Source organism: Pipistrellus hanaki, assembly GCF_964339955.1.
Source record: "Pipistrellus hanaki genome assembly, chromosome: 3".
NCBI classification, from domain to species: domain Eukaryota; kingdom Metazoa; phylum Chordata; class Mammalia; order Chiroptera; family Vespertilionidae; genus Pipistrellus; species Pipistrellus hanaki.
In genome coordinates this window covers 153,060,274-153,177,856 of record NC_140505.1, presented here as the reverse complement: position 1 = coordinate 153,177,856, position 117,583 = coordinate 153,060,274, and the positions used below count along the sequence as shown (strand labels likewise).

At 40.4% G+C, this 117,583-nt stretch overlaps 1 protein-coding gene and 1 pseudogene across 3 annotated transcripts; one reads left to right on the top strand and one right to left on the bottom strand.

The window, feature by feature from the left end:
* Positions 1–27,380: 27,380 nt before the first annotated feature.
* On the bottom strand, positions 27,381–100,645 carry PKP2 (plakophilin 2). Of its 2 annotated transcripts, none has more exons than XM_084877865.1 (13): positions 100,352–100,645; positions 85,627–85,739; positions 84,520–85,256; positions 78,024–78,159; positions 64,311–64,518; positions 56,742–56,919; positions 46,292–46,409; positions 45,046–45,210; positions 43,613–43,786; positions 40,311–40,464; positions 36,344–36,533; positions 30,464–30,551; positions 27,381–30,323 (listed from the first exon to the last, which is right to left on the bottom strand). In XM_084877865.1, the coding sequence occupies exons 1-13, from the start codon at positions 100,572–100,574 to the stop codon at positions 30,255–30,257; spliced, it is 2,553 nt and encodes an 850-aa protein (XP_084733991.1). In that variant the 5' UTR covers positions 100,575–100,645; the 3' UTR covers positions 27,381–30,254. The 2 variants fall into 2 exon arrangements, with proteins under 2 accessions (XP_084733991.1, XP_084733992.1); XM_084877866.1 differs by having other exon boundaries at positions 43,613–43,783.
* LOC311618655 (large ribosomal subunit protein uL6-like) lies at positions 88,111–91,989 on the top strand (annotated as a pseudogene). Its single transcript has 2 exons — positions 88,111–88,270; positions 91,420–91,989. The product of its transcript is annotated as a large ribosomal subunit protein uL6-like (transcript).
* Positions 100,646–117,583: the final 16,938 nt, after the last annotated feature.

Here is a 117,583-nt window from a genome sequence, read left to right as displayed (position 1 = left end):
GTCTGTGATGGAGTGATGGAAGCAGAGTTGGATAGAAGGAAACATTGAACTGTGAACTATTTGCAGCAGAGGCCTCAGCCAATACTATATGGGGCTATGAAGCTGGGAGTTCCACTCAGTCATCCTGAATTGACGCAAGGAGGCAGGCCTTTCCACCTTATTAACCGTTCATTAAATGTGTGATACCCCAGGGAAAGGAGGCAAAACCATGTCAGAGGGTGAGATGCAGAGGACTCTGCTGTGAGCCATCAACACTGATATTCTCAGCAGCTGGGAACTGAGTGCCTTGGTGCTGAAGCGGGAATCTGGACCCTGCTCCGAACCATTCTTCACAGGACCTTTCCACTGTTTGTTATTGTTGCTAATCCTCACTCAAGGATATATATTTTTTTCTATTGAAATTTAGAGAGTGGAAGGAAGAGGGAGAGACACACAGAGAGAAATATTGATGTGAGAGAGACACATCAATTGGTTGCCTCCAGCACGTGCCCCTGACCTCGGCTGCGGGTCAAACCTGCAACCAAGGTACCTGCCCTTGACTGGTATCGAACCTGAGACCCTTTTGTCTGCGGCCAACGCTCTATCCACTGATCCAAACAGGCTAGGGCCATTTCCAATTTCTAGTATTATAAAGTAATTTGGCAACATGAAATATTTTAAAAATGAGCTTCTTTGCATGTATAATTATTAGTGAAGTGAACTTTCATTGCTAAATAGTAACTTCAATAGGATGCTTAAATATTTATTCAACAGGCTATGTAAGATCCCAAATGCTGAAGAAAATAAGCAGGGTGTATTCTCTCTCTTGTATTGTTATTAAAAACATTCTTGAATTTCTGATCATAACCTGTTCATCTGCAACCTTATTTCACACCACTTTGGTCAGGGACATATTTCAGTATGTGTAGCAGGAAAGTCTCCTGAACACACAGCAGATGGTGCAGGAAGATTTGAACATTTTATTCTTTTTAAAAATATATATTTTATTGATTTTTTACAGAGAGGGATAGAGAGTTAGAAACAAAGATGAGAGAGAAACATCAATCGGCTGCCTCTTGCATACCCCCCAGTGGGGATGTGTCCGAAACCAGGGTACATGCCCTTGACCGGAATCGAACCTTTCAGTCCACAGGCCAACGCTCTATCCACTGAGCCAAACCGGTTCCCGCCATTTTACATTCTTGAGGTTTCTGATTAATATGACTGGTGACTTATCTGTGGCTGTTATAAGAAATTAACAATTTTATACCAGAAAGTATTACTTCATATGTGGTTCAATTACTTAATCACTTCAGGAAAACATACTCTCCTTATGGAAACATGTACCTGTTTCAACATTACATGGTGGACCTGTGCCTCATGGAGAACTCTGTGGAAAAAGAGAAAATGAATATCTGAGACTAGCATTTATTATAAGGTCTTTAAAATAGACTGAAATTCAACTTGGTCTCTCATGAAGTGTGGTTATTTCACAAACAAGTAGCAAAGCCTGGTACAGGGCAGGTCCTAAGAGACTGGACAGTGGCTCTGTGACAGCAACCATTATTTTCCTTGTGTAATCTGTCTTGGTGTAATAGGGAAAATGACAGAGCAATAGAAGATGGTGGACTTTTAAACCCTTGGAATTGTATACATGACTTACGTTTTATGGGTCTGGCCCCATGAATTGAGTTTTTAGGGTAAGGAAAGGTATACAATTTGATTCTTACTATTTTTTTTTAATCTGAAAAAGTGAGTAGTGTTAAAAAGTTATTCTAGAAATATGGTTTATCCCAACTGTGATAACTTGAAGTTAGCTGACTTTGCATGAGAGGCATGTCTATTTTGCCATTAACTTATGTCTAATAAAATGTCACATAAATATTTGATTTGATGAATGATCCCTGGTTTACATGGTTTGGTTTTTAAAATGTAATCAATTATACATATACAAACATACCTTGCTATTTTATGGGTTCAGTTCCCAGAAAATAAAGTGAGTATCACAATAAATCACACACATTTTTTGGTTTCCCAGTGCATATAAAAGTTATTTTCACACTATACTATAGTCTCTAAAGTCTCTAAAAAGCAATGTATATCTTTGAATTTAAGAATATTTTAATATATTTTATTGATTTTTTACAAAGAGGAAGGGAGAGAGATAGAGAGCCAGAAACGTCGATGAGAGAGAAATATCGACCAGCTGCCTCTTGCACACCCCCTACCGGGGTTGTGCCTGCAACCAAGGTACATGCCCTTGACCGGTTTCGGCTGAATTTAAGAATATTTTATTGCTAAAAAAACACAAAACTCTACCCATTATCTGAGCCTTCAGTGAGCTGTAATGCTTTTACTGGTGGTATGGAAAAAACACATCTGTGAAGCGAGATAAAACAAAGTCTGCCTGCAAGCATTTAAAAGGCACAAGAAGCCAAAACTGGTTTGGTTCAGTGGATAGAGCATCAGCCTGCGGACTGAAAGGTCCGGGGTTCGATTTTGGTCAAGGGCATGTACCTTGGTTGCAGGCACATCCCCAGTAGGGGGTGTGCAAGAGGCAGCTGATGGATGTTTCTCTCTCATCGATGTTTCTAACTCTCTATCCCTCTCTCTTCCTCTCTGTAAAAAATCAATAAAATATATTTTAAAAATAAATAAAAGGCACAAGAAGATAAAATTATAGCGTTTTAACAAGGCTCTCACAGCTTATACCACTCAGCTTAAAGGTAGGCAGTCCCACTTTGTTTTGAAGCTTTATCTGTAACATGTTACATGTTCAAATCACAGAAGAGGCCTGGCTGGTCTGAAATGTGAGTTGTCTGAAGGTCACAGCAAAGGGACAGCAAAAGGAATCTGAGGAATTCTGATCATTGTAATCACTATAAAATATTATTCCTGGGAGAAGGGGTTCCTAATATAAGGTGACAGGAGAAGATTTAACTTTGGGTGATGAGCACATGGAGCAGTATACAGATCTTGTAACATAGAAACCCATACCTGAAACCTATACATTCATGTTGACCAATGTCACCCCAATAAATCTAGTAAAAAAATGATTCCCCCTTGTGCTTTCTCTTCTCTTGGAGGCTGGAGGTGTAGGCTTCTTCTGGAAGATAAGCGAGGACATAGGATGCAAAAAGGAAATGGGTCAGAATGAAGAATGAAATTGCAACTTATTTTGGAGATTTAGAGGTGGCCTTGCTTGCAGTTCAAGTGTTTCCCTGATGGTCCTATTTCCTGCTTCTTGAGAACATTTCTAAAAGCTGCTTTCAATCCTTTGTTGTTTGTGTATAATTCATAAATTAGCCTGCCTCATAATTTCATCCTCTGTTATTGGTTGCCTGTTGCCATTATTCTGGAAACTCATGCCCTAAATCCTATAGAATCCTGCCACCCTGTCCCCCTTACCTGCAAGTCAATTGCTTCCCTTTCACTCCAATGAATTCCTTCTAGGAAGTTTCCTTTGCGTTAGGTGGGATGAGGAAAAAGCTCTTACTATCAGATTCATCCTTCTCCCACAGTGTGTTAGGATGTGAGATTAATAATGCTTATCATCCTTACAAGAAAGAAGATGCCATTATATTAGATTAAAAGTGCAATTTTATATAAGTAAAGTGCCTTAAAACCGAGTCTACGTCCTTTTATTAAAATGGCTCTAATGCTTTGCAGGCTGGTGGTCAAATTAACCCCCAAACATTTTTAGAAGAGATCACTTTCTTTTTTTTCTTCTTTAAAAAAAATTATATTTTATTGATTTTTTACAGAGAGGAAGAGAGAGTTAGAAACATCAATGAGAGAGAAACATTGATCAGCTGCCTCCTGCACACCCCCTACTGGGGATGTGCCTGCAATCAAGATACATGCCCTTGACCAGAATCGAACCTAGGACCTTTCAGTCCGCAGGCCGAGGCTCAATCTACTGAGCCAAACCGGTTTCGGCAGAGACCACTTTCTTTACTCTCTTTTAAGCTGTTTGTTATAGGAGGATATTGAACAAAGGGTGTGTGTGTGTGTGTGTGTGTGTGTGTGTGTGTGTGTGTGTGTGTTTGTGTAGAGACAGGTTACTAAATGTGTATTTCCTTTCTGTATTGCAATTTAGAGCAATAGATAACTGTTCTTACTTTCGTTTAAGCTGTTTTGTGGCCAGTGGAATAACCTGTAGGGCCCACAGTTGACTTAATTATATGCACCAGGTCACGTACTCATGTAGCTGAATATTTGAGATGTTTATGACACTGCTTTTTTATCCTTCATCTTTCCCTTTCCAGTCCATCCATGTAACTGATAGTAAGCTCTGTGTGTCAGTGCCTGGGGGAAGTCAGGGAGGAATGCAGAGAGGTCTGGGATTTGTTTGTGCCATTTATTTCCCAAGGTCAGGAACCTTTGGGACAGGATCAGGTTTGAGGAAATAAGCTTGGAAAAGCAGAAGAGAAAGGGACAGGTGACCCTTATAAAGAGAACCCCCAGCTAGGCAAGAGAGCCTGGCTGTTGGCCCCACTTGCAAGAGGAGCTGTGCATTGCTTCCTGGCCTCAGAGAAATGGTCTCCCGGGACCCTTTAAGCCTGGGGTTCCTGGTCTTACCAATGGTTCCTCTGCTCCATGTGAGGCGGGGGAATACCTGAGTGCCATCTGGAGAGGCCTTGGCCAATAAGGATGGCTAGAGCAATCAGATTAGGTTGGAGATCAGAGATATTATTTCCTGGGCATCATGTAAGATGATCAAATTTTAGTTAAATTTTGGGAGGAAGGAGCTCAGTGATGATGGAAGCAGTCTTCTACCATGCTAGTGGGTTAAGAACTCAGAAGTTTGCTCACTCATTGAACAAATGCTTAAGTATTCGATGAGTCAGAAACTAGTCTAAATGCTTAGGACACATTCATGAACCAAAGAAAGATGCCTGACCTCATGGAGATGGAATTGTTCTGTGAAGTTAAATTTTTCTCAGCAACTTCCGCTTTCTGACCCAGAGTCCTGTTCCACCCCTAAGCCGAGACAGGGAATGACTCAAAGCCAAATGTCAAGGAACCTGCAGGTTTGGATGGGGCGGTGGGAGAGAAACATTGTGGAGGATAGGAGACCTCTTACTGAATAGTTGTGGAAGAGGCACAGAATTAAAGGGATCCCAGAGTTAAAGGGATCGAGTTCAAACAGTTCTTCCCCTTTCAATCTGCAATTGTGTCTTCCCTTCACAACTGCTGCGATGGATTTTTCTCTCTCAAGAACTAAATGTTTTTCTTCAAGTAACCCTTCTTTTGCTCTGAGTTTGGTGAGAGCTGGTGTGGCCCACACCAACATTTTGTTTCAGACTCTTGGCTAGGGGCATGCTTCAGGGGTGATTGGCAAGCCACGTGAGCTGCTTATCTGTTTGCTAACGTGATGCCAAAGGCAGGTCTCCTAGAAACAGAATCTTGGAGACACCAGTTGTGACTCTATTTTGAAAAGCTAAGTTCAAAAGTTATAACATATTCAGATAATTTTGGAATTTTTCTATTTCTCAAGTTGCCTTAGTAATTTCTTCATCTCTCTGACATACTGTCCAAGCAAATAAATTAACTTACCACTGTCTTTCCATCAACAAGTGAATGTATAACTCCACTGGAGAAGAAGTAAAACAATAAGTGATTCGTCTAAGTTTTGCAGAGCATTTCCATTGTGATTCCACCTATTTTTGTCTTTTTCTCCTCAGTGTCTTTAACATAGGCTTTAGGTGCTTCTGTTGTAAACTCTGTGTTCTCAGTTATCTAATGAGAAACAAGCCTGGAAACATCTCTGTAACTGCTCTTCTATCGTCTCGGCCTAATTCTTAATATGGTCCCTTTGCTCTCAAAGTGTCCCGCTTTGACAATAAATTACAAGGTCAAGCTATTTGAAGTTTCTACACTGGAAACCATGAATAAGAACAATGAAATCTTCATATATTTGGGTCTCGATTATATGAAATATGGGAAAAGACAGGAAAAAAGATGTGCATCAGATTATTTTAAATAGCAAACTGTTGGGGGAAAATGTAATATCCCAAGACATAGGCACACTTTGAATAATTTAAAGGCAGTGTTTATGAAAGTACATTTCATTTTCAAAATTGAGCTATCAGCTGTTAGAGTGTGCATACATTTTTTTGGGGGGGGAAACCTTGTATATTATGATATAACCCTTGCCAGCATATTTTACAGCCATTAAAATTGTGGTTATAAAATGAATAGTATCAGAAACAAAATGACAAATATTTCATATTGAGTCAGGAAAATTCTCTAAAATAAAAACAAAAAGTGGAGCCATACATGAAGAGATTAAGAATATCTGCTGGAGTCCTGACTGGTTTGGCCCAGTGTATGGAGCATAGGCCTGTGAACTGAGGGGTCCCAGGTTCGATTCTGGTCAGAGGTATGCGTTTTGGTTGCAGGCATATCCCCAATAGGGGATGTGCAGGAGGCAGCTGATCAATGTTTTCCTCTCATCAATGTTTCTAACGTTTTCTCCCTCTCCCTTCCTCTCTGTAAAAAATCAATATAATATATATTTAAATATCTGTTGAAGCTTTGGCCAGTGTGTTAACTGGTTAGAGCATTGCCTAAGCACCAAAGGATTGAGGATTCAATTCCCATTCAGGGCACATACTTGGGTTGCAAGTTAGATCCCCAGCCCCTGTTGAGGCATGTTTGGGAAGCAACCAATTGAGATGTGTCTTTTTCACATTGATGCTTCTCTTTCTCTCTCTCTCCCCATCTCACTCCCTCCCTTCCACTCTCCCTAAAAATATCCTCATGTGAGGATTAACAGCAACAAAAAGAATTCTGTTGGAGATAACAAGTGCTGACCTGTATGTGGAGGAAAGGGAACACTCGTGCACTGTTGGCAGGATTGTTAATTGGCACAGCCACTATGGAAAATGATATGGAGTTTCCTCAAAAAGTTAAAAACAGAAATTTCATTATTTTTAGCTAGTTCACAGATGAGGAGACATCAGTACTTGTATCCAGATCTCTCTGACAACAAAGAACATCTTCTTAGCCACTCTACAAGATTGTGTGGTAGTTTTTCATTTAAGAGATAGCTATTGGGACTGTAGTAGGTTCCGAGAATTTAACATAGGAAAGCAGATGGCCTTTGTCCTTCAATTTTAGCAGGAGGGTACAGTTGGAAGGTGCTGCGGGCAATCTCAGGCTTGCTGTGAAATGAACACATTAGACTATGTTAGCCTGATAGCATTTGTGTTAGTTATATTGGATTGACATTTATTCCTAATTCATTCTTTATGCCTTTGTGTGCTGCAAGGGCTGGAAAGCTAAAAGCTATATTGTCCAAAATCTCTTGTAGCTGGTTCTAACCATAAGTTGGGTTTCTCCAATCAGATATACTCATGAGAGATGTGAAGGCAGGTGTGTGATGGAGGTTTCCTTCCCTCCCTCCCTTCCCCCCTCCCCCTCCCTCCCTCCCTCCCTCCCTCCCTCCCTCCCTCCCTCCCTCCCTCCCTCTCTCCTTTCCTTTCCTTCCTCCCCTTCCTTCTTTCCTGCCTTACTTCCCTCCCTCCCCTCTCTTCCCCCCTCCTTTCCTCCCCCCTCCCTCCCTCCCTCCCTCCCTCCCTCCCTCTCTCCCTTCATTTCCTTCCTCCCCTTCCTTCTTTCCTGTCTTACTTCCCTCCCCTCTCTTCCCCCCTCCCTCCCTCCTTCCCTCCTCCCTCCCTCCCTCCCTCTCTCCCTTCATTTCCTTCCTCCCCTTCCTTCTTTCCTGCCTTACTTCCCTCCCTCCCCTCTCTTCCCCCCTCCCTCCCTCCCTCCCTCCCTCCCTCCCTCCCTCCCTCCCTCCCTCTCTCCCTCCCTACCAGAATGTTTGAGCTCTACTCTCTTATCAAATTTCAATTGTACAATACAGTGTTATCAACTATAGTCACCATATCATACTTGCAGTCATGAGTCATTTAATGATGGGGATGCTTTCTGAGAAATGCAAACATTATCGTGCAAACATTGCAGAGTGCAGTTACACAAACCTAGGTGGTATAGCCTACCACATGGGCTGTCTGGTAGAGCTCATTATTCCTACCCTACAAACCTGTACAGCATGGTACCATATTGAAGACTGTAGGCAAATTATAACACAATGATATTTGTGTGTCTATATCTAACCATAGAAAAGGTACAGCAACATATGGCATAAAAGACAAAAAATAGTACACCTGTACCAGCACTTACCATGAGTGGAGCTTGCAGGGTTGGAAGCTGCCCTTGGTGAGTCAGGGAGTGGGGAGTGAATGTGAAGGCCCAGGGCGGCACTGTACACAGGAGGGCATCATGGGAGAGGAGCTGCATCACCCATCAATTGCCTCTGTGGCACACTGGCAGTGTGTGCTTGTTGATATGCTTGAAAGTCGTGTCAGAGTAAAAGGGCTTCAATTTGTGGCTTGCAACATTGTCCCCAAGCAAGGCTAATATCCTATCCTTGAAAGTCTTGAAACCTGGCGCTGATTTGGCCTTGGTCCTAGGGATGAAAGTCCTTTCGGGCATCCATTTCCAGAACAGGGGGGTTTCATCCACAAGGACTATCTGCTCTGGCAGGTAATTTCCCTCCACAGTCAGCACATCTAGAGTTTCCAAAAATTCTTTAGCCGCCTTCACATCTGCACTCCCAGAATCAGCACCACGCACTTTCATATTGTGTAAGGAATAACAACTCCTGGCTCATTGAACCCACCCAGAGCAAGCAGTAAATTCAACACCACAGGCAGGTCCAGCCTGTTAACATCGCCAACAAACCTGCTGCTTTGGCTGTGATGGTCCTGGTGCTGAGAGGGACACACACGGTGTCTGGCCTTCAATCCTGGGCATTAGGAGTTTCTCCAGGTCTGACAGAGGCCCTTCTTGAAGTTTTGTTTTCTTTTGTGAAGCAGGTCCTTGAACAGCTTCTGTCACGTTGCTCTTGTTCTTCAAGATCTTAGCTGTGGTGGAAGGGAACGTGCCTCACTCGTGAGCAATAACCATCACTGACTTTCCACCTGCGTAGTCCTTAGTTACTTTTATTTTATTTTTTTTATTTTTTTTATATATATTTTATTTATTTTCTACAGAGAGGAAGGGAGAGAGATAGAGAGTTAGAAACATCGATGAGAGAGAGCCATCGATAGCTGCCTCCTGCACACCCCCCACTGGGGATATGCCCGTAACCAAGGCACACGCCCTTGACCGGAATCGAACCCGGGACCCTTCAGTCCCCAAGCCGATGCTCTATCCATTGAGCCAAACCGGTTTCGGTCTTAGTTACTTTTAACTTCCTTTTCAGGTCAATCACTCAATGTGGCCTCTTACTGGAAACCTAAGGAAGAGGGTTTGTACAATTAGGGGCCATAATGAACAAAACAATACAAGCGCAAGAGAAAATGATGCAATCAAGAGATGGGGTAAACAGATGAATGAGGCTGCTACAGGAGTAACATGGCATGCCATTTTACAGTAAACTTCTTTAAATAAGTAAGAAGAGTACACTGTAAAAGTATGATAAAAGTTATGGTATAGTGAATATGTAAACCATTAACACAGTCATTTATTAGCGAGTACTGTGTACTGTACATAACTGCATGTGCTGTACTTTCACATGACTGGCCACCCATCACCACAAACACGAGTCACGCATGCGCTGCCACATGACAATGACTCACTACTAGACAATATAGATTTTCGCTTCATTTTAAGAGACCACTATTGTTTATGGGGTCTGTTGTTGACTGAAAGGTTGTTATGTAGCTCATGACTGTATACTAGTTCCCCCTCTGTGGGCCATATGTTCCAAGACCCCCTGAAACCATGGATAGTGCCAAACCCTCTATATTCTACCTTGTTCCTACACACAAGTACCTTTTCACTTAAAGGAAGGACTTTATGGCTTCCCTTTGGCATTTCTGAATCACTAGCATCATGACTCTTGTGCTTTGGGGTTATTAATAAGTAAAATAAGGGCCAACCGAACACAGCGCTGTGAGACCACAACAGTGGGTCCGATAACCGGGGTGGCTACTAAGAGACTCACAGGCAGGGAGCATCTGCAACGTGGCGATAACCGACAAAGGGATGAGCCACTTTCTGGGCGAGTAGAGGGGGATGCCTAAGATTTCGTCACGCTACTCAGAAAGGCGTGCGATTTAAAACGTATGAACTGTTTATTTCTTGAATTTTCCACTTAATATTTCCAGACCTTGGCCAACCAAAGGTGACCAAAATCGTAGGAAGTGAAATCATGAATAAAGGAGGACTACTGTACTACTGAAGAATACATGATGTACGGAATAATACACATTGGAACTAAATACATATGGAACTAAAAATATAAAGATAAAAATTCTAATTTTTAATCCTGTATCCCAATGGATAAATTTGCACCCTGCATGGGATATATACACTCCATTTTAGGATGAATACAGTTCAGAAAAAAAAAAAATGCAAATAAACCACCCTCTGCAGTGGTCAACTGCCCTGCTCCCTCTTAAGGAATATATATATATAGTATAGCAAAGGTGGAAATTTATTGAAGAACAAGTACAGACTCCCACGTGGGGAGGGGGAAAGAGTCCCAGGAATATTTTTAAACTAGTTTTTTATGGCTTTTAGTTTTCTTAATGCCTTCAGGTAATCCTTCTCACTTTAGGCCTTAACTAACTTAATCCTTGATTTTTCTTCCTTATTTCTTTTTTTCTGCTCACTCTTTTTATCTGCAGTCTTGTTTTTTCTCAGGCTTCCTATTTCCCATTGCAATTTAACATTTTAAAAACATACACATTTACACTGACTTGACAAAATAATGTTCCCAGAAGTACTGACAGGACGCACACACAAGTGAGGAGGGAATGATTTATCTGAGAGTCAGTCCGCTTGGATTCTGCCCAAGGTGGAAAGAACCTGGAAGCCATTCAAAGTCTGGATAAATCGCCAACTGGGTGGAAATTGGAAAGTAAATTGGGGTTTACCACATGTGAAAATATATATGAGACACATGAATAGAAAGAAAACCTGTAGTACTTTTTACTCGAAAAATAACTCTTTATCTAAGACACAGTAAGAGCTGTGATCTCGGCCATTGGCCATCAGATCCCAAGATCAATGTCGAAAGCCTGTGGGTCGAACTTGTAACATGTACAGAGAGGTCCAGGTTTCTTCCAGAAGACAACCATTGTTACCAGTTTCTTTTGCATCTTTTCAAATATACCATATATCGATAAAACATTAATAATACCATCCTATACAGACTCTTCTGCATCTTTCTTTTTTCTTTCACTTAACATTATATCTTGGCAAAGTTTCTAGTCAGCACAGAAAGAGCACCCTTGTTTTTATAATAATCTCATAAAAACCTGTAACTTTATTTCCTTTTTAAAAATTGCAAAATAATTGACATGTAACATTATATTAGTTCAGGTATAACAACACAATGATTCAATATTTAAATAGAGGTGGGAAAAAGTTGGTTTATAGTTGCAATACAAATAAATAACACAATAATTGATAAATAGTATAATAATTGATAAATAATAATACAAGAATAAACTCTGTGTTTGTGCATTCACCATTATAAACCTATTTTTGCCCACCCTGTATTGTGACACCATCACTATAATAAATTTAGATAGTATACATCACCTTAGTTACAAAAAAAGTTCTTCCTTGTGATGAGAACTTTTAAAATCTACTCTATTAGCAACTTTCACGTATATAATATAGCATGATTCACCATAGTTGCCATGTGTATATTAAATCCCCATAACTTATTTAGGTACAAACCATTTGATCATCTTCATCCATTTCACCTGCCCCCACCCATTCCTGCAAGCAGCGATCTGTTTTATCTATGAGTTTGTGTGTGTGTGTGTGTCCTTTTCAATGCTGGGTATAGTGCTTTATAGTTCCTAAGAACTCACATATTCATCTCAGTCTACAAACTTGCATCAGACTAGCTGCAGTGGCTCTGCCTTCAAAGAACATTAGCTTTAAGAAAGAAGGGTAACGCTCTGTTTTCTAAACCCTGAATCAAGAATAAATCATTTTCACAGGGTCTGTTTGTTCAGATGAGCCTGCTTTGTTCTTCCAGGTGCGCTTCTTTGGATCAAAAGATGTTCTTGGTAATGCTTCAATTAAAGTCAGCCAACTAAACAGAGAATATTGTTCAACATTATCTCCAGTTGAAAGCATTTAGGCAGTAAATGAGATCCTACTGGCAGGAAAGATGGCATCAAGATGCCCAGAGCTCTGAATTTCTTTATTTTTATTTTATTTTTAAAATATATTTTATTGATTTTTTTTTTTTAACAGAGAGGAAGGGAGAGGGATAGAAAGCTAGAAACATTGATCAGCCACTCCCTGCACCCTCCCCACTGGGGATGTGCCCACAACCAAGAATCAAACCTGGGACCCTTCAGTTTGCAGGCCAACGCTCTCTCAACCAAGCCAAACCAGTTAGGGCCAGAGCTCTGAATTTAAAACACAAAGAATAAAGAGTGGACAGAGGATGCAACTACTGGGCAAGAGAGTTGGTGCTCTAGCACTTGGATTTGCATAGCTACATGTTAATTTGCATTACTTATACCTTTACCCCAAAGGGTGTAGATTGCTATAAATGTCATCTCTAGGTTACATAAGCTCTGTGAGATGCATGAAGGTGTGCAGAGGACCAAGCCTTCTGGTCTAAAGGACGCACACAGAACCTTGCCAGGCTCTGAGAGCCGAGCACACTGGCTTGGCCATATTCACTCACATCTAATGGCAACTTACAAAAAGAGCAGAGGACAGAAAGGCCTGCTTCTGAGATAATGAGGCAGACCTGCTCAGTGTCACAGCTCTGTGGGTACACTCTATTTTTAAACACTGTGTGATATTGATCCCAATCCAAATGGGTCTAAACTTAGTTCTATTCTTGGCCCCTCCCCCTCCCCCACCATAGTTGGTTTAAGCCTTGAATCAGCCTGGCTTTTGCATTCCACAATAGCTAATGACACTGTGTGGAGATCTCTTATTGGCAGTCTTGGACTCTTCTCTCTGACTTGCTTACCCAGAGTTTGAACTTTGCAGAGGCCTCAGGTGAGAGGTAGCTCCACACATGGCTTTCAATCTCTGCTTTGCTGCTGGAAGTCATGGTAGCCACTGCTTCCCTCATTGAGAGCTGGTAGCCTTTGTCCTACGTTCATAGCTTTACTGGCCTGCCAGGGCTCGGAGTAGAGCCCCTTCGAATCCGGGGAGCCATATACTGCAGTTAAGATCCAGGATTTGGAGCGAGACAAGCATGGTCTTGAGTCTCAGCTCCATTTCTTTCTGGCTGTGACTTTGGGCAAGTTACTTAGCCATTTTGAGTTTCAGCTTTCTCACCTGTAATATGGTGACAGTAGTGTTCGCTTTCATGAGGTTTTATTGATAAGATTGGAGGCAATAACGTGCATAACATTTTTGGCAAACACACTTTGTATCCACTTTATTACGACTCCACCCTGCAGCCACCTTTGACCGGCGTCTGCTTTTTCCCTCCAATCTGCGAGGGCTGGGGCAGTCTTGATGACCTGCAAGAGATAATGGGGAAGCATTCCTTTTTCTGCTTTTCTTCTCTCCCAATGCGATAGGTATGTGGACTCTTCCTCTTCACGATCCTGAATAAAAAAGACGGAAGTGCCGAAACTGGTTTGGCTCAATGGATAGAGCGTTGGCTTGGGGACTGAAGGGTCCCGGGTTCGATTCCGGTCAAGGGCACGTACCTTGGTTGCGGGTCCCGGGTTCGATTCCGGTCAAGGGCACGTACCTTGGTTGCGGGCATATCCCCAGTGGGGGGTGTGCAAGAGGCAGCTGATCGATGACTCTCATCGATGTTTCTGACTCTATCTCTCTCCCTTCCTCTCTGCACAAAATCAATAATATATATATATATATATATATATATATATATATATATATATATATATATATATATAGAGAGAGAGAGAGAGAGAGAGAGAGAGAGAGAGAGACGGAAGTGTTCTTAAGCCCCCTGTTGAGACAAGAGGGAGGTCTCCTATGGAAGTTCCAAGCCCAGGGCTCTTTCTAGTGCTAGGAATGGTCTTTAATGGGCGGGAAAACGCAGGCTTTCAGCACAGAGCTCGCACACCCACATTCCTGACAATTATCCTTTATTTCATAACTGTGTAAGAGGGAAGCAGATTAGAAATTAATCTTTCACCAGGAATTTCCTTACGTTGAGAAAGCCAATAAACGTTAGTTAATATACAGACCAATAAAACTCGAGATGAGAAAGTCAGACTGCTTTGTGCAATAGGTCATTAAGGAAAATAGGTGCATCTGTAAACACCAAGCACTCAAAAGGGGGTTTTTCTAGTTCTGAAGAGAGATTCACAATTATTTGTTACAGTTCTTTTGCAAAAACCTTTCAAGTCTGGAGGCCATTATTAAGTTGGCCTTTTGCCACTTCTTACCAAGCTAAGTGATTTTAATTTTTAAAAAGTTTTTAGATATTCTGTTTTTCAGTTACTTGATTCCACTTTGAAGTCTCCTTAAAAGCTCCACATTTTTTAAGTGGAATAACCTAGAAATGATCACAGCTCTGCAGCGAGATTGAAACCATTGTTGAGTAGACGTGCAATTATTTTGCCTGGTCCTTTATTACCTGGAAGATTAGAAATCAACATTCCTAATATACTGAAAACAATCTTAAATGTAATCTTTGATGTAGGAATACTCCTATCCAAAAGAAAGCAGTAGCGGTTTTGAGAGTTGCTGAAGGGCTCTGATTAGTTCTTGACTGTGTGTCTGTGGGGATTGGAGTTTAGAGAGGGGCCCTGGCCAGTGTGACAGTTGGTTGGGTGTCATGCTATTCACCAAAAGTTCGCTGGTTTGATTCCCAGTCAGGGCACATGTAGGCTCTATCACCTGTTGCAGGCTCTATCCCCAGTAGGGGGCATGCAGGAGGCAGCAGATCGATGTTTCTCTCTCCTATTGATGTTTCTCTCTACCCCTCACTCTTCTCTCTCTAGAGTCAATAAAACATATTTTTTAAAAATAGAAATAAAAACAAAGAAAGTGACAGGAATGTCAATCAATGGCAAATCTAAAAGGCTGGTCATAAACAATGACAATCAGCACTTTTTCACTTATTAATTTAAGAAAGGAACCAAAAGAAGAAATAAAGGAACATGGAGGCAACAAAATCACAGGATATTTTAAACTTGCTGATCTTCTGGTCTAAATGCTTTATTCCAAGGATGGTGACTCAAGGCCATGATGCTAGGAATTGGAAGTACAACAACACTATGACACGGGTATAATTTTAATACCAATTTTAGGGATGATGAAACTGAAGGAGGCACCAGGTGTGAACTCCCAACATGACAGTTATCACTGCTGTGACCTCAGGAGAATTACTTTGAACATATAACTAAAGTTGCTGCCTTCTTCAAGACAATTCTATAGAGTAAAGCCTTTGGCATAAGCTAGGCTCACCATGAACCATCTGTGTTGTATCTGGTGGGACTGTGTCTATGGACAGGTGAGGGACTGTAAATGGACTTGGGGTAAATACCTCTGTAGAAAATTAGATTCCAGTATTGGTTAATGCTATTGGTTGACCTAAGACCTCCACAGATATTTGTTCGTACTTCAGTTCTGTGGATGATGTTCGAGTCATCTGGAACCAGCCCTTCCAGTCCAAACACTTCTTGTAGAGTCCTTGGGACAGTAGGATTAGCAGTTTTAAATTAGGTCAAAGAGAAAAGGAGTGACTTTGCAGCTTTCTCAGGCTGTATTCTGTGCATTCTGCTTCTCAAGCTTTGGTGCCAGGTTCTTCCGGTAGAAACAAGGATCAGTGCTGGGCTCATTTTAAAGGTTTAAGAGAGTTTTACATTGAAATCATTTTAGACCCAAAGAAAATAAAATTCTACCTCTTATAATGGGTGAATACTGACCAATAAAACTCGATACTGGAGCTTCTTGTCAATCAATGTTATATAGACAATGCCAATTCGCAAGGAAGCCACAGACCCTAGGAAAGTTCCACAAGGGCAGGGTCATCTTTACCTTGTTCATTATATCCTGAGCGCTACGCACTGCATCTGACACAGGCAGCAAGGACACACCTGTTGAATGAAGGAAGGAATGGTATCGAAAGAGCTAGATATGCTCAAAGATGGCAGGGCCTTCACATAATCCAAGGGAAAGTTGGTAAATATTTGGGGGAGACACTGACTTCATTATGTTGAAATTGAGGTAACAACTGTCACACTATCCCATTAGATAGTCCTTGGTAGAATCCCTGAGCAGATGAAGTTCTTAGAAATTCCAGGTGGGTAGTTTGTTGAGTTCACATCTAAAAGGACATTGTTACACAACAAGACTGAGGAAGGAATGAAAATGATAGGGTGGTTCTACATTCCTCCTCTAATGTAAAACCCAGGGGCCTTCAGATAATTTCTCTCCTCTTTTCCATTTTCAGCCAAAATAGGTTCCTTTTGCCTCTCTCCAAAGTCCCCATTTGTTGCATAATTGAGGAGGCCCCCTCAGGGCTTGCTTTGTTGTTCAGCAGAACTGAACAAAGTGCTGTTTTCTATTTAAGGCAGAGCTTGGATGTTACCGACTGAGTATCAGACAAGACCGAAAGGCACATGCTGGTATCATGTTTTAGTCTCTGACTTTTAAATTCCTTGCCACAGTAGCCCGGTGATAACTGGGGTGCGAACATTTGCATAGGAAATGCTAGTATTTATTTAGATGGCAACATTTAGGCTTTTATATTTTGTTGTTATTACATTTAAGAAAGAATGCCCCACATCCACAAAAACAAAGAAAATGGGAAAGTCCATTTATAGCACTTTTGTTACTGAATGGGGTCTCTGATGAAAAATACCTCCACAAGAGGAAGAGATTTTGGATAGGATGCAATTTTGATTAACATGTCATTTTAAGAGCAACATCTGTTTTCAGTGATATTTAACTGGCACTTTTTCTCAATAACCTCAAAATTTTCTAATGTTTTGCATAATTATTTGGAGCATGTTTATGTCATCACATTTAAATCCCATGAGAGGCAAAGGGACTAACCTTTATAATCTTGATTTAGTCTGTGGATATGGGCTTTTCCTGGGAAGGGGCCATGACCTTCGGTTTATCCAAAGTGTCAGAGAGGAACTCAGCTGAGAGAATGGTTGCCAACACTGCCAGGAGCTGGGGGTGCTTCAGACCCGAGTAGGGGATCTGGGTGTGCACCATGGCCTCTACTAGATATGGGATGGGACAAGTGTCTGGGACTCTGCCCAGAATTTGGGCTTCTTCCTTTTTTAAGAATAGCAGTACACCTTTAATTTTGAAATTAGTTTCATACTTTTAAATCATGACATATATCATACTAGAGAACTCATAATAATATAGAGTGTCCCCCAAAATGTACACACATGGTTTAAATAATCATCAAGGCAGTGTTTGTTAAAATATATTTCATTATTAAAATTGATCTATTAGCTGTTAAAGTGTGTATATGTTTTTTGGGGACAACCTGTATGTATAACAAATATACCATTTCCCAAACCTTGGAAGCCCCCACATGAATCTCCCTAATTGTATTCTTCTGTCCAGAGGTAACTGCGGACCTGTTTTGGGGTTCATCATTTACTAACTATGCTTTATAGCTTTTGTTTTTTTAAATAAGGACACCAATTGGCTTGGGTTAAGGGACACAATTCAGTCGATAAGATTTCTTTCCTCTTACAAGCACCTTTCTCATGAGTTCCTCAACACTTCTCTCCATGCATTACAGAATGTCTGTGACATCCATTCACTGACTTGGCCCTGTTCTCATGGCCAACGATACTCTCACAAACATCCCTTGTACATGTGTTCTTAAACACTTCTCTCCATGCATTTTTATAGCTTGTCAAAGCCACATAAATATCTATTCCCATTCAACAGATTTTTAGTTTAGTTCTTGAACTTCATTTAAATAGAATCACCCCACTTTATATTGTCTTTAAATAGTCTTTTTTTCCTGCTTAACAAGATCTAATTGCAGTTTACTTTCATTGGTACTTGTAACTGTAGCTCATTTGTTTTCTTTACTATTATTTCATTGTGTGATGATTTACTAGGAAATGCTACTGCTTTGTTTTATATGGTCTCTTGTAGTTGGTTGGACTTTTGGTGTTAACTTGTCTACGAGAGTTGGTATTTAAAAGAGATTTTATATTTAACCAGAGCCTCAATCTCTAATTGTGGAATACCAGGCACTATGACGAGCAGATATAAATATCTTTGTCAAGTAGAAACTTTTTTTAAACAATGTTTTTTTCTTATATCACATAAACAGACTCCACTGACCCATAAAAAGCTGTTGGTTTTTGTCAGATCATAATTAATGTTTTAAAAATTATCATTTTATAATTGGTAATCTATGACTCTACAGTTGAAAGACTAAAGGGAATACTGTCTTTTGAAAAATGAGATCAAAAGGATAAGCAAGCCTAAAAGAATAACTGGTATATGGAAACAAATTATGTGTACGGGCACCTCATGAATAACCCCGACCCTCATGTCTGAGCTTTACCGCTGTGATTACCAAACACGGTGTTTTAGCCCAGAACACACCTCTTCAAAATAATGAATCTTGGGCAGTGAATCAAGAAATGTTGAACTTCAGCCTACAACTTTAAAAATGAGGAATTTGGCTACTTGCTTGGGCTTTTATATTGTATGAATGTTGTGAGTAGTCTTGCAAAAAGATTAATTTGCCAAGCATAGCATTGTGGGAAATGGCCTTTCTCTAATGGTTTTCCTGATGCAGAAGAAATTCCTACAAGAAACCTTGGCTTTCAGAATAATTTCCAGTGGCTTAACACAGAACAAGTCAATGGTTTTAACTATCTGCTCACTGAAATTTAAACTAAAACTCTGGGAAGCAAAAGCCCCAGTAGGCACTTGTTCAAAAAATGATTTTAAAACTGCTAAGTATTCTTGATCCAGGAAAGTTTCTTTGAAGTAGGATATAAATTGAAGACCTGGAAGTGCTTTTCATTTCCTATGAACTAAATCTATTAAGCTCTCAGGAACAATGGTTGTAGCCCAAGAGATTAAAAGCAGAAAGTTTTTTTTCTTTTTCTTTTCAAAGGAATACTGCTCTCCAAATTTTAATTATTTTAGTATCAGGGCCCAAAGTCAGCAATGTCCATATAATGTTTTCGTTAAAAACGATGACTGATGGATGAGATAGGTCATAAAGCAAAGCATAAAAACATTAATTTCTATGTGTATGTGGGTTTGCAGAATTCGATTAACTGTAATCAGGCAGCAAAGAGATTAACTGCAATTTGCTTGGTGTGTGTGATGGTCTGCGTATGTGTATTAGTAGGGAATTCACCTCACCTAAGTAAGATAATGAAGTGTTGCTAGAGGTTAGGTAAGGGGACAAGGTCACAAGAAAAAGCTTGTACTTCGAAAGTCCTATTCCTCTAAGAAGGGTAATCAGTGAGAGAGGACAGAGGGAGGTTCAAGTGGCTTAGGTAGAATCAAATGGAACACGGAACCCTGGTTCAGGTCTGGAATCTGACTGTAACCAGTCTGAGTTTGGGCCTGGTTTACCTGTAAAATGGACAGCTATCCTGAGATGGTAACTCTGCTTCTCTTAGTTCCATCGGTGACTTTATAACCCCACAGAGATGGAGAAATTACTGAAGAAATGATGAGATAAATCAAAACAATAATCTTCATACTTCTGTGTACACCTAGAGGCAAATTTTAAAATTATTACAATCTGACTATATTTGTTATTTAATACATTTAAGAGAATTTGACAAATTTGGTCTTGTGATTTAATTTCAAATGTTTAATACTTGTGATTTTTATGAGAAAGGTATTTGATTTATTTGGTTCATAAATAGTATTTGAATGTTTAAAGAAAGCAGGTATTTTTAAAAACTCTCTGTTTAGGTTTCTCAGCACTATTTAATTGCTTAGGAAAGCTTAGTGTTCTAAATATCTGGGTCTACCCTGTTAGATGCATCTAAGCATTGGGATACACTGAAATTATGTGATTACAGCTTAACTGAATATAATTAATTAAGGTGTTAATTTTTGGGGTAAATTAGTCAAATTTATTAGCTGTTGAAATATTAATCACAGGTCCAGTAAAAGGTTTATAGAAAAATTACTAGATTTATAGAAAATGTCCAGATATCTCATTTGAGCTTAATGTTTGAAAAATACATACAAGTCATTATCAAATACCAAAGATTCCTTTTAACATTAAAAATCTCAGTGAACAGCCCTAGCGGGTTTGGCTCAGTGGATAGAGCGTTGGCCTGCGGACTGGAGTCCCAGGTTTGATTTCGGTCAAGGCACAGGCCTGGGTTGTGGGCTTGATCCCCAGTAGGGGATATGCAAGAGGCAGCTGATCAATGATTCTTTTTCATCATTGAGTGTTTCTTTCTCTCTCCCTCTCCCTCTCCCTTTCTCTCTGAAATCAATATATATATATATATATATATATATATATATATATATATATATATATATATATTTTAAAATCTCAGTGAACAAAATTAGGCTCTTCTGTGAAGTTAATTTCCCCAATTACTAGAAAATAAAAGTGTTTGGAATACTGTTTGCGAGTTCAGTGCAGAAAACAGAATTCACTTTAGATATCTGAGTAGGAAGGGCTTACCACAGGAATTTGGTGCTCACACACTGTGGGAGAGTTAGTGGGTCAGAAGTCAGGGGCAGCTGCTGCTGTTACTGCCTTCACATCTGCTACTATCATGGCTGCCAGCACTCACAGGCTGGTGACTGGACTCGGCACACTTACCTCTTTTGGGATTTGCTTTCCCAGCATAACAGCAGCTGGAAAATGGCCCCCATCTTCCTACCCAACTGCATGATAATGGCAGACCATAAGCTGCATCCAAATCCCTAACTGGAAGGGTCTGAAAAACGTAGTTTTTTTTTTTTTTTTTTTTTTTTTTTCCTTCTAGCCCTTAGGATACAATAGGAGGGAATTCAGAAGAGGTGTGACTGGACACTGTCTCAAAAGACAAGCTCCATGATGCAAATCCCACTCATCCTTATAGGGCTATATATTATTCTTGGTAAGGTTTCTTAAACACAGGTCAGAAATCAGATGCCTCTTGTCAAACAGAACCCTGGTGGATACATTGTGGTAGGCAACTGTGGATGGTTTTCCAGTAGGTCTTTTAAAGATGTTTGTGACCTATGTTAGCTGTTTACTCAATGACTGTTTTCATTGTCTAGAAACTTTCCTCTTGACATTTGTCAGCCAGTCCATGGTAGAAAACAGGCTTTGCTGGTCACATAGTTTTATGAGCTGTGTTTCAGGTATTACTCACCTCCTCCCCAAGCAATATGCCCAGAGCATGCTTTTTAGGGGAAACCTGATACCATTCGGTCAAGCCTGCACTTCCAGTTCCCTGTTGGAATGGCATTTATTTTTCCATTGAATAGAACCAATTTCACAACATGGCTGAACACTGCTTTGTAAAGAGCTTTATCAACAGGATAAAGGGATCTGAAGTCCTAAGTTAACTGACTGAATTACCTTCTCATTCTCTATATTCTCACTAGCAATTTTAATCTTTTTTTTTTTTAAACAAAATATGTATTTTATTGACTTTTTTACAGAGAGGAAGGGAGTGAAATAGAGAGCTAGAAACATCAATTAGCTGCCTCCTGAACACTTCTCACCAGGGATGTGCCTGCAACCAAGGTAAATGCCTTTGACCAGAACTGAACCTGGGACCCTGGAGTCCGCAGGCCAACGCTCTATCCACTGAGCCAAACCAGTTAGGGCCAATTTAAACTTATAGCTGACATTTTGATCTAGAATAGAGGTTTGGAAATTTCTTCTTCAACTTGATTTTTGCTCCTTACAATGGTGTCAAGAAGTAACAGAATTAAATTTGATTGTGAGTTATGAAAACCCTCATAATAGCTTACACCTCCCAAGATTTTATTTCTTGCTCACGTGTGCAGTATCTGCAGGTAAGTGATCCAAAGCTTGTGTGACGAGGTTTCTCTCAGGTCATTGTCCTGCCACAGTGGAGTGTGGCCTTCACTTCTGTGGTCCAGGTAGCATCAGCATTCTAGTCAGAATGGATTAAGAGTACAAAAGAGGGGAAAGGGCGCTGGCCCACTGTCTCTTACGGAAGGTTTTGAGAAGCTGCAGGATTATACTTCACTTACATCCCACTGGTCAGCATTGAATCATATGCCTTCACTCAGCTGCAAGTAAGACAGGGAAAGGTAGTCTTTATTCTGGACACCTGTCCTGTTAAAAATTCTATTGTATTAGGAAAAGGTGAGAAAGGGTGTCGTTGGGGTGATGTGTAGACCATGCCACACCAAACTTTCATACAAATATAAAACATTTACTGGTTCAGAATATTCTTCCAAAAAAAAAATCCAATCTTTTTTACTGTATAGCTGACCTGACACATTACTCTTACTTTTTAAATAGAAAAAGTATTTCCTATTAACATAACCTGAGTTAACAAAACACGTGGTCTCCTGCTGCAACCCCAGCAGCCAGAGGGGGGTCCGTCACCGTGTTGCCCTTGGGAAGTTCACCTGATTCGAGTTCTTCAGGAGGATGGAGTTTGGAGTTAAGATGGGCAGGACAAGGGCCTGTGGGTTGTGGATTACAGGTCAGCAGAAGAAAAGTGAGGGAAACCTGGAGCACGGGGAGGGGCTCAAGGGGGTGAGGAGGTTCTGTGGGTAAGTTCTCCCTCATCTCCTATCATCACTCTTTCCTGGAGTTTGATTTCTGCTCTAAGGTGATCCTCGGCACACAGCGAAAAGCAGGGGAATACAACTGGAGATGCTTGGGTGGCAGCCAGATCTACAAGAGGGAGGAAGCAATCACTACCTTTTCTTGAGTACTGAGGTGCCAGGCATTTTGAAAACATCTTATTTTATTTCCTAAAAAAATCCTATGATTTTTACCAATGAGGTAAAACCCTCAGAAATTTAAAATAATGCTCCAGAGTCACAGAGCTAGTGAGAGGTAAAGTCAGAATTCAGGAAAACTTCCAGTCAAGATGGTGCAGCAATGCCCTGGCTGGATAGCTCAGTTGGTTAGAGTGCTGTCCCAATATGTCAAGGTTGCAGTTCAATCCCTGGTCAGGGCTCATGCAATAATTAACCAATGAATGCATAAGTGAGTGGAACAACAAATTGATGTCTCTTTCTTTCCCTTGTGTTTCTCTCTCTCTCTCTCTCTCTCTCTCTCTCTCTCTCTCTCTCTCTCTAACAAAACAAAACAAAGCAAAACAAAAGATAAAATAAGTAAAGGCTGTGCTCACAGAAAATATGCAAGATCTGCTCAATACATAGAAACAAACATAGAAATCAAACAAAATGAGAAGACAAAAATCAAAACAAAAAACAAGGTCCAAATGAAAGGACAGAACAAAATTCAAAAAAAAAAAAAAAAAAAAAGAAGTAAATGAAATGGAGACAAGCTGATACAGAGTTCAAAACACTGGTTATAAAGATGCTCAATGAACTTAGGGGAAGAACAGATGAGAACTGCAACAAAGACATAGAAACCACAAAATAGAATTAGTCAAAACTGAAGAATACAATAACTAAAATGAAGAATACATTAGAGGGAACCACCAGAACATTAGATGAAGCAGAGGATCAAATCAGCGATCTGGAAGAAAAGGTAGTGAGAAACCCCCAAAGAGACAGCAAAAAGAAAAAAGAATTTAAATAACTGAGGATAGCTGAAACCGATTTGGCTCAATGTATAGAGTGTCGGCCTGCGGAATGAAAGGTCCCGGGTTCGATTCCTGTCAAGGGCAAGTACCTTGGTTGCAGGCACATCCCCAGTAGGGGGTGTGCAAGAGGCAGCTGATCGATGATTCTCTCTCATTGATGTTTCTAACTCTCTATCCCTCTCTCTTCCTCTCTGTAAAAAAATCAATAAAATATATTAACCCTTTGCACTCCGCTGTCCCCTCTCAGGGGACATCGGAATTCTAGCATATCACTCGGATGTCCCCTCTCAGGGGGGACATTGCAGTTAATTAGTGATTACGGGGAATTGAGTTAATTCAACGCACGTGTCCGCCGCAAAGTAGCGTCGAGTAGCTGGTAGCCAATGTCCAGAATGGTTCGGAGTGCAAAGGGTTAAAAAATAAATAAATAACTGAGGATAGTTTAAACATCAAGCATACCACATTTGCATCATAGGGGTACCAGAAGGAGGAGAGAACAAGAGATTTAAAGCTTATTTGAGGAAATAATGACTGAAAACTTCTCTAATCACGCAAAGAAATAGACATACAAAAGATGTCTATTTCTTTGCCTGGTTAGGGAAGACAAAGAAATAGACATACATAAGAAGTGCAGAGAATACCAAACAAGATGAACCCAAAGAGGTTCATATCAAGACACATCAGATGAAAATCCCAAAAGTTAAAGATAAAGAATCTTAAAAGTAGAAAGAAAAAAAAAAGAAAAAAAAAGCAGTTAGTTATGTACAAGCTGAGTTCCCATAGGTATCTGATTTTTCAACAGAAACTCTGCAGGCCAGAAGGGAATAGCATGAAATCTTCAAAGTGATGAAGATGAAAGACCTACAACCAAGATTACTCTAACCAGCAAGGCTACCACATAGAATCAAAGGAGAGATAAAGAGATTCCTAGATAAGAATAAGCTAAAGGAGTTTATCACCACCAAGTCAGTATAGAAAGTAATATCAGGTACTATTTTATGTGCTTTACAATTATGAAAACATTTAATCCTCAAAAAAAACCACCCATGAGGTAACTACTACTTTCATTCACATGTAGTAGATAAGGAAAGCTGAGGTTCAGAGAGAGTAAGTGGAGAAAGCAGTGGAGAACTCACAATTTGAGCTCAGGCTAGCTGGTTTTAGAGTCAGTCCCCAATCAATCAACATTCTGTCCTCTGAACTCTCCAAAGAGAGACAAGCCAGAGACCCCACATTTCCCCAGCATGGAGACCTGAGTCCGTCATTATTGGTTCCCTCAGGAGCCCTGGTCACCCCTAGCCCTGTTCATACAGCCCCTCTGCACTCTCCAGCTATGTGACTTGGGAATGTGTCGTAACCTCTCTTCAGGTTATTTTCACATATAAACATAAAATAAAAAGAAAAAAATATATACACACTTCAGAGGTTGCTGTAGGACATACATAATATATCTACTATTGTTGAGTTAGCCTCACAAGTCTCCACTGTTAGAGTAACATAGCACTGCTCTCCAGCTAACTATTGCAGATTCTTTAACAGTGTTTCCCAAACCATGGCCTTCAGAATGCTTTCCCTTCTGCTATTTTAAACAGCTCTTATGCCAATATGTGGCATTTTGATTGTTTTTCTTTTTCTTTTTTTTAATGTTCAATCAATATCACTACACCTTTATTTGACATATCCAAGCAACTGATTGAAAATTGGCCAGTGCCAGGTCCAAGTACTCGAATTGTATTCCTGGTTCATCCACATCACAGGTGTGGCCTGCATGTCATACACACAGCAGCTTTTTCTGACTGAATTTTGTTCCGCAAATAGGTAATGCAAATAGGTAATGCAAATAGGTAATGCTGAAGCAATTAAAAAACAAAGGCACGCTGTAATGCAGTAATGGAAGTTTCTGGATGCCAACTCTTTGACACAGAGTCCTTATTCCTTTAAATCTGTGTGCACACACTTGTGGGAGTGACCCACTCAATTCCTTCCCTCTGTACTCAGTCCCTGTTCATCTAGCCAAATGTGTGTGTGTGTGTGTGTGTGTGGGGTGTTTCTCTCTTTTCCGTGTCCATCTCCATCATGGAAAAGGAAAAAGTTTGGTTGCTGAGTGGAGGAGCTGGGGGTTAAGAAATTAAAGTAAGAAAGAGACCAAGAAGCAGAAATAGATTATAAAGCTGGGAGCTAGGTGGGCACCATTCTCTCTGATGGAGGCAGTGAACCGAGTGTTCTTTCTTGAATAAATCACAAAAAGAGCCTTTCCCCCCCGCTTCTAGTCCTTAAAAGGCTACATTAAATTTCGTAATAGATTAAATGGTCAATATCAGTATAAACTAAAATGTTAGACCAACTAGTAAAAACAAATTTTATTTTGAAAAGTTTGTTGCTTGTCATCTGGCAGGCTCAGTGGTTGAGTGTCGACCTATGAACCAGAAAATCAGTTTGATTCTGGTCAGGGCACATGTCAGGGTTGCAGGGTTGATCTCCAGTAGGGGGCATGCAGGAGGCAGCCAATCAATGATTCTCTCTCATTATTGATGTTTCTATCTTCCTCTCCCTCCCTCTCTCTGAAATCAATTAAAAAAAAAAAAATAAAGTGTTTGTTGTGGGAAGGAATCCTATATAATAAAAGGCTAATAGGCAAATTGACCAAACAGTGGAATGATCGGGTGGGGCTGGCGAGCAGGCAGTGCCAAGCCAGCCAAGGCAGGTGCCAGCAGGCAGAGGAAGGCAATGGCAATGGGGGTGGCAGTGGCAGCAGGGTGATGGGGGTGGGGCCGGACACTCGCTGGCTAGCGCCATCTCCCGATAGACCCATGAGTCACCTTCTAGAGCACACGTGTCAAACACAAGGCCCGCGGGCCAAATCCAGCCCGCCAGGCCTTGCAATGTGGCCCGCACCGCGCTGTCATCACTGCACTCCGCTGTCAGTTTATGACATTGTCAGTTTATGACTGTTCAGTAAACCATTCGGCCCGCGATTTAGGCTGGATTTTAGATTTTGGCCCCTTCTCTGATTGAGTTCGACACCCCTATTCTAGAGAGAGGCCAGATTGCGGCTTAAGCCTGTTCCCTCAAGCAGTTGGACATCCCCCAAGGACTCCTGGTCTGTGACAGGATGTAAGCTGGGCTAAGGCACTCCTCCCCCCCCCCCCTCCCCCACCAAGTGCACAAATTTTCCTGCTCCAGGCCTCTAGTAAGTATAGGTAAAAAAGGCAACAAAGGCAACAAAATTAAAAAGAAAAAAATTATGGTACATCTACACAATGGAATATTATGCTGCCATAAAAAAGAAGGAATTCTCATCATTTGCAGCAACCTGGATGGAACTGGAGAACATCATGCTGAGTGAAATAAGCCAGTCAATGAAAGAGAAACACCACATGACCTCACTTACTTATGGATGACAAAGAACATTATAAACTGAAGAACCAAAAGATAGATATAGAGACAGTAAAGCAACAAGCAGACTGTCAAATTATAGCGGGGAGGGTAGGGAGATCTGGGGGAGATAAGAGATCAACCGAAGGACTTATATACATGCATATAAGTACAACCAATGGACACAAAACTCTGGGGAGGGAGGGAATGTATTGGGGGGGGGGCAATGGTATATGTACAAAGATAATAATTTAATTAAGAAAAATTAAAAAAAAATTTTTTATTGATTTTAGAGAGGAAGGGAGAGAGAAACATCAACGATGAGAAAGAATCATTGATCAGCTGCCTCCTGCATGTCTTCTACTGCAGGAGGATGGAGCCTGAAACCTGAGCATGTGCCCTGACTGGAAATCAAAGTGATGCTTCTTATCCACTGAGCCACACAACAAACACTTTAATACAACAGTTAGTGAGTCTTAAGTTGGGCTAGTCACAGGATCATGTTGGGCATTAGTTGAATGAATGCTGGCATATTTTTCTTCTCTGTCACTTCAATTAGAACGGAGTTTTTTTCTGATGCAAGAAGATACTTTAAAGAGGACATGACCAGATGCCCTCTAAATTCCCTCTTAATCCTCAGATTCTGTGATTGATGCTTCTTCAATTTTGCTTAAAGTACACATATACTGAAGTCTCGTCATTCCAATGCAATGAGTTCATCACATGTTATTTAAAGGAAATTTCATTTATACACACACACACACACACACACAGGTATTCCCCATTTCCCTTTTCTTCTAGGAAATTGCTTCTTCAGAGGGTGATTATATTGGTTTCAAAGTGGTTTCTCTACCCATGCTGTTTATTTTCCCATCTGACATGTTAATCTCCTCTCTATTTTGTCAGATAATTCTTTAGTTTTCCCATCGGTATAAACAAATGTTTCCAGTTATAGAAATGGCAGCAATATCCCATATTCCCGAAGACCATGTAGAATTCCTGACAAGGCACAGCCCTATGGAACTCTTAGCATGAATATATGCAAAGGCTCGCTCAGCTGGTCAGTTCCTTTGATGACATGGGCACAGTCTGGGTACATGGGAAATAAAAGAGCTTTGTGTGTGGACCAGTGATCAAAACTGATAATCAATCAAACATTGACCTCCCCCAGAGATGTTCACCGATACAAAGTATAAAATTTTTGTAAGCAGAGTGACAAAGCAAAACACAGGAATCAAACATAGTCTATCTTTCGTGGTCACAGACTCACTCCATTTACTAAAATTTAACAATAGCTAACACACTTGTATGTGTTGCTAACACACTTGTGTCTCCATTTGAACATGTTTTAGTCACTAGCTGGACCTGTCTTTCTTGCACAAAGAGTTAGTTGGTAAAGGATTTAGGACTTTAGTTAGGGAAGAATTACAAAGTATTAAACTCTTAGTAATTAGATTAAAGTTTATAAGGTCAAATCCTCAAATGTCACATCAATCATATCACATATACTAAGATATATAAATTAGATGCCCAGATACTAATGCAGGCAACATTATTTTTGCCTAACTTTGTGCTGAACTTTACTAAAGGCTCCTCTAGTGCTTTAAAAAATACAGAAACTTCTTGAACAGAAATCAAAGATACTCCAAATGCTTATTGTCAAAACTCTGGAAAAAGATAATTTCTATCTTCCATATTTTAAAAATGGGTATCAAATAATTCAGATTAAACTAGGTTAGTAACTTCAATCTTCTCCATTGAGCTATTAAAATGGAAAAAATTTCAAGTTCTAAATATAATAAAGACGTACACATTTAAATAGAAAATGGCAATTTATTTTCTATTACACTTTTCTGGACAAAAGGAGATGAATTTTTTCCTTTTTACTTTCTTATAACAAACATTATCAGATTTCTTCTAAAAAGCAAAATAAAACAGAACTGTTGTTGAGAAGACTACTTCATTATGAATGGCATAAACCATAGTCCAGTTAAAATAACACTTAATACAGATTCGCCCTAATAGACGATGTTGTCAACTTTTACATATTAGTACTTTTCATATCACTTCTGGGTGGCCTAGACCCATTTATCCTCAACATAATGTCTTCATTTTTCTTCTCTAGAGGTTCCTTTACTTAAAATAATGGCTAGAGGAAGATTATGAGACTTAGTGGCTTTGTGCTCTTTTCTAAATGTTGGGCAAAGTTGGGCTGGTTGATAAAGTAACTCATTAGAATGCCCTGCAGTTTGAGAGACCTTGATTCCTTTTGTAGCTAAATATAGAGTCCATTCTTCCACCAGCCACTGCAGAGGCTGAGAAAGTCCAGGAAATAGATTACATTGAGTGTTACTGTTCAGAAGAGACTTGCATTTAATGCTGTTATAGGTAACGTATTTCCTTAAGCAAAAATCTCGTTTACTCAATGGTTAGAGGAAATAGTATTATAAATTTCATAGCCAAAGTTCCTTTTTCTGTAGAAAAGATTTTAAATCTGTTTGATCACTACCTTTCAATTCTTTTTCTTATAGACACGCATGCTTCATGATTTAAACTTCTTAAGTTCATTTAAAGTCAGAGAAAAAATTCAAGAGGATAAGTACAAGCACAAAATAATAAAAAACAAACAAACAAAAAAACAGTTTTGCCATTAAATTTTTTCCTGGATATCTTAGCAAATATTTGTCCTTTCCATTTGTTTCAACACTGCAGAGACCATATACTCATGGCCCTCTGGTGAAGCAATGTGCATATAAGTGACAAAACATGGAAACCAGAACATAAAAATGTAGATAAAACTTTTAAAATCTTAGTAATACTACAACAGCTTCTTTCCTTATTTATTCTGTCAACGTCCATTCCACACGAATTCACATTTTGGTTCCAGGAGGCCATGAACCGTGAGCCCTGATCCCAAAGCCCAGTAGAGCCTGAAGCCAGTGTCTTCTGGTGGCAAACTTGTGAAAATGTTCTGGAAGACTAATAAAGTCACATTCCGATTATTTGTCTTCTGGACTCAGGGGACCATAGAAATAGAAAAGAATAAAAACAAGGCATGCTTTATTTCTGAGGTTTCTTGGACTGGGAAGTAGAAAAATAGGTGTTTTCCTTTGGGTTTTCTTGTGGCCGAGAATGGTGAGGTTGGGATTTCCGAGAGCACTCTCACTTTCCTCAGTCTTTAAGGGAGTGGTAGGCTTTGGCAGTCCGGCTGTTGACAAAATCTGTCTTCTTAAACTGAGCCTTTGGAATAAGCAAACAAAAATGTGAATGGTAACAACATTTTCACACAGAAAACTGCAGTTCTTAGTGATTTCCCGGACAAGTGGGCTATTAGGACCTGGCTCAGCTAACTAGGACACTTGCCTTTTGAGCGCTCTTACCTTCTTGTAGGCATTGTGGAGCTCCGTGTGTGACCACAGGGCATATAAGAGAACAGAAGCGGCTTTGCTTGCTTTGTTGGAGGCAGAGCTGAAAGAAGAAAAGGACATTCCGAGATCAGTGAGAATGAGTCCGAGGCTCGGAGGTTGGATGGTCTGTCAATCTTCTTTAACTGCCATTGCTCAGTAGCCATCCATTAAGTCAGGTTATTCACAATGACAAGAAAATCAAATGGTAAGCTTCAGGCCAGGAACCTCTTTTATAATGATATATTTTAAAATATATTTTATTGACTTTTTACGGAGAGGAAGGGAGAGAGATAGAGAGTCAGAAACATCGATGAGAGAGAAACATCAATCAGCTGCCTCCTGCACACCCAGTACTGGGGATGCACCTGAAACCAAGGTACATGCCCTCGACCGGAATTGAACCTGGGACCTTTCAATCCACAGGCCAACGCTCTATCCACTGAGCCAAACCGGTTTCGGCGAAAGTATCATTATTTTTAAAATTTTTATTGATTTCAGAGGGGAAGAAAGAGGAGAGAGAGATAGAAACATCAATGATAAGAGAGAATCATCGATAGCCTGAATCCTGCATGTCCCTCACCAGAGATTTTGACCACAACTGGGGCATGTACCCTAACCAGGAATCAACCATGACCTTCTGGTTCAAGGGTTGATGCTTAACCACTGAAACATGCTGGCCAGGCTAGAAATTATTTTGAGAAAAGAATTTTTTTTATTTTTATTGGTTTTCAGGGAGAGGAAGAGAGAGAAAGGAAACATTGATGAGAGAGAGCAACATCACTGATTAGCTGCCTCCTGCTGGGGATTGAACCCGCAACCTGGGCATGTGCCCACACTGGGAATCAAACTGTGACCTTCTGATTCATAGATTGACACTCAATCACTGTGCCACACAAGCCAGGCGAAAAAATCTTTTAAAACCACTAACAGTGCTAACAAATAAATAGTTTATAGAGCAAACTTTTGCTATTTATAAACAATATGTTACAAATCCTTAAAATTATTTATAGAATACAATTTATATTTGTATATTTATATTGTCATTTATAGAATAAATATATTTGTATGTTTATAATGTGTGTGCATGTATTTTTTTATCATATACATGTATCCTATATAATAAAAGTATAGTATGCAAATTGTCCTCTTGACAGGGAATTCATCTGGGAATGCAAATGCAGGCAAGTGTGACTGAAAAATGAGACTGAGTGACTCTATAGGTAGGAATAATTTTTTCAAGTTAATCAAATAAATGCCTGTTGGAGCATTTGTTAAAATAGGTTCAAAATGTCTTTGTTCTTGTGTAGAGCAAATGTCAAATGTGTTCCTGTTTTAAATCCAAGTCACTTCTGCATTTGACATTATATTTAGTTTTTGATGTTTAGCTTTTAAATTTGTCCTAAATTTCCTGTTTCTGGCTCAGGAGAAAATGCTTTCTTTGATCTTTTTCTCTTCTATCACCTGAACTTTCTTTTAACAAAGAAACATATCTTTTATCTTCCCTATCATAGGGGTTTGTAAACATGCAACCGAAAATAGAGAATGCAAAGCTGTATGGAGAAGCGCATGCTGGGCTCCTTCCTCAGCGAAAAGCCTTTCTCTTCCTCACCGACCTGGCAGAGAGGGTAAGGCAGATCGGCACCCTACAGAAGTCAGTTACCGCGTGTGTTTCTCAGACTGGCTTGTTTATAACCCAGACACTAAATAATCCATGAAAGCTATGGGTCTCCAATATTTAAAACCGGAAAGAGTTCAACAGCAAGTGAAGGGTGACCGAATTTACCACCCCAAAATATGCCTCTCTGGCATGGAATTATTTTAGGCTGATTATTTTTAAGAAACAGCAGACCTAGAGAAAGTTCTGAAAACTGAGTGGAAGAGACATTTATAGGAAAATCTCCATTTGTCAGGAGTATCTGTACCAGAGAGTGAGGGATGATGAAATCTTTAGAAAGTTTGACCAATGGAGAAGGCAATGACTTCAACCTGCCTAACAACCCTTGTTTACTGTGCTTTTCCTGGGAACCCCCCAAACTGGCCTCCCCTCTTCCCCAGCATCTTTTGTTGGTGGCGTGGGCCATTTCTAGGAGTTACTCAGTTTTCCTGGGTCTCTCCCAAGGATACAGGTTTACATGTTATCAAACTTTCTTTGTTTTTCTCCTGTTAACCTGCCTTTTTTATTGCAGGGTGTCTCAGCCAAGAACCTAGTGATACCGTTGTAATTAACCTAGTTATTAACAACAGGAAAGGAGCAAAGGGAAGGCCCAATGTTATAGACGTGTCATTTAGGCAGTTTCACCAGGAAGTGAAAGCTTTACCCTCCCCGGGGAGCTGCCAGGCTATTCCCTACAGTGCCTTCTGAACCCGTGAAGTTTGGGTGACATTGGAAAGGTACTTGTTTGTCAGTCACACCCGGGAAAGGGTCATTGGCCAGAATGGGCGTGGCCACTGCGAGCACAGGAAAATTTAATCCAGCGTTAGCTCTCTTGTTTTCTTGGTTCCTCTTATGCTCTTAGCGTGCTGTGCTCTTGGGTGACTCTTGGTTTCAGGGATCTCATACTCCTGCTTCCTGCATTCACCCACATGACCACCCCTACACACAATGGACTAAAGGGCTGTGTAACTAGCTGCTGCTGACCTGGACCTCGCTGCAATGTGGGATGGGAACTGTGGACACTGACTCTGCTTTCAGCTCTACCGAAGCCCCAGCTGCACTCCTTCAAGAACAGGATTCAGAGAAATGGGACTTTGGAAACCTAGGGATGTAATTCACCGCAAATAAAAATCACTCATCCTCCTGTGTGAGATTAAAAAAGTTCTTTTTCTTTCTTGAGATATCATAAGGACTCTATCCTCAATATCTCAATTCCCCCGATAACACTAGAAGGACAGAGAAAAAAGTATTTTTCCTCCCCTTCACAAGGGTGTTATGTGTATAAAATTTGTTTATAAGTTGGCTGTTGACACCTGGGAATTCATTTATTCAAAGATAAAAGATATAATGATAATTGGTCCCCATTCTAGCCCACCTGAAAGGATTTCAACCTAGAATGAAACCAGAGGATACGAAATAGAGAATGTCATGCATGCCCCCTCAGAAGAGAACTTACGAACTGAGAGACTGACTGCCAGTAAGTGTCTGGTTAGAGAAGACTGAGACTCCCCGGTAGCTTGCTGCAGGAAGGGTTACCAGCACTGTCATTTCTCTGCTATTCCTGAATGAACTCAAATTCTGGGAATCTGAGCTTGCCTCAGTTAATGTCTTCATTTAAGTTGATGCCATAAATTACAGACCAGGTGTACAACACTTTAGCAAGCAACACATTCTTTGTTGACTTTTTCTCTTTTCTTTTTTTAGGCAGGGCATGTGAAGACTGGCTCACAAATGGACACTTGGGGCGACAAAGAAATTACAGATTAGCTCATCCATATGTTGCTAAGCTACAAGAAGTTCCCAAAAGTGAAGGTGCTAAACAGGGGTAGTTAGATAGTTATTAATAAAGAGAGGGAGACCAAAGGGATTCAGACATTACGCTTAATAAACTAGGGAGCTGAATCAAATATTAAGCTTAATAAACTGGGAAGCTAATCGCACATTGGGTCTGCTTCACTAGGAAGTTACAGCATCCCATTAAGCTGGATTTACCAGGAGGCTACAGCATTAGACTCATGAACACACTCCAGGGGACTATGGAGGAGACTTAACTCTCCAAGCAACCAGGAAAATCTTCCTGGGGGAGGGGGGGGGGGGGAAGAGGAGTGTGCTGCCTGATGAGACCAGATTATGGGATGGAAGAGGAGAGAAAATTCCTCTGCTCAGCACATGCACAGTAGAAACCAGATGATGCAACAGAATTCTTAGAAGTCAACATGGCACAGAAGTCTACTTTGAAGCATGTGAAATAAAAGCCAGAAGGTGACTTAAAGAGGCAGAGCCTAGCCTGGAAAACTCCGGGAAGAGACTCAGATTGGACAGGGGGCATGAAACCCTGGTAGGTCCAGGAAAGGGACTGGTTAAGGGCAGGGCCTAATGAGAGCCCAGGAGAAATGAGAGGGAAGTGGGTTGGATGGTTTGAGGGACACCTTGCTAGTTATGGAGAACCAAGAAAATACATGGAGGATTATCAGAAGTTTCAGGGAAGTTGCTGCTAGAGCCTGCCCGCTCTCTATATCCCCGAGGGTGTATTATTTCCCTTCACCCCAATACAAATCTTACCGCTACATTTAAATTCTCCATGCATGAGCCCTTTGAAATTTCTTTCTTGAGACACTACAAAAGAGCCCACTTTCACCAGCAACAATAGTGTGCACTCCAGTGTGTCTGTTACGTCTGAGTACTCAAATAAGTAAAATCATATGGTCTTTTGAAAATTTGCTTAGAAGTTTGGATGACTACTGCAAAACGTTGTTTCTGTTTTTGCAGCAATAATTCTTTTCCCCCACAAAGACAGACCAACTGCTATTTGCCAGGCTCTGGAAATAGGTGAATATTTCCTGCTCCATTTAATTGTGTGACTCTGAATGGGGCCTTCCCTCCCATGAGCTTTGCCGAGGGGGGCTCAGAGCACAAGGGGTTTACACTGGGTGGGGCTGTGGTAGAGGGCACAGGCGATCATCCAGGGACACACAGACCCCTCTGCTCACCCTGTGTGGCCAAGCACATGCTTGTCCATTACAGATAAAGTCCATTTGCTTTGCAACTCATTAGTACTGGGCTATAACACTTCTCTCTTTTTTAGACAGTTATAAAAGTAAGTTGTCTTTAACAAATCAAACAATTCAGAATTGTATAAAGAGAAAAAGATAATAATCTTCATGCCCTCTTTAAATCCTATCACTCTAAATGAAGTAATAGTAATAATTTGATTATACAAGGGTTTTCATTCTCTTTGTTCCTTTTTATTTTATTACTAGAGGCCCGGTACATGAAATTTGTGCACTTGGGGGGGGGGGGGTCCCTCAGCCCAGCCTGTGCCCTCTCACAGTCTGGGAGCCCTCAGGGGATATCTGACTGATAGCTGCTGTACTCGCCAGCTGTGAGCCCTGTGGGAGTGCATTGACACCAGGCCAGGGGGCAGTTCCAGCAGTGAGTGTCTGCTCTCTGGTGGCCAGTGCATTGTCATAGTGACCAGCCAGTCGACTGGTTGTCTGGTGGTCCAGTCGTAATGGTCACTTAGGCTTTTATATAAAAAAATTATTTTAAATCCTCATCCGAGGATATTTTCTTATTGATTTTTTTAGAGAGAGAGAAAGGGAGAGAGAAACATCGACTGGCTGCCTCCTATACTTGGCCCAACAGGGGATTGAATCCACAATCCAGTTATGTGCCCTGGCTGAGAATCAAACTCACAACCTTTGGTGTATGTTCCAACCAACTGAGCCACATGGCCAGGGCTCTTCCGTCCCTTTCAAATGGGGAAAATTCAAAGACAGAAACTGGGATGTGGGATGATGTATATGCATTAGACCTTCTCTTCTCAAAAGGAAACAAGAAGTGGGAAGAGATGAGACAGAGGAAACAGAGAGAGGAAGAACATATTATGCTGCCTCCCACTTGTATTATCACTACTTCTTCTTAGCCACCTGGGCCAACACAGCTCCACAGATTTCAGTGAAGGGCATTCCCTGTCCATAGTCCTCCCACTCTGCCTACATACTGCTGTTCTTAAATCACAGCTGTAGTTCTGGGAAACAAGTGAATTCATCAGGTCAGTGAAATGCTGGAAGCTCTGGAGTTTGACCCTTCTGACTGTTGCCTGTGGTCCACAGGGATAATGTTTACAACTAGATTTACACACGGGAGTGGTGGTGGGAAAGGGGAGACAGCCTCTGGGCAGATGCTAAAGGACTTACGTATCGCCGGCGCTGATAGCCATGATTTTCTGCAGGCCCCCGGTGTTGAGAAGGTCCCGGGCATTCTGGTAACTATTCTGGATTAAGTTGTTCAATGTGTAACAGGCAGAGGCTGTGGTTTCAATGAGAAGCTCAGTACTTGGAACTGTGTCAGGAATTATGGAAACCAAATCAGGTAGAGTTTCTTTGGCTACAAAATGAAAGAAAAAGAACACTTGATTAAAAAGACTGTTTTTTTAATCTCAATATCCCAGGAAGTTTTGGGAAAAGAACATTTTAAAGAGGAAATACAGCATATGGAAAGATGTAACATCTCTAATACTGGAGTTTTGAAAGGATTTTTAAAAAGATGTATTTGCTCAATACACTGGAAATCTTTTCAGAAAGGAATTTGATAGAAATACCAAGAAATTTAAAAATTTTCACATTCTTTGTTTGACTCAGTAATTCTACTTCTGGGAATTCATACTAAAGGTATCACTTTAAAAATAGGAAAAGCTTTATGTATAAATCTTTATTATAGCATTATATATAAATGCAAAATTATAATAAGCCTAACAGAATATAATTAAAATACATCTGTAAAGAATTTTATGCAAAATATAACCATGAAGCACACAAATAATAAGAAAGTATGTATATTAATATTCTATATAAATTTTTATATTTATTTACATAAAGAACACATAATATTATAATATTAGGAAACAATTTTATTATTTTTTCACCTGAGTTTATGTGACACCTTGAACGGTATTTCTCTCTATGAGTCTACATTGTGATCAGTTACATGACTATCTGAATTCCAGATGTGGCTACGGGTCCCTTGATGACAGTCATAGTATTTGTTTCCGGATGTCTATCTTCGACTGCCTTGCCTATAACAGAGACCTTGGATAACAGGAACTGAACAATATGGCATCCTTTGATGACACCTGGGCCCCACTGACAGGAGAGGCATATCTTCTCCTCAAAGGCCGGAACACTTCCTTTTTGACTGTGTTTAAGCATCGCAGCAGAGTGTGAAGGACTTAGATCTCATTCTCTGAAGCCACGCCTCTTTAGTTTCAGTCCTGTCTCTGCCACTTAATGGCTGTGTGGTCTGGGCAAGCTATTGTACTTAACCTCTCTATGCTTGGTTTTCTCTAATTTGTAAAGTGGAGTAATAATAGTATTTACTTCAAGGGCTGTTTTGAGGGATTAAATAGGTTAATATGTGTTACTGCATCAAAATACCCTGTGCCTTGTAAGCTCTCAACAGAGACGAATTACTATCAGAAGGCTTCCTCTTTTTAATAAGTTAAATCACAGAACTAAAGGCCTTGAGAACATGACATTTCCTTCCACTCAATTCAGGTTGAAAACATAAAAGTCAATCTGTGACAATCACAACAGAAAATGCTCAGTCTCTCTGAAGGTGCAGTGGCAGCTGCTGAGACCGGGCTGCCCACAGTGAGAACTATCACTGATGAGTGAGCCCCCTCCCGCCTCACCACCACCAGCAAGTCCACTTCCGTAGCTCAGTTTTAAGGTTGAAAGGTAGGGTCATGTCTAAGGAGTGAGAATTATAGAAGATAGAGTCTTTTAACATTTTGTGTCATGTTTTTTTTTTCTTTTCTTAGAAAATATAACTGTTTACATCGGCAAAGCTTAACACTCCAATATAGAAAGGGAGAGTCTCTTTTATTTCTCTTCCTCTCTTATTATAATATAAGAATAAATTCTTTTGTGTATTCACAACTGTAAACATACTTTGCCTCACCCAGTGTATATACACACACATACACACACACACACACAGTGGGCCTCCATAAATACATTCACTTACTCACTTTGGAACAATTAAAATTGGATTTTTAATAGTGAAGTCTAAAATTAAAGGCCTTATCATGATATAGGAAGGTTATAGATCAATGTTATATTGTTTTTTAAAAAAAATATATTTTATTGATTTTTTACAGAGAGAAAGGGAGAGAGATAGAAAGCTAGAAACATCGATGAGAGAGAAACATCGACCAGCTGCCTCTTGCACACCCCCTACCGGGGATATGCCCACAACAACTGTATATGCCCTTGACTGGAATTGAACCTGGGACCTTTCAGTCCGCAGACCAACGCTCTACCACTGAGCCAAACCGGTTTCGGCTTTTTATTTTTTTATTTTATTTTATTTTTTAAAAATTTTGTACAGAGAGGAAGGGAGAGAGATAGAGAGTTAGAAACATCGATGAGAGAGTCATCAATCAGCTGCCTCTTGCACATCCCCTACTGGGGATATGCCCGCAACCAAGGTACATGCCCTTGACCGGAATCGAACCCAGGACCCTTAAGTCCCCAAGCCGACGCTCTATCCATTGAGCCAAACCGGTCTTGGCCCAATGTTATATTGTTGAGGGAGATTTTATGTAATGGCTAAAAACCAAAGACATGGATGTTTGAAAATTTCTGAAACAATGAATGAATGTGAATTGAGATGCTAGAGAGGTATCCAAATACTTCCTGTTGCTTGCACACACTGTACACTGTTACCTGATCCTGGGAAAACACTGCTAGGTAGCGATTACTAATCTCTCCCTGTTTGGAGCAGTTAAATGACCAGTCTCGGTGACCTTGGTGGCACTGGCAGATGCAGGTCCATGTCCTCTGCAGGAGGCCTATTACTCCGTCACCACACCAAGCTGCCTATCTTCACATTAAAAAATATATATATATATAAGTGTTACTTTTACTTCTTTAAATTGAAATAAAATGTGATGCTTGCATTCTGGGCCAGACTTGGAAAGTTTTACCTGGCCGTGAAGTCCCTCAAGAGAAATACAATACATGCATTTCAAACATATTTTCATTTATTTCTGCTTAATACGCTGAACTAAGACAGGTCCTTTTTACTCAAATTATGTATTTGACTTAAAGCCAATTTAAAATGTAAAAACTGTATTTATCTTGCTGAAGCCTCATCTCACTATTGCCCTGACAATGGGGGGCGGTTTGTTAGTGAAATCATATTCCATAAACTGCGGGGCTACAGCTTCATCTTCCCCGAGAGAGGACCTGCGCCGAACCTGCAGCACTTCTGCATAATATTTTCATCATCATATTTTCATAAAGTTTTAAAGATGCAGTCAACATCTTATTTGGAAAAAGAAAAAAGTCAAAGGATTATGCACCCCACTGAAGCGGAGCACAAAAGCCACATAGACAATGGGAACACTCCCATAATGCTGAGAGTGCCGGTGGCAAAGCTTCTTTTAGATCCGCTGAAAACCTTCCAGGCTCGTTACATTTATAATGGGCATGAAACCACCTGTCCAGGGCTGGGCTGCCTGCTGCCTTTGGAAATGACATTATTAAAACATAACCACAGACTTCAATATCTCCCATGCCGTGTGTGTGTGTGTGTGTGTGTGTGTGTGTGTGTATGTGTGTGATTTTAGAATCCACTCCATTAAATAAACCCACAAAAATTTGTTTATAATTTCAGTGAAGTGACTACTTTTAGAGAATTAGGAAGCATACTTAATTTTGACATTATCTTCCCATTATGTCATTTTATAGTTTTTTACTTGATTCACAGTTATCAGGTATTTCTAAGTATTAAGCAAGTAAATAAAACATTGTTATGTGATAGTATAGCATAGTTATCATCCTTGTCAATACAGACTTCCATAAAAAGGAGCAAATATGTTTCATTGTATTTATTCTAAAACCATCCATGCTGAATCTTCTGCATAATTAAAATGAATAAACAAAAATGCTGGCTATGAAGAAATATCCAGTAAGAGACCCAATTAGAAAGCCTACCCTTGATGCCTGGGTGCACAAGAGTCAGGTCTAGTTATCACATTTTTTATCTTTATTCATGTTTTCAGCCCATCATTGTAAAAAAAAAATGTGATCAGGACAATGCTTCATTGCATTTGTATTTCCAACATGGTCACACTCCATGTAGCCATTCTCACTGACTCACCAATTTCATTGCACAGGGACAGGTTCCGAGACAGGTTCCTCAGCAGGGAGACTGCGGTCTTCTTCACACTCGGGTCCCCCACGTGCAGCATCTTCCGGGTGTGCTGCAGGCCATTTTCCTTCTGGACCACGGTGTGCGCTACTGACATCGGCATCTGTTTCGTGGGACACATCCTGTAAATGCTATTGCATTTGATTTCACGATAATACTGTTTCTGTGGATGCTAGAGATTGAGCAAGACGTTTTCAAAACTAGAACTGTGACTAAATCAGCCTAAAGATACTGTCTTTACATTCTTTTTAGGGTTTCAATTGAATTACTGGTAAAAACAGTTTATGCAGTGGTTTTTAATATAGCATTGGATTTAGTTAGCTACTATATTTTTTTGCATCTGTTTATAAATAAAATGGGCCTGTCTTTGTCTTTCCTTTCTGTTGATCAGTCCACCTTTTATTCACAGTTTTAGTTCATCACTGTGAAATGAACATGATAAAGACAATGTTTTGGTATCACCGTTGTAGAATCAAAGCTATATTTATTGGTTGTTGGCTTAGTCATCTTTTCTGTTTTGTCTTGTTCAAATTTTGGCATTTTACATATTTCAATGAAGTTATTTGTTTCCAAAAAAACAGTTTATTATGAAAGAGACACTGGGCTTTTTAAAAAAGAAATGCTTTGCTAGTCAGACTATCTGTAAGTCCATGCTCTGTGTCAAAGGCTCATGTGCTAGTTGTAGGTCCAGGTCCTCTAGAGGCAAACCTCTAGAATTAGGCTGGTCGCCTACTTTCACCAGGCATCTGAGTTCTGACGAGGCTCTTCCCAGCATCAGCAAGCCTTTAACAATACCCAGGCCTTAGCTTGTGTGTGGGGAACTTTATAGAGTTTTATTTGAAGCTAATTTGAGGTCACCATGCCAGAAATTTCCAGAAATTTCTGCAATTCATGACCATTCTTCAGGGTGTATCTTCTCTGTTTATCTTATTCAAACACAGCTTGTTCCTTTTTGCCCCCCCCCCCCCCCCCCCCGCCCCCAGCTCCCTACAGATTGTGTCCTTCTCACATTCCCCACTGTACCTTCTAGAACAGGGCTCTTAATACAGGGTCCAGGATGGATTTCAGGGAGGGAACAGATGGCCCTTAAAACTACTCTTGCGTTTATCTTTCTCAGGAAAAGGGTCCATAACTTTTATTACTCAGGCTTCTTGATTCAAAAAAGTTCAATAACCACTATTTTAGAATGTTTGTTTTACTGTAAACACTTTATCTTTCACTAATTCACAAAACTCCCCATTAGACTATTTGCTCTCCTCTGAGAAGAATCCTCCCCTGTTGCCGTCTAGACAGGAGGCAATTTATGTCTAGACGTAGGTGGGCTTACGATTCCTCTCTCTTCCCGATGACTAGTCTAGATATTTGCCTTCCGTCATATGCAAATCTTTGCTCTCCTGTGTTCCTGCCATCCAGCTCTGTCATCCACATAGCATTTTCTTTGTCATATCAAGCCCTACTTCTCCTTTCCCAACATCCACTGGGGCTTTAGAGGGCTCAGAGCCTTCTCCTCCTCCTATCCATCTATCCATTGTACAATAGATGACCACTTCAATTACCTCTTAGTCCCTAGGCTTCCTAAAGGTCCGTTATGAATACAGGTTTATGGAGTGGATTTTTTTCTGGAATCATGTATAATGGCTTGCTTCTCATGTTTTTCTATTTAGTGATTCTTTTTAAAAATTATAAAACCAAGTATTTTTTCAAAATCACACCATCTAAGCATAACAAAGTTTAAAAAAATCAGAAAAGGTATTCATAAAAGTAAAAACTTTAATAAAAAGCATCTCCTAACTTGCAAGAACAAGAGTCCTTGTAACATTGTTACATGATGCTAATAATCCTATATAATAAAGAAGTAATATGCAAATTGACCATCACACCCTCACACAGGATGGCCCTCATGTGGTCACAAAGATGGCCACAAGATGGCTGGCAGGGAAGGGCAGTTGGGGGCAACCAGGCCTGCAGGGAAGGGCAGTTAGGGGTGACCAGGCCTGCAGGGAAGGGCAGTTAGGGGTGACCAGGCCTGCAGGGAAGGGCAGTTAGGGGCGTCCAAGCCTGCAGGAAAGGGCAGTTGGGGGTGGCCAGGTCTGGGTAATGTGCCCACATGTGAATTTCAGAGGCATGGATTTGAGCAGGGGAGGGTCACTAATACTTCTGCCACTGAAATGGTAAAGGAGGAGTAGCATCTCAGTGGAAAATCAGAGTGTTTTACCAAAAGGAATGATAAATGCTGGGTGGGCAAACACAGCAGATGTCCCCTGCAGTGTGGAGTTGGGAAGGACATCTGTGCTTTGTGTCCAAGAACTTCAACTACACAATAAGAACTGCTTCTCACTTACTTTATATGAGCAAAGTCAAAATATATAAAACAGTAAAAGGTTATTCCCACCTTCATATATTTTGCACCTTGCTACACATAGTTAGGGATTCTATAAATATGTAACTATTTGAACTAAAATTATTTGCCTTGATCATAAAATGATTAGAATAAACTCCCTCAAAATAATTCATGGTATGGCCAGGTGCCAAGTACCCATCCTTAAAGGGAAAAGCATCTTATAGATAATAAAAATATTTATTCTTTATTTGAGAAGTCATAGTCATTCTTTAATGAGTTTACACAGAAGCTTGCTCTGTTCTGAATCAAATTGTTCAGTGCTAAAACCAACATTTATCTTAGCATTGTGGTTAAGAATATGTATGAACAACTTTCAATCTTTTTTATTTTCTATAAAATGTACTTGTGCTCAAACAGAATGGGAAACTACCAAAGAGACCTGAATGACACAGGGACATTAATTTATTATCTTACCTTCTCATTTTCCCATGCTGAGCTTCCCAAGACTACTATCACTTTCCCAAACCACAGAAGCCCTCTTATTACCACCAGCCAGCTTACAAGAAGATGTGAATGGAGAGAATTATGCTAAGCAAAATAAGCAAGTCAGAGAAAGATAAGTATCACATGACCGCACGCATTTGTGGAATCTAATGAATAAAATAAAATGATGAACAAAATAGATCCAGAGATAAAGAAGAATGGAACAAACTGTGGAACCTCAGGGGGAAGGCAGAGGAGTTGCATAGGTGGGAAGAGATCAATCAAAGAACTTGCATGCACATATGCGTAACCCATGGTCACTGAAAGCAGGGTGGTAAAGGCCTGGGGCAGAGGGTGGTGGGGTGGGCTAGAAGAATCTCTATAATGTCATTACTGTACAAAGTAGGAAAACAGACATGGTACTCACTGGGCCAGTTCCTGCCGTGAGATTCTGGAGGGCTCCCAAAGATGCTTCCTGGGTGTAGCTTCGGCCACTTTTGGCGATCAAGGACAAATACATCCGGATCACGATGGAGTGCCACAGCCACTCCACACCCTTGGGGTTGCTTTTTTCCTCAGGCATGGGCATGTCCTGGTACTGCTAACAACACACATGATGAAATCTAGAATTAATACTTTCAAGGGATTTCTACAATTCTACACCCACACCAAGAGACTAGGAACACTGAGACTATGTAGGGGTGTCGAACTCAATCAGAGAAGGGGCCAAAATCTAAAATCCAGCCTAAATCGCGGGTCGAATGGTTTACTGAACAGTCATAAAACTGACAATGTCATAAACTGACAGCGGAGTGCAGTGATGACAGCGCGGTGCGGGCCACATTGCAAGGCCTGGCGGGCTGGATTTGGCCCACGGGCCTTGTGTTTGACACATGTGAGAGACTCATAATTTGTATAGTAAGAAGCCCCTGAAATGGAAATGAAAACACAAATGTGTACGATTCCCGGTCGCTTCACTTTTAGCCCATGATGACCATTTCTGCCTAGCAACATCCCACATCCTCAAATTTCCATTTCATTGTGAGAAAGAACTCAGGGCATAAAGCATAGGCTGCCCTAGAACAGTTTCCAGGCTGCTGGTAAATGAAAAGCTAAATTAGGCACAAACGCTCTGAAGATAAGAAACACAGTCCAGTGAAGTGGCCCGGGATCACATCAGGATTCTAAATTTACCAGTTGTTCTCCAAGTTCACAAACACCACGACACCCCGAGGAGTTGGAGAGGTCACATTCTTTTAGTTTTCATAAAATGCCAGGGTGAACAGTATTCCTTCCTACAGACTTGCGTTTTGGAATGAACGAAGTTTGTTTTTAGAATGTCCAAATCTGAATATCTGGGCTGTTTTTAAATGTTGAAACAACTTATATATACCATTGGCTATGGTGTCTTAAGCTGATTTCCTAAGCAACAGGGCATGAAGCAGTATGGTTTTAATGGCTAACAATGCAAATCTAGAGCTGGATTGCCTGGAACTGAATCTTGTCCCCTCTTAATTTGCTGAATAATTTTTTTCTGGGAAAACTGATTAGCCATTTTGCAACTGTTTCCTTTTCAATATATGAGGGTATTAAGCATACACACATTGTAGGGTTGATGTAAGGATGAAAATAACTCAAAATAATGCCTGGCATAAGGGGTGAGCAAAAGTAGGTCTACAATCGTCCATGTGAAAATTAATTCAATAATTAATAAATAATAACAGAATAAACCCTGTGCTTTGTGTACTCACAACTGGAAACATACTTTTGCTAACCCTAGCATACTAAGTACATGGAAATGTACCTACATAACCACTTTTTCTTTCAAAGTTCCCCCCTCCCCATCTCCTCCCCACATACCTCTTTTATTTTCCTGCTTCGATTGCCAAAACACCCAATACTTTTGTTGTTGTCCATCTGGATATTCCGGTTTTGAATATAGTTACTTTGGGAATATTTCTCTGGGAGCTCTGCCTCCAGCTGGTAGGAGAGGTTATGAAGAATGCACACACAGTTCTCTGTGGCCTAAGAAAACACACAAATATTGATCAGATACATATAGACATCCCTTTGCAAGTGTGTTATCACAGGACTTACTAGGTTTTAGATCTTACAAGGTTTACTGGATGCCTGGACTATAGGGAGACTGGGGGAATAGAATGAGGATGGCCAGAAAGGCTAAGGCCAGACCATGAACGATCACAAGCACAGTGCTAAGGCGTTGAGGCTGAATTTCTTGAAACGTTGGAGAGCCCTTCTAGTTTACTTTTTAGAGTGGGTTCAGAATGTTCTGTATTTTATGTATATAACTTAGTAACCATGTGAAACTGGAAAACAAGAGGAGAGGTGGTTTGTAGGGGCTAATCAAGAGCCGATTGCAATAATCAATATGAAAGTTGTACAAACTAGGACAGCAGAGGTAGGCAGGAATGATAAACCAAAGGGCATTTCACAGGTAGAATGGGCATGATTTATTGCTGTGGGATGTCAGGAGAGGCAGTTCGAGATTACCCATATTTCTATTTTCATTTGGTGGATGATGGTGATTATGAAGAAAGATTACACAGAGAAGGAGCAAGTTTGGGAGGAGGGAAGAGTTGAATTTAAGTTCATTGCTGAACATGGAGCATCTGGGCTCCTTTTGAATATCTACACAGAGTTGTTAAAAAAAATAGTTAGAAATTTAAGTCTGGAAAATAGAAAAAAATGGAGCTTGATATATTTTAATATTTTTAAGTGTGTATAAGAAATCCTCATCTCAATAAATGAGTTAAGGAATAAAGCTAAATCCAAACTACTACTTCAAGAATACTCTGGCCAAAATTGGTTTGGCTCAGTGGATAGAGCATCAGCCTGCGGACTAAAAGGTCCCAGGTTTGATTCCAGTCAAGGGCATGTACCTTGGTTGCAGGTACATCCCCAGTGGGGGGTGTGCAGGAGGCAGCTGATTGGTGTTTCTCTCTCATTGATGTTTTTGACTCTCTATCCCTCTCCTTTCCTCTCTGTAAAAAAAAACCAATAAAATATATTTAAAAAAAAGAATACTCTGAAGAGTCTTAGTAAGACAAAATAATTCAGCATGTAAGATATTTAACTCTTGCGTCACCTTGTCGTCTGGCTGGTAATCTGCAATGGTTCCTCTGACATAATGGACCAGCGAATCAATCAGTCCATCACATCGTCTCATCACTTTCCTCCCATCAGGGCCAGCTGAACTCATGTTTCTACCAGGAAAAACAAACAAAGAAAAAACCCATCAAGCATAGGCCATGTATCCAATAGGCCTCTGTTTCAAAGCTTTACTTGATGCTTCTTCCAAGGGTTTGGAAAACTAGCGAATTTGTTAAAGAGAAACAGTCTTGCCTTGTGGTCTCTATCAATTGTTCAGTGATCATTAAATCTGTACATAGCTTCTAAATATATTCATATTAGAGGCCCAGTGTACGAAATTCGTGCATGGGATTGGGGGAGGGGGATGTCCAACATCCCTCTTGCAATCTGAGACTGCTGTCTCCTAACCGCTCACCTGCCTGCCTGTGTGATTGCCCCTAACCACCCTGCCTGCCTGCCTGATTGCCCCTAACTGCCTCTGCCTCAGCACCCACCATTGTGGCTTTGTCTGGAAGGACATCCAGTCTAATTAGCATATTACCCTCTTATTATATAGATAACATGTCATCATCAATAAAAGGCTCTGCTTCATTCTAAGCAATAAGGTCATAGCATTATTTACTTAATCTTCACCCATTTTTGAGAGGGTACTCATATGAGGCAAAGATTTTGCAATTAAAAGAACAAATGACACAATAGACAGTGTGTACTAGGACAGCAAAGTCCCAACTTGCTCTGTGACTTAACTCCCAAGGTACAAATAGTTACTTAAATTCATTGGGCCTCAGTTTCCTCATTTATAAAGATAGGGTGCTGGTCTCTATTATTTGAGGGTTTTTGTAGGCTTCAGTGTAAACTGTTACTGACAAATATTAAACCAAATGCAATAAAATGTGATTATTCTATAATTAAAGTGGCAGAAAGTCATGAAAAATGCAGGGTTCCACAGTGTGTTTGACCTAAGTAAAAAAAAATGACCTATAAATATCTTTGCACTTAGTCTATTTCTAATTTTGCTAAGCTGTGACACCTTTCTATAAACAGTAACTAGATCCACAAGCAGAGATTGTTTCCTTATAGAGAAATGAAGTTTATGAAATATGGTAAAATAATGCATTTGGGGATTATGTTTTAGATCCAGATCATGCCGATATTCAGGTATTACTGTTACCATGTTCCTTTGGATTAAGTTTTTCTTGTTAGCATTAACCATTAAAAAATACCCCTCCCCCAAAATTGTTAATCTCCTTGTTAACAAAAATGGCAAAAGATCAATGCCTTTTGCCAACTTCAATTGCTATGAACTATTACTAAAAAATGTACCTTTTTACTGGTAGGTAGAATATTCAAAGCACATTAAAGACTTATTTATAATGTCTCAATGTCATTTTGAACATCAAAAGAACTACAAATCTAAGAACTTTTGGGGTCTTATTTTCTTCATTTTAAAAAAACAATATACTGCCCTAAGTGATTTCAGAAAGACTTTCTGCTCCCCAATACTGCTTTCAATTCATATCGTCAACGAACAAATGTGCCTGGCATTATAGCAAGAACTAAAGGAAATAAGGGAATAACACACAGCACTGTGTGTTCTCTGCTCCCATGGAGATGACATCTATAGGGCAAAACTGATGATATGGAACTGTTTTTAACCAAGAAAAATGCAATTTCATGATTCAACCTAATAGTTGAGGAGATAAGACAAATACACCTAACATTAAGGATACTAACAACTTAATGGTTGCAGAATTGATACAACCAATTTTTCATTTTAACAAAATCCCTCTGTGACCTTACTTCTTTTTTGACATTTCTAATTAAAGATTCCCTTCCTTACTTAATTTTCGCTGTACCTGTAAACCTTTGACACTTAAAAAAAACAAACAATCCTCACCTGAAGAGAGAGGAAGGGAGGGGAGGTTTGCGGGGAGAGAAAAGAAAATGGGGATCAAACCCACAATCCAGGAATGTGGCCTAACCAGGAATCAAACTGGCTACCTTTCGGTCCACTAGACAATGGTCACTCCAGTCAGGCAAATCTTTGATATTTGGTATATTCAAAAAAATAATGACTGGGTTCATAACCTGTTAATAAAACCATTTTAGTAGTTTTTTTTTTTTTTCTCAAGAAATGATCATTTGAATCAAAATCCTCTATCTATTCTCTGAGCCTGTCTTCCTTATTTTACATATGGAAAAACTGAGGCCCATTGAGTGTGGGTTACTTTTCCAGGTAACAGCAATAGTGGTCAAGTCAGGATCGGAGAGCTGGTCTTTATTCTGTGCTCTGGGCTCCTCCAGAGTGGAGCAAAGCTCATCTGACTTTCATTCAGTCTGCCATTTGCTTAGCAAATGCCATACATCCCCAATTCCAAGACAATGTTATCACGTTTTAAAGCTCCCCCTTGACCTTTTCAACTTCTGGCTTGGAAAAATGGTAGTATTTTAAGACTGCTTTGACAAATCAAAGATCTGTCTTTCTCACTCGCTAAATCCACTACATACCTTACAGAAGGATGGCTTAGCTTTGTTCAACTTCAGGGTGTTTATTTTGGGTGGGAATGGTAATTCAGTTTGGCAGCACTGACAGTTCACACGCACTAACTGTTGTCTTGTAGTTTGGTATTATCTAGACTCTCCTTGCTTGAAACGGGACTTATCAGGGATTCCTGGCAGTTAGCTGATACTTTTGCTGACAGGAAAGCACATGGAACCCCACTGCTTCAGTATTTGGTCCTGCATATCAAAAATAGTTCCCACCTTACTCAACCACCCAGAAATATGAATGACAAAGGTGTATAACTTTATAGCACTACATCCATGAATAGAAGTCACTAGTTAGAAAGGAATTTGTTATTGTACCATCCAATAATTATTAGAAATTAATATATCCATCATAAAGTATTATTCTCAATAGCTAATATTTCAGTTTGTGGGAATCAGAGAATTAATATGGCTAATCTTAGGAAGAATTGATCCTTTTTACAATGTACCTCCTGAATCCTGAGAAATATTTACCTATAACTGTTTCCTATGTGTAGCCCAATAGAGGTTTAATATGGAAAAGTATCTCAGAACTATAAAAAAATATATCAAAAACAATTATCTTCTTGAAATGTAAAAGAGAATGAGCATACAGAGAAGTTACTAAAAATGGATTATTAGATTTACCAATGAATATACTGGAGATGTTTAATTCAGTGTCTTTTGTTTGAATTTGCTTAAATAATGAGTTTATTGTCGCCAGGTATAACCCAACAGAAGTCTGGGTAAATACTAGTATATAAGTATCTTGTAAGAAACTAAAACTGTATACTATTGTATACTGAAGTTTAAATTTAAAAACCGGGTCCTTAGACTCGGGGTGAGAGGCTGCCCACCCCCTGAGAAGGGGGAAGAGGAGAAGAAGATAAAATAACTCTTCACATAAAGGCAGGATTACTGGGTCTGAATGAGAGGATGCAGCTGGAACTGTAATTTGTGTTTGAAATTAAGAATTTTTCCTGGTAATATGACTTGTAAGGGGTGAGAAGAATAGAATCTGAACTCTGTAGGTCTCTGAATAAAACCTCACATATTTAGGATTCAGGTGTTTCATCTGAAAGCAAATCCACTGATGACTCATCCCTGGACCACTTACCTCACATGTTCCTGAGTGTCACAATGAAAAAGAGAGAGAGAGAGAGAGAAAAAAAAAAAAATCAAACACTCTGCATCTTACCGGAATTAAGAGGAAGAATTGGATTTTTCCTCTTAATTCCAGCAACAGGATTGGCTGTGTGTGTGTGGCTACGGACAGGTGTGTTGTCAGTTTGCCAGCACTGAAAGTGCAAGCTCAGGGAATGGTCAACTGGCCTGGGCAGACGATGTGCTGATATGAAACGTTTTAAAGTAGAAGGGTGTAATTATTCCATGACATGAAAATGGCAGACAATATTAGTGTTGGAGTAAATCTTTTCAAGACACTTTGCCAACAAAATAAGTAATTCTAAGAGGCAGGTAGTATATCTTTTTAATGGGTAATTTCTACTGATAATAGGTGCAGTTTCATATTCATGCACAATTTACATGCGCCTTGTATGCAAGACCTGCTTCCTATGGGACCAGTGTGAAAGTCTTAACTAGCATACTGAGACAGTGCTCCCAACAGTTTAAAAACAAACAAACCGTGGGTGCATCTTCTTGTTCACCAACAATTATAGGCTTCCTAACACCATGCGTTGTAAATTGTGCGGTTAGGGCCCCCAGTAGTACCAGTCAGTTAAGTACTTCCTCAGAGTCCAGTCTAAGACCCAATAGGCACTTGATAAGACACTGGTTGATAAGGAGGCATCCTTCTTCCTCTTGTTATTTGAGATTTGGGTCTGGGCTTTTGTGGAACTCTCAGCTGATACATATCAAACAGTTGGGCCTTGTCTGTGATTAACCCAGAGAAAGCTGCAGAGGCAGCCTGTGGTGGCACAGAACAAAAGGGGAGCCTCAGTTGAACTGGCAGAGCAGTAGAAGTCTCCGCCCAAAGAAGGGCCTGCCTGTTATTCTGAAGTCAACATCAGATCCTGACATATCCGCAACATCAGCCAAAGTCAACTGTTATATCTGCAAACAGAAGCAACACTGGGAGGTAGAACAAAGCTCTTCAACCTACATGTTTTGTTCCTTCCAGGACAAGGAGCATTAACTGAACGAGGATATGGCAGCATCTATTACACATCAAGAAACCAGAATGCGGAGGAGAAAATCTATCCTTGAAATCCTTTAGCTCTGCTTTCCTGCGTTTTTGGGTCTCCCAAAAGAATTCTGAATAGCCGACACACCCAGTAATCATCTGGTTGGTAGGCAACAGCCATTTCCTCTTGATGTAGCAGGCTGTTCAAGACAGAGTGCCAAGTTCCACTTAAAATCAATTATAAACAGCAAATGAATTTCTAAAACATGCCCAGAAGCCACTGGAACTTGAGTAGACATTCTTGATACCTAAAGGGAAGGACTAGGGTGCGAGACTAGAATTCATAAAGATGCTCAAGACCTAGAGTATAACATATTCTGCGTCAATAGCCTGCACCTCCAAGACAGGGGAGATTCTAAGCACAAGAAAGACATCAGTGGATTTATCCAAATATATCAACTCACTCATTTTTTATAATGATTAATTAAAAATTTTAATAATAGTTCTGACTATGATGATAGTTTTCAGGTTTTCTTTTTCTTTTTTAAAGACTCTCAGTGCCAAAAGATATAGTTAGTAAAACACTACTTGAAATTGTAAGGTATTTGCAGATTTTTTTTCTTAAACATGAAGAAGATTTTAAAAATCTCTGATAAAGACTTTTTTGGAAATTTATTTTCCTGTTTAAGACTCAACTCATAAACTAACGGATGAAGAAAGACAAGCAAATACAGTCTTCTTGATAAAATAAAAATTATTTTTCTGTTTGCTTTGTTGATTCTTCTTCCTCCATATTTTCTGTTTTCTTTAGTAATTATTATAATTTGGGGCTCATACTAGGCAGTCACTATTTATGGACCAATAGATAACAATAAAGAGAGGGTTTTTTTTTTTTTTTTTTTTTTTTTTTTTTTTTTTTTTTTTTGGCAAACGGAAATGTCATATATTTTCTATGAAGTACAACTTTTTAATCTGGGCCCTCCTCCTAAGGCCATGAATAGGACAGTGAACATTTAGTCTGAGGTGTGCGGACCTTTGCAAGGGAGGTGGTTGTTAGTTGTGCCGCTTGACAATTCCAATAAGACACATACTTGTAGAAACACTGGATTCAGGGAGAACCAGAAAGGGGTTACCAGGTAAACATGGCCACATTTGTTTTGTTTATGTTATTTTTTTGCTTCACTAATTTAATTAACATTAAAAAATTTCAATATAATGGCCTATTCTCTAATTATCCACATTTTGTTGTTAAAGCAATCAACTAATGGAAACTCAGCACCTGTAGTTTGTGGTAGATGTCTAACCACTAGGTTTCTGGAGGCAGGGGAGCAGGGAGAGCTCTGATTTGTAGCATTTGGCAATTTCTGTGGTGTAAATACTCCACCATGGCTGATTTCAACTTACAAACATGAGGCCACATATGTGGAGCTATGAAGATGCTGACAATTGCTCTTGCTGGCTGTAGCACAAATTGGAGTGTACCAACTTGTTTCTCCTCTCCTAACTTGGATTTTACTATGTATTATGCTACTATAATATTTAAGAAAAAAGTTTATATTTGCATGAACACATTGTTTCCCTATTCCAAAATCTGTATCCCTTTTCAGTGAGTAAGTTCAGCCATGAAAAGTATATAATTCCAAAAGGACCTAAAGAAAGCACCATGACCCATGGTACATGCTGTTGTGGGCAGATGCTAATCCTATAAATAAATAATTTGATACTTGACAAAGATGGTATATCTGACTGTTAGTCTTTTTGAAGGATAAACTGTGCATGTTCTCCTATGTGAACACAATTTCACCGTAGCAGCTCCAAGGTGGGCAGAACCAGAGCCGTTGCCTCAAGTTCACCAACAAAGAAAACATTTTAACTACAGGGCAGATTCACTCTGCACCACTGCTATATACAGACCAGGGGAACTGAAGTATGCAGAAGTTTTTCTCCAGAGTAGATTGAAAGAATTTAGTGACACTAACCTAAGGCAACCGCAATGCCAGAAATACTACGCATGTTGCTAATTCATTTGTTGGTTCTATACCCACTGGGGGAGAGGATACTTGAATGAACTTGTAGCAATTAAGATATCTGCTAATATTTATGACCTTTTTATGCAGGTAAAGTTCACTCTTCTTAGAACCATACAGCATCTGTCTCAAAATCTTTTTAGAGTAAACTGGGGTCATAAATAAACAACTCAGCAGACATCTCTTATTGTCAGAAACTGAGAGTATTTGATTACAGGTTCCCTGCAGGTCTTTCTTACATTCTGATTCCTATCTTCCTTTACATGCATTCTGACAACCTCTATTCTCATATGCTTCATCCTTTGTAGCTTTTCTTTATAGGAAATGCAGTGCAGAGGTCCACTGGCATAGAATTTCTAAAATGCACGTACGATGTTCATAATGAGATGTGAACATGTCTGTAATTGGCCTACCTGACCTTGTGAGGTTGCCAGACTATAAAGGAAGAGGTTTTATCCACATCAGCACAGTCTGTAGACATGTGACTAACATTAATGTATTCTATATACTAATTAAGAGCTTTGGCTTTGGAGACATGCTTCCTGTATTAAATTTCAGCTTTGTCTCTTACTAGCTTGTATGATGATGGGAAAATCACTCAATCTCTATGAGCCCCTGTTTCCTCATCTATAAAATGGGAAAAATATACTTTACAAGGACTGCTGTGAGGATAAACTGAGAAAATCCTCATAAAGCATTTAGAATAATTTCTAGAACATAATCAATAAATATTAGCCATTATTATAATAAAGTAGATATACAGAGGAAATAAGAACAGATATTTTAGTATGTATATGCTATGGTGCTGAATGTCCCAGATTTTATTTTTTTAATATTTTTCTTTAAAAATAGTTCAAGTGAGTAGTTTGGATTGACTATGTAATGGGAGTATATTCAGCTATTATGTCTTCCCAAACCACATAGGCATTTAATTCCTCAATCACAGGAAAGGACATAAGAAGATACTTTTTTCTTTTTTCTTGAATTTATTGGGATGACACTGGAAGATATTTTTAAGCAACATATTTCTCTTTAGATTTTTACAATCTCAATATATCTTTCCTGTTGATAAAATTATTCTTCTTTACCTAGAATTTGTCATATTCCCATCCTCCCTACACTAGATAATATTGCTTACAGAAGATACTGAACTACTTATTAAAAATTATTAATATATTTTTATTGATTTCAGAGAGGAAGGGAAGGAGGGAGTGAGTGAGGGAGGGAAGGAGGGAAGGAGAGAGAGTAAGAGAGAGAGAGAGAGAGAGAGAGAGAGAGAGAGAGAGAGAGAGAGAGAGAGAGAGGAGAGAGAGAGAGAAGCATCAATGATGAGAGAGAAACGTTGATCGGCTGTCTCTTGCATATACTCCCTACTGGGAATCAAGGCCACAACATGTGCCCTTGGACATGTGCCCTTGACCGGAATCAAACCTGGGATCCTTCAGTATGCAGGCTAATGCAGGCTAATCTACTGAGCCAAACCTGCTAGGGTCATACTGAACTCCTTAACATGGCCTTCAGGGCCTTCAGAGTCAAGCCTTAGCCTATGTTTCCAACTTCTGTTTGATTACTTTCCATCACAAATTTGGTATTTTTGTCCTGGCTGGTTTGGCTCAGTGGTTCGAGCACCAGCCTGTGGACCAAAGAGTCTCAGGTTCGATTCCAAGTGCATGTACCTGGATTGCAGGTTCGACCTTTGGGCTCTGATCAGGGTGCATACAGGAAACATTTAATCAATGCGTCTCTCTCACATCAATGTCTTTCCCCACCACCCCCCTTCCCGCGCCTCCTCCAACACTTGCACTCTCTCTAAAAATCAATGAAAAAAATCTCCTTGGGTAAGGATCAACAACAACAACAACAACAAAATTTGACATTCTTGACAGATTTGATTATTCACCTAATTCACCATGTATCTTCACGTACTCATTCATTTATTCTTTTCATTCATATACTTTACATTTGCTTATTATATACCAGAAACTTTGCTAAGTGTTAGGGATTAAAGATTTTTAAAATGTGTTTGTCTGCATTTGTCAAGAATGAGCCCAACATGCAAAAGAAGAGGAAACAGATGAAATTTTTTAAAACAAAGGTGTGTCCTAGGTATGCTGAATGTCTATCCCAGTCCTTGAGGCCATGGTTCCTGGTGTAATTCCTTCAGTTCCGTAGTGACTGTCAACATTCAGCCACCTGAGCCCAGGAATCCCAACTTGGCACCACACTAAGAACTCAGCTGCACATGATAAGGCAAAGGGAGCTACAGAGAAATCTGAAAATGCAAAATGTTTTAAAATGGATCAAAAAGTTTTAAAGGCTCAAAAATGCATTCAAAAAGCAGTTCCAGTGTACTGTATATAGGATATGGATTCAAGGGAGACCATTTAAGATCTCTTATACTGCTCAAGAATTTGTCCTTAGAGAATTTCTGACTACTGAAATAGTCCAGCAAGGCCCAGCTCACCTGGCGCCTCTGCCTCTTCTTTAGTGTCGTTCTGATCTCACTCAGCTGGCATGTACGGCCCTTTGTTCTGCATTCCTGCAGCACTGTACCTGGACCTCTGGCGACAGACACCGCAGTGCACCAGAAGCACCTGGAGGGCCTACTGAAAGTGGATTGCTGGGCCCCACCCTGAGAGCATCTGATTCCAAGAATTCCAAGTTCCAGATGCTACTGCTCTGGGGCCCCACTAGAGAACCACTGCTCTAACACATTTCACCGTGGCAGTGTTCTACACCGTTTGCTTATCAGAATCCCCTGCTAGATTAAAAGCTCCTGAAGGACTTTATAATTTTTCTTTGTAAAACTATCAGAAGCTAACATACTGTATTATACAAAAGTAGTATCTGATATGCATCACTAACTGTGGAGATAAGAGGAACATCTTACCATAATAATAAATTCCCTCAGTTAACACCCAGATTCCCTAAAAACTACAACAACAAAATGAACTCTGTAACAAAAAGATTGAAAGGCAGAATACATCTTGACTTCTTTGGGGCTGCCTAATTTTTTTTACATCCTCCATCTGATTTCTTGTAATCCTTGAACATATTTGAATATTTTCAAATATGAGAAAGCTTGATATGCATGAATCTAGAGAAGTTAAGACTAGCATTTTTCTTCCTCTTGCATGTACTTCTATTCTGCAACTATATATGGTGATGGATGCTAACTGGACTTATTATACATATAATAACAAATCATTATGTTATATACCTGAAAATAATACATATAACAACAAATCATTATGTTATATACCTGAAAATAATATAATGTAGGTCAACTATACCTCAATAAAAAATAAAAATAATAGAACACCAGGTTCAAAATTATGTCTCAGCCATGTCATAAGAGCAGATTTTTGTGAATTACAAATAGCATGAAAACTGCTTTAAAACCTGTGAGACAAGAAAGGCCAGTCTGCATGGACCTCTAGATGTTCAGATCAGATACCTGGGTTCTCTATGAGAATAACGTCCGCTCTCTTATGAGCTAATGTGGATAGCTCCTGAAATCGAATGTTAGGAAACAATACTCTATTGATATTTGAACCTTTCTCATTGTCTCTATACAGTGGTTCTAGTAGTTAGAATAATCTATAGTCTCACAGCTTTCCCTTACCAGTCATAGGGTAGAGTTGTAGACAGACATGAATATGGTATTTAAAGTACATAGAGAAAAGTGTGTGTGTGTATGGGGAGAGGGTGGGGAAGAAGCGTAGAGAGGGATTGCAGAGTGGCATTACCTTAGGCATCCTGTGACATTGTAGAATATATCAAAATCGAGCAAACCATTTGCTTTGGGGTAGTCTCCTTCTGGCCACCCCGAAAAGGGGATGATGATATTCTCAGTCAGGATCACCAAGGCTTCCGTTATCATGAGATTCTTGAGTTTGTCACTAGAGGACAAATTCCACAGCAAACCTAGAATCAAAATAGTGCAGGATTGGGTCAAAAGAACTGCTGAAAAGATCAGTTAGGGCCATCACTTCTAGGGCTATGGCTAGTTATAAACAAAAAGGGTGGGGCTAAGGAGACAGCCCCTTTTCCAATTGAAACAACTTATTTAGAGGTAATTAGATGGCAATGGAAGCTGATCCATGAGAACAATTGAAAAATAGATAGATAGAGAAGGGGGTGGGGTGGGGGAGAGAGCTTATAATACAAAACTACGCAAATTTAAATTCATCAGGAATGTGAATGAAATCCTTAAACATTTATTGCCACTTCTCTTAAGCTCTTACCATAAGCTGAGTTCACTGAAATAATAAATTCTGAGCTACCAAGAGAGAGATTTGCAATGACCCTATTATAACTGACTTCAACGTTTTCAAAGGGTCCTATTTTTCTCCCTTAGATGCATGGAGAGAATATGCCACTGTGCCTCCTGCTCCTCATGACCTGCAACTTCCACCTCACATTTCCCTCCCAATACTCACAGGAAGGGTCTGAGGAAAGCCTCCAACTATGCTTATGCCTGTCAACAGTAGGCTGGTCAACACTGCCAATTACTATTATACTTATTGACTCTGACCCAGTGATAGAGTTTATGTCCTGGAATTTATGCTGGTTACCTCACCTATTTCTTATATTTATAGTTTGGCAACAAAGGAGAGACAAAAGTATTTTATCTATTTGCCAACTTGTATGGCCTGAGAATTGGTCTAAGACGGGTACCATAGTTGCTCATTTAATTTTCCTTTTCCTTCTGAACTCTCCTCATCCCATATCACACCCCTATTAAAGAGATAAAGGCCATATTAGCCAACTCAGCAAAAATTAAGATAAGATACTATACTTTCCAGGCATTTGTGAGACAGTCAAGCTGGGTAGTGAGAAATAATACAATATAGTATATACATTTAGGATTTTTTTTTCTTATAAATTTTTTATTCAAATACCTCTGATTCAGTGGAAGGACTATATACCTATTGCTCGCTATTCCAGTGACTCTCAGAAGGTATAAAGTTGCCTGGCCATCTTTCATACCCTCAGCAAACTTCTTTAACTCACTAGCATTCAGGAAGGGAGGGAGGGGGGAGCAGGAAGAGAAGGGATCTTCATTTTCTTGACCATTCACTCTCCCACTGTCCAGTCTGGGTTAAAGGTACTGCTTTGTCTGAATGAAAGGGAAGAGGAAGCATAGGAATACAAGACAGTCTACTTATGAAAAGAAAGAAGAAAAAAAAGCAAAGATGGCAGTCTTGACTGTATTATGTGGTAATATCATCTCCTCTAACATTAAGGACTGAAATAAGTCTGTGCAGTTCAAGCTTGGTAATTATTCAACCACACTTGTAGTTGGCTCATCAATTAGAACACGCTAGGCTTAGTGCAGTCTTCTGTGTTTAAACAATTTACTTTGGCTGTGTACAAGTGACTAATTTCTAAAACAATAACCAGATTTCCACTGCAACCTACACTTAGTTTCCATTAGATACAGCGACACTGGGTCTCAGTCTTGTAAGGACTAGAATTCTGGCGAATGAAGAAGTCTCTTCCTGATCCAACTAGCATTGGAGTTAGTCATCCTAGGTGTCCCTCAGCCACAGGTTTTGCAACACAATGATTTCATTCCTCCCATTTCACCTTAAGAGGCCCTGGAAGGGCGAGAGACAGAATAAAACTCGAGGTGGTTGAAAACAATTAAAGGCAGGTCTGAGGTAGAGTTCTGGTTACTAAGATACCAGAGAAAGTTAAAAAGAGAAAAGGGAAAAAAGCTTCCTGTTCTAGATAAGCAAACAAGTTAAAGAGTCTCTGCTTGTGATGACGGAAGGAGACTTGACTTGCAGTGGTGAACACACAAGACAATATACAGATGATATACTGTAGAATTGTTCACTGAAACCTACTTAATTTTATTAATCAATATCATCCCAATTAAAAAAAAAAAGAGTTTCTTCCTGCTAGAGGCTTAAAAGTGTGAAGCATAATACTTTCCTTTTTATTAAGGACCACACAGGGCACGCAAAGGAAAAGTACACCTACAATAAAACCCAGGGAAGATTAATTTGAACAAAGGGAGTGGAATTTTCTTTCAATGTCCTTTATAGCCTGACATGCAATTATTATTTCTATGCTATTTCTATGGTTTGGGGTGTTTCAGTACACATAATTTTTGAATTTTTAATGTAGGGTATTGTACAGAAATGTCATGCCTGCCAAATTTCTGTAAGGCAGGAAGCTAGGAAAGAACTTAAATGCTCAACAGAGATGCAAGATTATACACACTTATAACACACCCTCACACATATACACACAAAACCAACAAATGATCAATTATAAACTGAGAAAACATGTATGACGACCGTATGAAACAAAGAGTTAATACTCTTAATATACATAGTTCTTATAAATTTTAAAAATCCAATACCTAATAGAAAAATTAACCTAAAGTTAACAGATATTAGAGTCTAATATACATAGGAATGCATGTTCTCTAGTAACTGAAGAAATGCAAATTCAACAGTGAAAAGTCATTTTATGTGATCATAGCAGGTGAAACCAGAACCAATGAGTAGACATTTTGGGAAGGAGATTTTTGGCTCACTAAAAGCATAAACTTCTAAGAGAGCTCTGAAGAAAACAGAAAGATCTGCTTGTAAGATCCAGCTCTATCATCGGAGCTGATAAAAATGAGCTCATCTTTTACCAAAATATTGACGAGAGGGCTTTATTCTGAAATCTGTGTGTTAGACTCAACTAGCAGCCCAAATGAGCCCAGTGACAAATCAGAACCACATATTCCTGGGCTACACCCCAAATTGACTGAGCCAGAATCTCAGGATGAATTCCAGGAACTCATATTTTCAAAACGATTCCCATTTCTGGTATTGGGAAACTAGTGGACTAGATGACCCTGAATAGATGTCCCGTTCAATGATCTGATTCTAGACTCCCTGACATAATGTTTAGAGTTTAGGTTTTCATTTGTCTCACCTTGAACTTCTGGGTAATTTATTCATAGTGCCTAAATTTCTATTATTATAGTTCTTTGTTGTAGCTGGTCTGCCTATTGTTTCTATCACTAAGCTCTCATTCTAGCAAAAAAGAAAGGGAACTAGATTCTAGTAAGAGATACACTTTGAATAGCTAGCAATAATGGTAACTGCATTATCTAAAAATTTATTGTCAACTGTGATATTTGCAAAACATAGCTAACCAGTGATCTTTAAAGGGATCTTACAAATATAACCTATATTTTTATATCTTACAGATATAACTGGAAGTATAGTTATTTCACTGGACTGGAAGTATAGTTATTTCACTAAGTCTGCATGACAATGATGTAGCAAAATGTGCAAATTTTATGATTAAATGAATTCTTCTCTTTAGTGCAGAAGGGGAGCAGGAGTAGGAAAAAAACTGGAGGTTTTAGGGTTTATTTTATTTTATTATTTTTTTTATTAATCCTCACTTGAGAATATTTTCCCATTGTTTTTAGAGAGAGTGGAAGGGAGAGGAAGTGACAGAGAGAAACATCGATCAGAGAGTGATACATCGATTGGTTGCCTACTTCATGTGCCTTGACCAGGGCTGGGATCAAGTCTGCAACCCAGGTGCCCTAGACTGGAATTGAACTTGGGACCCTTCAGTCCATAGGCCAACACTCTATTCACTGAGCCAAACCTTAACTTTGTTTTTCAAAGTAATCACAGAGCATGAGGATTTTTTTTTAAACAATCTCCTTTGTAAGGACATACCCTTCCTTTCACCTAAATTTTATAAATTTTACCTGGGATATTACATTACCACAAAGGCCATTTATTCCAAGTTAAAAGCAAACCCAAGGTATCTTGTTGCACATTAGAAACGCAGAAAAAAATAATATACAATTATTTAAAGAAGGTGCACAATGAATATTTTATAGAAAAAATGTTTTTGATATCTTATGAAAATACAGCAATCCAAAAAAGTACTTCTATAAAATACACAGAGGTTAAAATAAAATCTCAACAAGTTTCATTGACAGTCTTCCCCTGACTCTTCCTTGTCATATGCAAAAGAGGGACCCCCTAAATCTTATCACCTGTCTGTTTTAATCCAAAGCAGAGCCCTACACACGACAGCCAGTGCTCATTCCTCAGTGACCTTGAAAATGAATCTCTGAGACTAGTATGTACTGTTCTCATTTCGATCAAAGTACACTGCCACATTCCCTGGTAAGGAAGGGGGAACACTCTCAGAGGGGGAGAGATCTATGATCCTGAAGTCTTTTCATTGGAAGAAGGAAGAGCTTCTCTCCGAGGCACAGAAAATGCCAGAAAGTTAAGTGAGTTGACATTCTCTATAGGGAACAAAGCTCTGATAGAGGGAGGGAGGCAGAGGGGGGGGGGGAAAGAGAGAGAGAGAGAGAGAGAAAGAGAGAGAGAGAGAGAGAGAGAGAGAGAGAGAGAGAGAGAGAGAGAGAGAGAGAACATATAAATTGACGGCTCTATTAATAACTTGGTTAGAAAACTCAAGGTCTTGTCTGTAACCACACCTGTTTCTCTTGTTTATGTATAATCCAAATCTTTCCAGGCCACAAGTCTGGTTTTGTAAAGTATTTGGTCAGACAGTTGGTGAGAATCTTACTCGAGCACCACAGTGTTATGGCAATAAACAAGACAGACAGGAAGTGAGTGGCAACCTAACATTAAAGGATGCAAAGGTAGATCAGAGAAGCCCCTTCCTTCAAAACCAAGAGGGAGGGGAAGAAGGTAAATAGAGGGATGGCTTTTGAAAATACTTCAGAGAAGTGATGCTCCAGACAGCTATCAAAGGTTCTAGGTGTAGAACAGGATGCCAGACCAAGGCAACAGTGGCAAGATATGAAGACAGAAGGGAAACATGAAACACGGGCGGGTCCTTGAGCAATTGCAGAACTCAGGCTGGAGGAGTACGAGAGGAGACACTGCTGCCAAGGTCCTCAGGCTCAGATAATAAAGTCTGTGTGTGGCATGTACAGAGGACAGACTTTACCTCATAGGCAACGGGGGCGTAATGACACAATATTTTCATTTTAGAAAGAAATCACTAGCAGAGTGGTGGGCCGGGATTGTGCGATACCAAGTCACAGAGGCCGGATCCGAGGTTACACAAGAGCAGAACGAACAGAGAGGGGGAAATGTTTCATGTTTCCCTTCTGTCTCGATATCTTGCCCCTGTTGTCTTGCACCCAGGCAGTGACGAGAGGAGAGAGGGAGCCAAAGAGAAGTGAGGGAGAGCTCTCTCCTTCGAGATTCCCAAAGATAAACCCCTTCCCAAAGATGAGTCAAGATTAGTCACCTGGTGCCCCCAGACTGTCAGTGGAAGACACTTTGATAGAGCGAAACACCCAGATAAAACTGGACTTGTTCTTTACTAACTGTGTAACCTTGGGGCATTTACTTAACCCCCCTAAACCTCACATTGATCACATATAAATCGTCAATAATACCTTTTGGAGCTGTCAGGAGGAATAGACATGAAAAAGGAAAAGCCCAAGCTTAGTGACTAGCACATAATAGGGACTCAATAAAAGAATGTTTATGAAATAGATAAGAAGAGATTCACATATATGGCTACTCACTTTGTGTTTCCAACAAAAGATATAAACATGCCTATTTAAGTCAACAACTTATTTCTGAGGCCAGGAAATCGCTTATTTAACTTTTCTACTAATAGAACTAAGGGAAGTTTTTTTTAAGAAGGATTTGTATCAAACATTCAAGTATTGGCTCCATTCAATGAACATATAATGAACACCCTCTGGCAGGAATGCTTGGCTTGTATTAGAAATCCTAGGACTAGCACAAGCAAACTCCATGGACCAGCTCTGTAGTTGATCTAAAGATGACTGAATGGTTTCCATGGCAGCAATACCACACCATGTTCTCTGACCTCAGTTTCCTATTTTCCTATACAAAAGAAGAGGAAGTCTGATTCAATGAATTACTTCCTTGATACACACCCACACAGCCTCCCAAGCTTTCTAGCAACCACGGTGCCCTAACCTCAATCACTCTTATCCAAGTTTCCTCTTCCTGACCAGCAGCTTCTTTCTGTGTCTTTGCTTTGCTAGCAGGGATGTTCTCTTTGCTGGGAATAACTTTCATTCTCCTTCAAAGCATCAGCCCAAGACCTTTTTAGGTCTACATTGAAATATATCTCCTTCATGAATTCTTTTATTTTTTTAAATTGTAAAACAATATAATATGATTCTCTCTTGTGGTTCATTACTATATTTTAATGAAGAAAATGTTAGGTTCTAAATGTGAGGCATTTTTTTTTTAATGCCAACCATTACACATTGTTCATGTGTCAATGGCTGGAAAACAAAAGCCACAACACCTATCTGGATTGTGATTTTCACTGCCTAGCCCTGGTGGGCTGCCCTGTATATGTTGGCTGAATAAATGAATGGGTATCTAGATCACTCAATTTCTGTAGGTATTTTAATATGATTCATAAATATAAAAGGAACTATGCCATAGGGCATGATAGCAGGCAGGCAGAAGAGTAACATGGTACAAACCTTCATATAGTTTTATAAAATTAAAATACATCAAGATAGAAAAAAAATGTGATATTTTAAGATATAAATAAGTAGAGAGGATATAATAGTTTTATAGAAAAAAGAAAGTTGTTGTATAATAAAGTATGGATGGCATAAGCACAATATATTCAACTTAAAACAGCATTTATGAAGTACCTCATTTTAAAGTAAAAACAGTCAACTATTACTATTGAAAAAACATTTATATATTAAAAGGGTTAACTTCTTTGGGTTTTAGTTTCCTTGTGTAAAACACATCGGGTAGAAAGGAGATACTCTTTTGTCCAGAATTGGAACACATATCCAGCCACTCTGTTCTTTTCTCTTTTTGGGACGGAGGGCTAGGAGGGCTGGGAAGCTGGTATTTTGAGGGGCTCAGGTGATAGAAGGATTGGGAAATACAGCTACTGTATTTTGGTTAATTTGATTAAACTGACCCTCTATGTTAGGACACTATTTGACTAATTTACTTTCTTTGTATAGATTTAGCAAATAGAGTATTGAGTAAATAATAAAATAAATTGAGTGTGGTTCTTGTTGGGTTTCTTCAGAATGTTTTGGACAATATTGATACCCCATTACAAAGTTCACTGTAATTTCTTCTTTAGAAGAAAAGGAATTCAAACTTGACTTGGACCTTGGGTCTTAGCCAGCAGGTGACAATGTTCCTTAAAAGCCATCTGTCTAATAACAATGAGCCCGTCAATCATTTGTCCCAGGAAACTTAAGAAAAAGAGGTGACATAACACATCTGGTTGAGGTGCACTGTCTCTACACTTTAATATTCAGCAAACACTACCTGTTATTTGTTTTTTAGTCTCCAAGTCTCTGGTCTGTTTCAGCACCTGCAGCAGCCGAGGTACCCCATTGAGTTCAGCTACCTCCAACTTGTTGTCATTGTCTTCAAAGACCAAGTTTCTCAAGGCCCCACACACGGCTCTCTGAATATCTTCATTCTGAACTTTTAGGAGGTGCAGAAGCTTGGGGATGCCTTGAAGCTGATAGACCTGGGGAAGAAATGGATGCACATTTCAGATACTGTACATATGCATTAATTTTGATGTGGCATTAAAGACATTCAGTGAAATTTGAATGAACAGATGAAGTTGATTATAACTCGAGTCAATTAACAACTATGTGTGGCACATGGTGTAAACAAACATGTCAAACTCAAAGGCCAATGCCGGCCAAATAAACGAGGCATGAAGCCCTCGGGCCACGAGTTTGACATGCTTGGTGTACAATATAATCCTGCTATCAGGCATCTCTCATCAAGGAGCTTACAATAAATTAGAGAAGTTAACACAAAAACCTGTGAAAAAATTAAAGAGAATATTAAGTGATAAAAGGTGAATAAGTGATAGCTAAGTGGACAGAAAGAGTTAAGTGATAAAAGCCTTGAGCATAAGAAAGATGAAGAGAACTGGGAATTTGAGGAATAAGGAAAGTTTTATGAAAGAACATCACATTACATGAGCGTTTTTCCCTAGGATAGAACTTTATAATCAATAGAAACTGAACAGAAATCATCTTCATCAATGGTAGCAATAGAAATTCATTTACCATGGCAATCATAGTAGCAATGCAAACTAACCTTTAATGTAAGCTATTTTTACAGAGGCCGGTGCATGAATTCATGCAAAGGAGGATCTGGCTGGTCCCCCTCAATGGGGGCTGATTGGGCTGGGCCAGCAGGAGGGAAGGGACATGGGAGGAGAGCCAGCTGGCCCTGCCCCCAATCGGGTGGGCGGGACATCAGAGGTGGGGCTGGTCAGGAGGAGGGGCTGGCTGAGGGGAGGGTCCACAGGAGATTGGCCAGCCAGCTGGGCCTCCAATCTGGCTGGGGCCGGCCGGAGGGAGGGGTTACTCCCCTTTTGGGCTGGTTGGCCAGCCGCAGTGCACATCATAGTGACCGGTCATTCCTGTGTTCTGGTCGCTTGGCTTTTATATATATATTGGGTCGGCAGCTAAGTAATTGCGGGTTTCACACATATATGGTTTCAGTTGAATTTTTAGGTTTGCAGACGTAGTACAAATGTAAAACACATTTTGTTATTTGATAGTTGGCTATTCAGCTGTTAATCAGTAAAAAAAGTTTTTTGATCTGTTTTGTAGTTTTTGTTTGGCGTTCGTTGAAAAATGGAAAATCAAAAGGAAAATTTTCGTCATATTTTGCTTTTTTATTTCCGCAAAGGGAAAACGCATCGCAAGCTCATAAAAAGTTATGTGCTGTTTATGGTGACGAAGCCTTAAAAGAACGGCAGTGTCAAAATTGGTTTGCCAAATTTCGTTCTGGTGATTTTTCACTCAAAGATGAAAAACGCTCTGGTCGTCCAGTTGAAGTTGATGACGCCCTAATCAAAGCAATAATCAATTCAGACTGTCACAGTACAACACGTGAGATTGCAGAGAAGCTTCATGTATCACATACATGCATTGAAAATCACTTAAAACAACTTGGCTATGTTCAAAAACTCGATACATGGGTTCCTCACGAACTGAAAGAATCACAGTTAACGCAACGCATTAGCAGCTGCGATTTGCTAAAGAAACATAATGAAAATGATCCATTTTTAAAACGACTGATAACTGGCGATGAAAAATGGGTTGTTTACAATAATATCAAGCGGAAAAGATCGTGGAGCAGGCCAGGTGAACCAACTCAAACAACATCAAAAGCTGATATTCATCAAAAGAAGGTTTTGTTATCAGTTTGGTGGGATTACAAAGGAATTGTCTACTTTGAACTCTTACCACCCAACCGAACGATCAATTCTGATGTCTACATTGAACAACTAATGAAATTAAACAATGCAGTTGAAGAAAAGCGGCCCGAATTGACAAATTGAAAAGGTGTTGTATTCCATCATGACAATGCAAGGCCACACACATCTTTGGTCACTCGGCAAAAATTAATGGAGCTTGGTTGGGATGTTTTGCCACATCCACCATATAGTCCTGACCTTGCACCATCTGATTACTTTTTGTTTCGATCTTTACAAAACTCCTTGAATGGTAAAAATTTCAATAATGATGATGATGTCAAATCGTACCTGATTCAGTTTTTTGCTAATAAAAACCAGAAGTTTTTTGAACGTGGGATTATGATGCTGCCTGAAAGATGGCAAAAGGTCATTGATCAAAATGGGCAATACATTACAGAATAAAGTTATTTAGTTCCATGAAAAAATTGTCTTTGATTTTCTTTAAAAAATCCGCAGTTACTTAGTTGCCGACCCAATAGATTGCTTTGAGTATTTAAAAAGATTTATATACATTATTCAAACATTTTAATTCAAGTAAATAACATAACTTTACACTTTTTAATGTGCTATTTAAAAAAGGTTTCTTCTTTACAAATACACCAGAGAGGACATGCTGTCTATTAGAAAAAGGGCCAGAGCTAGGAGTAAGAAGAAAAACAGATGGTTTAGATCCCAAAACCTATGGCTGCTTGAGAAGAAGCCAAGAAACGGCAGCCTGAGCGAGGAGATTTTGTGTTTTAGGCAGCAAATATTACTTAAAGGAATCAAGAGGTGGACACAGGGTTGCTGCAGAGCAATGTTAAGTTGCAGACTAAGACTGTTCTTTCCCATAGGCTTCCATTAGCAGGTGATTTAAAAATGTTTAAGTTGGTGAAGAACTTTTGATAAAGATCCCAGTCATTTTCAACATCGTAATGCAGACAGTTTTAGGATGTAAATTGTGAATGGGCAGGAATTTCCCTTTCAGATGAAGTTCATCGCCTATGATGCCCTAATTACACAGCAGTTCATGTCTGGGTGAGAGCTGCACACCTGGCCCAGAGGGCACGCTTTCGCATCTCCTGTGTCTCATCAAACACCAGCCTGCCTTCCACAGACAGGAAAATATTATTAAGATCCAGCCTTCCACAGACAGGTAAATATTAAGATCCAATCTTCCAACTTTATATCTTCCTTTGTGAGGATTGGGGAGAAGACTAGAAAGGCAGAAATGGAAGTAAAAATAATAAAACAACCTAAATAATGACCACAATAATAATAAAACAAAAAATAACAACTCCTCCTCTCACTTCCATCATTAGGAAGTGCTAGCACAATGTTAAGAATGTTATAAATATTATCCAATCAATAGCTTGCTGAAACCTTAAAAGGAAAGTACTCTTTTAGTCCCTAAGGCTCCCCTGGTGGTAATGAGGAGTCCTATTTCCACTTACTGGCTCCCCTCAGAGGACACATTTGCAGAACAGGAGACAGCGGGAAGATGGGCCACGCCAATTTTGACAGGTAATGTCTAGAGCCATGGTCATGTATGTGTATGACAATGCCAAAGGTAAAGATTTCATTTCCTAGCTATCAATGAAACCTGATCATCTACTGGATCACTTCATCTATTCCCATTATTATATTTCCTTAAAAGCAGAAAGGTAGAAAGTTATAAACAGCCTGTAACTCACGTTTCCCTAATTCCTTCAAATTCTATTTCATGGTTAGGTTTTGAGGCAGTTCACTCCGTGAACACCACAAATGCCAGCTATTTTTAAATCTTCACAGGAGCAGCATAAACATCAGATGCAAAAGAAAATCCTATTTGTCCTGAAGGTACTTTGGCAGATTTAGGAATATTTTATTACTCAATTTATAATTCATATGCTGCCTCCTTCAAAATATGATCCGTGGTGGCTTACTGACCACCCCGCATTTCCAGCCGTGAGGACAGCATGAGTGAGAAGTTGCCCGTGGAAACCTCTGACGGGGCTGCAGGCTTCTGTTTCACAGCCTTCTGACCTGTTCTCTGACCTGCTCTCTCAGCCTGCCACTCTGTCCCTCGGCTTTCAGCACCTGTAGGCACACCTTGCTCAGATAAATGCTGAAACCGGACTACAGCTCTACGTTACTGCAGCATTTGACTCACTAGTGCCTGGCATCTACCCTACATTTAAAAATAGGAAAGTTACTTTTATCCCTTTTATCAAGAAAATGGATATAAATCTTATCAAATGCACGAAGCTGATGGTATTCTCCTTATTGCACAGAACTGGAAGGACACTGGTCATGAACCCTATACACATCAGGTCTCCTGTCACATGTGTTGTTCCTGCTCCTTTAAGTTCAGGGCAGCAGCTGGAGCCCGAGAGGTTACATCTGCTTCCCAGTTACACTAAATCCTCAGGGGATGTGTTCTCCCTTTGGGGGAAGGAAAAAAGAAACAGACTAACACGAATGTCTCAGGACTTCAAAGGAGCTTTCATTGGAGATGGTTTCTAAAATAGACGCAAGGGCAAAATTGCATATCAGAATTTTAAATTTCTCTTTTGACTCTATTCTGATTCTCTTCCTTGCCAACTCTAAAATAATTAACTGACTAGGGTTTCTGGTGGCAAACCCGCAAAGGGAACAGACCGCCTCTCTTGGGGTGAGGGCTCCCCTCGTGCCCCGGGGCCTTTGCTCTCACTTCCTTTCCTGTTGGAGATGCTCGGGCCCCCTCTGCCTCTCTTCTGGCAAAGCCCTACTCACCCTGCAGGAGCAGCTCAAATGTCACCTCTCTGTGAAATGTCACTCCCGTTCTCTCCTTTCTGTCCCCTTAGAGTTAATCACTCCCGTTAAATTGGTACTATAACCTTTCAGGAAGGCAACTGACAACTTATGTCAAAAAGTAAGAAGATTCCATTCCAGAAATCTTAGTTAGGAAACAATTTGAAATGCAGACACGGACTACCACACTATGATAGTCACTACATTATTTATAATAGTGAAAAATAAGAAACCATAATTGTCCAGCAATGGGGGAAGACTGGTTAATGATTAATGGTCACATATCCACATGGTGAGGTAGGTATCCGTGGGAGAGGCAGAACAACGACACAGCTCCCTCGTCCATCAAAAGAGGACTGTGTAAGATAGCAACGGAGTGCGAGGCATGCAGTAGTTACTTAATGCGTGGTACCTACTACTATCACTATTAATACCCACCATTAAAATGCCTACAAAAATGTTATGAGAAAATGCTTATGATATAATGTTACTGAAAAAAAGCTGAATAAAATGCTTGCATTTCTACTAACAAACACAGACATAAAGAAGGGAGTGAGATGAGGGGGTTTGGGAGAAATAATGGGGTTTTAAATTATGAATGGGGCCTGTTACGTGGCATATTTTTAAACAGTAAACATATATTTGTGCATACTTTTAAAAAGCAAAACAAAACAATCCCTACAGACAAGGTAACATATTTAATATGATTATAGCTATATAGGGTGGGGCAAGGGTAGGTATACATCTGTGTGGGTAGACAAAACCCAGTTTATTCTTGTCTTATTATTTATCAACTAGTGACCTGGTGCACGGAGTTGTGCACATTGAAAGGAAATTAATTAGAAGGTGATTGGCAGGGTGGACTGGGAGAGATGGGCCAGACATGCCCTGGAGCCAACCTCCGGCGGTTCTGTGGAGTGAGCTGGGGTCCCGCCAGCAGGTGGGGTCTCTCAGACTAGCCTGTGGGGATCAGGCTGAAACGAGCTCTCTGACTTCCCCCAAGGGATCCTGGAGTGCGAGAGGGCACTCTGCAAAGTTGCTGCCGTACAGGGTGTGGAATAAAAACACAAGCGTGCAGTAAACCAGATTTGGGGCCAACAGTGCCCCTGCAACAACATAACCAACAGCAGAAGGTGGAATCGCACAGCCCCGCGAGGAACCGGCTCCCTCCTCTCTGGTTTCGAGGTGCATCACTCGAGAACCACCACTGCCAAGTCATTGCAGCTTGGCAGCTCCTGCATTGAGTGTCTATCCCATGGTGGTCAGTGTGCATCATAGCGATTGGTCAGATAGTCGGACACTTAGCATATTAGCCTTTTTAATATATAGATTCTTGCATTATTTTCCATGCAAACACTATAAGACTACTACTTTTGCCTCAGCCTACATATGCCTTAAAAAAATCAGTGAACAAAACCAAAATGATAATAATAGTGGAACCATGGGTATTTTTCTTTCTTTCTTATAATGAACTTGTATTAGTTTTATAATAAGATCTTACAAAAAACGGTTATGGCAGTCACTGCCTCTGTGATGAGATCTAAAACAAGCATAAAATAAAGCCAGTTTAAGAAGGTCTTGCAGATTAAATTAAGGAAATTGTTCTTATCCTGCAGACAGGCAAGCAGGGCAGCTATTGGAAGGTCTCCTGGGTGCTGGGAGGAGAATGGATTAGGCATGGATAAGAGTGGAGGAAGGGAGATGCATTAGGAGGGAGCTGGATTAACAGGGACGATGGTGACAGAGGTGATGTGTACCACTCCCTGGGTGAACTACCACTCCCTCACAGAGGAAATAATCTTCTCTGAGTTGTTATTCTGGGCGGGCATTGCACCGTTATCTGACTGCATCTCACAACAACTCTTGTCCGTAGGACTATTATTTCTACTTTACAGGCAGCAAAGCTGAGGCTTAGAGACGCAAAATATCTTGCTTGAGGTCACCCTGGTAATTAGAGTGCTGGGATACAAGCCATCCCTGAATGGCTCCTGAGCACCAATACTCAAACCTCCAAGTGACCCACCTCAACACAGCAGGGAGAACACGTATAGAGGGAGGTTTGGATAATGGATAAGGAAAGCAAGAGACCATGTGTTCGTTTTTTGAAAGGTTGATGAGTTTAGTGGGAAGGCTAGGAAGTGGATGGACATGGGTTTGGAACCCAGGAGAGAGAGATGGGCTGGAGATGCTCAGCGCCAGCAGCATTTAGATCACACAGTAGTGGAAGCCTTGAACGTGGATGAGGCAGGTCAAAAGATGGTGCTGAATAAGAAAACCCTCAGGAAGACATCTAACGAATATTTAAGGGTCAGGTCAAGCATCAATTTTTCCACAGAGGAAATCTAAAGGAGCCAGAGAGATGGAAAAAGAACCCAGAGACTCTGGATTAAAAAAAAATAATAATAAATTAAAAAAATAAAAGTTTCAAAAAGGAAAGAGTGATGGACGGTGTTAAATGCTGAGAGTGCTAATCATATAAATTAAAAACTGAAATGATCTTTATGTCCAACTCTTAATTGTCTTTTATACATAAATTTAAAAACTATAGCATCATGCTTAATATTAGCAGGACTTTGTTAATGTTTGTGGGTTCTAACACTTCCATTCTCAAATTTTCTACAAAGCGTATGTTTTTAGTTTTTAATATAGTTTTCATTATTCTCAAAATTAGTCTTTGTTCTAGTCTTATCAGGGAATAAGAGTTAAGAAGGTAAGCACAGCTTTTATTCTATATTTAAGAAAAAAAAAATCAAATTAGTAATTTAAGAAATAGGGGATTCGCCCTGGCTGGTGTGGCTCAGTTGGTTGAGGGTCATCCAGTGCCCCAAAGGGTTGCTGGATTTGATTCCCGGTCAGAGTAGATGCCTGGGTACAGGCTCGATCCTGGGTAGGTGGAGTACAGGAGGCAGCTGATAGATGTCTTGCTCTCACATAGATGTTTCTCTCTCTCTAAAAATCAAAAAAATAAAAAATAATAAAAATAAAAGAGAGATAGGAGAAACCTGCCCCCCAACTTGGGTAACAAAAGAAAATTCAAGTAATTCCATATTATGAAATTCCATAGTATAAACAGTACATATAATAATGTCCCATTTTGAAAGATTATGAATAAAAAAGATTTAAACATATAGTTTGGCTGGTGTGGCTTAGTGGCTGAGCATTGACCTATGACCATTTGTCTGAATTATCCATAAAAGGACTAATTTTTAGCCCAATTCCACTACAAATTACAACCACAAACTTTCTGGCCATGTAAGAAGCCATTTGGGAAGCAGTTCCTTCAGCCCCATTCTAGCCTCTAGACACCAGCAGCTCTAGGCCAAATCCAGACTATAATCTCATGAGTGAACTGGAGCTAGAAGTGCTTTTGTCTGACTTGACTTACCTGATTTACAGGACTAACCACATTTTCTTTTCCCTTTGTGAAATCTACTGATTCCCTGAGTACTATCAAAGCTGGTAGGTTAACTCTTTGTTGGGCTTTGCATTCCTGTTTCTACTGGTTGAGTTACATGTTTAACAAGAATAACTTAGGTTTGTTTCCCAGTGTATTTATTTCAACTGTAGTGGTTATTGTAATAATGCAATTTATTTACCTACTAGAGGCCCAGTGCACATTTTCGTGCATGGGGTGAGGGGAGGGGTGCACCCTCTGCAATCTGGAACCCCCTCTCACAATCCAGGACTGCTGTTTCCCTACCACTCACCTGCCAGCCTGCCTGATTGCCCCTAACCTCTTCTACCCACCCGTCTGATGATGGCCTAACCATTCCCCTGCCAGCCTGATCAATGCCTAACTGCTCCCCTGCCGGCCTGATTGCCCCTAACTGCCCTCCCCTGCATGCCTGGTCACCCCCATCTGTCCTCCCCTGCCGGCTTGGTTGCTCCCAACTGCCCTCCCCTGTAGGCCGGGTCACCCCTAACTGCCCTCCCCTGCATGCCTGGTCACCCCTATCTGTCCTCCCCTGCCGGCCTGGTTGCTCCCAACTGCCCTCCCCTGTAGGCCAGGTCACCCCTAACTGCCCTCCCCTCCTGGCCTGGTCATCCTTAACTGCCCTCTCCTGCAGGCCTGGTTGCTCCCAACTGCCCTCTTCTGTAGGCCTGGTCGCCCCTAACTTCCCTCCCTTGCAGGCCTGGTCTCCCCCAACGACCTTCCCCTGCAGGCTCCTGGGTCCCCCACACAACTACTCTTCCCTGCCGGCCATCTTATGGTAGCCATCTTTGTGTGTTAGAGTGACGATCAATTTGCATATTACATCTTCATTATATTGGATTCTGAAAATGAATGAATATAAGTATGAAAAGAGTTCTGTCTCTCTAAAAACTAATCTGAGTGCTTTGGAAAGGTTACATGAAGGTGAAGAACTCTAAAAAGCTCTGTAATTATATGTAGACAACATTAACTTAAAAGAGTAGACAACATATAAAATTCTAGGATTTGAACTCATAGGGATTAGTGCCATTAAGTTCTTATTTCATTTTAAAGAAACTAAAAATGGTAAATATACATAAAAGGCATCATTTATGTAAGAAAGATGATGACAAACTTTGTAAGTGTGTATGTGTATAATTTTAAAAAACATTTTCTCTGTAACTGTTTGATTAACCAACTATTAGTCTTAATTTCAAAGAAAATAGTAAAATGCTTTTTTGGGGGGCTTGTCAAATTAACAAAACAACAAAAATTAATATCCTATGGTAAAAATGGTTCACAATATTAGTGGGAGTGTAAATTTGTATAATTTGGGCGAGGATTTATCAAAACAAAAAATGACTCAATAGGGAAAAGGACTGAATTTACCTACGCCCTGAAACAATGAAAAAAAAAAACACAATACCACAACAGACAAAGCATACAATGGTTTCAATAACGGGACATGGGGGGAGCAATGATGGAAAATGACTCAATATGTGGAAAACAAGCAAGGTGAGCCTCACTGCTGTCTTGGATCATTGCCTTGAGAGAGTTTCCAGGTGATGGTAGTGCATCAAGGGAAATAAGTGGAATTCCACAAGCAGAGTTGAGGAGATAGTGCAGAGTCTAAGAAAAAACAAACAGGCCAGTAGTTTGCAGGGAAGAATACCAGAGAGAAGAGCTGCAGAGAAAGACACTTTAGTTTTGAGTGTTAATAAAAGCATGTGTGTAAGAAAACTGTCTGAGGCCAGGGAAACAACCACCTACAAGGACTAAGGGAACAGCTCCTCTTGCACATATGGGCCACAAACCCTCCTAATCTCACTTAGCCAGAAAACCTCCTAAGTCATGCTGCATTAGGGAGAGGTCTCAGAAGTGTCTTGCCATAAGAAGGACTAGTTAGTTCTAGAATAAATGCTGCTCTGGTCCCACCAAACAAATTTGCAAAGCAAGGTTTCAAAGGATCAAACTGTTTTCAAGGAACTTAACTGCAGCCTAGAACAAAGCTCAAGAATATTTAAAGAAAATAAAAATATGCTGCATCCAACAAAATAAAATTCATAATACCTGGCATTCAATGAGAAATTTCCAGGCATGCAAAGGAGAAATATATGACTGATAATGAGGAGAAAAATAAATCAATTGAAACCCGCCAAGAATAAACAGCGATATTAGACTTAGTAGACAAGGTCATTTAAGCAGCAATTTAGACAGTCTTCCGTATGTTCAGAAATCTTGGGGAAAGATGGAACAAGTTAGGTAGGGACACAGAAGATATAAAAAAGACTCAAATTTAACCTCTGGAGATGAAAACTATACTATAATTTATGAAATACAAAAATACACTGAATAAGATTAAACATTGCAGAAGATTATTGAATTTAAAGGAGAACAATTGAAATTATCCAAACGGAAACACAGGGGAAGAGAAAAAAGAAAAACGAGTATGGGTGAGCTGTGGGACAACTTCAAGCCCCCTGATATGTATGTAAATAGAGTTCCCATAGAAGGGCTAAAAAATATTTGAGAAAATAATGGTGAAACATTTCCAACCAAAATTCCAAATGTGATGAAAAGTAGAAATCCACAAATTTAAGTTCAATGAACTCCTAAGCACAAGAAAACTACACCAAGACATGTTGTGACCAAATTGCTCAACACTAGTGATAAACAGAAACTATTACAAGCAACTTGGCTTGATGGGGAGGGGAAGAGGCAGAGACACATTATGTGCTGAGGCAGAATAAGAGTGACAGGAAATTTCTTGTCTGAAAAAACTACAATGAAACTTTCAGAAAACTGAAGAACAGAGAACACGTTCCAATTTATTCTGTTAGGCTAGTATCATCTTCAATCCAACATTGGACAAAGACATTACAAGAAAAGAAAATCACAGATTAGTAACCTTTATACATATAGCTGTATCTAATTTCTTAACAAAATTTTGGAAACAACCTAAGTGTCCATTGACAGATGAATGGATAAAGAAAATGCTATACTGTATATGTACATACACATGTGTACATATACTGTATATGCATATATAACATTTAACATATATAATATTAAATATATTATCTATAATATTTAACATATAGATTGATGGATAAAGAAAATGTTATATATAACATTTAACATATATATACCATATAATATTCCTATACTGTATATTATATATACACCATTTTATATTATATATATATCACATATGAATACTATTAAGCCATAAAAAGGATGGAAATCCTGTCACTGTGTAAAAATGAATGGATTTTGAGTGCATTATACAAAGTGAAATAAATCACAAAAAGATAAATACCATATGATCTCATTTATATGAAGAATCTAAAAAGCAAACAAACAAAATACCCAGAAATTATAGGTATAGAGAACAGATTGGTGGTTGCCAGAGGTGGGTATTTGAGGGATGGGTAAAACGGGTGAAAATGGTCAAAAGGTACAAACTTTCAATTATAAAATACGTCATGGGGATTAATGTGCAGCATGGTAACTATAATTAGTAATACTGTATTTTATATTTGAAAGTTGCTAAGAGAGTAAATCTTAAAAGTATCATAAGAAAAAACTTTGTAACTCTGTGTGTTGATGGACCATAGACCAACTATAAAATCTAACATTTATAGAACTTCTAGAAGAAAATATAGGAGATTATTTTTGTGACCTTGGAATACAGAAAGATTTCTGATATACCATGAAAAGCATGCTTCACAAGGGAAAAAAAATGGATAAATTAGACTCCATCAAAATTAAAAACTATTAAGAGAATGAAAAGACAAAACACATCTGTGAGAAAATATTTCCAAATCACATCTAAAAATAAACATATCCAGAATATATAGCGAACTATCAAAATTCAATAAGAAAACAAACAAAAAAAACCCACCTAAAAAACAGTAGGCAAAAGATATGAGCACACATTTCACCAAAGAAGATATGCAAAGGCAAATAAGTGCGTCAAAAGATGTTCATTATCATTAGTCATTAGGAAATGCAAATTAAAATGACATTGAAATAACACTTTTGGCTAAAATTAAGACTCATTATTTCAAATTTTGGCATGTGGAGAAACTGGAACTCTCAAGCATTGCTCGTGGGAAAGTAAAATGGTACAGCTACTTTATAAAACAGTTTGGTAATTTCTTAAAATGTTAAACATACACCTAATACTATATCATCCAAGCATTTCATCCTAGCTATTTACCCAAGAAATGAAAATATATGTTTTAACAAGTATGTTCATAGCAGCTTTATTTGTAATAGCCCAAACTCAAATGTACATCTACAATTAAATGGTATATCTGTCAATGAAATGCTACTCCGCAACCACACACACACACACACACACACACACACACACACACCCCTACGCTTACTCCTTGGTACATATATAAATGAATCTCAAAAGATTTATGCTGAGTAAAAGAATCCAGACAAAAATAGCATCTATACTAATAAAAGGGTAATATGCAAATTGGTCACGATGTGGCTGTGTGGGAGACCAGGTCGGCAGGGGGTTAGCAAGGGATGACCACATGACTGATCAGCAGGCAGCGTGAGGCGACCAGGCCAACAGGGGGGTTAGTGAGGGGTGACCAACCGACTGAGCAACAGGCTGCATGGGGTCACCAGCCCACACAAGGGTGGGGTGGGGGGACCAGTTAGGGGTGATCAGGTAGGCAGGCAGGTGAGCAGTTAGGAGCCAGCAGTTGGACATCCCCCAAGGGGTCCCGGATTGGGAGGGTGCAGTCTGGGCTGAGGGGACCCTCCCCTCACCCCCATACATGAATTTCATGACCCAGGCCTCTAGTACATAATAAATATCTGATTCCATTTACATAAAATTATACAAAATCTCTATTACCTATAGTAACAGAAAGCAAATCATTGTTTGCTTAGGGTCTGGAAGTGGATGGGGGAGTGGTGGGATGTATGGATTACAAAGGGGCACAAGGAAACTTTGGAGGTAATGGACATACTATCTTGATTGTGAAGATTTTTCACAGTGCCAAAACATGTCAAAACTTTGTCATACTATACCTTAATGAAGCTATTTTAAAAATGAACAAACTAAACTAGTGTATTTATACAACAGAAATCTATGCAGCAGTTTAAAAAAATAAAGTAGTGCTAATATATATGAAAGATTTCCAAAATATTAAATGAAAATAAAGTACAGAGCATTGTAAATAATCTGCTACCATTTGTGATTTTGTTTCAAACAAAATCAACCCATCCAATAATTGTTTTTACATGTATAGATATCTCTGGAAAGATACCCAGAAAATGGTAAGAGAGAGACAGAGACAGAGAGAGAGAGAGAGAGAGAGAGAGAGAGAGAGAGAGAGAGAGAGAGAGAGAGAGAGAGAGAGAAGTGAAGGAGAGAGGGAGTAGTAGAGAGAAGGGGAGAGTGAGAGAAAAAGTGGGCAATGGGGAGTAAGCTGGGGTTTGGAGTAGGAGAGAAACTCAGTTTTCACTGCTTACCTATCTGAACTATAACCCCACCACCACCACCACCACCACCACCAAAAATGTAGTTTTACAACGGATTTTAGATGCTACTCACCCTTCTCCGAGCTTCGGATTTCTGGAAGCACTCGTGCTGTATGAAGGTGGCCGCCATGGAAATCCTGGCGGGTGGCGTGTGGTCTGCATCGAGCATACTCACGGCCCGCTCCAGGGTCATCTCCAGGTCTGCATTCCTAGACAAACAGTCACAGGTTCAGCAAAATTCCCACCTGCTCCCTCCTGCTTACCAACCTGATCTTCCAGAGATGACTCGGCTAAATTGGGAAGCATCTAGAACATGTGAGTCTTGGCTCTTCTTCAGCCAAGAGAAAAATCGGAATCTGAGTTCAGAAGGCACAGGAAGCTAGGAGCAGAAATACTCCAGCTCTGGTCAGACTGGTCTCAGAAGACATTAGTGAATTTGAGCAGAATCATACAATAGACCAAAGAAAACAATTGAATTCTGTATAAGATAAATATGGATAATGTGAGCATTTCATCTTAAAGGTGACTTTAAAGGCACAATAACACTTTAGGTGAAGTTTAAAAGAAATCTGGCCACAGAAATAAAAAAATTATTGCTGACCTGATAATGTCACACCTGTAGAGGAAACACCTTTCCTCAAAAATCATTACATTTTCCTCAAAGCTGCACAGAATCTGTCATTTCAGCTAAAAATGAGCTTCTAAAAAAGCATTCAAAAAGTGTTCTTATTCAATGAGTATAACAGTATATAAATAGTAAAAGCCAGGAAAACTGGGTTTGTTCTGTTAAAATAAGTCATGCTGGTTTGACAAAATCTATCAGGAAAGGTAATGATTTAATGCAATTATAAAATTGCACGTTCCTAAAAAATTTTATACACATTATGTTTTCATTTCCTTTGCTATTGTATGATGCTGAGATTATGTCTAGCTAGTAGACATAATGTACTTCTGTTCTTTACTAATTGTAGGTATTTATAGTGGTGATAAAATCTAAGGCAGTTTGACACTGAGGATAATTTACAGAGGACAATTAAAATGCTACTTATAAAAAAATAACTCCCAAATGCCTCATAGAACGACACCGTTTTCTCCCCTTTTATTTCTGCCTGGAGGGACACCTGGTTAGACAGTCTATTATCAATGAGCTTCCTTAAGCATTGACCCATGAAGCCACTCAGAACACTAACTGATATAATAGAATTGTAGCTAAAGACATGTCCTAAAGGTAACCTAGGACTCTGGTTTGGCTTCAAAGAGGGTTATGCCTGCTTCATTCCAGGTTGTAAACTCTGTGAGAGGGTGTTTTCCAATACCCTCGCCCCACCAGTCAGACCACACACAAAAGGTGACCTGAAGTGCGGGTGGGAATATCCAGACTCTTGGTCCCTCTCCCAAGCCGGCAGGCTCTGATAGCCCGACGGTGAACAGAGAACCAGGCATGGGTGGCGGCAGGGGGCGGGGCTGGCTGTGGGCAGCTGGGGAAGATGGCCCCGATTGCAGGCCAGGCCTAGGGACCATATCCATGCCAGAATTTCGTGCACCGAGCCTCTAGTCAATAGATACCTTTTCCTTTTTTTATATTTTTTAATCCCAAGTATTCCTTCTCTTCTTTGAAATATAATTATTCTAATAAAATGTACCCTATTGTTAAAACAATGATCTGAAATACTGTGGTTAATACTTCTTCCAGAATTTGGGTAACAAAAGATCCATGATGGAAAGAGTTTATATTTCATTTCTCCCTTCTTTAATTCCTTCATTCTCTTACCATATATTTACATAGCGACTGTTATGGACCTACCTCTGTTTTAGGGTGCTGAGAATATAAAGATAAGACACACTCACAAGAAGCTCAAAGTTTAGAGGGAGGGCAGGTAAGTAAATAGAAAACCACAATATATTATCTTGGTAGAGACAGCCACACAGTGTAGCTAACTGGGGCACCCAGACTAGACTGAGGGGAGTGGTCAGGGAAGGGTGTACCTGAGGTAAGCCAGGCAAAATCAGAGCTACTGGGGGAAAGGGATAGGTAAGAAGCTAGGTAGCTAGATGGAGGAAGAAAGGAATATCTTCCATTAAGGGAAATAAAAGAGGTTCTCAGTGGTTTGAGTGTTATGTGGAGGTGGTGTGGGGAGGGTGGTGACAAAGGATGGAGATTAGAAAGATGAGACTGGAGTGATAAGCAGGGGGGGAAACAAACATGGGTCTTATGTGCCATGCTGAAAGGCAGGAAAACTTGGTGGGATAATGGAAAGGTTATGAACTAGAGAGAGAAATAATCAGATTTGGGAAGCTTAATTTAACAGTCCTAGAGAATGGTTCTGAGTGGTGAGCAGGATCAGATAGACAGACCCATGCCACGGAGATGGAAAGAAGAGTAAACATTTAAGGCCCATTAAGAAGATAAAAATATGATCCTATATAATAAAGAGGTAATGTGCAAATTGACTGTCATGCCCTCACAAGATGGCTGCTTATGACCAGGCTGGCGGGGGGGGGGGGGGTGAGGGACGACCAAACAATTGAACAAGCAGGCTGCAGGGGGCAACCAACCAAATGACTGAACAACAGGCTGTGTGGGGTAACTAGGCCAGTGGGAGGGAGGGGAAGTGTGAGGGGCAACCAGGCTGGCAGGGAGGGCAGTTGGGGGTGACCAGGCCAGCAGGGAGGCAGTTAGGGGAGACCAGGCCAGCAAGGGGGACAGTAAGAGGCAACCCTCTCAGCCAGGGGGGCAGCTAGGGGTGACCAGGCTGGTGGTGGTGGGGTGAAGTTGTGGATGACCAGGTGGGCAGCGGGGCATTAAGGGGTGACCAGGCTAGTGGAGGGAGCAGTTAGGAACAACCAGGCTGGAAGGGAGGAGGCAGTTGGGGGTGATCAGGCTAGCGGGGGGGGGGGGGGGGGAGCAGTTAGGGGTGACCAGGCAGGCAGGCAGGTGAGCAATTAGAAGCCAGCATTTTAGGATTGTGAGAGGAATGCCCTGAATTGGAGAGGGTGCAGGCTGGGCTGAGAGGACCCTCCCCGTTTATGAATTTCGTGCGCCAGGCCTCTAGTTGGTAATAAGTGATTGTGGAGGGAGAAGATAAGAATGACTTGTAGGTTTGTAAACAGCAAGATTTACTAGTATAATGAGGAGATGGTTAAGAGTAGAAGGTTGGGAAAAGCCGATAAACTTAGTTTGGGATATACTGACTTGGGGATGTCCAGGAGGTTACTAAAAATACAGGGTGGGGCAAAAGTAGGCTTATAGTTGTTTGTATGGAAAATAATACAATAATCCTATTTAATAAAAGGGTAATATGCACATTGACCCTAACAGTGGAACGACCAGAAAGTTGGACTAGTCACTATGAGGCACACTGACTACCTCAGTCCCTTTCCCCGGCCATCAGGCTTCCATCGCCCGATGTAAAATGGGGAGCCAGGGGGGGGGGGGGTGGTGGTGGGGAATGCATGGTGCCAGGCCAAAGCCCCGGCCCTGCTGGTTGCCCCCCCACATAGAGGGTGACCTGCGGTGAGGGTGGGGCCAGCAATCAGGCAGGAACGGCCGACCTCTCCGTTCCTCCCCACTGCCAGCAGACTGACTGCCTGATGGTGAACGAGGAACTGGGGGTGAGTGACAGCGGGAGGGGCAGAGCTGGCTGTGGGCAGCTGGAGAAGATGGCCCTGATCGCAGGCCAGGCCTAGGGACCTTACCTGGGCATGAATTTCGTGTGCCGGGCCTCTAGTTAATAAATAATAATATAAGAATAAACTCTGTGTTTCGTGTACTCGCAACTAACAGCCTACTTTTGCCCCACCCTGCATATACAAATCTAGAGTTCAGGTTAGAGGACAGAGGTAAAAATAAAGCTTTGGGAATCACAGGATATAAGTGTAGTACTCAGAGCCTCTCTGGAAGAGCATGAAAACTTGGAAGAGAAAGATTACCAAAGATGACTTCTTTGGGCATGCAGAAAAATCTTTTCTTAGAAAACTAAGAAGAAATGTCTGCAATGAAAAACCAGGAGAGGCTGGTGCCTGAAAACCTGGGGAAGAGAGAATTTCCCAGGCAGTGGTCAGATGCTGCCCAGAAGCTCAGTACTGGAAAGGACTGATGTGTGTGTCCTTCACGTGTAGCAATAAGGCAGTCAAAGGGCGGGAGCAGTGGGTTGATGAGAGACTGGGAAGTGACAGGGTGGCTTTAGGAGCATGGGGCACAGGGGTGAAGGAAGAGAAGGCCAGTTGCTGTAGGATATGGCATGATAGCTCTTTTTTTGGTAAAATCATTTCATTAAAATTGTGCTTATCACAAATCTTAGAATGCTACCGTGTTTCCCCCAAAATAACACATCCTCTGAAAGTAAGGCCTACTTACAGGTTTCCTTCTGAGTGAAATATAAGGCATCCCCTCGAAAATAAGGCCCCCCTAGGCTCTGTCTCAGAATGCTATTGCTAAACATGAGAGATTTGGTCCACTGATTCTGAAAAGAAATGGAGTCACAAGAAATTCACCAGGAAATTCAGGAATTGGATTGTTATGATGATGTTCCAGAAGATGATGACATGATTGTCATTGAATAAATGAGTAAATTCTTGATACTGTAGGATTCACAGTTTGTCTGGTTTGTGTTGACAACTACCATACTACTGTACCGTATACAGGTAATAAATTTCCTTTATTTCCATTTAACAATAAATGTGTACCGTATTCTTCTTCATGGAAAAATAAGACATCCCCTGAAAATAAGATCTAGTGCATCTTTGGGAGCAAAAATTAATATAAGACACTGTCTTATTTTCGGGGAAACAGGGTAGTAGCCCAGCACATGAATCCATGCACAGTAGCTCAACAGTAGCTTGCTGCCGCCCTCCAGTAGCTCTCCATACACTGCCCTGCCCTCTTTTAGCTCTCCCTGCTCCCCTCAGAGCTTGCTGCCCTGCCCCCTCCTGCAGCTCTCCACTGCTGCCTGCTTGTAGCTCACTGCCCCACCTTCCTGCTGATCCGTGATCCAATCATTATGTGGTCAGTGGTTATGCTTCATAGCATAACGATCATTTGCATATTACATCTTTATTATCTAGGATAGTAGGCATTCAATACATTTTGAATTAGCCATTTAAAAGCCTTAATCAGCTTTTTCTTTCCATAATTAACTCATGCATTTTTCTTCTCTCTAAGTGTGTCTGTATTGACAAAGATCTGCTTTCTACAAGAAATGTTTGAGGTCTCATGCAGAATTTTGCTTTATAAAAAATATTTCCTGCTTATAGTTTAGGCTAGCCCTATCATCTTGTATCAGCAGTACCTGCATAGTCAACAATTTTACTGTACAATGTCACTTAAAGAGACAATTAAAGGGGACAGCTTCCACTAAGCAACATTAGAAATCAAACAAAAATCATATATTTAATGTTTTACCATAATGATACATCATTATTTCAGGACGTAGTAACTTAACCATCCATCCATTTCTAAAACCTTTCTCTTTGTAACTTTCTCCTCAGTTTATAAAATTTGTGCCCCAGCATTAAACTTGAATAGGATTTAGTTCCAAAGTAAGATTAGTCAAGCCAAAGTAATACAGGCAAAGGAATAACATTGAAAATTCAATTTTAAAAATTATTTGGCATTGCCAAAAAATACCCTCCAAATCACTGACTAAAAAAGTATCCCTTGTTGGATAGCTCAGTTGGTCAGAGCACCTAATGCCAAGGTTGTGGGCTCTTCCCTGGTCAGGGCACATATAAGAACCAACCAATGAGTTCATCAATAAGTGGAACAGCAAATCAATGTTTCCCTCCTTCTCTCTCGCTAAAATCAATAAATCAATAATTTTTAAAATTAAAAACATTTTTTAAAACAAAACGTATCAAGCCAAAACTGGTTTGGCTCAGTGGATAGAGCATCGGCCTGCGGACTGAAAGGTCCCGGGTTCGATTCTGGTCAGGGGCATGTACCTTGGTTGCGGGCACATCCCCAGTAGGGATGGTGCAAGAGGCAGCTGATTGATGATTCTTTCTCATCGATGTTTCTAACTCTCTATCCCTCTCTCTTCCTCTCTGCAAAAAAAATCAGTAAAACATATTAAAAAAATAAAATAAAATAAAACAAAAACGTATCGGGTACAAAAGGAAGGAGACATCTAAAAAGTAGTTGCCTTGCTTAGCAATCAGCCTTTCTGTGGTAGTAGTTATCAAAATAGCATTTGAGGTTCACTCAGCACTTGGAAGAGCCTTTTTGCCTTTTTCCTTCCTTTATTTCAAGAATATGCATGCAATTATCCATGTCGTGGTTTACTGGAGTTAGTGCCCAATCAGCTGAGAGGTAGCCATAACCCTTCAGCCAGCATTTAATTTGGAACTGTAACAGATGGACTCCTTGTCACACATTTCCCTCCAAAGCTGCCTTAGCAGCAGGTAGCCTGGCCTCTGTCCCTGAGGTACAATAGACTAATCTGTCAATTAGGCAGCTGCCTGCAAAGCCGTTCCTGGAATCACTTATCTCTGAACACCTTTCTCTGCAGCCTGGCAAGTGCCAGCTCAGCCTGAGGGTGGTGGGAACTGCAGACTGTGAAGGGGCCTCTCACCTGAGCTGGGCGTCGGTGTAAACGGCTCTCTCGGCCTGCACGGTCCCACTTCCTGCAGCCCAGGTGGCCCCACTTCCTGCAGCCACCTGGCCTGCGGTCAAGGTCATGTGCGTCCTCCTCCCGCCGGAATCCACAGCGACCGTGGGCGCCACGGCGTCCCTCATGGTGCGTGAGCTGTGGAAGGAGCTCTGGTGCCAGGAGGCCCGGGCGGCCCGGCTCTGCGCGGCGGCGGTGGCGGTGGACTGCAGGGGCAGCAGCGGCCTGACCTGCCCGCCTGCCGTCAGGTAGTTCTCTTTCTCCAGGAGGTTGCTCATGCTGTGGCTGGTCCCGGGCCTGGGGTAGGGCCGCACGGCGGGGTTGGGAGGGGGGCCGTCGAACACGGAGTCGTTCACGGAGCCGTACTGCACCTGCCGGTGGTGGTGGTACGTGTCGTAGTAGCGCTGCTGCCGGGCCGCGGCCCCCGCCGTGAAGCCCAGGACCTCGGAGCGGGCGTAGCGGGGCGGCGGCTGCAGGGCGGCCCGCAGGCTGTCACGGTGCCGCAGCGTGTGGCCCGCCTGGCTGCGCTGGCTGTACTGGTACTCGCTGTGCGAGTAGCGCGCCCGCTCAGGGCTGCTGTCCGGGGAGATCTCCAGCCTCCGCAGGGGCTGCCTCAGGGATCTGTCTTCCACGGACTTCTGGGAGCTGTACTGGGCGGTTCCTCTCCCCCAACGACCTTCATACGCCATGGTTTGGCCTGACTGCACGAGGGAGAGAGAAAGATTACAATGAGGGATGCGTCAATGTCCATCTCTGTCGAAGACTAACTATTCCGGGGGTTCTTACACAAGGTGTCCCTGTCTCTGAGTCACTGGGAGGAGATGGGCCCTTCCTGGGTATAATAAAATCTGTTTTTAAACAAGACTTGGTTCATCGGGCTGTGACGAGTTCTTTGCACCGGGATTTGATGCAGTTTTAAATTTCCAGTTTTTCTACAGTGTCCACACAAAATCAACCTTCTCATAATTCATTTGGGAAATAGCAGTGTTTCGGAAAGGCAACATTAAAAACTATTCTATGGGAGATGAACATGGTTTCTGGTAACTAGGGTCGCATTCTTTGGCGTCCTACCTTTAGCCTGTCATAGGTTTTAGGAGCAGGGGAATGCCGGCCGCCAAAGTCATTTTCCACCAAGTGCAGGTTGTAGACATACTCAGGAACACTGCTAGCTCGGTGAAGATTCCCTGCAAGCAAGCACGTCCATTAAGATAAAAATAGTAGTTAAACAGTTATAACAGGAGCATATTTTAAGCATACTAAGTATTAAGGCCCAAAACAAGTATTAGATTTATATTAGTGTTTTTCCGTGCTGGTTTAACATTATCCTTGGATGTAGCAAATGATGAAAGGTTAACACAGCATTATCTACAAGCTTTTCAAAATAATAGTTGAAATTAAAAGTAAAATATATAATTAAATATTTTAAAGGGAAGCAAAGAAAGGGGAGAGGAAATTTTCACAACGGGAAGGAGTGTCTGTTTGTTACAATACTGAGAAATCTGGGAATCTCTTATTGGCCTTAGGTGGGTCTATACTATAAAAATTCAGCTTCTTGGCCTGGCTGATGTGGCTCTGTGGTTGAGCCTGGATCTATGAACCAGGAGGTCGCTGTTCCATTCCCAGTCTGGGCACATGCCCGGGTTGGGTACTTCATCCCCTGTAGGGGGTGTGCAGGAGGCAGCTGATCAATGATTCTCATCATTTATGTTTCTCTCTTTCCCTCTCCCTTCCTCTCTGAAATCAATGAAAATATACTTGAGCCAAAACCCGTTTGGCTCAGTTTGATTCCGGTCAAGGGCATGTATCTTGGTTGCGGGCACATTCCCGGTTGGCGGTGTGCAAGAGGCAGCTGGTCAATGTTTCTCTCTCATCAATGTTTCTAACTCTCTCTCTCTCTCTTCCTTCCTCTCTGTAAAAAATAAAATATATTTAAAAATATATATATACATGAAAAAATAAAAATAAGTTCAGCTTCTTAGGTCAGAGAACTCTATTCCCAGGGCAGGACCCCAGAAGCTACCTGAGAAGGCAGTAGGTGTAGGCAATAAATATAAGGGTGACTCAACAATACTAGATAAGATAGCTTGTATAAACAATAAGGTGGCTCAATGTGGTCAAAGAAAACAAGGACCTGCTTCAAAAGACCAAGTCTGGGGGTGGGGGGGTGGGGAGAGGAATTTGGCCATGTGAGAGTGAGGCAGGGGAGGAAATCTGCCCTACAAATGAGTACAGTTTTGGAATGAGCTGGGTTGGCTCATACTCAGTTTGGTGATCTAACAGCCAGGCCACTCTGCTGTGGGCACAGTCTTTCCTGCTCAGTCCTGGGGGCCTACAGGGACTCTCAGCGGATGTGTGTGTCTCTGAAAGCACTGCTCTGAGGAGCTGGTGGCAGATCCTTCTCCCAACCTGATCCTTCTCCCATCTGATTATTTGTCCCTTTAAAATCTCCCACTGCCTTATCACACACACACACACACACACACACACACACACACACACACAAGCTGGTCAAAACAATCAAAGATCTCTAAAACATAAGAAATTTCTGATTCCCTACTTTTAGCCCAGATTTTTCTTTCCAATACAATTGGAGCACACCAACATACTTTTCCAATACATTGTTATAAAGTCAGCATTTCAATGGTAGATTCACAAGTTATTTTGAGGGAGGAGGGAATGGAGATTGTTGTTGTGTGAGAGCACTAAGAAGAAAGAATTCAGCCCCAAACGTGCGTGTACATGTGTCTTCTTTCCTGGAGCTAGACAATCTGGCTGGTAAACAAGTTTCAGGCCTCAGGGGGTCCTGGGGAGGCAGTGCAGGTTTGTAATGTCACTCTAAAGACCAGAGAAGTGGAGGTAAGCCAAGCCTGATTTCTAGGGAACTGATTTCTCCACAAGGGATGAGGTAAAAGGTCAACCTCAATGACAGTAAATGCCTGAAATTGGGACAATGAATGGGGGAAAGGAATCTTCTCTTAAAACCCCAGAGCAAAGGTTGTGAGTGGCCTTAGGATGGAGCTCTCAATGCCTCCTCTGGCTCCTGCTCAGGCTGCCCCGAGACCCCAACTCTGCCCCCCCACCTCCTTACCATTCCCTCTGTCCTCCACCCCCCACCCCAAATCCATTCCAGACTTTCTGGGAGGCAGGGCTGCAAGGGGCCTGTTGGTGTGGGAAAGGAGGCTCACTGAGCAGGTCCAGGGAACATGCTGGCTCTAGTTCTGAAGGGCCCGGAACCAGGGAGTCCTCAGCAGTGGGGTGTGGTGAGGGGGTTGGGGGGAGTAGGATCGAGGGAGTGCTTACACTGTGCCCCCTCCAATAAAACAGAAGCCTTTTCTACAGAGGTTATGGTGAGGATGAAAATTATTGCTCAGTTGATATATAAGGAACTAAATTTATTACTTGAATAAAAAAGCAGTTTAGGGTTATCCATGTTCAGAATTTTACACTGTATAAAAACTAAATATATGAAAGGCAGGGGCAAGCCAGAATGGGAAAATCCTAATGACATATATGGGTGGCTGCCAGAACAATTAATTCCTGTTATTCCGTGCTGACATGGCAGATGATGAAAGGGATTTAGGATTTCTTCAATGGGTTCCTCTAGCCTGGGGTCCCTGCCGTGTCCAGGAACAAGTAGATATTCAAACAGTTACTAGGGGGTTAGAGGGCTATTTGCACCTTCAAGCTAAGATTCCTGCAAGGATTTTAAAAATGTGTAAGACTCTTTGAGCAGGACCCAGGGAAACAGTATAGTCTGTCAAAATAGCTAATGGTTGAGCTTTATAAGCCGGCCTGTTGAAGTAGTAAGAAGTTTAACTCACATTGTTGCTGGGGGCTGTAAGGCCTTTTCAAGCAATTTATATGGACTCCTTACATTTCAGTATTACTTTTCTTTCAGGAGCTCAACTTATGTGTTTCTTTTCAATATTCTGTGATGCAGAGCGAGCGATCATCATTTCCCTTGATAAACACGGAAACAAATTACCTGCTTTAAATTGCAAAGAGATTTAATATCAAGTTTGAACTCTGGGTTCCTCCTTTCCACTGGTCTCTGTTGTTTAAGTGCTTAGCAGCTTTTCTGGAATTGTCAAATGTGAAAGCCTTGAAGGAATTATCATCCTAGTTTTTGATATAAGGACCAAAAAACGATCATTCTCCTTCCTCTGGAACAGGGTTGGGGAACCTTTTTTCTGCCAAGGGCCATTCACAGGCCATACGAAATCATCAATTTAAAAATTAGCCTGCTATATTTGGTCAAACATTTAATAAACTACCCCCTAATGCCTGGGCAGGGCAGACCTTATAAGGCCTTCGGGCCAGACATTCCCCACTCCTGCTCTAGAACCTTTGTCTGAGCAACTCAAACTACTCCTACTCTGTAAATATTAGTTCTTTACTTGCTGACACAAGTCCTTATAAGGAAGCTTCTCCTTGAGTTTTCAGATGAATGAACTGAAACCAGTTTACTGGTTCCCAAAGTATCTACAACGGGGTTGGTAACAGGAATAAAATAAGATTGGATCTTTAAGCCACAAACTCGCTTCCTTTTCCAGAGAAGTTGTGATTCCTGATATTCAACCTGGCACAAAGGATGGTTTCTCTGGTTAAAAGGCCAATCTCAAACGACAAATAATGCAGATTAATTTGCCTAGGTAGTCATGCGTTTCAGATCAGCATAGTGGATTAAAGGTGAATTCGCAGCTGAGTTCTAAGATGTTAAAGAAATTTTGAACAAGGTGGAATTTTTTCTTAAAGGATAAATATTAATCAGGATGGAAACGAATCTCTTTAAGGCAAGTCATTATTCCCTGTCCAAACAGAGGATAAAATGTTATATTCCATAATAATGACTATGGGACAGGTAAAATAATTCAGCCATGAATTATTCCCCCAAAATAGAAATGAGAGCAAACAAAAACATACTATACATACAGGCACACTCTGCTTTTAATACAATATATTCAACATGAAAACCCACATTTTCTAACATGGAAAATGAGCATGTGGCTATATTTCAGAGGATTCATTTACTTCACAGGAGGAGGTGGGTATCTTCCCTCAACCAAAGAAATGTGTGGACTTGGTCCGGAGCCTCCACTCTACTGCTTTCTATGTGTCTGGTCAAATCACTGAGCTGCCTCAGTTTCCCTCAATTCCAGCTATTAACAGAGTAGCTGAGAAAGTGGTTTCCCCGAGAAAGCATTCATTCAAATGCTTTGAAAACGTAAAGCGACATGCAAAAATGAGGCATGGCTTTTAAAACAGGATTTGGATCACAAAAATTTATTTTTCACACTTTTTCTTGAATTAATTTGTCCTAGAAGGAGAAATAAGCTAGCATGCAAGCTTTACATTGTGTTGTACCTCAGAGCTCTTATTCTGGTGACTTTACCAGCCATAATGAATTTGATTATTTTCTGGTTATTTTTTTTATTTTTTCTCATTAAATTTATTGGGTGACACTGGTCAATAGGATCATACAGGTTTCAATTGTATAGCTCTATGATACATGATTTGTATACTGCATTGTGTGTCCACCACACACAAATAGGCTATATTTGATTAACCCGGCCACTGAGAATCAGAATAACATTATAGTGTGTGTTGTTGGGTTTTTTGTTTTTGTTTTTTCTTTTTCTTTTTTTTTTTCTATTCATTTCACTTGCATTATGTATTTTTAGTGTTTCCAAAAAGGAGGCAATTATTTATATAGAATATTTCAAATTAGTATTAACTCAGGCAACATTATCCAAACCTTTCCTTCTAAGAACACCATGGACATTTTATGGAACCCACTTTAAGGGATATAAAGGAAGCAGATGCAGAGCAACTTTTAACTCCACCCTCCTCAAATAGGAAGCAATTCTAGTCAAAGCAATTGTAGGGGTGGGGCGGGAGAGGGCTGGGGCTGGAGGAGCAGGCTGGTTTTGATGGAAGGATTCCAAATTGCTCAGAAGATGGCAGAGGTGTAGTAGACCTTACAGGACAATGTAATTCTCTTTCTTTCCTAGTCTGAATGTTAATCTGAGGGATATACTACACCCAAACAACTGGTAGGAAAATATCTTGATTTCTGGTCACCTATGCATTATCCAAAATAATGGATTATTTTAAGGTTAAAAATAAGTTGATTTCCATAATCAGTTTTTTTTCTTTATGGGTTTTGTGAGCAGTTTTATCACCTAATTGGTTAAATCAAATACATTTATGAAACCACATTGAGAAGCCTCTATTTTGACACCAACACTTATATCTATCTGGGAAGATTAAAAAAATTAACTACACCTTCCCTTAAGGTAAGTAGATGACAGGAAATTGCTAAACAAACAAGGAAACCGAACCTTTAGATCAGTGTTTTTCAACCTTTTTTGGGCAAAGGCACACGTTTCATGAAAAAAATCACGAGGCACACCACCATTAGAAAATGTTAAAAAATTTAACTCTGTGCCTACATTGACTATATATAAAGTAATTCTCTTGAATAGGAATCAAATAAACACAAAGAAAGTATTTTATAATTACTTTATTATGAAATATTAAGTAAACAAAATAGTGAAAAATTATAAAATTCTTGTCTTGTCTGCACCTACGGCACACCAGGCAACATCTAGTGGCACACTAGTGTGCCGCGGAACAGCGGTTGAAAAACGCTGCTTTAGATAACCTTCTATTAGAGAAGAGAATAGCATGCATAGCCAGCACAGCATTTTTTTCTTTCAAGCGTCTAGCACCCTCCGAGCCTGGTTAAAAACTAATTTGCTTGGTTCACATTGAGCTCTAAAAGGAGAAGCTACAGAGATAGGGTGGACAAGAAATTCTTAGGAAAACAGGTATTGGTAAGTGTATGCCACATCTATTGAGAAGATGAGACCATTCTCAGCAATCAGACTGTCGACATTCCAGAAAATGTCATCACTTGGAAGGGACGCACAGTTATTGTGAAGGAACCCAAAGGCACCCAGTGGAGGGACTTCAGTCACATAAATGTAGAACTCAGTTCCCTTGGTGGTGGCGGGGGTGGGGTGGGGGGGTAGGGAGAGAATAGGTTCTGGGTTGACGAATGATGGCTGCCATTTGCACTATCTGCTGTCCTGTACAGAATGTGTTACTCCAGGCTTCTGTTACAAGGGGAGGTCTGTGTACGCTCAATTCCCCACCAAGACTGTTACTCAGGAGAATGGTTGTCTTGTTGAAACCCACTATTTCTTGGATGAAAAATACATCTGCAGGATTCGGATGAGGTCAGGCATTGCTTGTTCAGCATCTCAAGTCCAGAAAGATGAATTAATTTTTTAGGGAGCTGACACTGAACTTGTATAAAATTCAGCTGCTTTGATTCAACGAGCCACAACATGTAAAAATAAAAGGATAGCAGAAATATTTGGATAGTATCTATGTTTCTGAAAAGGAACAGGCCAGCAGGCTGATAGATGAGATCTACATTGTCCAGCCATAGAAACAACAAGATGTCAGGGTGATTCCTCAGACTTATCTTGATTTTTAAAGATGCAATAAAGGCCATGTATTGATTTTGGGAGAAACATATATTCCTAGAAATCAGTCAGCATTCACTGCTGGTATTGATTTAAATGCTACACTTAACCCGGCTGGCATGGCTCAGTGGTTGAGCATCCACCTATGAATCAGGAGGTCAAGGTTCGATTCCCCGTCAGGGCACATGCCCAGGTTGTGGGCTCGATCCCCAGTGTGGTGCCTGCAGGAGGCAGCTGATCAATGATTCTCTTTCATTATTGATGTTTCTGTCTCTTCCTCCCACTTTCTCTCTCTCTGAAATCAATAAACATGTATTAAAATAAATATATAAACAAACAAACAAATAAATAAATGCTACATTTAATTGTGCTCACAAGCAGTTGCCTTCCCAGTGTGGATTCACAAGGGCAAGAGAACTTGGAAGTCTAAACACTATCACCTCTGGCACTTGGTCTTTCTACAGGAACCTCTGGGTAACAACAGCTCTTTCTCTGAAAACCTTACAAATATTTCACTTCTTCCATTAGAGGAAAATTGGGGACGTGCCATTACAGGTAAGACATGGCATCTTGAAACTTACTAGAAAAAAAAAAAAATCTGTACAGCAATTAATATTTCTGTGGCTCCTTAAAGTTATTTACTAGTAACTTAAAAGAGAATATGAAATATGTTAGGACCCACCAAGAACCATATTATTAAGACTCTTTGAGTTGGTGACACATTTTTATTTGTCTGTGAGGGCATATACCACAGGATTCCCCCTCCTCCCCCCAAGACTTACATTAAAAAAAGGAAACTAACTTCCTTTATCTTCTTTTCTTGCTTTATAAGAAAAATGACCAGATATGCAACAATTTTAACTCGTTGCATATAACTCAGGTAGGTACTTGCTCAGGCTGGAAAACGAGTAGAAGTTGTTGGTTTCAAAAGCAATGGTGAAAAAATGTTTTAAAGCACATCAAAGTCTAATAATGTTTCACATTATTGAGACATTAACAAAATGTGTGCAGTAGTGATTATTGTGTCATTCTTATTACAGTTAACACAGCTCATATAGTGAACCCTAAGGCACAATTCAGTGTAGGCGGGGTACACCTGGATAGCACTCCCTATCATTTCTCACTCAGTTGAGTATACCAGGCGTCGGCATCGGTGGCATAGTGGTGAGCATAGTTGCGGCCCAACAAAGTTGACGATGGCAGGGACAGACCGGCTCTTTTGGGAGAATGGGCCACACGCTCCAGGTGCCACTCTGTGACTCGTCAATGGATACACCCACCAGCCACTCAAAGTCCTTACTTTTCAGGCGCCCCCTAAGCAGTTGGAGGTTATCCTCTCATGTATCAGTTTATGGCATTTTGGGGCCAATTTCAAATTACTGCTATACATAACTACAAACATATTAAAAAGGCCCTTTATAGTGCTGGTGGCTATAAATGTATAATATTTTGTTTGAGTAGCCAGAATATGTGATTATAGAATTTGTCATTATAAACTGGTAACTTAGCACTGGTGAAGTACTAAATTGCTACAACCTGGAAATGTCTAAATCTTTTAATTCCTGTCATTTGTCTCCTTTGGCGTTGCTGAGATATCCCCATAATGATTACTGTAGAACTGCAGTGACAAGTATCACATTCTACTCTCACAATGATGCAACAGTCAAAAAGATGAATTTTTGGAACTCACAAATTAAAAAAAATTTTTTTCTTTATATAACTCACTATAGGTTTTGTAATGGGTCTTTAGTCATCATATTTCTATAGCTTCTTAATTGCCAGGGCTAACCTTTTCCCTTCCAACTGATTTTCATAACTTCTATCCTTTCTTTAAATCCACCAAATCTGCCAAGTGTGGTTTCAGAAAACGCTCGCATTTCCCATGTTTCTCCCCTGCTGAGACATCTTCTGTGACTCATAATGACCAAATCTTTAACGTGTAGTTAAAATCTCCTTCTATACTGTGAGGTGGAGGAGGAGTGAGGGAGGAAGGCTGCCCATGGAGGACACAATTGAACTGCGTTTTGAGGGGCTTGCAAGAGTTAACCAGGCCCAGAAAAGGGAGGGGGGAGAGGGCAGGGGTGGGAGGAAGAACGCCATATAAGATAAATGCACATGTTTGTTTGGGGGCCATGGGAGCAGTGGAGATAGGATGACAGTTGAGGAGTTGCAGGCATTAGATCATGAAGACTTTGGAATGCCATGTTGAATGAGGATTTTACTCCTGCAGATAACAGCAAGAAAATGAATCAGAAGGATAATAAATCAGAAGATGATTTGACAAGACTTTAGAAAATTTACTCCAGTAGCTAGCTATAGGCAGAATGGGTTGGAGTGAGGCCAAACTAAAGCAGGAAGAGGTTACCTTATCTTTCCAGTAATTTTTCACCTCCTCAACATGAAGACTCACATCCTTTACTTCCATGTCTAGTACAGTCCTGCATTAGCGCTTGATTGTTGATGAGTCATATTTCCTGTCCTTTCAAAATCTGCTAGTCACACAATTCAGTTTACACTTAATGCTTTAGGCTGCCGTCTATCCTGTGGCTGGCCACCATGGAACCAAAATGTGAGGAAAGTGGCTGCTTGTGTGTTTTTGCCTTGGAGCACATGTAAGATACTCAAATATTTTCTACTGTTTCTCTGTCATTCTGGAAACATACAGGGAAGAAAAATTTCTCCCAAATGTAGGCAGACTGTCTTCCTGAGTGACTATGCTCATTGTGGCAAGGTTAGTTAGACATCTGGACAATATATATTTACTTTCATTCTCTTCTCTGTGTGGCTTATTTATCTGTAATATTTTGGTCATCTACAGTAACTTCCTATTATCTCTCAAGAAAAGTTCCTGTTTGTTTCCTTCAAAGAAAAAAAGATAATCAAGATTCAATAACTCTGATGTGATCCTTCTCAAACCCCATCCCATGGATTTATTACTGAGATTTAAGATTTAGTGGGGATAATTTACTAAACTTCTAATGAGCAGTATTTCCTTCTGAAAATAAAGGAATGGCTGAAATCTGGTTATCATGCTTTGGCCAATTAATGTTGTTAAAGCCCACAGCTGATTATCCCAAGAATATTAATATGTGAATTATTTTAATAGTAGTGACGGTTGTGTTTTCTTTTTTTTATACATATGCATTTTTCTCTAAGGCTATATATTGGGTTCCCTAGATCATCTTTAAGAATTTAAGAACATAACAACTGTTTTTATGTCCAATATCCAATCATCCACTCATCATTAACTGCATTACACAGAGACACATAATAGATTTCTTAATATTTCCATTGGAAGAGGACCCGAAATTCTATTATTATTCTTACCCTAATAAGGCAGGGGAGTGAGATGGCTCATTCAAATACAAAGATTAAGTTCCCCCCCACCCCCCCCTAATTTTGTCTATCCCACTTGCACTGCCTTTTACTGCTTACTTCCCCAGGAGAAGTATGGTGCTTCTGTCTTCACATATTTGTGCACATGCAAAATAGCTGGAAAACATTAACCTCAGGTCTGTATAACTTAAAATTCCTGAATGTTATCTGAGATAGAACCAATTAATAATTAATATTATTAGTCACATTAATCAAGTCTGATTTTTAAATACCAGAGGTCTTAGCAACATTTTTGTTGTTATATTTCATTATTATCATTGCTAAGTTGCCATAATTTTTGTTGACCAGACCAGAAATTCAATTTGAGTGTAAAATCAATGTTAACTATTTGAAGAGAAAATAATATAAATATGTGTGGCCTTAATTTATTATATGGGAAAACCATTTACAGTTGATATCCAAAACAACACTTCAGGAGAATGAGCTAATGTGAACAACACATACCTAGAATATCTAATTCAAGTGAGCTACCCTGTGTTCCTATGATTGGAACCAGTAACACAGGGCACAGATAACATTAATGGGGCCTTTTAAAACGCCAGACTGAGCAGTCTTCTTCTCTTTAAGGTAATTTCCGGTATCTTATCTGTGACACATAGGCAAGGAACTTTTATAATCACACGCTGTTCCATTGATTCTGAAACCTCTCTGCCAGACCCTGCCTTACCCACAAAAGATGTGTTCTCGCCATTTCTAGGGGTGAAGAGCTCATTTTTTTGTAATCAGCATTGTCTTAACCTTCTATTTCCTTCAACTATTTATAATCAGAAGAATTTCTAAAAAATTCTCTGCAAGCAATTTGTTAGACACTGGACAAAAGGTCACCCACGGGAGATATTAGGCAGACATGGAGGTACATTAAATCAGGTGGCACTACCGTCACTTTTCATTCAGAGCAGCACGGCCATGACCTTACCACCCCGTCACTGAACTCTCTGTTTTTTTCTTCTTCTCCCCTCTCCTAATCTCTCCTACCTTCAGAAATACTAGTCACTTCCCTTCCCGAACTGCTTCATTCCTGACTGCTTCATTCCTGGAATTCCTTTTTGGCAATAAAAGAATTCGTACAGGATTTGAACAGGGTCTAACTCCCCCTCCTCAGTAACTAACACTGGCTGCCTTAGCCAGTTTTCAGTCCTTTCTCCAGAATTCCCCCGATGCCAGACATGAAAAAGATATTGGCCAGGGGAACCATTTAAGTAAATGGCATGCCTCAAGTTTTTATGGCAAAATTTGAAAGAAGTTGCAAATTTCATTAAGATACTGTTGTTCGTTGTGTTTTATAAATATTACAGACAACACTTTAAAACATGACTTTCTTCCTACATTGGCACCCAGGGGGGACAATGTAATATGTAAAGTGGTAGTATTTCCAAAGTGTCATAACTTGGATATGGACATTTAAAAATGTTCCCTTTGCTAAATACTTGCAATCCTCAAATGTCCTCTCTGTGGCTTTTATAAAAGAATATAAAAAAAAAAAAACTCCCTACAATACAGACTCATTTCACAATGCTGCTGTACACCTCTGCCCCTCTGCCTCCACCCCCATGAGTTATGCCTAACTATAAAAGCATTCAGCACAGTTTAAAATAACAACACAAGTTAGGGTGATTTACAACGAGAACCACCCACAATATGAAGGGACTAGAGAGAAACTGACAGGGTTAAAGATCCTTGCAGGGTATTTATCAAGAGATCAGCCCCATGGAGCTCCTGTTTTTCAGCAGATTATCTGCTGCCTCAATCTTACAGGTATGTCAACAATTCAGAATTCTTCAGGGCCCATGGAACTAACAACAGTCAACACCAGGGTCATTTCTTCCCAGAATTTCTTGTGCTGATACAGGATTCTTTCCAGACCAGCACTGTTTCAACAATTGCTTGTCTGTTTCAACTGTAGAGACATGACGGTAATAAGGAAATAATAAACGCAAAACTCACAACTATCAAGAGGCCCCAGACCTTTTCAAAGAACGTGGATTAAACCGCCTCTGGTAATTGTTCACGGCACGTTCATGTTAAATTCCTTTCAAGTGGACTACTTTTTTTGAGTTCCCGAAAGCTGAGGCTTTAAAGTAAGTAGGTGTTTGCTGCCTTATCTCTCTGTCTCACTTGCACTTCTGTGTAGGTGGCCTAGTGCATTTCAGCTTGCTGGGAAGCTCCCATTGCAAACAAAATATTTCAAACACTTTGTTCCTTAGTTTGAAGAGCCTCTCAGCCAGTTGCCCTTAGCACTAGAGAAGTATCATGACAGTGCACTTTGCTCTACCATATCAGCTATGTGAACTATGACACATTCCTGCTATTCCCACCTAAAATGTCCTCTCCAGATTTATTGGACGCTTAGTCTCAAACCCATACAAGATGTGTCTGTCCTCTCTACAACGTGACGAACTCATGTTGTTTCGTGAATTCAAGAACTATCAAATGAGTCTGTTCTTTATGAAGGGCACTGAATTAAACATAGACTCTGCTTGCTTTAAAGCAAGGAGTTTAAGCTCTGAAGAAGGAAACCTGACACATTCCTGCTAAAATGTTCTCTCCATCAACCCATGTCCAGTCCCACTGAATTTTGGGGGACCTAATATCCTAATTCTTCCAAGCAGCTCCTCAAAATTCCCTTCAGTCAGTGGTCTAATTCATCCCTCTAAATTCCATAATGTACTAGCTACTCCTTTTTAGTGTCACTTACCATGTTTTATTTGAAACACTTATTTTTAGAGGTAGGTTTCCTTCTTCAGAGCTTAAACTCCTTGCTTTAAAGCAAGCAGAGTCTACAGTGTATGTTCAATTCAGTGCCCTTCATAAAGAACAGACTCATTTGATAGTTCTTGAATTCACGAAATAACATGAGCTCATCACCTTGTAGAGAGGGTGGACAGATCATGTGTGGGTTTGAGACTAAGCGTCCAATAAATGTGGAGAGACCAACACATTCTACATATGTGAAATGACTCCTCATATGTATCTTATATTATTGTTTTAAGGATATAAAAAAAGGAAACATATTTTTAAATAGGCATAGGCATATATTAGATGCTCAGCAATGCTCCCTTTCCTTCTCTATTTATTCCTCAGATTTATTGAAAGTTGACGTCTTATTATTTCTGGCTTGCAACTCTCAGAGGGTACGGAAGATGATCTAGTTTGCATCCCCGTGTCTCCAAGCAGAAGCTATAGTGGGTCTAGGGTAGCACTGGACCTGCACAGACTAAACGGGTGCAGTGGCTCCACTGGTCAACAACTGACCCCAGCTATCCTGAAGCCGTTAGTCAGCCTCCTAAACATCCATTTAGGTTTTCCCCATGCACTGTGGCAACTCTGTGTTATCTACTCCTCCCACTCTCTCAGACCACCTCCATTTTATTTAAGGAAAATTGGGAGGGAACTTAGTGTCTGATAAAGATCCTACTTTGTATTAATAACCAAACAGTCTAACAATATAACTGAGGAGTAGTTTAAAAATTCGGGCTTGTTTAAATTTCAGTTTTGCTACTTCCTATCTGTGGGAACTTGAGTCTTACCTCACTGCTAAGTGCTTTCATTTGTACAATGGGGATTAGAAGGCTTACCTAACAAGATTTTATTTTTTTGGGTGAGGAACATAACAGAATGAACGTAAACCATATTGTTCAATTCTTGACACATAGTAGGCACTCAGTTACATTAACTATAATCACCAAACATCTTTTTACCTTTAAAATATGTAAATATTGACTGCCTGATCCTCTTACAGGAATTGAAAACTGTATGGCCTCCCAGGGTCTGCTATTTTAAATTTCTAGTCCCACTTGCAAGCATTTTTCTTTTTCCTAATGTGTTCTCCATTTGCCATTGCCGAATTAATTACTAGAGAAACAGTTCAACATTGCAGGAAACAAACTGATATCCCAACTTAAGTGTCCAATTCCTTTCTTGTTCTCTTTTCTATAATAACCCTTTAGTACTTTCACAATGGAAAAAACAAAACAAAACAAACACCTAATAAAAATGGGACTGTGTAACTACGATCACTCGATTTTCGCTGGGGAGAGAATATCTCATGTTTTCTAATCTGTAGAGCTAGTTTGCCATCTTCTTCACCTTCCATCTCCCCTGTCTATCAATTACCGATAGTGTTTTACTTTAAAAAACCCCTTTCGCCAGAGAGGCTGAGGGGGTGTGGGTGTGGGTGCTGCGACTGGCCCGGCCAAAGTCCCTTTCGTCCCCCCATCTCCCCCCGCGGGGCGCTGACTGTTCCTGGCCCAAAGCCTCCTTCCCAATTTTTTCACTTCCTCTATCAGCACACGGGGTGGAGCGCCCCGAGTACCTGGGCGAGGCACCGCCATCCCAATGTACAGTTTGCAGGAGCGCCAGTACTTTCAGGCTTTCTTTTTCAAAATATTCATTGCGGCCTTAGACTCTTTTTAAAACAAGAAACCACAAAAACTAATAAAACCGAGGGGCGCTTCCCCTAGAAAAATGATCCTATGGACTCGCTGCAGAGCATAGCATTTCAAGCTGCTTACAGGCCCCCGGAGCCTCCCCATTAAGACCCCGGGCGGGGGGGGGAGAGGAGGGCGGCGAGGGGGGCCGGTTAAGGAAGGAGTAAACATCTTAGACTGAATTCTCTCACAGAGGTGTATGTGTGCATTTAATATACGTTGGTACGTACAGGACAAAGCTGAGTGGGAGGTTATTTTAGAAAAGGCTGCTTTCCCCAAGTAAGCCGGTCGGAGTCGGGACGCGCGCCGCCCCGTACAAAGGGACCGGGAGCAACAGGTGGGCAGGATTCAGGTCCCGCGCCCTCGGGAAGCAGGGAGTGGAAGCCACGGGGTGAGGGGGCAAGGGGGAGGAGGAGGAGGGCCGGAGCGGTGCCGGGGGGGAGGGGGGGCGCGGGGTGGGAGGTGGCGGGCTCCACTCACCGTTGCCCACGAAGCCGCGGCCCTTCCGGGCCAGGGTCTGCTGCACCTGCTCCTGGATCCGCAGGCTCTTGGCCGCCTGGCCGCCGCGGCCGCTGCTCCCCGCCAGCCTCAGCTTGGCCTCGGAGGGCAGCGCCAGGCTGGAGCTGTCCAGCTGCCCCAGGATCTGCTGGCCCAGGACCGTCCGGATGTAGCCGCATTCCGCGGGGGAGCCGGGGGCTGCCATGGGGCCGGAGGACGGACCGAGCCGCTCGCCGGCTGCGCGATCTGCGGGCGCAGCGCTGCCCACGGGCCGGGGGCACTGGTGCGAGCCCCGCCCCGCCGCCCGGCCCCGCCCATCCCCGCGGCCCCGCCCCGCCCCGCGGCCCCGCCCCGCCCCCAGCGCCGGTGGGAGGCCAGAGGCGAGGAGGCCAAGGGAGCCCTGGAGCCCAACCTCCCAGCAGGAGGGGGCGGGCTCCCGCCAGGCAGGCGCACTGGGCCCGGGAGCGGGGGCGGGGCCGGCGGCCGGCGGGGACACCTGGGAGGGGGACACCTGAGAGGGGGGGACACCTGGCGGGGGGGCCACCTGGCGAGGGGGCCACCTGGGAGGGGGACACCTGGGAGGGGGTTCACCTGGGAGGGGGGACACCTGGCGGGGGGGACACCTGGGAAGGGGGACACCTGGGAGGGGGTTCACCTGGGAGGGGGACACCTGGGAGGGGTTCACCTGGGAGGGGGTACACCTGGGAGGGGGGTCACCTGGGAGGGGGTTCACCTGGGAGGGGGACACCTGGGAGGGGTTCACCTGGGAGGGGGACACCTGGGAGGGGTTCACCTGGGAGGGGGTACACCTGGGAGGGGGGTCACCTGGGAGGGGGGACACCTGGCGGGGGGGACACCTGGGAGGGGGGACACCTGGTGGGAGGACACCTGGGGCTCACGCGCACTCCAGATCACCTGGGCTGCTAACCTGCCAGGGCCGCGCCCAACTTTAGTTTCCTTGCTGGGCCCCTGCCCAGCCCTCAGAGGATGACTTCAGCTCCCTCTCGTAGCGCCCCGGGCAGGTGATCCCTGAAGAGTCACGTCCGCTCTAGGGCTAAGGTTGGCCTCCCGGATCCCCACGTGAGCATGAACCTGGGTCGTCAGGCTGTGCCAGACTGTTCCAAACATTTCGTGGTTTTCCTGGACCCGAGGGTGAGAAAAGAACGATTTGGTCAGGCAGAAAAAGCAGGAGGGAATTGTGCCAAGAGGACACAGAAAGAAAGAAAAGATTTTTTTTTTTTTAATATATAAATACGGTAGTTGTTTTTTTCTTAGTACAACTTTAAGGACTATGTACTTTTTTTTTTTTTGCACAGATGCAGTCTCAGAAACATATGTTCTTCCTCATTGAGATCTTCTGTTTCCTCTTACAAATAAATACACATTGTACCCAGTACACTCTCTGCACAGGACTCCTCTCCTCGGAACACACCCACACAGAGAAACTCCAGCTAGAGGCGCTAGGGAAGAGCGCGCTTTAATAGGTGATACTTTTTAATAGCCCTGCTAAGGTTGATTATGTCCTTTTTTTATGACAGGCTCTGTAGGGGAGGCCATGGAAGGGACCTCTGGCTTTCGATCTCATCTTCCACAACTTATATTTATCGCGCTATTAAATATGTTTCACACGTACTTGACTACTGAGAACTTGAAAGCTAAGCTCAACAGAAAGGGTCCTTGACCTTAAAGTTTACAACCTAAGCCACTCATCCTGATTTTCCTCTTTGGGCTTGAGAGGCAGAAAGAAAAACATCTATCCCAGGTATTAAGTAAGATAATCTTCCTTTGATTGCTTGGGTTCCTATGTTCACTTTTCCCCAAGCCACTCGATTACTGTAAAACTCCACTTCTTCAGATCTGGAGTGGCTAGACAACACAGCTTTCCCTCTTCCCCGTGGTCCTATGCATGTCCTTTTATCTTTACCCAGACCCTTAATGCAAAGCTCCCTGCGCTGTCAGGGAGTCGGGGGACATCAAGGAGTTCCAGTCCCGAATAAGGAAATGGTGATAGTTCTGCCCCCCTTTCTCAGCCAGCCACATGGCCCAGTCCTTGTGGAACTAGTGCTTAAGCGAAGTCATGGGGATGGTAGGTTTTGGAAGCAATTCCTTCCATCCCAGCAGGACTAGTCTTGGGTAGACTGTACCTTATGAAGAGTTCAGTGATGTAGCCAAATGAAAACACCCACCCCGACGCTGAGACTCAGTTGAACAGAGAGGAGTGAACAGAAGGGGAAGTGATGACAAAGATTCCCCACAACAAACTCTTTCCTATCCTCTTCCTTCTCCCTCCCCCTCCTTACTCATGGCCTCTTTTGGCAGCTCTGAGAGTGCTGCTTTGGAAGACGATTTCAGTACATGCCTCTACAGGGCCAGCTAGGGGATCCTTGTGTGTGTATGCCCGGAAGCCACAGTGAACAAGGTCTGCTCTGCCTCCATCTAGATCCCTCAGGAGGGGAGAGGAGGGCATTCTCCCCCCCCCCCCCCCCATTTATTTATTTGATTGAGCCAAACCTCATTTACTCCCCCCTCCTCAAATTTAGTTTTTTCTCTTTAAATGTGATGTTGTCACTGACTATCCTATTAAATAGGCACCAATATTGAGCATGTAAAAATCTTGATTTTGAATAGTTGGGTGATTTGACAGGAGGAAGTTGGTCAAAAGCACAGCTTGTGACTGAGGCAGAAGATATGGGTTAAATCTTAGCTTGTCCTTTATAAGTAGTGTGGCTTTAAGAAAATTTCCTTACATTTTTAAGCCTCAGTTCTCTAACCTGCAAAATGGGAGCAATAAGACACCTACCATGAAGCGCTGCTGTAAGGATTGAATGGTAAGTGGTTACAAGAAATCCTCAATAAATAATTGTTCAATGATCTTTAATAGACATCCCCCTGAGATCCAATTTTGGGTTTTTTAAAAATACATATTTTATTGATTTTTTTCAGAGAGAAAGGGAGAGGGATAGAGAGTTAGAAAGATTGATCAGCTGCCTCCTACACATCCCCTAGCAGGCCAACGCTCTATCCACTGAGTCAAACCGGTTAGGGCCAGTTTTGGATTTTTTAAATTTCCTTTGGTCTCTGCTCATGTCAACTCATCATTTGAATGAGACACTTATTCAAATACACATTTTCCATAGCACTTATTTTCATTACACGTCCTTTATGCCTGCTTATTTCTTGTTTCCTTACTGTAGAATAAGCTCCATGAAAGCAAACATTTTGTCTTGTTCACTATTGTTGATCTCCAGGTCCTAGAATAGTGCACATAGCAGATAATAGGTATATGTTGAATGAATGAATGATGCATAAAAGCACTTAGTTTATTACATGGTACATAATGATTACTATAATAATTATTAATTTTTTTGTAATTTATTGATTTTAGAGAAAATGCACATGAGAGAGAAATATAAACTTGTTGTTCCACTTATTTATGCATTCATTGGTTGATTCTTGTATGTGCCCTGACTGGGGATGGAACCCAAAACCTTGAAGTATGGGATAACACTCTAACCAACTGAGCTACCCAGCCAGTGCATGTAACTTATTTTTTAAAAAGTCAGATAGATATCCTATGTACTCTAGGTATTCAATTAATTAGTTATGTAATAATCCCTATAAGTAAAAAAATTATACTGACATACATTTTAAATAGTTCAGAATTCAATAGTTCAAGAAAAACAATCCTTTTGAAAGTAATATAAACTCATTAAATGGCTCCCTTTGGAGATAAGAATCCTGTTGTAATAGCAACTGTTAATTACCGGGTGAGGAAGTATGCAGACTGGCATTGTGCCCCTAAAGGTACTCTAGCTATGCTTCTATTCCAACCAAATGCAGGCCCTGTCTTGTTTCCTGGGAAAACTGCCTAGCCAGCTTCCTAAATCGTGAGCAAGCCCCGAGATGACAGCAGACAGTAGCTGACAGACAACAGACTGAAGTGTGGAAGTAAAATGCTCCGAGTACCTTTGTGTATTTGGCTGCTCTACGATCTGCTACTTTTTAATATTTAGGCCCAGTTTTGAAAACTCTTTTATTTTTTCATTTACCAACCGAATTTGATAAAAAAAAAAAAAAATGAAAAGTCTGAACCACAGGAATGTAGAAGTGGAACGTAAATAACAGATAACTTAATTATGAGGCTACAGTTCCTTCTGCTGGGAATTTAAAATAACGATTCAGAAATTCTTGGACTTTACACTTGCATTTTTCTTTGATTTACACACTCCATCTTTAAAGCACTAATCTTTTATTGTTTTCAAATCTACAGTTAGGGCTTCCTTGGAGTAATTTTATCTCCTTTAGCCATATATAAATGCCATTATGGGAAATTTCAATATGCAAAACATTCAGGAAGTTCTTAAAAGACTAAATATAGTATAAATTATAGAATGGAGATATTATTTTAATTGAGAACTTTAAATAACATGAACAGTATCAAAACTCTTTGATTCATATTTAAAAGATAAATTCTAATACATTTTCATGAATTTCTTCTCTCAGGCACTATTTTCCTGTTACTATTTGTAGGCTATTATTTTCTATTGCTTTTAAAAAGTATTTCTTAAATTAGTATTTCTGGCAGATAGGAAATTTAAAATAAACCTCAGGTTTTATTTCCTTTTTTAGCACATGGACGTGTTGCCAAGGCAATGGGTAGCAGTTTTACATTAGTCACATATAACGAAAGTGGATCAGGACTGGAAAAGGAAGCTCTGAATGAGGAGGCACTGGACACATCTCCAATGGGGACTCTCAATAGCAGTGAGGGTTAAGGTGTTTCTCTTTAATGCAGATGTTCATGTTGTCTGCTTTTTTGACCATATTGTGAGTGTGTAGATCTAAAAATGATTCTTTAAAAGACCCCTAAATAGTGTGGGAGGTGGAAACTAATTGGGCAACCATTAGGGCTGGCAATGCACAATTTGTTCCTAGTTACTGAAGCTTTCAAGACAGTTCCTTTAATCATGACTCATGGCTCCTATGAGCTCTGTAGATCAGTTAAAATGATTACCTTCTGGGTAGGTGATTACAGCTGCTACATTAATGGTTGTCTGATCTCTCATCTGAAGGCCAGAGAGGGTGAAGGGAGGGGACAACTTGGTTGATTTCTATCACATATTCTTTTTTCTTTTTTTTTAAGCTGTCATTTATTTTATTTATTTTTAAATATTTTACAAAGAGGAAGAGAGAGGGATAGAGAGTTAGAAACATCGATGAGAATCATTGATCAGCTGCCTCTTGCACACTCCCTACTGGGGAGGTGCCTGCAACCAAGGTACATGCCCTTGGCCGGAATCGAACCTTGGACCTTTCAGTCCACAGGCAGACGCTCTATCCACTGAGCCAAACCGGTTTCGGCTCTATCAAATATTCTTGTCCCCATTAGAGACCATGAACTTCACCTCTTTGTCTCCGCCATGAATCTTGCAATGAGATAACTATTAGGTGCTTATTAAGTAATGAGTGTAACCTCTCACCCATAGGCATTTTGATGCAGCTGAAAGAAAGGATTCTGAAGAGGTGACTTGGCCTGAAACAAAACATCAAAGTGACTGAGTACCCAGAGGAGAACATTGTTTAGTGGTTTTTAGCTTTATGAAATAGCAGAGAAATTCAGTAGAACTGATCATTTTTAAATGACTTCATAGAGGATCTATCATGTCAGTGTCATATGTTGTTTAAATTATTAAAATTATTGCATTATATAGTTTTTTATTTGTTTGAAGTTACTTGAACATAAGCTATTGATTGGTATATATGTTATCAATTGATATATATATATTATTCCTTCATAAATATATTTTCTGCATTTTAATATTTGTCTTTTTTCATATACATTGCTATTTTCTTGAAATCCCCCAAACAGAATTATTATATCTATATAGAAAAATAATACTAAGATTAAATAATTAATGTACACCATACTAATAATTAAATAGCCGCATTTTAAAAGCCTCACTAATCTCCCTTGTTCCTTCACAAACATCATATAGAATGGTTGGTTGATATAAATGTGTGCTTGAAACTAGAGCTGTGTTTGATTTGTTTCTTTACTGTGTGACTTGGACAAATTACTTAAATTCATTGAGCTTCAAGTTCTTTATTTGTAATGTGGTGTCATTAATAGCATTGACCTTACAGTATTAAGAAGATTCATATAGATACTAAATATAAAGCCCTTAGCTCTCTAGTCAATATTTAACATATCAATTATCTATAATTACAAAAAACCCATCCCAGTATTTAAGAGCTTAAAACAAGAATGATTTCCTTCTCATGGTTTTGTGGTTGACTCCAAATACTTCCATGGCTCTGGCCTGGGCTCACTCATGTGGCTGAGGTTAGCTGGTGACTGGGCTCAGGCTGGATGGTCTGAGACAGCCATTCTCACGAGTCCCATACCTCAACTGGGATGGCTGGAACAGCTGGGGTGGTTGAGCCTTTCTGTCCATGTGGCCTTCCATCCTCCAGTAGGCTAGTTGGGGCTTCTTTACAGGGTGGGCTGCAGCAGAATTCTAAGAATGAGAGCAAAGCAATAGGTCTTTTTAGGCCCAGGCCCTGGCACTTGCTTAATGTCATTTTGGCCATATACAGAGTGTCCCCCCAAAATGTACCCACACTTTAACAGCTGATAGCTCAATTTTGAAAATAAAACGTATTTTGTTATTATTTTTAAATTTATCTTTATTGTTGAAAGTATTACAGATGTTCCCTTTTTTCCTCATTGACCCCTTCTAGCTTGTCCCTTGACCCTCCCCAGGCCCTCATCACACCATTGTCCATGTCCATGAAAAATGGAATGTATTTTAATAAACACTGCCTTTATCATTGTTTAAAGTGTGTGTACATTTTTGTGGTACACCATATATCCTTTTGGCTAAAACAAGTAACAAGACTAGCCCAGATTCAAGGAGTAGAGAAAAAGGTGCCAATTTTTGAAGGAGAGGCCACAAAGTCTTATTCTAAGGGATGTGCATGCATGGATGGGAGGAAATATTGTGACCATCTTTACAAACTATATAACACCCTTATTGCTCCATAAATGGTAGTTGCTACTATTATTATCCTAATAATTATTGTTAATATTTTGAATTGGCATATCTCTCAAAATTTGGTAGAATTGCTATTACCTTTTGATGGCTGGAGGAACAAAGCCAAAGGAAAGCAATCTGGATTTACCCAAGATTAGCGGATACAAATAGCTCTCTGCCTATCTATCAGTGGAGTGTAAACTCTATTCAGAGGAACCTTGGGTATCTTTACAAATCAAGTGCAGTTAATCCAGATGTGTTTCATTGGATGTGAAGGATTCACTGTCTGTTCTCTACTGGTTTAAAAGTGAATGGAGTTCCAGTTTGTTCACATTCTCAGTGAGGTCACTGGTGCTTGAACAATCATAATCTTGGATTTTATTCAGAGTATGCTCATTAATAAATTTAAAAAATGAATAAAAATGGAAAAAATTGAACCTCAAAAGTGATCAATGTCATAACAATTTTATTGTGGCATGCCTACTTATAATTATAAGGGAAAAATACATGTTACCTTTATAACAGTGAAAAGGAAAGTATACCGTTCACTTGGAATATAATTGCTATAGGTCAAAAGAATAACAATGGCAAAGAGTGATGTGAATGAGAGAGGACAGACCAATTATCAGTCCAACCCCATTATTTTACATTGTCATTCCATTATTGTCTTAATAATAGTTGTTCAAGCTGCTATATAAAATACCATAAACTGGTTATCTTTATAACAATAAACATTTATTTCTTAAGTTCTGGAGGCTGGGGAGGACAAGATCAAGACGCTAGCAGTTTTGGTATCTTGGATCACAGAAGGCACCTTTTTGCTGTGTCCATACATAGCAGATGGGAAAGGGACCTTTCTGTGGTCTCTTTTATAAAGCACTACTTCCATTCATGAGGGCTCTGTCTTTTCCCCCAACCCCATCCCTGACCTAAGTATCCCCCAAAGGTCACCCCTCTCTAATACCATCACCATGGGCATTAGGTTTCAGTATATGAATTCTGGGGACACAGCATTCAGACCATAGCAACTATGTTTTGTTCTCTTTTATTAGATCTGCAGCATAAACCCCCATTTAAAAATTGTCCAAGTTTGTGTGTATGGAGGGGTAGTATTCTTTTTTATTTCTTTATGAATACTTTTATTTCTTTGTGAATTATTCTTTCCTCTTCCTGGAAGATACTTTCCTGCATTTTCTAGGGATTGGCTTTTTTCCTGACATTCAGATTTGTTTAAGTATCTCCTCCTTAGAAAGAATTTCCCTGATCAACCAGTCTTAAGTAGCTCTCCTGTCACTCTCCACAAAGCACTTACCATGGCCCGGTAGTGTTCTTATTTACAGAGGTATGTATGTTCATATGTATTATTTCCCAACTAGAATGTGAGACCCATGCAAGCAGAAACATTTTCTTGTTCACCAATTCATCTGTAGTTTAGAATCTACTCATTTAGTAAGCTCACAGGACTTGTTAAATAAATGCATAATAGAAACACACCTTCCTTTTAGTCTTTCTTTCTTTTTAAATAGAGTTTCAATGTGGAGACAAGTCTTTTAGTATTTTTCTTTAATATGGTTTATAATTGAAGATGGGATTCTGAGGTTTATTTACTTATTTTATTTCATTATTTTTATTTTGAAACTTAATGCTCTGAGTAACAATGTGTTAAATGAGAGTACGGTTGAACAATTGCCTGTTCCCACAATTTGTAGTAGATCGTGGAACCTGAAACCCAGAGTTTACTGCTGACTTCTGGCAAATCTCCCAGAGTCGTGACCCAAATCCTCTAAAGGGCAAAGACCTTTTGAGAAGCTCTGGATTTTTTATGGTTTCAGGGATAGGTCTAAACAGGACACATAACTCTGCATTCCTGAGCCTTCTTGTATTATCTTTACAGCCCAAGTTTCCTGAAATACTTCAATATCACTATTGCAGTGAAAAAAAGAAGTTCCAATTAGAGCCTGTTCAGGTCTGCTCTTTTAAAGCTTAAAATTGTGTATCTCAGAAAGCAGGAATCTTCTGAAGAAAAAATTCTGGCCATACATAGGAGCCCTAGTGGTTTCTCTAGGTGACAAAGAAAAAAAAGGTAAGAAAGAAGTCCCTCTGAAGTTGTGACTGTGGCAACAGCTTCTAAAGAAAAGATTCAGAACGATGTGCTGGGTATTTTGATGGACCCTGTTCATATTTCGATGTTCTAGATTTCAGCAGAAATATCAAGCTTTGGGGACACGAATAACAACATACCAGTATATTCACTCAATAAATTAAATTTTAAAGATATCTGTAAAGTTTTTAAGTGAGGAAGTGACTCTGGTAACAGTCAGTTGCCTAAGGGATAAAGTCAGTATTAGTTATCCTGGCATTCTAAGATCTTGCCCATCAGCCTCACCTAGCAAGATGACTTTATTTTATAATTTGAAACTCTTTAGCATAGGGGTGTCGAACTCAATCAGAGAAGGGGCCAAAATCTAAAATCCAGCCTAAATCGTGGGCCAAATGGTTTACTGAACAGTCATAAACTGACAATGTCATAAACTGACAGCGGAGTGCAGTGATGACAGCGCGGTGCGGGCCACATTGCAAGGCCTGGCGGGCTGGATTTGGCCCGCGGGCCTTGTGTTTGACACATGTGCTTAGCACAAAGATTCTGAAGTGGCCAGGCTAAAATTCTTGTCAGCCCCCAAATTACTGGTGCTCATTTCCTCTTATTTTCAGTGGCTGCCTAGTTTATTTCTACCCATCTCCTATGGTCCAGGTTATGCTTCCTCTCCTTAGCAAGGCCGACTTCATCTGTCCTCATGTTTTTCTCTTTGCCCCAGCCCCAGGTCCCTTAATATCATTTGGTTTTGTTCCTGAGAATTAAATGAGATGAGATTTTTTAGGAGCTTAGCCTAGTGTCCTGAATAAAGAGGCTAATTTTATGCTTGCTTGTTAATAAGATACTTAAAGTGAAAAATTAGGGGATAAAAATGAATAATAAGGTATGATATATAAACATAATATGGAATTAGATGAACCTGAATTATTTTCCCTACTCTGCTGTTTAAGTTATTTAACCTTGGTCAGGTTGTTAGACTTCCCTAAGCCTTAGTTCTGCCTTAATAATGGGGGCAGAAAACACCACCGCATTTAATAGAGATAACATCACAAGTAAAATAACATGTAGAAATGTTTTCCGTAAGTCATAAAGTGCTACGTGAATGTTAAGCGTTACCCTGCATATTTTAGAATTTTTAGATGTGTGTCATCCAAGTAACAGATTGTTTTAAAAGCCAGCAATATGTGAGACAGAGACAGTAGTTAGGAGCTTGTTATCCATAGGGTAAGGCACATTCTCGTCCTGGAGGCCTTTCCATTGTAGATTGTAGATAGGGAGATAAAACAAAAATATGTAAAGGTTAAATAACAATAACATATCATTATTCAACAGTGGAGTGGTCTGGGGTGATGTGCTGAATAAACTGAAAAGATCAACAGTATTCCCAAAGTTCCAGGAATAAGAGATAGCTTTCCTCTTGATGCAATCATGAGGATATTTGTAGGGACTGTGGTTGGGTATTGATTGAGCTAAATCTTTAGAGTGGGAATTGGTCAAGTGGCAAGTGGGTAGAGGAGGGTATAAGAAAGTGGGCAGCAAAAACATGAAGGTAGAAGAAGCGTGTAATACCGTATTTTCCGGCGTATAAGACGACCCCCTAATTTTTACAGTTAAAACATAGGTTTAGGCCTGTATTCGCTCTATAAGACTACCCCCCACTTCCGAGGCAACACCAGTTCTTTTTTTAATAGACCACCTCTCTAACTTAGCCAATCCAAGCAGGCTTTTTATGCATGCAAATTATACATGTTCTGTGCCCAAAGCTACACTGTGTTCTAGTAAAAAGCCTGCTCAGATTGGCCAGAATCAGAGAGGCAGTCTATTAAAAAAAGAACTGGTGTTGCCTCGGAAGTAGGGGGTAGTCTTATAGAGCGAATATAGGCCTAAACCTATGTTTTAACTGTAAAATTAGGGGGTCGTCTTATACGCCGGAAAATACGGTAGTTGGAAGGTTGATAAAAACGTAGTCTGACTAGAACACTTCTGACTGTTATTCCCAGACCCAGGTGAACATTAGACTCAAAGAAGAAACATTAAAAATCATACAGATTCTTGGGTTCCTTTGCTCCATAAATCAGAATCTCAGAGATAGTGTTGGGAAGCTGTAGCTTGAAACCACTTTCAATGTGATTCTGATGAACAGGCAGGTTTGGGAACCACAGGTACAAAGGATTAATGGGCCATCATCCAAGAAATTTAGTTGAAGTCCAAACTCTAAGGCCTTGAATGTTAAGAGTAGGTTTTGTACTGTATACAGAAGTACTTCCCAAACTTTAGTAATGCATGGATACTTTTTAATGGGGAAAATGTCTCTGGCAACCCTATGGAAAAACCTGCAATTAGTCAATGGAGAGCCATAGAAAGTTTTGAAGGAGTGAGAGTGCTTTGAGGTATGGATCTAAAATACTCATCTACTTACTTATAGTCTCTGGAATGGCCTGGAAGAGGAAAGAAAGTATAGATGAATTGATCTCCGTGTAGGAGATTCCATAGGCAGGGGTCCTCAAACTTTTTAAAGTGGGGGCCAGATCATGGTCCCTCAGAGAGCTGGAGGGCCGGACTATATGAACTACTAATTCCTACTGTAACACCTTGGCTGCGCTCACTGCCCAAAAAACGTGGCGGGCAGGATCAGACTCCCTTGGGGGCTGCATGTGGCCCGCGGGCCGTAGTTTGAAGACCCCTGCCATAGAGTAATGTAGTGTTATCTGGGTCATGAGGGGAAATAGGGCACTGTGGTATGCATTTTTCTCAGCCAGAGGAAGGAATAGTAGCAGAAATATTGTTAATGTGGGAAGGATGGTCAGCACTATTCAAAAGACCCCGGAGAAGGTTGGTTGTTTAGAAAGTTAAGACTATTTCTTTTCTGTCCTCTGTCTCATCTGGCTCTTAACACATGCAACTCTTGGGACACATTTTCTACTGATTTGCTTGGGAATCCCTAATTTCTAGTCCTGCCTTAAAAAAAAAAAATATTCCTGTATAATTTCTCTGATTGGCTTCTAAGTTTAAAGCCATAGTTTTTAAAACATAGTGTTCTTACCCTTAGCATTCCCTGAGATCCTTTCATAGAGTTCTGCATAGTAAAACTGTTTTCATAATAATACTAATAAAACTTTATCTGTCTTTCCCACCATGTTGACATTTGCAGATTCTAAACACTACCTCTGAGGTTCTGATTTATGGAGCAATAGAGCCCAAGAATCTGTATGATTTTTAACATTTCTTCTTTGAGTGTAATGTTCACCTGGGTCTGGGAATAGCAGCCGGAAGTGATCTAGTGAGGTGGAAAACAGTGGTGGGTAAAACTGGCCGGACGTGACCCTGCATTGCATGAAGAGTCATGGAAGACTTCACTGCTGCACACTTGCTAAAGAAGACAATCTGCTTTCACTCAGGAGGATCCTTGAGGGAGCGGTAACAATTATTCATTTGATTAAATCTTGATCTTTGAGTGTGTGCCTTTTAAAAATCCCAAATGACAAATTTGGAAACACATTTAAAGAACTTCTGCTGCTTACAGAAGTGTGAGGATTGTTTTTGAGGAAAAGCATCTGTGCAACTGTTTGAGATGTGAGTGAAACTAGAACCCTTTTGTCATGAGATATTTTTTGCTTGTAAAGACTGACAAAATATTTTTATTCAGACTTGAGTAATGGGCTTGCTTCATTTATTAAAAAAAATACCTGAATTTCTTTTTCAGTTTTACTCAGAGAAAATGAACGGTGTTTGTTTTCTTTCTGTTGGCAGTGCTTCAAGTATCTAGTGCTCACATAATCATTATTTTGGCTATTATCAGACTTCAGTATGCAATTTTTGCTTTGATATTCTTCCTAGTTGTTTTGCTGGGAAGAAGGCAGAATTAGGCAATACACTAAAATTAAATCAGTCTTTCTTATATAAATGATTGGTTGGGTGAGTGTGTTTCTGGTCATAAATCTCCTTTAAAAGCAAGTCTAAAAGCAAGCAAGAAACTTGAGATTGTTTACATTTTCTACCAAAGAACTGAAATGCACTGAATGTTGTTGAAAAACAAAACAAAAACCACAAAGACATTATAACCTTCAATTTATCAGCCAAAGGTGGGGCTACTCGTTAGATTCTTTTTCCAAGGCATAGATGCTTCTGTCCCTTACTTGGTAAAAGTCTGGGAAGTGTTCTAAGTGTGTTGGTTCTGATAGAGCAGTGGGCTCACAGCTCTGGGGTTTGCCATAGCTTCTTTTCCTTGGTAACCAGAAGCATTCAGAGATCATAATAATCTGGCCACTCAGTGTATAACACATCAGAAAGATTGCATGCTATGTTTTATGTGAGGCTCTTCATATCTAGCTTGCAGTCTAATTTTCCTTGAAGTCTGCACAGTGGACACTTAATAAATTGGTCAGTACAAAGTGATCATATTTCCGATAAGACAAAATAACATCTGAAACCTGCAAAGGTATTTGTGTTAGAATTTCTGACTCTAATATTAGAGTGTTGGGGTGGAGGAGGCAATATTCTGCTTCCGTTTCATTTGTAAAGATACATTGATGATATACTTTCCGTAGGATTTTGTGAGAGAATGTAGGCACTTATACAAAATAGGATGAGGCATGTAATTGGCCAGTAAAGGGAATTATTTTAAAACACATATATATTTTACCTATAACATTGTATACACTTGATATATAATTTAATAATATTTGTCTTTATTATTAGGAAAATGCTAAAACTAAAATTGTGCTTGTCATAAAAGAAAAGACCAAGCAGCAGAGTGGTGGAATTAGCTCAGCTTTCCTTCAGTTGAAAAATAGATATACAAGTAAAGCAAAATATGTAGTTACCACTATTAGAGATATGTATTCTGGGTAATATTTAAAGAAGAGAAAAATAAAGAAGTTCTATGAAGGAAAGGAGATGAAAGAAAACAGGGCCAAATGAGAGACAAAAGTTCATTTTGAGTGGCATATGAAGATATAAAAATGTAAAATTATTCAGTTATATAGAATATCAAGTCAGCTTACATTCTCTAATATTATAAATTAGGACAAAGTGAAACAGGGATTTTTCAAATCTTACTGATACTCAGAACCACTCTGAAAAAACCTGTAAAAACATGAATGTCCATGCCCCACCCCAGAGATTTTGATTCTGTAGTTCTAGGGTAGAGTCCAGTGATCTGTGTTTTTAAAAAACATCTCCAGATAAATTTTGATACATGGCTACATTTGAGAACTGCAAACATGGGAATGAAATATTTGCCTTCGTCCAGTGGTATTGCTCAGTCCCTTCACGAAATTCTCTTCTCTTTGCAGAGCAAGGAAAAGACACATGGTGGAATAACCCAGTTTAAAACAGAAGCAATCATTACTTTTTAAAAAATGTTACAACTGTATTTGTCTTCTCTTTTCTGGTAACTTAAGAAGTAGCTAACTTCCCTTTTCTCCAAAGCTGGAGAGGAGCTACAGCAGTGACATCAAGTGGTTGTTATAGGGTATTTTCCTTTTTATTTGGGACTTTGATATTTAAATAAATTAACTTAAATAGGATATTGTTCTCCTGTCCCCCATCAGTTTCAGGATGTAGTCTTTAGTTTCTGTATCCTTACCTGCCAAAAAATACTAAAAGAGTAGAAAAACAACAATAAAAATTTGACCCTGAGATGGAATCCTTTGAATGCTCTCCAATATAAACACCTTTGTCGTTTCTAGAACCAGGTGGTTTCAGTGAAGTGAAAGAAAGACTAAGCTAAACTATACATGCAAAAACCATGGTAATGTTGACAAAACTGTCAGTGGTTTTAAAACAATATGACTCATCAAGGAGAGAGCACTGTGAACTTAACTAAAGTGAGAATACTTTGGGCTGATGCCAAGAAAATTCAATGAGTTTATGACAAAAGTCAAAGCTCCTTTCATAACCATACCTAGTGAGTTAAAATTCAGGTACCCAAAGTTTAACAATGCTAAAGAAATCACACACATACAAAAAAATATCCCTGACTTTATAGGAGAGAAATTAAGAAGTGGTTCTCTATTTTTACCTAAAATAGCATTCATCAAAGATTTCCTTTAAACGATGATCTCACAGTATATTTATATTATGACTAAGTTTATAAACATTTGATATACATAGTTTAAAGAAATACAATTGCTGAACAGAGTAAGACACACCCAACTTACAAATAAAAGAAAGAAGAGGAAGTTGGTCAACTAATTGGATGTAGATGTTTAGCTAATCTGGACTGTGGCACTTCAAAACACTGGCAGAGGAAGAACTTTGAATTATTAAAGAAAGAAAAAAAAAAAAAGAAAAAGAAAAAGGAAGTGGGATTACTCTTGATCCCAGGGACCATCATTTTGTGGAATCAAAGATTTGTGTAAGATCCTGCAAGTGCAACTTGCAAGTCACCAATTCATAGAAAGCACTCTTTACTTTTGCACTGTGTTTCTCAAATCTCAATTTCTTATTTTTTCCCACATGTCTATCTTATGCTTCTAAAGTCTGAAACTAAAATGAAATAGGTTTCATTTTAAAATAGACTTAGCCACCTTCAAAGTGGGGGAAAGAATAGGTCCTCTGTTTAGCTCTTTGATGCTTACTCATTTTATTGATACATCTCAAGTAGAAGACTTATCCTATATAATAAAGAGGTAATATGCAAAATGGCAGTCACACCCTCACACAAGATGGCTGCCCCCATGTGGTCATAAGATGACCAGCCCCATGTGGTTACAAGATGACCACTCGCATGTCATCACAAGATGGCTGCCACAAGATGGCCAGCAAAGGAAGGCAGTTGGGAGCAAACAGGCCAGCAGGGGAGAGCAGTTGTCGGGGGGGGGGGGGGGAAGATAAGGCTTGCAGGGGAGGGCAGTTAGGGGCAACCAGGTCGACAGGGGAGGGCAGTTGGGGGTGACTGCACCTGCAACAGAGGGCAGTTGGGGGGAACCTGGCCTGATGGGAGGTCAGTTAGGGATGACCAGGTCAGGAGGGGAGTGGTTAGGAGGCATTCAGGCTGAAGATAAGAAGTGGTTAAGGGAAATCAGGCAGGCAGGCAGATGAGCAATTGGGAGCCAGCAATCCTGGATTGTGAGAGGGATGTCCTATTGCTGGTAGTCAAGTATCCCCTGAGGGGTCCCAGATTGGAGAGGGTTCAGTCTGGTCTGAGGAACAATCCCCCCCACCCCCAAGTGCATGAATTTTGTGTACCAGATCTCTAGTCCATTTAGAAAATTCACAGGAGGAACATTTATATAAAAACTAAAAACAGCAGTCAACCAGAAGCCTGAAAATCTACAACTGTGGCAACCACCAAATAGCTGCGAGCCCCAGAACACTGATCCCTAATTGGTGAAAACACGTGGATTTAGAGGAGCTCTCCACTCCACCACAGAAAGGTCAGATTTCGCCTAGGATAAGGAGAGAACTACATAACCAGACATCTGGAGAAGAGAGACCACGGGGAGACAAAAAAACAGCCCGCATATGAAAGAAAAGCCAGCATCACCAGAAAAGGAAGTAAATGAAATAGAAGCAAGCAACCTGTCAGAGAAAGAATTCAGAGAAAAGGTCATAAGGTGGTTGAAAAGAACTGAAGACAAATTCGACAATATGAGTAAGAATCAAGAGGAAATAAAGAAGAACCAAGAAGAAATAAAAAATGACATTGCTGCTATAAAGAACTCAATAGAAAGCATCAAGTGTAGACTAGAAGAAGCAGAGGACCACATCAGTGAGCTAGAAGACAAGGTGGAAAAAAATAACCAAGTAGAGCAGCCTCTAGAAAAAAAAAATTAAAAAGCAGGAGGAGAGCCTAAGGGAACTTTGGGACAACACAAAACAAAACAACATCAGCATAATAGGGGTTCCAGAAGGAGAGGAAACTGAGCAAGGAATAGAAAACCTGTTTGAAGAAACAATGACAGAAAACTTCCCTGACATAGGGAAGAAAAAACCCCACACAAATCCAAGAAGCTCACAGAGTCCCAAGCAAAATGAACCCCCCAAAAAACTGATGCCAAGGCACATTATAATTAAATTGGCAAACACCAACGACAAAGTAAGAATCTTAAAAGCAGCCAGAGAGAGACAGAAAGTTACATA

What these genes read in the sequence shown, in the direction of transcription:
- PKP2 (XM_084877865.1), bottom strand. Translation starts at nt 100,574, where the DNA reads ATGGCAGCCCCCGGCTCCCCCGCGGAATGCGGCTACATCCGGACGGTC. An exon ending in AATCCGAAGCTCGGAGAAGG is followed by an intron (nt 64,519 to 78,023) that starts GTGAGTAGCATC and finishes TTTCTTCCCCAG; the next exon opens with GTCTATCAGCTTCAAGGCAT. An exon ending in GAAGCAGGAAAATAAAAGAG is followed by an intron (nt 43,787 to 45,045) that starts GTATGTGGGGAG and finishes GTGTGTTGTTAG; the next exon opens with CAGTACCAGGACATGCCCAT.